Source organism: Macrosteles quadrilineatus, unplaced genomic scaffold, assembly GCF_028750875.1.
Source record: "Macrosteles quadrilineatus isolate MER2022 unplaced genomic scaffold, UCM_ALF_1.0 Scaffold_8__2_contigs__length_117827958, whole genome shotgun sequence".
Taxonomy (NCBI): domain Eukaryota; kingdom Metazoa; phylum Arthropoda; class Insecta; order Hemiptera; family Cicadellidae; genus Macrosteles; species Macrosteles quadrilineatus.
Window position 1 is genome coordinate 34,002,903 of NW_026542601.1, and position 144,179 is coordinate 34,147,081.

General features: G+C 33.6%; 3 protein-coding genes across 8 annotated transcripts; 2 read left to right on the forward strand and 1 right to left on the reverse strand.

Annotated features, from left to right (window-relative positions):
* Positions 1-587: 587 nt before the first annotated feature.
* LOC128999399 (uncharacterized) lies at positions 588-72,584 on the forward strand. Of its 4 annotated transcripts, none has more exons than XM_054425888.1 (19): positions 588-678; positions 14,361-14,513; positions 42,716-42,927; positions 43,267-43,410; positions 44,570-44,719; positions 47,387-47,499; positions 48,826-48,922; positions 53,967-54,273; positions 54,561-54,756; positions 55,685-55,960; positions 56,609-56,698; positions 56,987-57,092; positions 57,672-57,760; positions 58,254-58,407; positions 61,769-61,887; positions 63,630-63,797; positions 64,825-64,917; positions 67,481-67,595; positions 69,735-72,584. In XM_054425888.1, coding segments are annotated over exons 2-19 (2,574 nt in total). In that variant the 5' UTR covers positions 588-678; positions 14,361-14,370; the 3' UTR covers positions 69,737-72,584. The 4 variants fall into 4 exon arrangements, with proteins under 4 accessions (XP_054281863.1, XP_054281864.1, XP_054281867.1 ...); XM_054425889.1 differs by lacking the exons at positions 588-678; positions 14,361-14,513 and adding exons at positions 36,942-36,959; positions 37,385-37,454; XM_054425892.1 differs by lacking the exons at positions 588-678; positions 14,361-14,513 and adding an exon at positions 38,732-38,810.
* Positions 72,585-73,722: 1,138 nt separating this feature from the next.
* Positions 73,723-87,645, forward strand: LOC129001637 (cell death abnormality protein 1-like). Of its 2 annotated transcripts, none has more exons than XM_054429004.1 (8): positions 73,723-73,849; positions 76,118-76,207; positions 78,742-78,874; positions 79,492-79,653; positions 81,798-84,748; positions 85,342-85,415; positions 86,591-86,728; positions 87,466-87,645. In XM_054429004.1, exons 1-8 carry the CDS (start codon positions 73,821-73,823, stop codon positions 87,585-87,587), a joined length of 3,699 nt encoding a protein of 1,232 aa, XP_054284979.1. In that variant the 5' UTR covers positions 73,723-73,820; the 3' UTR covers positions 87,588-87,645. The 2 variants fall into 2 exon arrangements, with proteins under 2 accessions (XP_054284979.1, XP_054284980.1); XM_054429005.1 differs by having other exon boundaries at positions 86,594-86,728.
* Positions 87,646-90,097: 2,452 nt separating this feature from the next.
* LOC128999234 (uncharacterized) lies at positions 90,098-92,809 on the reverse strand. 2 transcript variants are annotated; one of them, XM_054425632.1, is made up of 4 exons: positions 92,771-92,809; positions 91,957-92,310; positions 91,183-91,289; positions 90,098-90,236 (listed from the first exon to the last, which is right to left on the reverse strand). In XM_054425632.1, exons 1-3 carry the CDS (start codon positions 92,801-92,803, stop codon positions 91,266-91,268), a joined length of 411 nt encoding a protein of 136 aa, XP_054281607.1. In that variant the 5' UTR covers positions 92,804-92,809; the 3' UTR covers positions 90,098-90,236; positions 91,183-91,265. The 2 variants fall into 2 exon arrangements, with proteins under 2 accessions (XP_054281607.1, XP_054281606.1); XM_054425631.1 differs by lacking the exon at positions 91,183-91,289.
* Between the last annotated feature and the right edge of the window lie 51,370 nt (positions 92,810-144,179).

The following is a 144,179-nucleotide window of genomic DNA, read 5'->3' on the forward strand; positions in this document are numbered from 1 at the left end:
TCACCTGATCAATGAGGATGATAAGAAATCTATAATGCACATACGCCCTAACACAAATTACTATCCTTGGATCCATTCGTAATCATTTGAAGTTTTTAAAGCTATGTTTCTCACTGATACAGTGATACGATACAACATTTGGACAAGTTGCGTGGGTTTTGATGTTGCCTACTTATTGATACTTTTTACTTTTATACTTTTCAGTGAAATGGCGACCATAAAAAGTAGGTATTTTAAGGGACCTACAGTTTATAGTGGAATCCGAGCCACATTTTTAATGATTATTAATGTAACACCTTTTAAAACTATTTAGACAAAATCTCCAGTAAATAGTTTTTTTAATATTTCCATAAAACAAATATGAATCGCACTGGTCTTAATCAATGATACCAGCTTGGTTTAAATAATTATCTTATATCTGACGGCCTTTGTTGAACAAAATGTCTATCTTCATACCATATGTTTACGCCATGGTGGTGGGGGGAATGGTGATCGTTGATGTTGATGTTTACAATTTTTTCGTAGTCGTCATCGCATCGCCATCATTTTGTCATTTTCGCGCTCTCGCTCTCGCTCTAGTTAGTGGTTGATGATTGGTATTTTGTAAAATTTTGGTTTTTATCCGGTGAAAGTGTGATTCTAGATTGTGCATGGACATTTCCTCAATCAGTTGAATCGGTTAGTATTATGTAATTTACATATAACTTATACATATGATGAATTTAGCAGGATGGTCTGCATCTTTAAAAGTAGGTTAGGTCAGCTTAGGTCTGTGAGCCTGAATCTATATCACAGACTAGCCCTAAGGATATATTTTTTAACGGGTACATAATGATGTAAATAAGGTTTAAATTATCTATATAATAATGACTATTTTTGGAGGGTAGGACTATTAAAATTATTGTGTTTATTAAGTTAAGTTACAGTAACATTAATTTCTACAATCATCTAGACCTAGGCCTTCAAATTTTCTGTCATCTAGGTCGGCCTATCCCATCTAGGCTTAGCATAGCCTAGTGATGTGACGAGTCGAGTACTTGACTCGTTAAGTACCGGTATCGAGTCCAATGAAGTATCGAGTCGACTCGATACCAAATCGGCAATACTCGAGTACTATTACTCGTGAACTAAAGCTTACTAGATCCGCCGCTACGAGTCCATAGCGCTTGGGTTGGGTGCATGTCTACTCGAGTCGAGACTCGGATGTTGTTCCAGATTTTGCCACTACGAGTCGTCAGCGCTTGTGTGCTTAGCTTGACACTGACAGTTCGTATCAATACACTGCTGAATGTTCAAGATATAGTTTCAAAACCATCCGCTACGAGTACATAGCGCTCGAGTAATTTGCTTACTCGAGTCAAGACACTGTTTGTTATTAATCTAAGTTTTATAATAACGAATAAAATCCATAATTAATTATCAACTCAATGTGAGATAAATAACCTATCTCGCTCTCATCTTAAATCTACACAGAGTATAAAACGAGTCCGAGCCAAGTCTGTCCGACTCGAGTAAAGGGACTCGAGTCCGAGTCAAACAAGTTCCATTTCCAGTATTCGCACGGCAGCCACGAGTCAACAGAGCTTCGGTGCTATACAGGTAAGAATCGAGTCCAGTACTCGAGTACCGACTCGAGTAGTTGTGGTATCGAGTCGAATTGACTCGAGTAGGGAGAGTACTCGACTCGTCACATCATTAGCATAGCCTATAATTTTCTTGACATTTTTACCATTCCTGCACTAGCAAATTGGTAGTTTCCTAGGCTGCACTTAAGTTTACGTCCTACATTTACTCACATAGGCCCTAAGCCTACTGCAGTTTGGTTGGTTAGGTTTAGAACAGTTTCATTTTATAATCGACTGGTAGCCTAGTTATTAAAAGTAAATGTAGGACGTAAACAAAAGTGCATCCGTTTCCTAGAATGGTTGTTTTGTTGAAGTAAAATTTGAACAATCCCCAAATCCAACTTTGTAGCTTCATGCGGATTTATCTTATGGCCTAGTAAGAGAAGGTTTGAAATAGGCCTTATTTTAAGTTAGGTTACTCTCCTTGATCTCATTTACCAAAGTAGGTAGGCTACCTACATCATAAAATTTTCAAATGTCAGTCAAAAAATTATAGTAGGCCTACCGCAGCCCAAGTAGGGTTTCATAACAAGAGTAGCCTAGTTGACCTGTGTCATTGACTTAGCCTACATATTGTTAACAATGTTGTGGATTGTATCAACTCTAAGTGCTTGCTGTTGGCCGATGATATCAAGATTTTCAAACAGTGTACCTACATTAAGTCTCAGGCATACTTTTCAAACTCCCTTCAACAATAGTAAATAAAAGTATGGAAAGTAAAAGTATAAATAAAATTATGGACTGAGAATCATGGACTGAGACTAAATCACGAAAAGACGAAACCGATTGTCATTAGCCATTCTCGACTTCGACCTTCAATTGACTTAGACTCCATAAACCCAATCACAGTTAATGGCAAAGCACTTCCATACTACGACAATGTCAAGAATCTTGGTATATCTTTCAACTCTTCACTTACTTGGGACATAGCAGTTACGGACACACGAAAAAAGGTTTTTGCCTCCATACATTCATTGAAAAGATTACAGAATTTTTTACCACAACACACTAAACTACATTTGATCAAATCACTTGTACTACCCCACTTCAGTTACTGCAACTCATTGATCAATGACTTGACTGCGACTCAGGCGGGTATGCTCCAGCGGTCACAGAATTATTGTTTGAGATTTGTCTATGGTCTGCGACGTATGGAGCATATCACGCCATACTACCTTGAGGCACACATCCTGAAATTAAATGATCAAAGATTCATTAAAATTTTGTCATTGGTTTTTTCAATTTTGAAAACAGGCTCCCCAAAATATTTCAAATCCGATTTTAAATTTGTGTCTCAGGGTAGATCACGAATGTCTCGTTATTCTTCGATTACATTGCGTATACCTCATCATGTGACCACAGCTTATGGCAGGGCTTTTGTTGTTGCCGCTTGTCGTCTGTGGAACGGCCTACCCCTACACATTAAGACCCTTGAAAAACGTTCCCAGTTTGTGGCGGCACTGAAAAAGCTCTATTTTGAGAAGATGGTCTCGGCTGGCGTGTCCTAGGGCTACTGTTACCTTGCGCGTTTGCTGATGCGTGTATGCGAGAGTGTGTGAATGTGTTTTTCTATTTGTTAAATTTTTATGTTTTTTTTTTAGATATGTAGGTACTTGAATTGTTAAATATTTTATGTTTAATTAGATTAAGTTATCCCTATGTTACATTATTTATTATAGATTAAGTTTTTAATGTCAGGTTAAGTGTAAGAAAGGGCCATGTGGCCCTAACTTTGCCTGAAAAAATAAAGGATTTTTCATTTCATTTCATTTCAACAATGTTTGCACTCAATCGACAACTGGTGCCTGGCTTACAGCATGGATATAAATGTTTCGAAATCTGCAGCTTGGTATATTATCATCATACCGAGCAACATATTGACTTCTTCTACACGATTGAATAATGCATCCTGTCACGGAAGAGTGCCATACGAGATCTAGGAGTTTTAATGTCTTATGATTTAAACCCTGATAAATGAAATGAAAACGTTTATTTATCCCAAAAATTATAAACTAAAACATAGAGTAGCTATCATATACAATACCTAGGCCTAATCATATAAATACAATCTGCAATAAAGCCTCTAAAGCTCTAGGATGTTTTCATTAGAAGTGGTAGATTGCGGACATGATGTTAATGCTCTGAGAACTCTGTAGCCTACATAACTCAAGTTAGGCCTGTGCTGGAATATGGCCTAATTAATTTCCAAGTTCCTCCACACTTCAGGCACATTCAACTCTTCAACAAACCTTCTTTTTCTAAAAAAAAAACGCCTTCCACAGTACAATTCCACGGCTCCACAGACTCGGAAATCAAGCATGCCAACATGTTGATATGATCACCTGCAAACTGAAAGCCATAAAAAATGTCCTAGTTTAAGTTGTTTTGTTATGTGATTGTATGAGAATGTCTCCCAAGGTCACTGTCCGGAATTTGCTGTCTTGTATTGTTCGTGCTGTCACATTAATATTTATTGCAGTGTTAAACATTTTCACTCATAGTTTACGTCCACCGTTATATTTATTCTCATTGTTTTTTTTTAAGTCTTGTTTATCAAATATATTTATATTTTTGTTTGTTATTGTATTGTAATATTTATCAATTGTTATCTAGTTTTGGTAATCGTTATTTTTCTCCCAAATTCTTTAAAATGCATGTTGACTAGGTATACAGTAGGTACTTGAAATACGTACCTACCGTACATGATCTAATCTTTGTCAATGCATCTTTGGTAGACATTCCTGTTGATGTCATTTTTCATGTTAGCAATCTTTTTTTATTGTCTAGCAAGATGAATCTGAATCTGATTAGTTATGTAAGTAGGCCTGCTCTATTAGCTGAATAGTGTTTTAAGATGACGTACCTTTTCCCACACAACTGGACTGAACAGTAGGGATTACTGTTGTTTGTTTCTCTGCCCAAGCCTGCAGAGGCTATTTAAGCTGTATTTAAGGGCTTGTGAGAGTTGATAAGAGGTATTTGTATGTATTAGACATCTGATCAGCTGAAGGATTAGCTAAAACAGCTTAAGAATCAGTTAAAACAGCTGAAGAATCAGTTAAAACAGCTTAAATTCAGTAAAATCAGCTGAAGAATCAGTTAAAACAGCTGGAGAACTAGTTAAAACAGCCTAAATTTACTAAAAGCAGTTGGATAATCAGTTAAAACAGCTTAAATTTAGTTAAAACAGCAGAAGAATAAGTAAAAACAGTTGAATAATTAGTTAAACAGCAGATGGTAAGTATAAGTCTGATTGATACAGCATATGTTGCAAATGAGACTGTGTTGAGAGTTTCACTACACATCAACTTTTTAACGCTTAAATATTCTCTTAATGACTAACTCTATGGGATTTAAAGTGTGTACACCAGTCTGATGTAGTGTATAGAGTGTGTAATTGTAAACAGATGTGATCTACTGCCATAGGTTACAGAATTTGAGACACTCAAGCGTATAACAGATTTGAGAGCTAAAACTCACTGAAATACTTGTATAAACCCCTATTATCAGATTTGAGATACTTCTAAAGGCTTGCATGTGATATGTATAGCTCAGAAATCCACTATAGAACATAAATGTGGAGGTAAAACCTCACTGTGCAAGTATTTGCCACTTTGAGAGTAGATTTCTCATGGTACAGTGTGAATTTTATCGATTTTCAGGCCTGTAATGCACCTTTAAAGTTATTTGATGAGAGTTTGCATAGTCTAACCTCATATAACTGTTGTAAGCAACATATTTTAGGAGTATATGGTGAAAAACCTTAGGTTTGAATGTTAAACCTATGAACAGGGCCAAAACAGAGCTACATTCTGGGTTACTCGTAGATTCTTTCCGAGGTATACTGTTTTGGCCCTATCTCAGTTATTTATCGACCGAATGTAACCGTTTTGGCTTTAAAAGTTGGGTATTTATATGGGGTTTTGAGTATAATACATCCCATCAGTTAAAATAACTTCATTTATGGTCTACACTCTAAGTTAGGCCTGTTAAAATGACAATTTCTTACCGAGTATACTAAAGTTGCAAATGTTCATAGACTACTGTATATAACTCTGCTGTACTCTACTGTCTCTGATTTTGTCTGTAATAACTGTTAATTTATCATGATAATTAGTTGATTTTATGTGTTATTCTTTTCAAATCCTGTTAGAACCTCTGGGTATTCTATTTGTTTGGTATGTATCAACAACAGTTTGAACGCTGGAACTAAGCCTTACCGTTGACTACAAAATTGGAAAATTCTACATTATATATGATTATTACAGATGGTGACAGCTGTTACAGCTTAGTAAAACTATTTATTTAATGTATTTAGTCAATACAAAAGCCTAGCAAACCAACATAACCTAACAAAAACTGTTTTAGTTTGCCCCCAATTTTATAATTTTTAGGCTACTTGAGTAACTTTAAACGTTGAAATACTCATATTAGGAGGTTAATTACCAAACTTTTGAGGCTAATTACAGTTAAAATCAGTTATTCAAGGCCTAAACAGATCAAATAATTGAACCCTATCATTGGAGTTTTCGGTAATTCACTTCTATGTCTGAAGATCAAGCCATAATTCAATATTATACTACATTATACTAATAATAACATATACAAGTATTGAACTTTGAAAAATAACTCCTATTTAAAGAAATGGAAAGGATTACAATGGTTTAAACACTTTATTATGTGAAAAAATATTGTCACGAAAGGTAGCAGACGGTTAACAGTAGCAGACTACTTCCAGATTTCAGTTCTCAAACCAGTTGTTAAAGTATTGAATGCAAAACAGCTGTAGAGTCAGGTTGACCAAAATAGAATAAAATATTCCACTCGGTTGGAGTTGGTTGTATAGTTTGAATGTATATAATAAACTTTTTAGCTTTCTACACTTGGAAAACTACCAACAGTGTATGCGCTTGTATTAAGCGCATACGGTAAAATTATTACCGTAACAGGATTTAATACCAAAACTCTCACACTTTTATATGTATATATCTAGCTTTAAAACCTATTCAACAGTAAAAATCATATTTAACTGTAATTCTAAGACGATTGGAAACTGCTGTAGACTACGATTAAACAGTTGTATACGTCAGAGAAGATTCTACACGGTGGTATTTCTGCTGAATTGACAAACAGCTGACGTACTAAAGGTGCTGACATATGTTGGATTCACCTATAGCCCGTTACACTTGACTTGGAGGATGTAAAATCCTTTCTACACCTAAAACAGCTCTAAACAGCTCTAAAACAGCTCTAAAACAGCTTAATAGCCTCTGCAAGCTTGGGCAGAGAAACAAACAACAGTAATCCCTACTGTTCAGTCCAGTTGTGTGGGAAAAGGTACGTCATCTTAAGTGAACCTGTCTTATGCACAACTGGACTGAACATACAGAGGTTTGCTTTATTCAAATATTTATCTTGTAACTTGCCACTAATGTATTTATTGATTGTAAAAATTGTGTTTACCGCATGAATAAATAGGCCTAAATAAATAAATAAATATTCAAGACTAGCCTTAGGGTTGAAGTGCGAGATTTGTGTTATCGAGCATTTTAAGGCTGCTCTTTAGTATCTGTCCTACACTCATTCAAATGAATATATCGATCGATATAGGCTATCGATTATTTCATTCGATAGGCTATATCAAATAATATATATATTGATATTTTTCATTAGAATGTAAGACAGTTATATTAAAGGGCAGCCCATTTTAAATATAGTCGAGAATGTAAGCCTACCTAAATGACCCTCTTTCACTTGCGTTTTGGACAAAACTCTTTGCTAGGCCTACTAACTTAAAAAAAAAATTACTCTGGGCCAGGCTACTGATTATTTTTTATAAAAAATGACATTGGAACACAGTAAATTTCTAGATTACGGTCACATGAGATTTTGTAGTAATTTCTACTAAAATAGGCCTACTTAAAATAAGATCTAAAATGCATAGGTAGGAAATAGGGGGAAATCATATTTTAGCCTAACCCATCCTAACCATTTACCATCTAGGGGACCGGTGGGAATCGAGGTTTTTTTTGGTGGGGTGAAACACAATCGGAGGGAAATTAATTATCGAAGGGTAGAAAATCTCTCTTTTGTTGGGATATTTGCGCTTGAATTGGTATTCTGCCAAATAACCAACAAAATGGACATTCCTAACACCCTACCGTGGGAATGATATATCGGACATCTTACCAGTTTGCGTTCCACAGTGCTAGTGTGGACGCCGATGTTAGGATCGTTGAAGTGCAAGGAGTGGTTGACCGTTCCGATGCTGATATCCTTCATGTTCCAAACAATTGCAGGCTTTCCAGCAATCACTATAAATAGTGGTTCCTGGTAAAACTCCACGGCACCTAATGATTTCAAGAAGGGTATCAGCATCGCGCATATCCACAGACACCAAATACCACTTCCTGGATTCACGTTCTACGCCGTCGAAGACCCACTGGCCCTCTACCCTACGGCTACGGTAGTATTTTCTTCTGTCAAACTTGCCTTCGTCGATCTCTACAATGGTACTTGGCCCCCCGAGTTTCTCCGAGCACTGGTTGGCATGGTGAACCAGGACTTCTCGGTAGAACAAGTACCAAACCGTTTGAGCAGCAACCCCACAGTTCTTGGTGATATAGCTGTGCCACGGAGGTTTCAGCCACAGATAGGAGGAAGCTAGTTCCACGATAGTCCTCGGCAAAATACGTGCGTTAGAAAGGAACAATTTTTTCAATGTCGTCCACTTCCACTCTGTCACAACTCTTCTGCACAGATCCTTTTTTTGATCTGCATGCTTACGTGGTTGCACCGGAAAAAACATCGTTTTCTGGTTGAGTATGCATTCGTGCCTACATTTCTAGCTTTTCACCTCATTGCTGAGAACACCATGCTGTACAATGAGATCCACCACCTCATCCACGCTCATTTGCACGATGTTGAAATGACGTTAAATGCACAAATGACACACACCAGTCACTTCCATGTCGTCGTTTGTTAATGAATGCTGAAGAGGACAATGGAAGAAATTTACGTACTCATAGCTGTTCCGCTATCATCCCATTTCCCTCTAAAACGTCTTATAACACCAGCCTTTTATTAATATGTAAGTGTAATAATTATTGTAAAATATAATTATTTATACTGCCAAAAGAATAATAGACCTGGGGTATTAAGTTAATTAATAAACTTGAAGTTGTTGTGAGAACAGTTTATTTCATAACACCTGTTAATCTCTATTAATTATTATCATATGTTTATTTGTTATTCTATGTTTGTAGAAAGGTAAATAAAGTTAGTTGAGTTTGAGTTATGACATAAAACAGTCCATTCACTTAATTCCTAGTAAAATAGTACATGGTGGCAGCGGTTTAGAGCTATGCCTCAGAAGAGAAATCCAAGAAGGAAACAATCTGACTATGAAGATAATGAAAATGAAAGAAGCAGAGAAAATGAATACAACAATTCAACTAAGAAGTCAATCATTGTATCAAACACTCATTCAGTTATTCAACCTCCAGCTAGTTTCTCCTTTGTACCAGCAGATTGGCCAAGATGGAAAACACGATTTCAAAGATATCGGTCAGCATCTGGGCTATCTGAAGAGTCTGAGAACAAACAAATCAACACTCTTATATACACATTAGGTGAGAAAGCTGATGAGATTTTTGCATCTTTTAATTTAGCAACCGAATCAACGCTAACATTTGAAGAAGTCTTAGATTTATTTGACAAACATTTTATTCCACGGAGAAACTTAATTTTTGAAAGAGCAAAGTTTTTGAAGAGACAACAAAAAATTAATGAAACAGTTGAAGAGTTTATAGTTAGTCTCCATTCCTTGGCTAGAACCTGTGACTGGGGTTCACTTAATGATGAAATGGTGTTGATGGTACTAATACTGGGTTTAAATGATGAGAAACTTAGTGATCGCTTGTTGCTAGATCCCGAGATGAATTTAGACAAGGCCATTACAGTTATAAGACATGCAGATAACGTAAAGAAAGAGAAGGCAGATTTATGTGATGAGAAAAGAGTTCAAATTGAAGCAACTACGTCATCGAGTTCAAACCAAAATCAAGGATATAGGTTTCGTCAAAAGAAACAAGAATACCCAGCGCAATGTATCTGGTGTGGTTATAAACCGTCCCATCCAAGAAGCACGTGTCCAGCAAAAAGCGCAACATGTAACTTATGCAAAAAGATTGGTCACTTTTCGAAGGTCTGCAGATCTAAAGAAGCACAGAAAGTAACTGATGAAAATGAAGTAAGTGAACTTGGACCTTCAAATAATAAAGTATTCATAGGTACACTTGGGGATGGGTCAAAATGTAAGCCCTGGAAACTAGAATTAGTATTTGAGGGAAAACCACAAACATTTAAAATTGATTCAGGGGCAGATGTAACAGTAATTCCCCCTGGCATAGTTGATCCAAGTAGGATCCAGCCGACTCTAGTTGAGTTGTTTGGGGCTGGTAGAACAAAATTAGAAACTGTAGGTTGTGTTAGAGCTAATATCCAATACAGAGATGTTAAAATAAATCACATTGTATACGTAGTGAAGGGACTCGTAACACCCTTGCTTGGTCGTCCAGCAATACAGGACTTGAAAATTTTAACTTTTGTTAATTCAGTTGCAAAGGTAGACAGTGACTTTTTTACCGAATACCATGAAATGTTTAGTGGTCTGGGCGTCATTCCTGATCCCTACACAATAGCACTTAAGGATGGCGCAAAGCCATACGCAATAACCACTCCTAGGACAGTACCTTTACCCCTAATGTGTCAAGTGAAAAAAGAACTAGAAAGTATGGTACAAAATAATGTAATCACACCAGTTGAGCATGCTACTGAATGGTGCTCAGCAATGGTAGTAGTGCCTAAATCTAATGGAGATGTCCGCATATGTGTTGACTTAACAAAGTTGAATGAATCCATCCAGCGGTCTTATCATCCGATTCCCAAAATTGAAACGTCTCTCAGCTCAATCTCAGGAGCAAAATGGTTTTCAAAACTTGATGCAAACAGTGGTTTTTGGCAAGTCCCCTTAAATGTAAATTCCCAGGATCTAACTACTTTCCTTACCCCCTTTGGACGTTTTAAATTTCTTAAACTTCCATTTGGAATCACATCAGCACCTGAACATTTTCAGAAATGCATGAACAAAATCTTAGACAACCAGTCAAATGTCGCAGTCCATATGGACGATATTCTGATTTGGAGCAAAACGAAAGAAGAACATGATACAGTTGTTCGGCAAGTACTTGAAAAGCTTAAAAATGTAGGAATGACACTTAACAAAGACAGAACTGAGTTTGGAAAGTCAAGTATTAAATTCCTCGGGCATTTCCTCTCATCCGATGGAATTTCTGTTGATAAGGGAAAGGTTTCCGCCATTCTCAAAATGGACTGCCCAAAAAACGTAAAAGAACTTCAAAGGTTCAATGGGATGGTAAACTTTCTTGGTAAGTTTATTCCTGACAAAGCTAAGATTTTGGCCCCAATGAATTCATTACTTCAAGCTAACGTTCCATGGATATGGGGTCCTGAGCAGGCGAAGGCATTTGATGAAATAAAACTCATTTTGACTAACTCTCCTTGCCTAGCCATTTACGATGTAAATCGTGAAACAATTATCTCCTGCGATGCCTCGCTTCAAGGACTAGGATCAACTCTTTCTCAAGTTCAAGATGATGGTTCTATACGACCAGTATCATTTGCATCCCGAAGCCTTCTTCCTTCTGAAAAAAACTATGCAAACATCGAGAGGGAGGCTACAGCTGTTGCTTGGGCATGTGAAAGGTTTCAAGAATTTATTATTGGCAAGAGAATAACAATACAAACAGAGCACAAACCACTACTTCAAATTTTGAAATCCAAACATCTTGATGAATTGTCTCCAAGAATTCAAAGAATTCGATTGCGTCTCATGAGATATGATTTTTCAATTACTTATATTCCTGGAAAGCAGCTTCTAGTTCCTGATGCTCTTTCAAGAGCACCTCTCCCATTTTCAGGTACTGATGACCGTGAGTTAGAAGAAGAAACTCAAGCGTTTGTTCAAATGGTTTTGTCGTCCATCGATATAAACGACTGCATAGTTGCTAAAGTATTGGAGGAACAAAATAAAGATCCGACTTTACGTGAACTGAAAAAAATAATCATCCAAGGTTGGCCTTCTAAGACATCATTACGAGATGACCTAAAACCGTATAATTCAGTTAAGGATGAGCTAAGTGTTGATAATGAGATGATACTACGAGGTTCAAGACTTGTAATTCCGCCAGCTCTGCAGTCTTGGGCACTTCAAAGAGTACATGAAGGTCATTTTGGAATCACCAAGTGTCGTTTACGTGCAAAAGAGTCAGTCTGGTGGCCAGGAATTTCTTCAGCCATTGAAAGTATGGTGAAATCATGCCCTACTTGTATTAAACATTCAAGGAACAGTCATGAACCATTGCTTCCCACACAATTCCCTGACAGGCCATGGAAAACACTTGCGATGGATTTGTTCAAACTTGAAGGGGTTTGGTTTTTGACTGTGACAGATTATTACTCCAGATATTTTGAGATAGCTGAATTAGAGTCATTAACATCACGAGAAGTAATAATGAGATGCAAAGCCTTTTTCTGTCGACACGGCATTCCAGAAGAAATTAGGTCTGACTGTGGGTCTCAATTTCAAGTCCTTGAACATTCAGATTTCAAGACATTTTCCAAAGTTTATGGCTTCAAGCATATAACAAGTAGCCCAAAATTTTCCCAAAGCAATGGAGAGGCTGAAGCGGCAGTGAAAATCGCCAAAATGATTCTAAAGAAAAATGTGGAAGACCCTTATTTGGCGCTTCTAGCCTATCGAACGACACCCCTCTGGAATGGGTTCAGTCCCTCTCAGCTTCTTATGAACAGGCGATTACGGAGCACATTGCCTCAGACAGGACATTTGCTTTGTGGAAAACCAGATCTAAAGGATCTTAAAGGGAGAGAAGAAACATATCGTGAGAAGTACAAACACAACTATGATAGAAGGCACAAAGTGCAAACTCTCAATCCTCTTCATATAGGAGACCCAGTTTGGATTGTGGACCTTAGAAGACATGGCAAAATTGTGAAAATCCTGGACAGCCCTCGTTCATACATTGTTGAAACTGATAAGAGGAATGTGAGAAGAAATCGATTCCACCTCAAACTTGCCCCTTATTTAAGAGAGGAAAACAGTGAACAAAATTTGTCAGCAAATACACATCAAACAGAACCATACAACCGTCCAAAGAGAAATATACACAAACCAAGCTGGTTGAAGAACTTTCAAACTTAAAAGGGAGGATGTTGTGAGAACAGTTTATTTCATAACACCTGTTAATCTCTATTAATTATTATCATATGTTTATTTGTTATTCTATGTTTGTAGAAAGGTAAATAAAGTTAGTTGAGTTTGAGTTATGACATAAAACAGTCCATTCACTTAATTCCTAGTAAAATAGTACAGAAGTATTGTTTAGTTAAAAACTAAAAAAATGGGGAGGACATTTAACAATGGGAATAGCGTTGGCTATCCAGTTGGTTATGTTTTATAAAAACACAACGTTGGTTAACTTAGTCTTTAGTTATATCTATATCCAATAGATTAACTTCGTTTAGGCTAGTTCTCTCTGTCAAACCTGGCAAAGGTAAACATGAAATCTAGTAAAAATAAACGATATCAGCAAACTGATACATACTTTCTCCGACAAGCTTGTAAACAACCTTTATTAAATGGGTAAGCAGTGGGAGTAACTATTATAATATCATAGAATAGTATAGAATATTATTCTATAGGGATGAATCACAAAAGTTACAATAACTTTTGAACCGTAATTGTTACAGCAATGGGGGGTTGCACTATTTCTGTTTAGGATTATAATGACCATAACAAATTAATTTTAATCAAAACTGGCATTTTTTCATAAAATCTGATATTTTGTTTTTTTATGGGAAGTATAGGCCTAAGTTACAATAACTTTCGACACTTGCTCCATTATTCCTGTCCTCGGCTTCGCCTCGTACGTTAAAATAAATAAAGTGAAATTTGGTTTTCCTGTGTGAGGCTGAGCGCACGCTGGAAAATGCCACTTTCCATCCTAGTAATGAAATATACTTTCTTGAAGAGCAACAAAAAAACTATACAATTGTGATCTAGGCGTAATTCTACATAACCTAACAACATTCATAAGGTAGGCCTAAATACTTCTGTGGCCGTAATCTAGGATTTTACCCTTCTGTCTAAAACTCAAATTTACATTGACTGTTGTTAAAATGTTTTTTATTTTTTATCTCTCCTATTCTTATTATGAGCGGGCAAAGAAAACTCAAGTAGGCCCTAAGTTATGTTATTTAGAAAGGGTAATGTTTAAAAATCATGTTTACAGTACCCTTTTGCTCATGAATTCTGACTGGAAATTTGGCCTAATTCAATTAAGGTATCCTTAGTACCTGACTTACATGGGGTTTTCCAAGGAAGTTCTTCCGTCTATATGTAGCCTACAATATTTATTCCTCTTAGATGTACTGTTCATCAATTGAAGTATCTTATTTTCCATCTTAATGGACCTGGTTTATTAGTACCATAGATTTATTTTAGCGACAATAGTTATGTAGGCGTGTCAACATTATAACAATTTCCACAATCAAAACCAAAGCATTATATTAGTCCTTAATCAACTTAGGCTACCTTAAATTCAGTAAAAGTAGTAAATATGTTCTTGATTTCAGATCTTTCAAAATGGATTATAAGACTTGGTCTCGGTTTGAGGCTGTCCCATTATCTAATGGAATAGTCACCCGAAGAACGGGTCTTGACTATCTGAAACCCCCAGCTGAGATCCTGGCTTACTACCGAGAACACTTTGGCATTTACTGGTTCAAGTAAGTTTGAAACCTTTACACTGTTTTATGATTGATTGGTTTGCATTGTATTTTAATCTTAATTCTTAAAGATTTGTTTCACTGTGGTTGTTTTACGTGTTACTATGACAAATTTGTACTACTCAGACTAATACTTAAGTATATTAAAAACACACTACCAGTCAGCATTCCAGTGAAAGCCTAAGATTTCTGGTTGTCATCAACTAATATAGTACAACCCTGCTAAATCCGTCACCTACGGTACCAGGACCATGGTATTTCAATACAGTATTTTGACTCAATCGCGGGAAACAAATATGTTACCTTTCAGCAGGAGATATTCTGGAGTTTGGTGTGATCGCAGATAGACCCCAAGAATGATAGAGTTTCCATGATTGCTAGAGACAATGATGATGTATTCAGAAGTCCAGGAAATGTGTAGTATTTTGCCACGATTGCAGAAGGATGATGTCTACACGACTGCATTGGATGTTTATGATTTTTCTGCGATCGCCGGAGATGATGATTATTTTTCAGTAATTGCTGGTAAAGGATAAGATTTTTGCCGCAATTGCAGGAAATGGTCATGAACTCCACATGATCACGGCAAATAGTCACAATAGTACCGCAATAACATTGTCACTGATAGCCTACGTGATGGTACTGTCAGACTGGGACGGGTGGCGTCGTCCTTTAATCCAGCTACTAGGAGGTCACGAATTGTGGATACTTATAGGCATACACTGTGGATGCGATACTCCCTGGTGTGGATTAACTTCCGCACGAGTGAGTACTACGACTCTCCGCAGTACTATCCTGATAATTAGACCAATTCGTATATACCAAGGCAAAGATGTGGTTCGGATTCCATTATAAACTGTAGGTCCCTTAGGTACCATTAGCTGTTTGTGCTATTAATTAACAGCTGTGTCTAAGGAATATGTCGGCCTTAGTCACTAACAAGACTACAAGATCGCGCCACTCATCCTACACTCATCTCCATTCATACTTGGCTTAAAATATGCCTCCTTTGTATGGTCGCCATTTCATCTAAAGGTATTAAAGTAAAGTATTAAAGTATTAAGCGAGGAGTGAGACTATCAGAGGTAGGATGAGTGGAGTTCTACTGTACTATTAAGGAGTCAAGCTTTAAGGAGTGCTTTTTTAAGGAGTCAAGCAGCTGGTAGCTCCAACAGTACACAAATGTGCAAAAGTAACGGCTTGTGTTTTATCAGCTGATACAAACACAGCTGTAATTGTGATGCAATACCTCTGAAATATGCCATCTGTTTTGTCTGTGAGAAAAGGATTTTCAGTTGTAATTGTAATGTAAAATAATCCGCCCAAAAGCCTAAATCTGATTAAGTTACACAGGCTATGGGATTTGTTTTTTGGGGTTTATAAAGTAAACAAACTCACCTTTAACGCAGTATTACTAATAAGTATTGGAAAACAGCTTGGAAAGTCTAAAGGATGAATTTGAAGGTGTGGAGGGATTAGAAACGAGTTAATTTAAAGATTAGTCCAGCCGAATTTGATCCTGAATTGGGTCAAATAACTTGTAAAAATACAACAGTTGTGTGTCATAGCTGAATTTGAAAACATTTTAATGTCTTTAAAATATTAATCTATACTTATTTAATACGCAAGCAGATTTTTTGTGACAATTACTCCTCCGAAACTACTGAACCGATTGTCATGTTTTTGGTGTCATTGGAAAGAGCGTAGCGTGAAGTTGTGCAGGAAACTTTCTTTTTAGGGAAATAATGAGAGAGTGAGGCCCTGAAGTCCTTTATAATTTCGTATTTCCCCATAAGGATAACATAGGAGATAATTTTTATTTACAGAAACATATGTTTGTTACTTGAACATAGTCAAAGTATACTACATAATAATTTCTGTGTATTATGACTGTTGATGTATACTACATTTCAATTTAAGTATTGTATACCTTAATGCTTATTCATAATGGATCTTACTACTTTATTTTAATTCTGGGAATAGTAAAAATTAGTTGAGATTAAGTAACCATGATTTAGAAAACTTTGCTATAATAATCTATGTATTTAAAATCACAAATCTTTGACATTATTTATTCATTTGAAACAAAACAGCTGATCGACAAATCAAACAAATCATCTACTTCATGTGAATAATGTTGTTACACAAAAATAGGTTATACAACCAATAACTTGATTCTTTTATACTTGTGGGTGTATTTTGAGTTTGCAGTTATGAAAGCACCAAGCCAAGTAACTTAAGCACTTTAATTAAAGATCAGCACTGTTCTTACCCAGACCAATTGTGTTTTCTTCAAGCAACATCTTTATGACCCTCAAAATATGCCACATAGCAGGTTCTACATAGGCCTATTGGTTTGAAATGATAAAAAGTTTTGTTACGTGTATTTTTAAAAATCTTTAAAAATAGGTAACTACCCTATAACATACTTGAACACTTATTAATTTACTAAATAAAATACACATACAGCTAGAAAATGGTTGGACTGCTTCTCTTCTAAGGATTTATTATTACTGTTTTTAATTTTTGACGTTGAGCCAATGTATAAGTAACACGATGAATTTGTTTTCTAAATTCATATGTAATTTTGCGGGGCATTGAGCCGCACAGGTTCACTAGTCATACTTTAATTGTCTGTCAGAGACCTACACAAAAGTGGAATTAAAATATCCCAAATGTTCTTCTAATTAACCAAAAAAAGCCAAACTCTCATTAAATCAAGTATGTAGAGAAAAGTAAGAAAGTCACACAACGAATTTGAAAACCCCTTTAAAATCAGGGTTAAGTAAAAAAAGGTACTTCTTAGTAGTAAATAGTTAAATGCAGTAAATGTTTTAAATCTGTGGTCACCACTCAGATTTTAGAACGGCGTTGAGATGTTAAATCTTTACTGTATCAAATAATTTTCACAATTTTTGTACCATCTACTCTCTCACTACTTTTTCCAGGTAAAAAAGTGTGGAATAAAAATATATTTAACACAGTATTTGGGGAATTAACGTAGGCTGTTAGTTAATTAACCTAGAGTTTTTTAGAGATTTTTTTAGAGTAGAGATGTTTTGGTAAACTGCATGGTAAAATAGTGATTTGAAGCAGAATCCTTGACATGGATCAGCTGTTCTGTGCAACCAACACCTACAAACCAGCTGATTACATAACCTAAATCTGGTTTGTTTACATTTGAATCCAGCTTATCTTCACATTAATTTGTCCAGCTTGTAGAATTCTGTTACGTAAATCTTGATATAAGCATTTGGAATGTGTTACAAAAATATAACCTTTTCAATATCATCCATCCCTTTAAAAAATTTGCAAACATCAAATTCGATAACAGATTTGTAATTTGTAATTTTTTTTAGATACCGGCTGTATTTTCTCAAACTAAGTATTAAGGTTATAAACAAAGCTTGCGAGAGATCATCATAGCACTGTTCGTGTAAAATATAAAATCTGTACTAAATTTGTGCTTTAAGTAGACTGTTGAAAAAATGCACAAAACCCCGATAGTAGCTATTATTAATAGTAGTTTTCATTACTAGTCTCGAAAGTAACTTATTGCGGGGAGAGATTGCATTAGTAGAAAAATGCTATCGAGCCCCGCAATGGCACTTTTGAGATGAGGATTGAACATTACTTTTCATTACAATATCGAAAAACTTAAGTATACAACATGAGCATTTTTGTTTCTTAAACTTAGTATCAAGAAAAAAACTGAACTCATAACGCTGAGTTTCCGTGCTTATCGGTTCCGTCGAGGTACAAAACAATGCAACAGCAAATAATGCAATAGCTGATCGGTCTGCTCAGCAAAATCCCATAACAGTTACTTTCCGTGCACTACAAATGCTCAGAAAGTTAACTTTATGTAATTTTGCGGTACAGTAGTGGAAATTACCTATTTTCATAGCTCACTTTGCGTTTAGAAAGTAAGTGTACTTTCGTGTGTTGAGTAATAAAAAAATGACATAGTTATGAAAACCAACATAGTATTTCCAATAAATATGATCAAAGTAAAGATGAAAAATACACATTAATCTTTGGGTTTTGGTGAGTCCAAACAAATTTTGAAAAAAATATAAAAAGTTCAATTACTGGAGCCACCTTTTCTTGATCGTTGTGTTTGTAGTCAATTTCATTTTAAAGAAGCTCCTGGAAATTGAGTTAATGATTGGATTTAAAATCTTTTCTTGACGAACACTATTAACTACAAACATTAGCAAGCTGTGTGTGTATTTTCAATTCACAGCTGGTGATTTTGCACGAGCCTAAAGTAATTTTAGCGTCAGTCTGCGTGGGTCTGCTTCACAATATGTACAGAAATTCAAAGACGTTTGTAGTGTTCGCCTCTTGTGGAGAACTTGGCAGAAGTGCTAAACTATTTATACCCTGGCAGAGTTGAATGACATCTTTACTACTACTATTAGACTGTGAAATGTTTACGCAGAAATATACACACCTTTGATGGTCGGTTTTGAGGTTAGCAATTGTTTGTAGTGGTGAAAAGCATCATAAAAGTTTAGCATTTTGGTTCTAGTGTCTCATGTGCTTTACTCAAGATTTTATAGAGTTTGTTCAGTACTGGGTTAAATTTGTCCCTTGTGTATTCCATGATTAAAGCGTAAAATCAAATATGTTTATTTGTTAACTTGTGTATTTATTTATATTATTAAAGTACAAAAATTAAATTTTACAAATGATAATGATCAGTTAGCATTCCAATTCACTCTTTAATTTTACTGGCCAAATTGTATTCATACAATAGGTATGAATATTAAGAAGCCTTATAATACAAAATAAAAAAATGAAATAACAACAATAATCCTTTACATTTTTCTTAATATGTACCTATATAGTTTCAACAAAACTATAATATTTTTCCAACTATAAATAACTGGGCTGTGAAAAGTTCTATAAAATTTGCCTTTAAATTATTACAGTAGTGAGACTATGTTTACTTTAAATTAATGGAACATAATAGCTTTTAGAACATGTACGTTAAATTATTTTTTTTACTGAAAAATAATCATAAACAACGATATACAACTGAGGCCTGTAAGAAGGTTCATCCTAATTGATAATAACAAGCACTGGTTTATAAGGGTAATTTGGAGGCTGATTGTATATAATCTTCTCCATGCATTATTTCCCGTTATTTTAATCTGAGAGAAGACATGGCTTACAATTCCAAATGGAAAAGTAATCACAAAGAAAGTATTGAGAATTCTGTAAAACTTCCCTTTCGAAACCTATAAATCAAAAATGTTTTTCATTATCACTTAAGTTTCATTAATTAAATAAAATTGTTTTTAAGATGTTATGTTAACTAATAATGCATTGCTTCAAATATGCAAAAGAAGACTTATTGTCTTTACAATATCATACAGTGGAACCTTGATAACAAAACCCTCGATAACAAGTCACCCTTGATAACCAGTGTCATTTTCAAACTCCCTAGAATTTATTTTACCCTTTAATTAGGCTACATGTTATTGCAAACCTCAATAAGAAGTCAACCTTGATAACCAGTCTTATTTGATAATCCCCTTGAGAGTCTTGTTATCAAGGTTCTACTGTATAATGCTAAAGACTACTAAAGGGCCAACAATTAACGTTTGAATAAAACGTTCATTAAATTAGTCCAACATATTTGGTTGAAAATTTAATTACAGTAATGGAAATATTTTAGATTTTTATTATTAATGAAACATATGATATGAAAAATGTAATTAATAATGAGTAACAAACCATGTTTTAATCAGTGGCAAAGTCTAGTGAGAAATATTTAAATCCTTCGTTGATTGAGGACTTTTATTAAGTAATCCTGAAATGACACAGGATGATTTTACGTGTATATCAAAATGTATCAAAATGTATAAGAGGCAATGAAAACTTGTCAAAGTCAAACATTTTTATTCATCATAACTCACGTACTCGCTGATGTTGGGTGGTCTAGTGAATAGTGCCTAAATACATAAAATAAAATAATGCTATTTATATTTCTGGGAGGTGGAAAAACTTAAAAGAATATAATGCAAAATTTATGCTCTTTGAATTTTCTTGAAATTTGTTAGGCCCATTTCTTTTTTTATGAATTCAGGGACAATTTTAGAAAAATGTTACCAGCGTATGAGGGTTTTTTCAAAGAACTCTAATTTGTGAGGCCGGACTAACCCCCCCTTCTCCTCCTGAAATTAAATAAGAATGCAATAAATTTATTACTTCCACTGATTCATTTTTTTGCCGATAAGAATTGTATTATGTGCCTAAATATACTGCCCATATTCTGTAAAAAATTTTAATTTCTCAAAATTTCAAACGTTACACTAACTTGATTCACGCCTTTAAAAATGTCACAATAGTTTATCAAATAATTTTACCAGCAATATTAACATTGCTTTATTTGTTAGAACCTAAAAGTTCATGTTGGTGAGTTCAAGAAATAAATTTTCCTTGGGAGCATCTTTCCGGGCATTACTTTTGGGAATTGTTAATTATTTGAAAGATATGTCGATGAACATTTATTAACACGATTAGTTAAACTTGACATTTTCCCTTTTTTGACGTTTTTTGTTTTCTTGACGTTTCTGGATCTAGAATATGACCCCGTTCTCTGGTGAGAAAATATATACAAAATGACTAAGATTGCTGTATACAAATCCAACCAAAGCTGAAAAATTCACTCAGAGACCTAGTAGTCAACCCGAGGAACAAAACACACTTAAAGAAAACTTAACAATAGTAAAACAAATGGAGGGTAACTATTAATTATTGTAGTGACCTTGCTCAAGCTAAGTGTCCGAGCGAATCTCCCAAATAACATTTCCTTCAACAATCTTATCGTCTTTTGGCCTGTTCGTATTTGTTTTACTGTTCAAGAAAAATAAGAATGAATAAACAAAGTTGTATTGCAGTAGAAAATTGAAACAATAATAAAACCAAGCTTTTAGCGAATTTCCCATATAGGGAATAAGCTATTACCGTAGTACTCATGGTAAGACCTGGACGCGGGACCAATTTTTTTTTTCGTTTTGAGGTCCCTAGAGGCCAAAAACACCATCCGTTCAAATTCATATATATATATATATTTATATATATATATATATATGTGTCCGTCAGCACGATAACTCAAGCAAAAATGATCCGATTTTGATGAAATTTGGTACAAACGTGTAAACCTACGTTTATTCGAACGAGTTCGCGATCCAGCATGATCGGACCATGGGAACGGGTGTTTACGGGGGGTTTTATGGGGTAAAAATAGGTTTTTCCCATTTTTGACCCAAAAAACTTAAAATTTTGCAATTTATTTCCAAACCATTTTGTAGAGCTTAAAAAAAAAATAATTTAGTATATTGAAGCGATATTGTGCGCCTAACGGTTACAGAGAAAATTCCAAAAAATTGTAAATTTAAAATTCCCATGTTATTCTTATGGAGAATAAGTAAACTGTTGTAGTTTGCTTGTTTATGAACATATTTTGATCAAATTTGGAAAATGTTTTTATTTCTTACTAACTATTAACATTTTACAAAAAAAAAAAAATTTACCCTCCCTGATGCAGCAAACCTAAGTACTTGTTAAACTAATTCTATTTAAATCGGGAATAAATGTTATATTTTTAAGTAGACATTTCAGTGTAAATCCAATCAGTCAAATGGAAATTCGCTTAGTCTGCAGGTTTGCTGCGGCGGGGGTATTTGGTCTTTGTTAGATTGTTGTATGATTTCCTTCATCCTCGTTATAGTTTCGGTTGGGATTAGTTTCTTATCGCAACAAATCTGTTGCAAGGCTTTCTCATACAGTACGATCATTAGTACTGTACTACTGTACCGGGCTGTTAGTTTACGCGGGAACCAACTACAGTATTACGTCACTATCTGTCCCGTAAGGACCGTAACGATCCCGCGCAATCGTGACGGAGTAAATTGGAGGGAAGGAATGATAACGCCACAAATGGATACATCTAGTTTGTGTATATTTTGTGCGAATTTAATCCGGTTACTTTGTTAACTGTGTAGATCAAACTTTATCGTCATATGGTCGTACAGTCAAATCAAATCAAATTAAATAATTTGTTATCATGGACAATTACATGCAATGATATTGTCAGTGGAGCAGAACATAATCAGTACTTCAACAAACATATCAATATTTAGAATTAAAATATAAATGTATTGTTGTTCTGTTTTTTTTTGCATTTCAAACTCTAGTTTGGTGCTCTTATTTCTGAAGATTTTTACAGTTCCATAATCGTGCCTTCCCAAACCTCCTTTTTTATAAAATTTAAATTAATTATTCATCTTTTAAACCTCCCGCTTACAAACACCTTGAAGAAATACGTAAACTGCAACAAGTACAGTAGAACAAGAGTTGTGTAACAACTTTGTCAGCTGGTTCCGTAAATATGCAAAACAGCTGTTATTCAACCCTGCTAGTCTACTTCCGCGGGACGTGATTAGCTGTTTTATATTGTAATCAGCTGTTTGGTAAACGATGCAAACACATTACTACAGTATTGGGGAAATGTATAACACCTCGTCAGCGTTCCCATTCTTCACTACAAGAAAAATGTAGGTTTCTATATTTTTCACTATGTACTAAAAGACACTAAGGAACACGAACGTTTAAGAAAACTTTAAGGCCAAACAACTATCAACCGTATACTTGGGTGAAAGGCCTTGATGAAAAATGCCCCATTCAAATATTCGTTTTATGATCAACCCTGCTCTAAGGGTATAAATACAGGATTGTATAAAAATAAGTCATTTTCAAAAAAAGTCAATGTAGGCCCTACCGTACGCAAAAATAAATTTTTTTTCAATCGCCTCCGGGTGAGCTGAAAAACTCAACAGCCGAGATTTGGGATTGGTCTAGTAACAATACTACAATATTAGCATCTCCCAGCTAAGAGGGAATGTTACAAAAACTCTCGCCGTAGGGCAAGTCGTCAGAAGACGCCATTTGCATCACCCGCGTTGCGTGAACAAAAGTGGCGCGAAAACAACACCCTGAGGAAGTCCACTTCTCGTTTTTCATCTTCGAAATAGCATCACGAACATCTGGCATTGTTAAAAATTGCAATTAGTATTTCTGTCGAACATGCCAGCTTTTTTATAATTTACTGGAAGTGATATACTGTAATATTTTATGTCACATCCAAAATAGTTTGTTGCATCCGATTTCATCCCGTGGATGCAAAAAGAGATTTAACTTCAAATGACTAAAATATGTTCACATGGATGAACTAGTTCATTTATTGTAATAAAATACTCAAGTTAATACTATTATTGACACACGCTATATAAATTCGAATAACGATTAACCAATATTGTAATTTAAACTATTTATTCGTCAAACTCATTTGACTAAGCTAACGAAGTGGGAAATTTAAAGCTGTTCTCGTCTCCAATTGACTATTTTTACCCTAGGAATATCATCAATTCTTTAACCTTGCAACGCATGTATTGAACACAGCCGTTTCGAATTTGATTTGCTATTCAATTTACATATCAGCTCGACCTAATAAACTATTCTTCTAGACCGTTATCGATAGATAACCAATCACTGTCCAGTTTTAATGGACCACTAGAAACGCAGAACCCCTGTAGTGTGTTGCGTCACTCTCCCAAAATAACAATGACGTCATGGACACACCTTCGTGACGTCATCTTTGTGTACCGATTACGTCATCGCTCCTGTTCTATTGTTGACTGTTAATACTGGATGCATTCAGTGAATATTGTTGTTCATTTGTTCAATTCACAGCATCTTCTAAATACAGGGTTATTACAAATGATGTTCCTGATTTTGATTATAAATATTACTGGGCTAATTTGTTTCAAGACTATTTTAATTGGTACCATTGGAAAGAAAAACTCATAAAGTTTAATTTACATTGGTTTGGGTGCATATCAGCTGTTTGTCAAGTCAATTGTTGTAAGTGTTGTGTAATGGCTGAATTTGAAGGCAGGAAAGCTTTTTGCCAGTTGGAATATTACATTAACCAATCTGTTATTAGTGTGCAACGACAATTTAGAACCAGGTTTAACGTTTATCCTCCTAGTAACCACTATATTGGCAAGTGACACTTGAAATTTAAGAGAAATGGCTGCATTTGAATGTTACTTGTAGTAGGGCTGAACTTAACAATGTGCTGCCTGAGATATGGAACGAGCTCGGTGGTCCGAATAATGACACACCCCTGAACTGGCCTACAAGATCTCCGGACATCACCCCCTGATTTTTTTCTTGTGGGGATACATCAAAGATAAGGCGTACACACCACCATTATCAAGCATACTTTAGATCCAGCAACGGATTACCAATGCTATCGAAACAATAGACCTAGACACACTTTTCAAAGTCTAGCAAGAGCTTGACTACATTATTGACATCTGTCGTACCACAAGGGGTTCCCGTATCGAGCATTTACAGTTCTGTGTATCTGTGTAAAAACTTTTTGAGTTTTTCAAAAGTTGTAACCATTTTATTTCTTTGTATAACAAATAAAACTATATTTCATGTATGTATGAAATCATGAACATCATTTGTAATAACCCTGTATATAAAAGGCAAAGCCCTCACTGACACACTCACTCACTCACTCATCACTAATTCTCCCACTTCCCATTTACCTAGGAGGCTGAAATTTGGTACACCGATTCTTTAGGCATTAAATAGGAAAACTAAGTTGTTTTTATTCTGATCGGACTCTCGGGCTCCGCCCCAGTGGCTCTGGAGTTTCCCATGTTAACCTTATGATTTTTCATATTTAAAAGGAATTAATGAATCTTATCAGCTGTTTCAATTAAACAAGTTGGTTCTGTTCTATGATGTTCAATAGCTTTAAAGTTACAAGGATTGCCAACAGGGTGCAGCACTATTATTATTTTTTTAATTTATGACAACAGCTAATTTGCAACCAAAAGGTGAGTGAGCGTAGCGAACGAACTTCAACCTGGAGGCGAGTTAGCGTAGCGAACGAGCTCCAACCTAAAGGTGAGTGAGCGTAGCGAACGCACTTCAACCAGGACGTGATTGAGCCTTGCGAACGAGCTCATCTTGAAAATAAAGAAGTTAAACGGGAACGGGGCAAAGCCCGCGGGTACAGCTAGTTTATCTACAAAGTGAAAAATAGGCGTAGGCTAGAAGTACTTTTTCTAGAGGAATTTTATAGTAGTTTATTGTTATAGTATTACTTTCAATGTCTGTAAAAAAATTCTCACCTTCTCTGAAAAAGAATACACAGTTTTACATTCGGATTTAGGCCTACTCTGTACATTTTGTTCAGTAACCCATGAGTTTGAAATCGTACAAATCTACATCTCCTGCTGTTGTCGATTTTCATTCAAACGTAACATATAAAATTAAGAGGGTGCTTGCAGAGTGTGTTGACTGTTGATGTTAAAATTGTATTTTCTCTTAGTGATATTTCACGTGATGTAATTGATGCTAGGGTTAAAAAAGTTTACCTGCCGGTTTTGCTTTATTAAAAAATAGTTTGTGTGGCATACACCAGAAATGCACTATTGGTACTTTAACTATTGATACAACTAGCTATTTCATCCCCATCAATTAAGATGTGATAGATGATAGATGATGCGAGCCACCGATAGATTGCGCTGGTCTAAATTATTACTAATTTCTGTTGAATACAAGAACTTTTGTACAAAGTTATGGTGGAACGACTTATTGTGAGCTGTAGCAACTTTAAGGGCCCATCAACTATGTCAGCAACAAAATATAAGGTAGACAATTAGAAGAATTATAGACATAAGCGTATTCTGTGACTGCCTCACACAACTTCAGTACTATGTTCTTAAAAAACGGCTGTTCCATATAGATGGGGTCTACTTCAGTATCCCAATAGTCAGTGCTTAGAGTAGTGGACTTGACTGATAGCTACAACATAAAAATTTAGGGGAAAAGTTCAGTTATAATTTATTATAGTTAAAGGTACAGGCCCTTCAACATTTACGCTATGCATATTTTAGTAGACTCTGTGAAATCTTGATGCCCGTCGCGTACAAATAACGTTTACAAACTGTAGAAGCTCAAAGAAAATCAATCGTAACGATCAGCGACGATGAAAATAAGTTTGATGTACTTTTAATTTATGCGAATGCTGGCTAATCTTCAGCTGCAGCATATCTATGAACTCAGTACACTTGTAATGAACTAAAAACGAATTTCAAGTGTGGCTCAATTCAACCATATTCTCTTCCAATAAAAACAATTTGCTACAGAGTTGGTCTATAAAGATGGGATGTCCACTTCAGTATCCGACAGTATGCTGTTACTATACTTTGCACAGGGTAATCTGTTATTTACCTGTGGGCCCTATGATGTTGGGATCGGGCGTTTTAGGTGTTGCTTCGTAGCGGATGTCGAGGCTAGTTCCGGTGGCTCGTTGAAATTTAATCTACCTGTAGAATGTACTCCCTGGACTACCCTAGTCCCTAGCTGGAACCTTGTTAGACCAATTACATTGTAAATCTTCCCTAGAGTACGGTGGAAATTGATGTACATGTAAAGAACTGTTTTTATTTGACTTAAGGTTGGTAAAGGAATGATTATAGGCCTACACGGTTTTATATAACAATTTAATGTTGAGATTGTTTTTGACGGCAGTTTAAAATTTGTTTCTTGTAATTCAACAACTTTTTAGCGAAGTAAAATGATTTATTTATCAAATTATAAAGTCCACCCAAAAATTAAAATAAAATTACTTGAGTACACTTGGATTCTGCAACTTTAATCGACAGAATCTATCAGAATAGATTGCGTCTCATAAAAGCGGTGTGTCGTCGAGTATACAAACTAATAGCTCGGTTTATCTATTTGTCTACTTCCAATACAAAATACACACACAAGAACAAGGTGTAATTTAATATGACCCATTTTAGTGCATTATCCACTCATACCAATGTTATAAAATGCCTCTTACACACAGCGCTCACACCGAAGTTGATAAGTTTATATTTAAAAACCAATGTTATCAATGAAAATAACGCAAATTTTTGTTGACAACACTTCAACTTCTTCAACAGGTTTTCACTGCTTGCAACAGGAATGTTGTTTTCCACAAGTCGACAACATGTGAAAGAGTATTGGAAACATTTGAAATTAACATGTTTTTGAAGTCAACAAATTTTGTTGACAATCGAAGGTCGAAAACCACGTTTCCACCGAGGTTTACGATAACATGTTTAAACATTTTACTGACAACATTCGATATTGTCACTGATTCTTCGTTAACCCCGGAGTGAACGCGGCTTTAGGTAATTATTCTTTTGAATTTGTTTGCATCATACTGTAGCCGCGCAGGGCCGTAGTACTAGCTACTCTACCCGGCCCTGGTAGCCGCCCGTATAGTAGGCAGACACACTGGTAATGTGAGTAAAGCGTCGCGGTATCAAATGTCGCAGCCAAAAAAATAACTGAGCATACAATGTCACCGATATCTGAAGTTAGATGACTTCGGACATCGTTAAGACAGTTTAGTCTGTACGCAACATTAACAGGTTTTGTGCTATAATTTCGTTCATAGTACAAGAAAGCTGAAACAAATCTTACCTCTCTGCATTTTGGAAGACAAACCATCTTGAACCGTATGACCACACTTTTTCACAATATATTTTCATATAGATTGTTATTTTGTTAAAAAAGTTTAAATTGAGTTTACAAACATATAAAAGTAGTAGGTAGGGCCTACACATTCTTTTTCTCCCTAAAACGAACTGTACTAAAATTAAAATAAGTTAATGACTATATTGGGTAGATTCCAGAATAAAGGTAATCTTCAATTCCCTAAAACCTTTTAGGTGTTTAAGAAATACAAAATAGTACTAGGTTAGCGATAAAGAAGTCTTTAAACAAATACAAATTTGTATTGTAGACTGTTGTTGCTAGTGGGCGCGTTCGTTTACGTGCCGTTTGAAGAATGTCTTGAGCCGTATAGCCGTATATTGAGAAGTTTGAGGGATATAGCCTTGTTGACTCATACTCTAGAAATCTTCATAAGGGAGGTGGTGTAGCTATCTACATTAAGGATCATCTCAGTAAATTTGTATCAAGGTTCAGGCCTACTTGGGTTAAAAATTTGTGCAGCGATTTAGACTTTGAAGTTGTAATGGCTAAGATATGTATTGGTGTTTTCATTCTATTTGTGATTGCTATATATAGGTCACCTAATGGAAACCTGTCCACTTTCTTGGAAAATCTTGAAGTTGCCTTAAATAATATTCCAAAAAGTGACAGGGTGAGAGTTTGTATACTGGGTGATCTGAATATAGACACTTTGAATGACAGTAATGAAAAGAGAAATTTGTTGGATCTGACTGAATCTTTTAGGTTAGTGGATATTTTAGGCCATTTGCCCACTAGAGAAACTTTATTATCTTCATCTTCTATTGACCATATAATCACAGATGCTAAGTTTACAGAAGCCAAAGTGATAAATGGTTTTATATCTGATCATTATGCACAATATGTAGATGTTAAAGCTGTTGTAGCTTACAATTGTACTGATACTTTTTTGTACAAGCGCAAATTTAATGAAGTAAATGTAGCTAGCCTTAGACATAGTCTGTCCAGGGAAACTTGGGATCCAGTTTTTGTTCATATGGATGTTAACGATAAATGGAAGGCGTTTTTTGACATCCTATTGTGGCATTTAGATGTAACTTGTCCTGTAACTAAAATTAAAAAGAAAGGTAATGTTCATAATAAAGCTGTAAGTAAAGTGGTTCTGAGTGAACATACATTAGGTTTGCAGGAAAGTATGATTAACATGCATACTATTTTCAAACAAACTGGAGGTGAGATCTACAAGGCAAGGTACACACGACTTAAGTATCTTTTTCGCAAAGAAGTAAAATTAGCAAAATCTGAACATATCAGATCTAAAATAACTTCATCAGATAATGTTTCTAAGAGTGCATGGTCATTTGTAAATAGCATTAGAAGTAAGCCTAGTTTGGAATCTGGGCCTAAGAGAAACATATCCCTTGTAGAAGGTAATGAGGTAATTGTGGATCCTGTTGATGTAAGCCAACATTTTAATGACTATTTTGTAGATATTGTTAAGAATGATGCAGTAGAAAATGAGCTTAACTTGTTTCAAAACCAGGGTACTGATGTTATCAATACTCACTGGGGAGTTCCACTAACTATTAGTAATGAATCTGTTGTTTTGATCATAAATAGCTTAAACAACAAAAGCTCTTCTGGCTGGGACAGCATATCTCCAAATTTGTTAAAGAAATGCAAATCTGAACTGGCTCCTATTTTGGTGCATTTGATTCAGACTGTGTTATCAACATCCATCTTTCCAGATCCACTTAAACTCACAATTGTTAAACCATTGTATAAGAAGGGGGTAAAGACAGATGTTCAGAATTATAGGCCTATTTCTCTCACGTCTACTTTTAGTAAAGTAATCGAGAAGTTCGTTCTTGGGTGCCTAATACAATTTTTTGATGATCACAAAATTTTGTCAGATTTTCAGCATGGCTTTCGGAAGGGTCGGAGCACTATCACTGCTGCTGTTGATTTTGTTCACACTGCTCTTGAAAAACTTGATGAAGGTTGTAAAGTGGCAGCGCTTCTGCTAGACCTTTCGAAGGCCTTTGATCGGGTTGACCATTCTATCTTATTGGCAAAACTGATTGGCTATAAAGTTCCAGGATGGTTGGTGAGTCTGGTGGAATCTTATTTAAAAAATCGCCAACAATGCACCACAGTTTCTTTTGATGATGGTACGACGGAGAGAGAACATAGGTCGGAAACACGAGTGGTAACCTCAGGGGTTCCGCAGGGCTCAATTTTAGGACCTTTTCTGTATATAGTTTATGTAAATAGTTTTATTGTCATGGATAATGTTTTTGCATGTATGTATGCAGATGATACTTCTGGGCTGTGCTGGGCAAACAATATGGTAAATCTTAAAGCTTTATTAACCAATTTTTCTGAAGCTGCCAATGCTTATTTTTTGGAAGTAGGTTTAAAGGTAAACTTAAGTAAGACTGATCTTGTACATTTCTCAATTGGTCGCAATGTTCCGGCTTTTAGCATCTCAGGTGATAATATGACTCTGGATGGTAATGATTTTTGTAAATTTCTTGGAATATTTTTTGACAAACATTTTACATGGGATAAACACATCGACCATGTTGGTGCTAAAGTCTTGAGTGGTATTTCTTTGCTAAGAAGACTTTCAAACTATTTGGACTGTGAAACATTAAGGTCAGTCTATTTTGGAGTGGTGTATCCATATCTGGCTTATGGGCTTGTCCTGTGGGGAGGTTCTTTTCACACTTATACCAAAAGAATTTTTCTGTTACAAAAAAGAGCTGTACGTTTGGTAGCAAAAGTTAGCCCAAGGACTCATAGCAAAGACATTTTTGTGTCAAACAACATTATGACTTTGTACGCAATGTATGTATACCAGGTTATATGTTTGGTAAAATTTAACTTTAGTTCTGGTATTTTAATTTCTAATGTAGGACAAATGCATGACCATAACACTAGACAGTGTAATGATTTTTTCAGAGTGAGATGACATTTCAAAAGGACAGAGAATAGCCCTTATGTCAAGGGAACAATTTTTTTCAATAAGTTACCAAACTGCATAAAGAAACTAGAAGGTAAAAACTTCAAAATGGAATTAAAAAAATGGCTTATTAATAAATGCCCAGACAGTCTTGAAATGATTTTTTAAGTTGAAGGTATGCCTATTGTGTAAGTAGATTGGTTTGTTTGCCTCAACAGGATTGTTTTATTGTAGAGTAGAAAGCATGGTTTTTGTTCTTTCTAACTTAAGTTTGAGTTTTATTGCATGGTTTGCACTGTATGATATGCTACTTATTTTATAATCTAAGTATTTTGACGATTGCAATGCATGTTATATGATGTTAAAAGCAATAAAGACATTTCATTTCATTTCATTTCATTTCATTTCATTTCATTTCATTTGTTTGCATCATACTGTAGCCGCGCAGGGCCGTAGTACTAGCTACTCTACCCGGCCCTGGTAGCCGCCCGTATAGTAGGCAGACACACTGGTAATGTGAGTAAAGCGTCGCGGTATCAAATGTCGCAGCCAAAAAAATAACTGAGCATACAATGTCACCGATATCTGAAGTTAGATGACTTCGGACATCGTTAAGACAGTTTAGTCTGTACGCAACATTAACAGGTTTTGTGCTATAATTTCGTTCATAGTACAAGAAAGCTGAAACAAATCTTACCTCTCTGCATTTTGGAAGACAAACCATCTTGAACCGTATGACCACACTTTTTCACAATATATTTTCATATAGATTGTTATTTTGTTAAAAAAGTTTAAATTGAGTTTACAAACATATAAAAGTAGTAGGTAGGGCCTACACATTCTTTTTCTCCCTAAAACGAACTGTACTAAAATTAAAATAAGTTAATGACTATATTGGGTAGATTCCAGAATAAAGGTAATCTTCAATTCCCTAAAACCTTTTAGGTGTTTAAGAAATACAAAATAGTACTAGGTTAGCGATAAAGAAGTCTTTAAACAAATACAAATTTGTATTGTAGACTGTTGTTGCTAGTGGGCGCGTTCGTTTACGTGCCGTTTGAAGAATGTCTTGAGCCGTATCTCGGTGGGGAATTGTGTTTATGCAGCTAAGAGGGGAGTTTTATGGCCATGTGATGGATGTCGTGGACGTACACACGCATACAACAGTGCTACCACCTTCAGAAAATGAAATATCCCTTACTACAAATATCCTTGTTCATATTGTTATAAAGCAATTCAGCTATTTGTCCAGTTCTTTATAGTGCAGTTGCAGTTCTACTGAATAGACATCAGCATTTTCTTTAGCCTTGTTATTTTTAACCCCTTAAGACCAAGTTCGATTTAAAGTCACAACTACAACATAAAGTCACAACATAAAAATAGCAAGTTAAACGCACAATACACACTTAAAATTTGTTGAAACGCGCTGAATTCATCAACAGTTAGTTTTGTTTTACTGTATATACAATTAAAAATAACAACGTCGAAAAGGTTTTCATGAGGGAATTTTCCTCATACTGTCAAATAGTTAATATCTTTGAATGTATGAATGAGTTTTTATCATGATAAAAAATACGCTGGCTGTATTTATCATGTTGTGCAGAGGAAACACGATAGCTGCTGCCTTGTTTCCTTTTGTTAATCTGCATGTTTAATAATACGAATATGCTATTAGTTTGGACATCGGTTTACAATAACAAGAAAAGTAAATTGTTAAAGTAAAATTGTCTTGAGTTATAATTTTACATGCGGAAATACAGATTGCTAAATTATTTCATTGAAAGAAAAGTCGCTCGAGCGATCATAGTGGGCCTAACTACTGTATCTGAAAGTTTGATCCATACATCTAGCGTTATGGCTCCGCCCTTTATACAATTATTAAATGGGTCCCTAATTGATTTTCACCCCTTGTTGTTTTGCTTTATTACGTACTTTAAGGCGTGTCCAACCCGTACTGTTTGATAGTGGGAAACCTATACGTTTAAAATGTTTTGTTTTATTAGTTTGAACCCATGATCAGTAAACGTATTTAAGTTTTAAAATATAAATATAAATATGTAAAATTTGAATACACATTTTTGACAAATAAAGCAAATTATCGCTTGCATTTCCGTGGTAGGTTTACAATATAGAGACAATTTTCTTCGCTTAAGACTACAACATTTTGAATTTCTCGGCCGAGGCTTTATAACATGGCTAGTTGTCATTGGTGATTGGCAGGATTTGAACTCGGTTCTCATGAACAAAACCTCGCGCTCCAACCATCAAATCAACCGCACCTCTGTTTTAGAGGGAGACCAGTAATATGTGGTAATATGCCGTGGATTAATTCTCTGAATTTACTTATCAACAACAAACAAGTTTGTAACTAAAGGAACGCCTTCATACTATCTGACGCTTTCTCAATTCACCTGTGTGTTGCGAAGACATGATTGTGATTCGCAGGCGTTATTAATAAACTGTTAGGTCTACTGTCTGTAATATAGCCAAACCATTGAATATTGGATACTGGATATAGAGTATAAACCCAAGGATCCGGTCAAAAGTGTTATTTAAGTTTTGGTAATTCTATCGAGTATGTTTTATATTTTTGTAAACAATTATATGTTTGAGGATGTTTTTGTCTTTCGATTTTCAATTAATATCAACCTGCTGCTCCTATCGGTATTTCAAGGACAATTACTTTTTTCATATTAAAAAAAAATCGATTTTATTTCAAACTTTCACACAGGTAAATAAAACAGTTGAAATACAATTTATTCGTAATAACAAGCGGGCCAGTGTCGAAAATAAAAATCGTATTGCCATCGGTACTAAGTTATTTAGTGTAGTTTGAAAGAACAGATCTTTTGTTTTATATTAGACTTATAACCCTAAACACACGGATTAAGCCACTACTGTATGGTATTTAACATTATATAGAACTATTTTTGACTCAAATCACTTTTGACGGAATCGGAAAGTATTCGATGCTAGTAAAATGAATGAATATGCTCGAATTAATTGTGTGCTGTATTTTGATGGACAACAGGCTATTCATGATAGAAAAGTAACTAATTTAATGTAATAGTATATGCATTACATTTGTGCATTATAGGATTTTACTTGTTTCTAGTCATATTGTTTTACACATTAGGCTACTTCAGGCTAGGCAGAGGGGGTCGTGGTATAATATAATAACTTGGATACAATTTATTGGCGATCGGCGGGATTTGGACACACGCACTACCACTAGACCAGCTAGGTCTCCCACATGTAAGTGATGTAGGCAAATGAAATTACAATTTTGCAAGTCGGTGGTTCAGTCGTTATAGCTTGACCATGGCAATGATATCGCGGGTTTGATGCCCCACAAACGCCAATAAACTTGTACTGTTTCTCGACTCTCATCTTGTTTCCAATGTAATTGATGTATCAATGTTTCGTTTAAATGTTTTACTCAAAATGTTATTTATAGGCCAATGTGTCACAGTTAATCGTCCGTGTATCCCCATCCCATTTTCTATAGTCTATTGTCTACAGTAGGATACTCCCAGGTGTCAGGTTGATCTACGACTGAGGATAACTAAGAGACAAAATCGCAGTATATCTGTATTGGACAATGGTACTCTGTCGGGGTCACACCAGTTGCGCATCGGAATCAATCCTAATCCCTTAGACTAGGTTATAGGCTTAGAATAAATACACATATATATTTATCAACAGGCAAGCATGTTTCTGTAAAACCTTTTTTCTCAACTCGTGTACATCGCAGGGAAAATCTATGCATTAGAAAGATATTTAGCTGTAGGTGTGCAGAATCCCTTTATAGGCCTAAAAGGCTAAAAAAAGTGAATTTAAAATTTGAAAAAATTAACACGGGCCTTATGGGTTGCCATTATAAGTAAGTAGAAGTAGAGCCTCCCACTTATGATTCGTGAAAAAAATGATCGACGTAGACTAACTTATCAAATTGTGTAAGTAACTGCAAACTGATTTGAAGACAATTAAAGTGCAGTATCTTTCGGTGATAGATAACTCTGTAACTTTGCCAGACAAGACAGTGAGTGATATATGGCTAGACAGACTTGGTTAATCGTTGGCCCATTCGTGAGTCATGGACTGATAGAGTAATCTTCATTATCAAGGTCTATTATACTATTAGCCTTGGCCCCACTGTTTGAATGTAACGGTCAGGCGGTTATTTGTTTTGTTTGGATGTGTTTGTTTACATTCCGGATATTTAATTTGCGAGGGAGGGTCAAATTTTTGAAAAAGAGTGTGAAAGTTATTATTTGTATTGTTCATTTGTATCTGAAATGTGGTTGCTTAAATTTTCATTTTGAAACATAATACCCCCGCCGCAGCAAACCTGCAGACTAAGCGAATTTCTATTGACCTGATTGGATTTACACTAAAATGCCTCCATAAAAATAGCACATTTATTTCCTATTTAAATAGAATTAGTTTATCAAGTACCTTAGGTTTGCTGCAACAGGGAGGGTAAAAAAGATTTTTTTATAAAATGATAATAGTTTAGTAAGAAATAAAATTATTTTCCAAAATCGATCAAAATATGTTCATAAACAAGCAAACTACAACAGTTGACTTATTCTCCATAAGAATAACATGGGAATTTTAAAATTACAATTTTTTTGAATGTTCTCCGTAACAATTCGGCGCATAATAACGCTTCAATATACTAAATTATTTGTTTTTTTAAGCTCTACAAATTGGTTTGAAAAGAAATTGTGAAATTTTGTGTTTTTAGGGGCAAAAATGGGAAAAACCTATTTTTACCCCATAAAACCCCCTATAAACCCCCGTTCCCATAGTCCAATCATGCTGGTTCGCGAACTCATTCAAGTTTATCCCGCCTTACACCTTCAAACCAAATTTTATCAAAATCGGACAAAAATTACTCAAGTTATCGTGCGGATGGACACATATATATATATATATATCTCTATATATAGATATATACAAATTTGAACGAATGGTGTTCTGGCCTCTGGGGACATCAAAATGAAAAAGTAAATCGGTCCCGGGCTTAGGTCTTACCATGAGACCTACGGTAATAGCTACTTCCCTATAAGGAAATTCGCTAATAATGGTGTTTCTATCTTGCTGGATGCCTGAGTGCTCGCCTTGTAACAAAAGGTTGTCGGTTCGATCCTGACATAAATCAAAATCCTTTTGAAGGCTCGAAATTGGACCTATCAGTTTTTGATCATTGGGATGGTAATAAATGATCCTGCCTAAGAAACAGCTGATCTTAGCCAGTGAAAAAGCTACACCTATTCATCACACCCATTCAATCATATTCGGCTTAAAACACTGACCAATATGTGCGTCATTGCCTTTGAAAAATTTATTGGATTTCGCTAACTGTGGTAAATATATGTAGTATATTCGTGATACTTATTCTTGATGTTAAGTCATTTATCTATGAAACTAAAATAATGAAGCCTCTAAAAGCTATTTTGTAAGAAAAGTTCCATTTTGGTCAATTAATATGCACGATACTTTATAATGTTACTGGTGTCTTAATTGACAACGGTATGAATTCAACCTAAGTCAAACACAGGGGGGAAACTTCGTCAAGAGATAGGTCTCCATGTGCTTCTGTTAATACACAAACTATGAGCATACATAATCGCCTTGTGAGCCCAAAGTAAAAAGAAACACACTATAATGACACTCGCGTGTTGGAAATGACAAAGTCAAAGTCAAATCAGGAGTTCAGAGTCAGACCAACTCGAAGTGACAAAAATAACTCCCCCTCAAAACTCTCAGTCCTCCTGCGACTTCGCTCGTGTCCATAAGAACTGAGTTTTTACACCTCTTTAAACCCTGTGCTGAGTGATTTGGATTCATGGACATTTTATTACTGTAGAAGCATTGTTGGTAGTTTTGTAAGTAGCAATTTTTCTTCTTTTTTTCACTGTTTGTATTTCTTTTAGATTTGGTAAAATGAATTGCTTGTAAGGTTGTGGTGTTTAAGTGCCTATGTGTGCTTTTTCATTGACTCTGAACTCTGAAAGTACGCTTTTATCTTTTTGTAAAATCCGGAGTTTTTATATGCTTGTTTGATGCCGGCAACGCTTGAGATTTTTGATATACCTAACTGTTTTGTTCCTATTTTAGAAATAATTCTATGGTGTGAGCTTTAGTCCTTGGTTGTAGTAGGACAAGAGGACAGAGGACAAGTTAGTAGCAGTTAACTTGTGTTTAATCGTAATGATTTAAAATGAGCTAAACAAATAAAATAAAATATGTCTGCGCTTTCGAGCGTTGCCGGATTTAAATTTATTGGAGTCTTTATTGGAGTTTTCTTCAGCAGGTGATCCATGACTCGTATTGATGATAAAGGGAGTATGTTTTGTCGTTGGGTTCAAACAAATTCTGAGGTAAGTAATCGTCTTGTGGTCCTACATTCGTCTCAAATAAAGAAGTTTTTTAATTTGCTCAAATTATATTTTGTAATATACGAGTATTATTCAATGCGTTAAAGTACAGGTTGGAAATCAATTAAAACTTCATAGCAACAGGTACTTTACCATTTCCCTACTATGGAGATTAAACAGATTTGCCATTAAATGCACTTCCAAAACCACTAAAAGTAGTCATTTTACGTTCTTTGTCCATATAAACAACCAAGTTTTTTCTTTGGATCGAATATGTGACATTTGACTTTTATCGTTCAGTTATCAGCAAGAGCTAGACATAAGCTGGTCTGTTGACTGTTGAGATTTAGTTTGTCAACAACTGTCTATTGTAATTATAAACCCACGTGAATACTCGCTTATGAGTTATGCATGGTTCTATAGTGGTATTCTTATTACGTAGAATTTGTTAATGTTCAATTTCTGAAGAAAGTAATCTAGGTAGTGTTTTTTGTCGATACTGAAAATACGAACGGTGATGTTTATTAATAGGTTTTGTGATTTGATATAAGTAAGTTGCTTTTTAATTATGGGTTTATATATATTTTACTTTCTTCAAAAACTTATTAATTACATTAGTTGGCACTACTTTATTGGCTTATCATTGTGCGAAGTACACCGGTTCGGCCAGATAATAAAATACAGGCATTTAACTTGCACTGGTTTATGAAATATCTCGAAGAATTCTGTGATATATCGAATATTGATCATATTCAATATACCGATACCATACCATATTACACCCGATTATGATAATTCACAGGATTGTATAATAACTAGGTTTGGCAAGAAAATGGCACATGATGTACCACAACGGGTGTATAATTAATATGATAACGTAGATTGCCTGTACCTGTAGAGGATATTTATGTTGGGTTTTTGCTGATTACCTAGACTTGTCAATTCGTGTAATCTGTAGATAACGATTAATATAATTTTATTATTTTCAACAGTTATTGGTTATCCGGAGGCTACAACCCCCAGATAACAGGTATACCTTATGACTTTGCTAATTTATGGCTGGTTTACATAAAACTAGTGCAGTTTTTGCAGGCTATTGGTTGATTGGCTTATAATTTACAAATTGAGGCAAATTATCGTACAAACCAATACATTGCGTGTTATCTGCTGGGTTGGTTTTGAGATAAATTTTTTCCAGGAATACAAACACAACACTCTTTATCCCCCCCCCCTTATTTTCTCCCCCCTTCTCAAATGAGTCAGAATGTCAGTTAGATTCGGGACGACGACGGTGCGGTCGGTTGTATCAGCTGATTGTTTAACAGTTTACGAATCTTCAACAGATTAATTTGTTCTGTTGTATGTTGTGTAGTTTCGTGTTATGTGCCCTTGAATAACCCAACCTAACTTGTTTAGTCCTGATTGCGTTGACTTGTGAATTTTCATTCAAACAAATACTTTTAGTCATGTTTTATTTTAGTTTTATTTGTGACTTGACATGACAGCATGTCGTAATTTAGTGGTAGTGTGTTTTTAAAGTGTGATTTTAGTTTTACAATCATCCATTTGTGTGTTTTTAAGACTATTGAAATGTTTAGTTCAATAACAACAAGATTTAGTCGGCAACGGTAAGTTTTTAAAGTTTTTTTTCACGCAAATAATATGAATATTAAAAGTACAATAATTTCATACAATATGATTAAAATCACCCTAAATTCACTGACATAGGCTCTATAATTTGTATACGTTGTAATTTTTTAAAGTAATTTATTAAATTTTTTAGTTTTGCATTTAGGTTTACATAATGTATAAAATGCGGACATATTACTACGTATATAACATTAATCTCTCACCATGCATAACACGTCAACATAAAAACTACTGTACATCTAAAACTCGTGTTATCTTTTTTAAGGTAAAATGTACTTAGTCGAAATTACTTTAGAGACAAACTCAATGCAGTATGTAGGTACTTTAGGTGAAGTTTTCAAATTTAAGTAAAAATTGCATGGGTATCTCCCTATGGATAAAAAACGTAGTCCCCCTAATTTATATACCTAATTGCTAATACGTTTGGTTCATAATAGACATGTTTTGAAATCTTTGATGATTTCAAATGTAAGTGCGATGAAAAAATAAGCAGTTTTAACCACGACTGGAAACACCTGCATTCTTTGACTAGATCTACCAGTAGCTTAGAGATATTTTGGCGTTTGACCATTTAAAATCCCCTGAAAAAAAGCCTTTTGGAGTTTTAACCTGATTTAAGTTTGTAATTACGACTTGTATACACTTTAAGCGAAACATTGTCGACTGCATTCAATGAGCAGGATTGCTAGTGTAGGATTCACAAGTCAGCGTGGGCTGGCTATGACATCATTGTGTCCACAAAAGGCCAGAAGTGAGGCCGAAGATTTATAACTATGTGACTGTTGTAGACTGAGGCTATTCGATTTACTTTAAGTGTATATACCTGTTTATCTAGATGTAGACACAGTATCTATTAGATTGTACAATCTGACGTCTGTTTTTATGTCCGTTTGAATTTGAGTACGCGCTGAGTTCGACCAAACGTTTTTATACCGTTAAGTACTACATGTGCCCTTTGATCTTACGTTGTTGTTTTTGTGTGAGAGCAAACATTGGTGCATAAATAGATCAAAACGCAACAGTATCTACATTTAGCCTAATACATCTTACAAAAATACCGTCTTTAGTTGATCCTAATGGCTGGCATGTGTCATCCTTATTTAGTGTTAAAACCTACTGTGTATGCTTTAATATTTAGTTACAATAGGACGAGTAATAGTTTTTAAATTAATATTTTAGTTTAATGCTGGGGAACAAAGTTTATACACTTTATAAATTTAATTACTCATAAAAAACATGGAATACCTACGTTGCTATTTTCTTCTTTTTAATAAGTAGCCTATTCTTATGTTGTTTCTTTGACGAAATCTATCCAGTCACTACTGGTCATCGATGGATACATGGTATAAAGGTATAAAGGTATAAAAATAAGTATTTTTAGCCTTTTTAACAGCTTTTATGATAGTAGGAAATACATTTTAGTATTATCTGGAGGTGTCAAATCAAATCAAATTATCCTTTATTCATTTAGTAGGCTACACAATATAGATGAAAAGTGTCAATACAATAATCGTGATATAACAAATATCTTAAAAATAATGTACAAGAGTCAGAGGAAAAAATCATTTACCTTATAACAGCATTTATTACATCCAAACGTAAATAACTGCTTTTTAAACGACTTGAGGGAAGCTGCAGATTTAATCGAAACAGGCAGGTTATTATAAAACTTAACACCAGAGTAGTGGGGAGAAGATTCTAAAGTTGAGGATTTGTGTTTAGGGTATAAAAGGCAGCTTTTGTGTCGGGTTTTATAATTATGACTGTTCGAACTAACAGAAAATTTAATTCGTTGCCCCTAACGGTAAATGAGAATTGACGCTTAAATGCTATTTTCGAATCAGCACGACGGACTAAAGTGATGACAGTTACGAAAGGTGATTCAGGTATCAAGTAATCAAATAAGGACCAAGACCTTGAAACAGTATGTAACCTGGCCGCTGGCCCATTGGCCTAGGCCTACTTATCCGTCCACGGGTCCCCTCATTCCTTCCCCCACAATAAAGTATAACCTCTGTAATGTCAGCTGCCGAACAGCTGTTTTTGGATCAAAACAGCTGTTTTGTTTTAACAATGGCTAATTGAACGAGGGGAAATCGTATAGTTTCTTTTAACGATTCATTTAGGGGGTTCGAAAGCGAATGGTTTTGTTTGTAAATTGTATGTTTTGTTATGAGTCTATGTATAGCAAAGAGGAGTGGGTTTTTACCATTTGACCCTTTGTAGCAAGTTTCTTTTATGTTTTTTTTTACCATGGGTTGAGTATAGCCTAATTCAGTGCTTCCCTCCGAGAGATATATATCCGAAAGTTTCTGTAAACAGAGATTTTTTTCAAATTTAAAATTATAACTTGGGTAGAGACATTTTACACTTTTGTTAGTAAGTATAGTAGTAACTGATATAGCTACTGAAGAAGGGGGGAATCGGGGACATCTTGAAAACATTAAAACGTTATTGATACTTAGTATTGCTCATCAGCTTACATGTTTTGTTGCAAAGACAACATTTTCAAAGCTTGCAACTTGTAAAAAAACAATTAAAACAAGGACGACACGAACGTAATAAAAATAAAATGGTACGAATACACACACAATTAGATAGTGTTATCATAATAATACTGATTTAGTCCGGCGTGACACAGGGTTGGTAGCAGACATGTAAACTGATGAGCAATATTAATCATTGGACCGGTACTGTGTTAACAAAATAGTCCAGGGACCAGAAACATGAATTTTGATTTCAATAAAAATTTTGTCGAAATACTTATTTGGCCAGAGAGGGGCAGTGAAACTTGAAACGTTAGGCAATGAAATTAAATGAAATGTCTTTATTGCTTTTAACATAGAAATAACATGCATTGCAATCGTCAAAATAACTTAAAATATAAAATAAGTAGCATATATCATTCAGTGCAAACCATGCAAAAACACTGACTTAAGTTAGAAAGAACAAAACCATGCTTTCTACTCTACAATGAAAGAATCCTGTTGAGGCAAAAAAACAAATTTACTTACACAATAGGCATACCTTCAACTTAATTAAACTTTTCAAGACTGTCTGGGCATTTATTAATAGGCCTAAGCCATTTTTAAAATTCCATTTTGAAGTGTTTACCTTCTAGTTTCTTTATGTTGTTTGGTAATCTATTGAAACAAATTGTTCCCTTGACATAAGGGCTATTCTCTGTCCTTTTGAACTGTCTTCTCACTCTGAAAAAATCATTACACTGCCTAGTGTTATGGTCATGTATTTGTTCCACTTTTGATCGTTATGTTACTTTCGCTTTTTTAACCCTTAAACCTACTCATTTTCTAAGCAAACTTTGACTAACATCACATGATCAAATGCTATTCAGATCCATTTCGTCACTTGGCTGTGTACTAATGAAGTCTTTTTAACCACCACTTGTTTAGCAGCCAAGCTTCATATTATACAATATGATTTGTAATGCATGTTTCATTTCCCTATTATATTTCACTGTGCTGAGTAATTACCAAGTTTTTAATCCAACATTTTTTCCGTAGCAAGCTGTGTCACACAGTATAATTTCAACTGCAAGTTCCTGTTTTCTACCTTTTTTTATAGTTTTTTTACTTTACAACCTTTGTCCACAGCAAGCTGCCGAAGACTGACAACGTATACTCGCCCTGCTCCCAGTTGTACGGCTGCACGCTGGCGCCTGGAATACCGCTGATACCAAACCTGTGTCGGCGGCCGCTGCGGTCAGCTGACGAGGGGTATGACTACACGACCTCGCGGACGTCCAGGTACACAAGGTACTCTCAGGACGACTCTCCGGACTTGACGGAACACAACAACTACATCAGTGAGTAACTGTGCCTCTAACTATACACATGCACATACATACATTGCATGTCGAAGGCAAGCATATCAAGTGCTTGTCAAAACCGTAACACCGTAAACACAAAAAAAATAGATAGGTAGGCTACTTTTAAGAGATATGAGATTCATTTTCTCCCAAGCTAGTATAGCTAACAGTTAAAGGTGTGTAATTCAAACACTTCAAGCGTCAAGTCTACCTAGCAGAGAAAACCTAAACTCTAAACATGTCTTGGAAGGTTACAGGTTACTATATAAAACAGGAAATTCTAGGGGGCGAATGGCAATAAGAGAATTATCTGTTTAACAAAAGTTTGTGTTACAGATACGATGTTGAACAACGGACACTCTGATCACAACAACACACAGTTGCTTGGACTGAACCTACCTCTGCCCAGACGCAGGATAGAGTTCAACGACTCCGGGCTTGACAGTGACAGCGAGATAGAGACCTATGACAACCACATCGGTGAGTTTTGGGATCTATTGACTTTTTTTTCTATCATTGGATTGAAATTATCACATTGCCACACCTGTAAACAGTACGCAAAATAGCTCAAATTTCCGCTATAGTCAATTCTGCTCGCTAAATCACCTTATTTCACTGGTTGGAGTTTCTATGATATACTAACATCCGGAATAACATAACCTAAATAACACTTGATATACAACTAAAAAGTTAATCTGTATGCTGTATGTTATAATAAGTTAATTAAGGTCATAGAAAAAATGTGTGTACGAGAGGCAATGAAGTAATTTGCGCTCTTAGTACACAATTAGCTTTTATATTATCTTTAAATGTTTATGGTAAATATACATCTAATAAACAACAATTGCATTTTTTAAATTTGATAACTTATGGTCTGGCAGTTTCAATATTGGTATTGTGTATTATTGAAACAAAATCAAACTTAGAACTGTTGTAACTTCATAGTCTTTGTCCAACATAGCTCCTTAACGTGTTTTCAAACAATTTGTGTGTGTGTTTACCCCATAGGTACAGTATTTCAATTTTTACCTTTTTTATTAAAACAACCCTGTTTTTTCTACTATCTTTGATCGAACTTCGAGGAATAACATCATTAATAGAATGCCAAACTAAATCTGGATCCAGAATCATCGCTTGGTTTTAAATCAAATCTACCCTAGATTTGATCAAACCACAACCATACTAATCCATAAGCAAGGTTATGGCACTTAGAATAATCTTAATATTCTATAATATAATACGATAATAATATAATTCTATAATATAATAAACCAGAAAATATTTTCTGGTTGGATCCTGTCCTGAGTATTTGATCTTTAATGCAGTATCGTTCAAACCATTCTTCCTCAATACTTAAAATTTTGGCAATGTAATAAAATTATATTAATGAATAAGTAGAACTGAACCGCAAATAGATTATTCCTTACACAAGGCCTACTCACTCTTGTAGGCTATTGAAATCCACACGTGCGAATAATGTTTTTGGCCTTCTTTGGTCTCTATTATGGCCATAATTTCACTTGATTTCCTAGGGCTCAATTCAATGATAATTACAATGATTGTTCATCAATTTCTATATGTAAATATAACATTTAAAATATTTTATACATTTCATCAAGCAAAATATTTTCTGTTGTAGGTTACACCAAGACACAGGTACATAGTCAGAATCACGTGACCTGGTTTAGCTGGATACTCACAATTGTGACTACTATTGTGACCACAGTCGTGACCACGGTCACAGAAACCATACAACTGAGACAGACCAAGCAGTATGACACAGTGGATAGTAAGTTTGAACATATTTATGGTTTTGTATTGGGTGTTATTTAACCCTCCGAGTGTTATGTGTCGTAAAAGCGACTCATAACACATCCCCTGTAGTGTTATGTTGTCGCTTTTGCGACTCACAAACACTGTTTACGGCGACGGCTCCGGGACTGACTGAATCGGATTGAACTGGATTGAGTTAGGTATAGTTTTTTTCAGCAGATTCAGAGCTTTCTCCTGATGTCTGCGTCTATACACTTTTCATTTTAGTTCCGAAAATATTGTAGCAGACAGCTGACGTGCATATTTGTAAACAGCTTGTTTAACCTCGCACCGATGACTGATGTGTTTTATTACGTTTATCATTGTTTTAGTGTTAAAAATCAAAAGTAGTGATATACGTGGTGCATTATAAGAAGATTTAAGTGATTTTGAAGGGCTGGTTGATGATCCTGAAGAAGTAGGTAGTGATATTCACAGAAGAAAACTAAACATTCAGTTTCAAGCAAGAAAATTTTTTAAAATTTAGAATTATACGAATTATTTTTTGTTTTCCTATACATTTTTCTACCTCCCATCTAAATTAACCTTTTTCGCAACTCGAGTCTACGCACAGGCCCTGCCTATGTAGACTTTTTCCTTTGTTATAGAAGGTATTTTTTTTTGCACATTTTTCGTTTTATTTCTACAGAATATAATTTTTCTTTTGTTATCTAGTTAGTAATGTTTGCTGTATTATATTTAAGTAAAACAAAAAATACAATGTAATTATATGTATATAATTTATGGGAAATAAAATATTATTTCATTTCATTTCATTTCATTTCATATTGATGTAAATTATCAGCCAGATTCCTAGCTATGGTTGGGCTATGCATTCTTAGCTAAACGCTATGTACCGAAATCTGTTTTTTGCCCATAACTTATTTATTTGCAAACCTACTTCCTTATGTTATTATATTTTTGGAATCCTCATAAAATTCTGAACCAAGTGGCTATTTTAAAATTTTTGTAGACCTATAAATTATAATAATAATTTATTGAGTGCAAACATAAATTTTTTTCATTTATTTTATAATCTTTGAGAAATGTTAACCCCACAAAAATTGTTGAACATTTTTTTGTAATGTTTTATATGTTACATTGAAGCCCATAATTTTCCAAACAAAATGATATATAAAACAGTATACTTTACATTGTTTTTAAGTTTCTAAGATACATTTTAATAAAACCCTGCGATTGCGCAATGAATGGGTGAACATTAAGAGTAAGACCAAAACTAGGGACACTTGGAGGGTTAAAAAAATAAAAAATATACCCTGGCTTAGCAATATTTTATGAATCTTGAATGGGAAGAGTTATATTGAAGCTACAATACTTTAAAAACAGTTTTAGTATCAACACTGGACAGATTAGAAAATCATAGAGTGCTTAGTTTTTCAAAATTTACTTTTAGGTCTTGATTGATTAAGCTTAGCTTTTCTTAGCTTTTCCTTACCGGAAGGAGTACTTTTCTTACTTTATCTTTGGACCAACGAGTACTGCAAAATTAAGTGATAGGGCTGGTATGGTATCATACCAATACAACATACAATATACAATCATTGTAAATTGTTGGGGATAGTTGTTACACAGCTTTTCCGTCCTTGTCTGTACACAATGCCAGTACATAGTTTATTTAGTAAATTTTAAAGCCTATGTTAATTATTACTTTATAGGATTGATTGTTTATTTTGAATTTGCCGCCCCTAGCGGTAGCTGAGGTCAGTACTGCTTATCAGTCCAGTTACCTTCAATTTTTGAATTTAAATCATTGTATTAGTGGGGAGTGCTGGGTCCGTTTGCATGGCTCCTGTGATAATACGGGAGTTAAATTGTCCAGATCATAAATTCTAGACTAAGTTTTGCACAGCTTATTCCTCCTGAATTACCGTAACATACCAATTTATGTATTATGGGTACTAATATGTATATTCTGGTTTGCATGTAAATGGTTATTTTTTCTGAACATCCATTTTGGAGTTATATTAGAGCTCCTCTTGTTTCACGGGTCAACCTGGTGACCCTCTTGGTGCTGATTTTTAAATCTGGAAGTATTCCTAAATTCACCAATAACTATATTCAATTGGCCACCCTAGAATAACACAAAAGATACGCTCCAGACTTTAAGTACCTGCACTTTACTATACTTTCTGATTGTTTTACCACAACAATGCATACCATACAATTTGTCAACTCCTCGCTCCTGCTTTTCTCTCTGCAACCACGTTCGTCCTACTAGCTGTATGAAAAAAAATTCACATTCATAAACATTTAATCAGCAAGTCAAACATGTGTATTATAGGGTAGCCAGCCTCAAACCAAATGATTATGTTGGTAAGTCCTGACTCCAAACTGAGTGCAAGGAAGCCTACTACCTGACTATATATTTGAAATGTTCTGGAAAATTCCATTAAGTTTATCTGTACTCTGAATTCTATGCAGTTTCAACTTGCACTTTTTTTGGTTCTATACTTTCTAACTCAACGAAATGCACTACACACTAAAGTTTTTATCTTTGTTTAGGTTAAATCACCTTAAGCTGTTACCAAATATATTTATCTAGCTAAGATATGGAAACAGAAAATATGTTTAACACCCAGAATCCTGTGTTACGTACATGTACATAACGGTGGTTCTGTTACAGCAAGAGTTCCGCTGAAGCAGACAACAGATGTGTCGTGGTATCAGTATCCTGTATTGTGGCTTTACAAGATGGCGTTGGCAGTACAGAAAGCTGACGTATGGCTGCTGTGGAAGGTTAGTACTGGTAGCATTGCCTTTTTGGATAGGGCAGATATCCCGACCTGAAGAGGTTACGTTTCCCTTCAAACAGAACATAGTCGAGTGAGCGGCTCAAGAGTGTGCTACAATTGAGCTTCTATTTACCATAACCATTGACTTTTGGATATTGGATTAGACAGACATATTATCTATATGGACCGCCAGTTGCCACTTTTTTATTAAAAAAGAACATACTTGAATGAGACAGTCACAAATTGCGCCAGTATCTAAAGTTCTATTTTCTACCTTTGGTTTGGACCTAGCATTTACTTTTAGATACATAAAAAGACATTTATATGAACCTCCTAAAGCCCAATTTTTAATAATCGAGCATGCATCTAGGTAAATGGGCGCTGCTGTCAAAAATCAATTTTCTCCTTAAGTTTCTGTTAGCCTACCATGTTATTTGATTTCACACAGAAGATGCAGTAGTTTACAATAATTAGTTCTTTTAGTCTGGCTTGGTTAAAAAGTTGGCATATTGATATTCGACAGTAATCAAAAATTTACATAAACCATACTCCAAATCGCTCGCATCCGTGGCTCAGTTCACCTGTAGCAACCTCGCAAGGGAAGGGCAGAAAACTCAATAACGAATGCAGCTAGTAGAAAATTCAACACTTAATTTATTATGTTAAATGAACAAAGTGATTTTTTATAAGTTACTATCAATTAAAAATGTAACCTATGTAAAAGTGATTTAAGTGGACATGCCAACTCCCACGGACACCTGCGGGGGAGGGAAAGATAGCACGTAACCGCGGCTCACTGACTCTTCAAATCCTATTGACTGGCTACCCCCAGTTTCGGCGGTCCTACACGTCACACGGAATGATGACACATCATGTCAGCAGAACAATCAGGCCATACATTCCATGCCACGATCCAAACAACCGAACGTGATGTCGCAATCGATGTACTCAATACTTTGTGACACTCAATAAAACCCCAAATAAATTGCAAGACAATGCTGGCTAGCGGAGTTGCGACACGCTTCCACTGACCGATTGCCAATATTAAGGGCAATAGCCAAAACTGGGCTTTGGGATCAAACTAAAAAATACAGTCAATAACTGCCTGACCATCACACACCTACGTTAATCAATTGATATCCTAACATCAATCACAGCTTTGTATGCCACACTATTGGTGCTTCAATTTAAGTATGTTCATTTATATTCTAGAACTTGCTAATCCTTATCATGAAAACAATTTAAATTCAATGGAATGTCTAGTTTTATCCATAACCAAAGTCCTGACCATGACTAGTTATTGGTTTAATTTACACTAAATTATTTTCAGGTCAACTCCCTACTTCAAGTGGACAAATGGGGAACTTCACAACAGAGAAGAAAATGGGCCTTGATACTTCTATTGATTCCTATCATACTTTGGGCAGGTTAGTATTGAGTCTTTAATTAATTATTTGTAAATATTTTTTTTAGTTAACTTTTCGTCAACATTTTTCGTTTGTGTTGTCTTGGCTGAAGTTTATTACTAAAAATAAGTGTTGAATGCTTTACCAGTAAAATTAATTAGGGGTCTGCGGGCCAGACTTTTACTTTGGGTGGGGTGGGGTAAAAGATTTTGGACCTCGGGTATCAAACCAAAATCGGGTTACTATGAAAAGTAACTTATTGATTTTAAAACATTTTAATTGCTATACAAACAATTGGTTGGTATAATATTGTACATTATCTCCCCCTATATCACAATGAATCATGAACATCTTTTGCGGACACATCGAAATTGAAAACTTCTTCAGCGGATATTGCGAAATCAACGACGTTGGTTAGATCCAACTCAAAGACATCAAGGACCCGCAGATCCTTAAAAACAAATTTTTTATTCTATACAACAACATAATTTTTTAGATTTAAAAATTGCTAACTCAATAACAGTAATTAAATCTAAAAATCTCTTGAAATATCAAGTTTGTATAAGCTACTTGATCAGTTAGCATAATTCACATCACTACCTCATGAGATTTTGTTAAATAATTTTACACCAATGTGCTTTTTCATGAATTAAAAAAAGTCCCCCAAATAACTATTTTGTTATCCCGTTTGATAAGTTTCTTTTACCCAAATTACCAAACAATCAGTTCAAAAATATCACATGTACTGGACGACAAACTGTTGTTTTTCCACAGTTATTGATAAGCAAGTGAACATGATAATGCAAACAACAATAAATCAGATACATAAATAAGCGTCTAACTTATTAATATCAGGTAAGTAATTAGTATTGATTTTTTGCAGGTTTACTCTCTGCTAAATTTTCCTTTCCTTCAAAAGACACAGTTGAACGTGTGTTCAACATTTCCAATTGGGAATACACAATGTTTTCACCCGTAGACTCGATATTTTAGTGTTGACTATTTACTGCAGTACACGGTTTTTTTACGAGCTTTAAGTATATTATTTAACATTGTAAGGTATAAAATCAAATTTAGTTACAATACAATTTGGTTAAAATGGAATTTTGTGTAGTGCAGTAAACTTGGTCATGTTTGTGTTTTCTTAAATCTTTTGTTAAGAATTGGTTGTTAGTTTGTGAGAAAAATATTTTTTAAGATTTTAAGAAATGTTTGGTACTGTTAGACCATTCAAAAGTCGAAAATTATAAGAAAAGCACAATTGTTAGTGAGATTTTTCTTTGATCGGTAAAAACAATTGTTTAAATATAAAAAAGGGATTGGTTTTTTTTAATGTAGGGAACAATTAGGTTCTTTTGTTGAAATTAATTGTCAATAAATGTAAATTTATGATTATTGCATACTAATATATGAAAATTCACAATAGGCTATATCATAAGCTTTGGGGTAAGAGGCATTCTCTAAAAAGATTTTGTCATGAGATGAATAAATGACAGGAAAAATATATTATAGCATTGACTATAGTCTATACATTCTAACCAAGAATTGGTGTTTATTTATTTATTTTATATTTTCTTAAGCTATGTGTGCTAACATTAGAATAGTATTATTTTAATCTACAACTTTGATAATCTTTACTAATTGATATATTTTTTCTTTGCACATAAATAAATGTGTTTGTTTAAAATAACCGTGTAACTTTGGCAGTAATAAGTTTGAATTTATTTTTTGTTAAAATCAAACATAGAGAATGGATAAGTTTTTTTACAACATTAGAAGGTTTAATTTTTACTCTTTGTAAATGCCTTACCAAAAACATTGTAAGACTTGAAACTTTGAAGACTGCTTTACAATTCCATTTACAATTAAGCATGTTTGTACTGTTTTCTGTAGATTGTATCTGTTAAACTTATTTTTCTTTTCTCAGAGTGCCATGTTTATTAGAATTATATGTACACCAAAGGTATAGTTTTGTCACATTCCAACATTATGTAGCTGTAGCAGGTAGTTATTACAGTTTTACATCAAATCAAATCAAACACACATCACACAACACTATTCATATTATGTAAAAACTATGTTTGTTTTAATTTTAAAGTTTTATAAATTATAATATTTTGCTGTTCAAGCTTTATTTAGTAAACAAATAGGTTTTAGATTCCCAGTGCAATTTTCATTCTATTGAAAATAAAAATAATTTGGTTATAAACTCTAAACACTTTTAAAAAGTTCTACACAATTTTTTCCTTTAAAAGGATAAGTCAAGCCTAATTTATGAATTGGAAAAATAATAAAATTCATTCTGTAGTAGTCATTTTTAATAAACAGTGATTTGAAAAAATAATTATTTTTAATTCGCCTATAAATTAGAAAAGTAGGTAATAATGTGATGAGCAAATTTTATAATCATATTACCATAGTATTAGTTTACCATTTATAGGTGACATATTCAACATTTATATTTATATAAAGTTAAGCTTATTAACATCACAAAGCTTTAACACAGCTTAGCTTACACTTATTATTGTTAATCTTGGTGCTTTTTCCCTTATGGTGCCTACTAGTATATAAGTTTATACTATTTTATATCCAAAGATAATTGTTATTTTTGTGGAATTAAAAGAACTAACAATATCTTGGTACTTATTTCCCCCAGAAAGTATATTAATAGGCTATCAGACATAGGTTATAACTATAAGTCATACCAACAAATCTCAATAATCAAACCATAAAACAAGCATTGATGTGTTTAATACCACTTTTTCAAAGTCAATACTCAATACCTAATAATTTTTTCCTAACTAAAAAGTCCTTAATCTTTGACAAAAGGTTGCTAAGGCTGTATAAAATGTATTTTGTAATTCTGTGACTTAAAGGTGTATTTATTTTGTGATTGTGGTTCAAGAATTGGGAGCAGGCAGTTTCAAAAGTATGGGTGGCAGACTTGGGTTGTTTCTTTTTTACAAGCAAACCCAAAACACATGAAACACTTATTGACTTAAAATAACATACTATATAGTTTGCACATTGCAAATAACATTGTAATAAACTTATTAATAACCAGGGTGTCTAGTGGTTCGGGAAACGGGAAAGACTCAAAATCTTTTACAGCATTTTAGGACAAAAATGTCCTGTAGATTGTGTATAAATTCCTCAGAGGATCATTCTGCAATATTGAAATAATTGCTGCCAATAGTCTATGACCCGCCTTGTCCCCCAAGTCAGTCCATAACGGCATTCTGTTGGTTCCCTTTTTTCGCGATAAATGACAACCATGTTTTTGTGATTGCGGAGTAAGGTCATGTTCCCATGATCGTGTTATTATAGTGAAACCGCTGCGATTACAAGCTACAACTGATCCTCACAAATGTTGACGTGATCGCTTTTCCAATGTTACGATGGTTTCGAGTTTTAGTTTGGACACTGAAGTAAATAAACAATATAATTTACTTTGCATGGATTTATGCATCTGTCATCCACTTCATCGCCACTGCTGCAGCGTGTAGCCGCATTGAACCATGTCCTTGAAATTCATACGTTAAATTGTGTCATAATGCAAAAAAAAAAAAAAAAAAAAAAAAAAACCCTGGACCATATCAGCTGAAATGTTGTACAAAGATAATCGAAGTATCCACTAGTAAAATTACAACTATTCCCGTTTAAGTATTCTGACTCAGAAAGCTGCTGTTTTTTTGTGTTGTTCACATTTATTCGATTTATATTTTGATAAAATTATTAAATTTGATTCAGTCAAACTTGATCAAATGAGTGGCTTCAGTGATAGAATCTAGTTTCTGTTATAATCAACAGTAGTGTATCAATTTTATGTGCTAGATTTTAAGAACGTTAGCTCTTTTCTGCTTTATTACCTCCTTGAAAGGTATGGCTACTATCATGACAAATTTTTGATTGTTAACAATTATGCTTCTACATCTTTTCTTAAGTATTAACCAATATGATCCTGTTTTTATTTTTAAGAAAAAAAAACCTATCAAATTAAATAACAGTTTAACTAGTGTCTTTGAAGGAAGGGAATACAACTGGGGTCGATGATACGATTGTAGGAGGCGGAAAATCAAATCAATCGATTATGGTGTTGCTATGGTGAGTTGTATTCCTTTCCTATTTAATTGTAATAATCTTATAAAGCATTAGGTGGAAATCAATCAAGGTTTATTTTAAGGTTTACTGACTAGGCAAAGTATATTGTGTTAACGACCGTTTCTTGAGCTATTTTTATTTGCAAAGATAAACATTGTTATGATTTATACAAAAAAAAAAAACTTGCTAAGCTTAACTCATAGAAAGTGGTTCAAATTACTTACTGAGTTGCTAGGTAGATTGCTAGGACACTCTTAATTGGCTGTATTTTATTTTGCATTACCTGTACCTTTGCATTTGTTCACTTTCTACCGGAAATTACTTTATGATTAACCAGTCTCCCAAAAGTCCTAATGATAACCAATGCAGTGAAACAATATCAAAGTTTAAAATTTTTTGAATAGTCTTGCAAATTAATACAAGTGTATAATTGTAAATATGGAGTAGCATTGAATGACGTCTTCTTGTATTGTCCAAAAAGTATTCCCTTTAGTTTTTTTCTGTTGTTAAACTAGCTCTAGTTAATTTTTTACTGTAAATATTCTTTTGTTTGAATCACAAAACCTACTAAGTTTTACACTCACAATTAGACTACAAGGGATTTGTTATATTTATATCAAATAGAGATAATTTATTCACCATGTGATACTGTTTTTTAGTTTGAAAATTGACTATCTCTTATATTGTCCTAACAATGTAGGTTTGGGGGAAGAAGCTGGTGTAGTGGTTGAGCACGAGACTTCTGTCTCTGAGGTCCTAGGTTCAAATCTCTCCTAATCACCAATGTATTTTTTCTAAGCGATAATGCCGTAACCCTAGGTCTAGCATAAAGTAATGAGTAAAACGATCCCATGCTAGATCCTAGCGCTCTGGGGAAGAAAAAAAAAAAAAACAATGTAGGGTTGTTTAGTGATAATATTCTCAACTCAAAATCTAAGTTTTTCAAAATAATTTTGTATTCCAGCGTACTACCTCTATGGCTGGCTCTCTGAAGAAGATACTTCACCCGTCCTAGAAACAGTGGCTGCTTGGACATCTGCCCCATTCTTGTACTTTTGGGACACCCTGTCATTCCTGGCAGGCTGGAGCATATCCTGTATGTCCTCGGGGATCCAGTGGTTCGACGGTTCGTGGATATCTTACCCGTGGGTTGCCTTGGTCGGATGGTGGGAAAGCTCTGCCGATAACACTTCCACGGACGATGTGATTGAGGAGGCGTGGGATTTGGACTTTAGTGGGGTCACTGCTTGGATTACGTGGCCGTTTTACAGGTTCGTGATTCAGTTGTTAATTAATGTCTTAGAATACACCATAATTTTAGGGTTTATAATTTAAAACTGTTGTTCCAAAGTAAAATCTTGTTTCCAACACGTGCAAACCACTGTATACCACTAATGTACCGATACTTTTTACAGAAAAAAAAATCAAATATTCTATTATGGAATCTGAATTTCAAAATAACGTTAGTTATGCATCATAACTCTTTTATAATCTTCTAATATCTGATAAATCTATTATCTGTTTTCCAATTCACTCCTAATAGTTATTCTGGTTACAGTTTCGCCGCACTGCTGTCCAGTTTAGGATCCTACTCGGCTAGTGCTGTGGCCACTCTAGGTGAAGGAGCTGCAACAACCTTCTCCACCGTGGTTTACGCTCTGTCAACAGCTTTGCTTTGGATTTACGAGTTAATAATCGGAATCCCTGCTGTTGTAGTGTCTGGGTTCGCTGCCTTAGTCGCGCCTTTGCAATCCGTAAGTTGTCAAATAGTAATCTGCAAAAGTATTGACTTTAGGATTGGTTATAAAATAGTTTGTGGATTTTTTTTTGTGTTGAAGTAAGTGTGAATTATTGATATATGAGTAACTGTAGTGACATGGACTTTCAATACTGTCGGTAGACTATATGCAGTTATTTGGGGATTTTTTAAATGTATTATTTTATTATTATAGTTAATCTTAGTATCAAAGCTGTTTGAGACATCCAACTCAATCAAAACTCATTTTCAATTCATATTAGGCTTATAATATGAATAGTTGGGTTCTCAACTGTTAGAAGTGAAATTGAATAAATTAGTTTTATTCTGTAATCAAAATGTGTTTGCGTATAGCAATAAAATATTTGCCTAAACTTTTTTCTAATATTTTTATATAGCAACAGTTAAAATTGCTATGTCACATTTGTCATTTGTAATGTGTTTAGTTGTTTTAAATAAATTTTATCTGTTATTTTAGCGATTATTGCGGATATTTTCTATCATGACTAGTAAAAAGATCAAAGATTTTATAAAGTTTGGGATATGGAATCTGGTTCTACCTTCAGGTGATAATAGAGTACGTTAAACATTAAATATTACTAATCCAGCTGAAGCTGGAAAATCACTACTAACAAAAACCACACAGAAAACTATCTAATTGTCAAAACAAGAAATAAGAAAACAACAAGTATTATAAGGATAGGTAAAGATACCCTCCATCTTGTGTTTGGTGTTTGTCTTGTGTAAAAATTGTTTTGGTTTTGTGATTTTACAGTTTTTGATTGGTTGTGAATCTTGTATTAAACGTTGTGAACACATTTTTTTACAAATTTTGATAGAAAATATCCTCAATCATCCCTTACTCCTTTAAACAACAAACAATACCATCACAAATATTAATTCAAAGAAATTTTGTATATGACTAGATATCGTGGCCAGCGTCTCCACCAACCCCTGATTATACTCCCTCCGCGCCACATTACGAGTCACAGTTTAACCAACTCCCACCTAGTACCAGCAGTGCTGCCAACTGGGACCATCTGCTGGGAGATCAACAGCTGTTGGCTGCACTGGTCCGTCGTCTGCTCAGCAGTACAGAGTTTGATCAGGTGTTGAAGGAGAAACAGCTGTCTAACCAGGCGCAGGTGGAAACTACGTTGAAGGCTGCTGTGGACAGAATAGACTTGGAAGTGGACAAAGTGGTGAGTCTTTGTTGTATCATAGATTTTTTATGTTTAAAATTTTGATTAGACTTAAAACCTTCTGTCATTCTATATTATGCTTACTTTTACTCAAATATACAATATGGAAATGCATTTTATGAATGCGGTGCCTCTAAAATTGAAAAGGTTTCAAAATTTAAAAAAAGTTTATAAGAACTATGACTTTTTTACCATCCATAGAAATCTTCATGCAAAACAAAACAGGTATTTTTTTAGATCTGACCAGAGCTTTTGATAGTGTAGAACATTTTAAACTATTAGATACTCTGCTCACTCGGAGTAAAAAAATACTGAATTAGCATGGTTTTAATCAGTTAATGAATACCATAATGAAACTAAACTTGATCATAAGAAAAGAAAGCTTTTTCATTGTTTGAAACTGGCCACTATTTCTTGCCTAGTTACTCTTTTATTACCCATAGATACCCATCAATATTTACCTTTGAAGCCTAACCAAACATTTTAATTTTAAACCATCACTATACTTGAAACAACAACTGTCTTTAAGCGTAATTGGTCCAAGAGAATTAGCACGATGCAAAGAACTTCATTCTTACAGAATTATAGTTTGATTATCTCAGAAAGTCTGAAACTAGTTGTTATGTTCATCATGTATTTTATTTGCAGAGAGCAGAACTGAGCGATAAGATCGTTTCTGAAGAAAGTTCTGTGGAGTCAAAAATGGAACTTTTGAAACAACAGATTCAAGATCTTCAGGTAAGTCTTAACAAGAATTCTAACATTTTCCTTTTTGAGAAACATAGAAATTATTTTTTAATGTGTTGTTTTCAGAAATGTTTGTTTTCTGTAATTATTTTAAGTTAGTAGTCACCGATTTCTTATTGATATACCAAAAAAAAAATTGTAAAAAAATCGATCCCTTCTTTTTTATAGACATAATAATTTTTCTACTTATAAAACAACTTGTGTATTGCATTTCAACAGTTTAATCGAACCTTTAATCATTTATACATAATACAAAACCAATGTATTTTGTGGTTGCAGATGGCTCTAAATGCTCACAAGACACTAGTGTCAGAACAAGCAGCTTTTGGTTCAAAACTGGAGGAAAAACTGTCAACTGATCAGTCTCGGATCAGTGAAGACCAAGGTATCGTAATAATACAGGGGTTCATATTGTAAGAGGAGTGTTAGCAATGTTGGGCGTCTAGTATAGAAGTGTCTCCTACAATTAATTTGGATACATACTCCAGGAGTTAAACTGAACAGCTTTATCACAAAGCAAACTTTTGTCAACACTAAACTATAGACACAAATCCATGAAAATCTGAAGTAAAGTATCCAAGAAAGAGATAAGTGTGAAAGAGATAAGGGAAACAACCTTAGTAAATAATAAATTAATATCTAAATTTAGTGAAGATCTGTTTATTTAAGCAGCAAAATGTTTGAAAGGAATCCACTTAAAAAATTTGGGCTCGAAAATTTCTCGATATTAAATTTTTTAAAGACATTGACGGACCTTGCAATTTGTCCGTCCACATAGACTACGGATTTTGGCATGGAAAATATCCGGCTAAGCAAGGGGTGATTCTTAACAGTATAAGGGTAAAGTGAAAGTGTACTGATAGAAAATTCTTGTGTAGTTTTGTGTTAATGCAAAACTATAAATAAAATTATTCAATCATAGATTTAGACGATTTTTTTCAATGATGTTTATGTTTGTTTTCAGTAATCATATTAAAGGAGCAGATTCTGCTTGAGGTTGCTAAAGTAAGAGAAGAAATCGTGGAGCAAGTAATCAATCTTCAGATAAATCAGGTGAGATATCAAGGAACTTAAAATCTCATTCCTAGAGAACTTTTTGTTCTATTTTAGGTTTTATAAATTCTGGATTCAACTATTTACACCCTGCTTGACTTTTTAGTTTTCACCCCCAAACCTTACGATTTTTAATTTTTTGTCAATACATGAAAAAGCTTTTTTTTGCAAACAAAATAAAAAAAAAACTAACTAAAACCAACAACCAAAAAGTGTACAATGCAACAAGTATCACCTTTGACTATCGATTAAAGTATCCCATCCCCAATAAAAAGCTGTAGTCAGTTTTCATGTTAATTACTGCAAATACAGCAACATCAAGTTAAATCAAACTAAACCCAACACAAGTTAAACGGACAACTTAAACCAACCCATAGTCACATGAATTGGCATAGTACAAATAGTAAAGGAGAAACTCAATATTTTTCCTGTTGCACACTCTTGTGATAATTTCTTTCATAGAGAGAATAAGTTGTGCATTATTAAATTCCAGAAAGTGGTCTCAGAAGCAAGTCCGGACAGTTTGCCGAATCCTGTCACTTCATCTACAGAACTTGAAGCCTTTGTGAACGCGACTGTGGAGAGACTACTGGCGATATACGATGCTGATAAAGTTGCCAAAGTAGACTACGCACTTGCTTCATCTGGTGAGGGATAATTGAAACATCTGTTTTAAGTGTAGTGACCGTAAAGATAGAAGTGTTACCATACCATAGACGAAGATACCAAAGTTGGATTGTTCTAGAATTGGTTGTCTTTTTGGTCTTTTGATCTGCTAAACACAATCAAGTGCCTTGTTATTGTTCAGTTCGAAGTAGTGTTATACAAAAAATTATTTTTGGGTTTGAAAGAAATGGAACAAAGTAGGCTATTTCTATTTCATAACATTTTTAAATATGCAACACTTTTTAGCAAATTTTATGTTATTATATCTATTGAAATGTTCCAATCCCGGGCTTGGAATCATACTAAGGTTACCTATCCTGTATTAATAGCATATTTTATTTCCCTCAAATACCATTGTACCAAATACTGTAGAACCAAGTAGAAAGTCAATACAGTAGCACTCTGTGAGCACAGTTCATTTAACGAAATTCTATTTTAATGAAAAGAAGACCTTTTGACCAAAAAGATAAAAAAAGGCTTTTGAATTTATAAGATTTATTTTCAAGCTGACCAAGTAATGGAAATAACCCACCTTCTGACAGCCTCACCATGTGTCTGCCAGTATTACAATTTGATCAAATTGTTGTTAAATGTTTTTGTTTTAAGTGTTTATAACGACTCTCCATAACTTCAGGGATGAAGAAGTTTTTCCAACTACTCGGTCAGCTTCAAAATGAACCTATAGATCCAAAATCTTTGTCACTAGCCAAAAAACGGATCATTGAAAGTACAAGAGGTATTAATTTAATCTTTTTTCTTAGCAAAACAGGATCGAGAGGCTAAAAAATGTTCTTTTATTAGAAAATTGGCCACAGCTGTTCCATTACATAGTTGGGATCTCTAATTCAGTATACAAACTCAATAGTGGGAATTCCTCATTTCCATTTACCCTTCATATCTGAATTTCTAAATGTATTAGGGGTGTGCGATGCATCGAAAATGCATCGAAATTTCGATTCGATTCGATGCATCGAATTGCGATTCGATTCAGTGGTGGTCAAAAAACGATTCGATTCATGAGGGAGTCAGTATCCATATACGAAAAACGCCTGCAGAAAGCCAACGCAATACCCGCAATACAGGAGCGCGTTGCGGTTGCGTTTCCTTTACGAAGGCATTCTTATTTAATACATTCTTTGCATTAAATATAGCTTTAATTGTTTTATAATTTTTTTTTTTTGACATTGCAAATGATGAGAGGTTTTGTTTTTTGTCTTGATGTAAGCAGTGTGAGACATGTTTTACTACTGTTTAAACCTTACCAAAACAAGATAGGCTACTCCAAAATCATTCTAAAAATAAGTCTGAAAAATTGTTACTTAATAATTAACTAGCAAGATTGATGTTTTAGTCTGATAAATTTGGTATTTTTGTTAGGGGTCTGTGGGTCCCCGAATTTTTCAGGTCAGGTCAAAGATTTGTTTGAAAAAAAAAAATAATTTATTTCCAAAGAAACACTCTTATATTAGGCCTATTATATCTATTATTACAGAGGAATTAAAATGTTCAAATGAGAATTAAAGTTTAAGTTTGGCTCACGACCTTTAAGAATAAAGACACAACAGAGCAATTGCCGCACTGCCACTAGCCAGAGCCAGTCTAGTCGTCTACTGACAAGAGTGACAAGACAAAAGCCGTGACGCAACACTAACAGTGCAAAGAAAACAAAGTAAAAAAAGACTATTTATACAGACATACTAGTTTAATCATTTATTCCATACCTAATTAAAAATATATTTTAGTATTTTACATAATATAAACAAAAGAAATATCTTATATAGTAAACAGATCTGTATCTTGGTTAGATGGGGTTTAAAAAATATATTTTTCTAAAATCCAATACAATATTTACAACTCACAAATTACAATGTATTAATTTCTTTGAAAATGATCTGTTATAGTTTTGTGTTTTTGAATAAAGAAATATATTTTTTTGTCCCTACTTCCTTGTTTCATCACTTGCATTTGTCAGCAATTGAAGCAACCGGGTAGCAACCGGGTGGTGTAAGAGGGGAGGGGGAGGGTCTATGACCTTGAATGCACACATAGTTGCCCGGGCCTGGCTGGTGAGAGGGATTCATTGTTTTTGTTGACATACTACTACCCTTCCTTCAGAGAAAAAGACCCTGCTGTTCCAAAAACATTGAGGGTAGTTTAAAAACATTGACCTGTGTTGCTAAGGGCACTAGAAGTTAGCATTTAACTTTCTTATCTCTTGATTTAATATTATTTTAATCTTCTATATATATTATTTAAGAGTTACTTTTCGGGTACCTAATTAATTGAGATATTGTTTGGCTTTATTTTATGGATTTTTAATTCTTTTCATTCATTAGCTATCAAAATCAGTTGTTTTAGGATTTTAATCTCTTGCAGTAGGCCTATACTACTGTATGACATGATATGCATTTTTTAGTCCTTACTAATTATACCATAAACAATGTTTGTATGTTATTTACTGTTTTTTTAGTTTTATAGGAAATTAGTTTAAACAATATCTTTTCTTCAATGAGTTCTCCACTTGTCATGTCGCTTCTAGCCTATTACTATTTTAGGCCCTATAAAAAATAATGCCTATGTAAAGCTGTAGGCCTACTGATGCCAATAATAGATAATTCTTTATTTATGATGATGTAACAAATAATGTAAGTGTGAGGTTATTATACTAAGGAGGTTAGGAGGCAGGGAATGAATGATACATGTTGCATGGTGGAAACATGTTATTTTTATTTTCTTCTTGCTTGCAGTCCTGAAGCCAGTCCACAGGCCCTAAACTTGTGATATGTTAATTGATTTGTTAATGGTCTTTTTTATATTAAGTTCCATTCAAATTTGTTGTAATTTAGCTACCTATTTAGTTATTTAAACAGTTATTAAAATGAGAATGAATGTCTTGATAAAAAAAATGATTTTCTTCTTTCTTGCAGTTGAGCCAATTCCAAGTAAAAATTATGAAATAGGCAAGTAAAGCAGCTCACTGGTTTTTCCAGCAATACAGGTTATTCTAATATGTGATTTAAAATAAATATTTGTTCACCTAAAAATTCATATGTTAAGTATGAATAGGCCTAATACCACATCAACAAAAATTTGTCTTACACATATGTGGTAAATTTTAATTTATTGTTAATCCACTCAATTGACAATTATGAATAGAAAAATACCGTATTGCTTCGAATCGAATTGCATCGAATCAAATCGAAAATCTTTTGAATCGAATCGTTGCTTCGAATCGAAAATTGTTTGCTGCTTCGCACACCCCTAAAATGTATGATTCCACTTTGCACCCTCTTTTATCATGTTCAGGGTGAACAATGTTATTGCAACATTTGTTTTGTTCAGGTGCGACCGTAGTGAGCACACGTTGTACTGAGACGTTCTCTACCAAGTCTGCCAACTACCATGTGTGGGGATACCCTCTGTGGAGCAAGGCTGGCAACGACCCTAAAGTCGCTTTGGAGGTAAGATTGAGATTTTGCAACATTATTTATGTAATTTCACATGCTAGGACGTGAGGCTCCACTCCTGAACTGATTTATTTATTATTAGGCTAAGCTTAGAGGGTCATGGCATCATCACATAGCTAATTTGTGATTTGAATTCAAATTTAAATTCAAAACATCTTTATTTTCCTTAGGCTTACACGTACATAGGTACAAAAATAGTGTCAAATATAAAATAAGTAACTTCTTGATCAGCATTGTACGTGTTATTAAATTTAAGGAAATTAAATAAAAGAAACGTCTTATAACACTTAAAACATATATTTACGCTTATACTGTTACTCACAAGACGGTAAATATACAATAAAGATGGTGAGTGGTGATCGATTTCGATTGGACACTCCAATCATCATCAGACCCAATAGGCGAATGACAAGAATCTTGTATGGCGTCCCTACTTATACCCTATTGGCTAACGGAAGCACCGGCCAACACCTTTTTATAAGTACAACTGGAATCGAAATTGACTTGTTCATTAACAAACTTATTTCTATTTTTACATTTTTCCTTATAAATATACAGTTCTTCCCAAGCATTCATTACATATCCTTTCTTACAATTCTTTAAAATACCTAGACTATCCTCCATTTTTCCTATTGAGTGGCCATTTTGTAACAGGTGTTGTGCGACATTTGATCTTTCCGGTTTGTTGTTCCTCCACGCAGATATGTGGTTTTTGAAGCGGTTAACGAAGTTCACAGTCTGTCCAATGTAGAAGCTATCACAATTGATTTTATAGATGCCCAAAGCGTCGAACTTGTTACAATCTTCTATTTTTGGATGCAGTATTTTACTCATGGTGTTCTGAGTCCTGTAGGCTATTGAAACTCCGTATTTCTTGAATCTGTTAGCAGTCCTTTGAATAAAAATTCAGCCTCAAATAGTTGTTCTATTGATTTTGAATCAATGTTTTGAACCTGAAACCTGTGGGACTGAAGCCTGCACTTCAGAGAGACCTTCTAGCTTCCAGTTTTTGGAATTCTCAAAGTGTCATGTCTTCTCACTTCAGGATCAGATTCCAAATCCTTTAACATGAAAACTTGTACAGTACAGCCCAGCTAATTCGTCAACTACGGGACCATGGTTGGAACATTGAAAAGGTTGGATAATTCGAGGAGCATATTAAATAACCAAATGAATTCATTAACTGACATTTATTGATAGAGCGCGATCAGACGATCAAAATGTTGTCGTTATCGTAGGAGACTGTATTTTGTTACGATCACAGGAGACGACAATGATGTTTCCATTACCACAGGAGATATTCAGGAGTTTACCGTGATCGCAGGTAGACCCCTAACAGCATTTAAGTTTCTTTGACTGCTGGAGACGATGATAATTTCTCCACAAGTTCAGAAGATGTTTAATAAGATTTTGCCGCAACCACAGAAGACGGTGATGATGTCCATACGACCACGGGAGACGGTCAGAATTTGGACGAAATCGTCAAAGACGAGGATGATTTTTCTGTGACTGTTTTGATATATCTAGGGGTTTTCCACCATTGTTGAAGACTGGGTTTAGGTGGATGATCTCTTCATGACAAATAGTCATGATTTTTTCGTGATAACATTGTCAGCGATTGACAATAACACGGTTGGATTTAGCTAGGAACCGGATTAGCAGAGGTCGGACTAGTGGGCTTCTACTGTACTTTGCTAACAACATGAAGCATATACTATTTTCTCTATCTGTTACAGCCAGGTATAGTTGCTGGGCAGTGCTGGGCATTCGTCGGCAATCAAGGCTTCATGATCATTGAGCTCAGCCAGAACATCACCATCACAGGGTTCACTATGGAACATCTGCCCAAGTCTCTCAGTCCCAGCGGCAATATAGACACGGCTCCTCAAGACTTTCATGTTCTGGTGAGATGTGTACTGTTTAACTGAATATCCTTTATTTGAGAAGCTGTTAAAAGTTTTTGTCGGATGGGAACCGTAGTTGTAACGAATAGCAGTCCCTGTGTAAGGTAATTCCAAAATATTTACAGTAAAGACATGACCAACTGAAATATAAGTGGGCATGGTCGTTTCAGTAGTAATCTTTTTTCTTTGGTTAATCAGTGGTTGACATTTAAAGGGCATTTGACTTAAAACAGATTTCCTACAACAGTCATTTTTACATTATTTTAATTCATGTTACCTTCAAATCTACAACTGTTTATACCCGTGCAAATGTATTTCTTAAAATAATCTCCAATTGTTTCCTGAACTTAATCTGTATCACAATATGAGATCTGTCATTGTCTGTTCCTTTATGTTTAATTGGCATAATCGGACCAATAACCTATGCCATACTGACAACTCCTGTCACCTTGCTAATTTTCCAACTAATTCAATTTTTATTATGGTTTTTGTTAACCCAGGTTGTGGTAGGGTGTGGTTAAACAGTGTTTTATTGTTCAAGTTCTTTTAGAAGCTGTTAAAAATATGGTTCATGGGGGCAGGAGTGGCAACAGGAGTGGACAAGTAGTAGCCTCAGAGCTAATGTAATTAAAATATGTTTATTCATAATAAACAGCATAGCCTTACCAAATCTACAAAACTTATTGACAAAGTCACTATCGCCCCTGTGTGTTTGTGGCTTTGAAATGTGCCTTTCTGCTGTCAATAAAAGTTCAATTTCTGACAATAAAATCTTTATAAAAAACAATTTTTGTTGAGTTACTGGCCCATCAATGGTTTAATTTTACACTTGAATTCTTGGGGAAATGTAGGGGGCATGTTTTATGATTAAATGAAACTTGTTGGATGTGTTTTTATCACTATTATAATTGTTTAAATTGTTTTTATTTTATGAACTATTAAACTAACTATTATATGAATAAGGATGTGCAAAAAAAAATAATTAGTTTGAAATTTCATTTGGTTTGTTATTTTGTTTATTTTATAGGGATTGGAGTCAGAAAAAGATGACATGCCCATTTTGCTAGGGAAATTTACATATCTGGACAATGGAAAGAGTCTGCAGTATTTTGATGCTTTGGTAAGTCAGCGTTTCCTTTTTTTATTTAAGTTATAGAACTGATTTGTCACTGATAATCAGACAAGTCATATGTTTTGCTTTAATTTTCAACTGTTATGCTATAATTAAGCCTGTGAAAGTCAAAGTGGTATATGTCAACTTAAAAAAAAAATTGAATTATTGGTACCATTGAGCAGGATTTTATCAAAAGTATCCATGGGCAAAGTGATACAAGTCAGATGACGTCAGAAACAGCTGTTACAGAGGTTTTTTTTTGCTATCAACGAATAAGTGTTTTCGTTGAGAGCAATAGTGGTGCAAGTTACGGAGTTAATACTGTTAATACTGTTCTATGAAATGGTTGTACTACTTTAGCAGTTACTATAACCAGAAGATCAAAGATAAGCAGAAGATCAAACCGATGGAAAGGCTTCAGAATAAAAGTACAAATTTAAGTTTTTGAACATTCCTATAACATGATACATATTGTAGCATTTTTCTATATTATTCTTAAATAAATCATAATAATTGTGTGACTTAGACCACAGAAAACGTACTACGATAACCCAGAATGCCAACCGCATGGTAAAAAGCATTAAGCGTTTTGAGAGAGCTTTGCCTGTCAATCCGTAGGCAGCGCCACCAGCGTTGCCATGCAATAGCATAGCAACGCTGGTGGCGCTGCCTACGGATTGACAGGCAAAGCTCTCTCAAAACACTTAATGCTTTTTACCATGCGGTTGGCATTCTGGGTTATAGTAGTACGTTTTCTGTGCTTAGACTTATAATTACTGTTTTCCTCATGTACCTGTTAAAAATCGTTAAAAGCCAAAGTGGTATAGGTCATTTACGTCACGTGTAACTACAGCTTCATTATTATTTATGATTCTTTGGGTATTTGATTCTTTATGATATTTGGGAAATTTTCTCAAAATACATTTCTTATCATCGAAACAAGATTACATTTGATTCGGGATTTTCTTGAGACTGGAATTTATTGATCCTCAGCAATTTTGCCACGTCGCAAGTGACAATCATGACGTCTCCACTCCACGATCGCAGGAGATGTCGCCGATATGGCGGGTAACAATGATTATTTCTCTGTGATTGCAAGATATGTGCAAAATGTTTCTGCGAACCCAGGAGACAATGATGATGTCTCTGTAATCGTGGAAGATGTTCACAATTGCACCACAATTAATTGTGGAAGCTATTCAAAAAGGTGCCATGTCCGCAAAACATGTTGACGATGGCTCTATGACCGTGAGGCATGTTGACGATAGCGCTGCAATGTGAACTATGGTCATGATGATCTTGTGATCGGTAATCATTACAAATTTAATGATTACGAAAGCTGATACTACTTTTCTACTGGTTACCACACTAGGCTTTAAAACTATAAAATGTCTTCAAAAATGCAGTGATGGTCAGTTTAAAAACCTATTTTTGGTTGGCTTGTGTAGTTTTTTAATAAAAAAATTGGTGTAAATACCTGCTTCTTGTAATCCAAATTGTTGCTGTTATGACGCAACTAGTTTCGACTTATCACGAAGTCATCTTCGGGCGTCCAGGGGATGTCAAATCACTTCATCAGAAGGTCGTCAATACACACATACGTTCATACACAAACATGGTCACGGTTACGAACACGAACACAGACACGAAACATTGAAACGAAAAAAGTACGATTTAACGAGTAACAGCTAAAAATGGTAACACCGGTGAGGATGATGTGTCACGACCGGATAGATGTAGCGTCTAGACTGCCGGTCAACGTGGTCGGTTGGCGCTGTGACGTCATTCCTTTGTCCCCATTCATCCCCGACTCTCTCTCAAGTACCTTAATATACCGAGCTGTGAAATTTGACAAACATAATATTTTAAATGACAAACTATCCTTCCAATCTAATTATATTTACGACACGGCCATAAGGTACTTGAGAGAGAGTCGGGGATGAATGGGGACAGCTGACTGATAACAAGAACAAAGGAATGACGTCACAGCGCCGACCGACCACGTTGACCGGCAGTCTAGACGCTACATCTATCTGGTCGTGACGCATCATCCTCACCGGTGTTACCATTTTTTTAGCTGTTACTCGTTAAATCATACTTTTTTCGTTTCAATGTTCGTGTCTGTGTTCGTGTAACTCGTAACCGTGACCATGTTCGTGTATGAACGTATGTGTGTATTGACGACCTTCTGATGAAGTGATTTGACATCCCCTGGACGCCCGAAGATGACTTCGTGATAAGTCGAAACTAGTTGCGTCATAACAGCAACAATTTGGATTACAAGAAGCAGGTATTCACACCAATTTTTATATTCAACGTAATCCGGAGGCTAACATCAACAATGAAATTTTTTAATTAGATTATACTGATGTTTCACTGATAAATTGCACCAAACATGAATATGGTTAGGCCTATCTGTGTAATTTTACTTACACGGATTGTTAGTTTTTATAGAACAGTATGACAAATAAAAAATAAAAATAGATTTTGTTTGTCATGATTGCTCTCTGCAAGGTTTTTAAAACAAACTGTAACCCAACACTTATTGTATTTTATTCTTCCTTTACAGGAGGTCGATCACTCGTTCAAGATGGTGGAGCTGGTGATCGAATCAAACCACGGCAGTTTGGAGTACACCTGCCTCTACAGGTTCAGAGTTCACGGCAGACCAATCAGCACACCCTGTATGTACCGTAGCTACTATAACAGTTGACACCAACTATTGTAACTGAACCAACCTCAACACCTAGATAGTGAGGTGTAGTTGAGCTTGTTTGATGATCAAGTACTCAGTTTTTACCACTAAAAGCTGTACATCAAAGAAATTTATAGGTATTATAGATTCAGTGTGACATAGGGTTGACACTGGGAGGTGTATTGCTTGTTAGTGATAAATAGTATTTATTCATTATTGAATATTCAAGTCAACCAAAATAATTGAAGAAGTGATGAGTTTTGCGATTTAAAGTTAGCTTTTGAGATGGGCACTTTTGGAGGTTTCATCTTCGTACAGTTAGTTTTTTTGGGTTAAACAGACATTAATTAGAACCCCTCATATCCGACCTAGTGACCGACCGACTACGGTACATTTTTCCTGTCTGGGGCGATAACACCAAGAAGGTTCGGTTAACTGAATGGCCTATCTCAGGTGTTGCCGTAATTGCGGCAGACGATCACCGCTTATTGACAAGACCGCAACATGTGCTCACGGGTGACAAATACGGTTATTACCAAGACCGCAAGATATGCTCGTACTGGTAGTTGTGTGCGGATAGTGAAATTTCAGTTCTGATCGGATTTGGTTCGGATAGTTAAGGCTCAGTTAGGTTGATTAGACGTTCGGATTAGAATATTTCCAGATTCGTATAGTTTGATGTTCAAGTACTTAATAAAATAATCAATATTAATGCTAAGAAGTTATAATTAGTATTTGCACATACGCAAATTACAATATGAATACTGCACACTTGGTTGGATATGAGGGATTCTACTGTAATGAAAAATATTTATTTTTTAATATTTATACATAAATAAATGTGTTTTGCAACTTGTCTAGGTATGTCTTGTTAGCAAATTTTCGCGTCACACTCTTGTTATTAAGTACAGTGGAACCCATTTTATTGAGCTACCCAAATCTTCTCACCTCTTCCACTGGCACAGACTTAAATCAGTACGAGTTAAATTTCTACGTTTAAGTATTGAGTTGTATAGCTCACTTCCCTATGTTTTGTGAAAGTTTTGTACTAGTTCGGGATTTGCTTTGTTGATTTAATTTAAGCCTAAGTGAGCCAGATAACTAATTTATTTGACTTAAAACTAAAATGTTATCCACAATATATTTATGAACATTATAAAGTAAAATAATCTTCAGTAAGTCTCACAGTAACAACTACTTTAGTGCCCACTCCAAGCAAAAAAAAACACCCGCTCAAAGATTAAGATTGTGTTTTAAAGAGTTTGAATTATTGAAACTGTACTTAAATCTGTTCTATGGTGCTATTTTGGTGCAATATTAATTCTATGAAAATCTTTGTTTACAACAATTCTTAACTTTTCTGTCACTTTTCCTCTTCCTTTAATAAAATATCTTGTACTAAAGCCGAGTTTACACTATGTAGCAGAGCTATATCACATATAGCTCTGCAATACGTGCATTTTGGTTGTAGCAGAGCTATATGTAGCTGACGGAGCTATATATAGCTAATTTTTATATAGCTCTTCAGCTATATAGTGTAAACCCGGCTTTATTGTTAAAACATATTCTACTATTCATGAAATTCTGTTTTACCATTTTATTTCTTATTTTATACTATTTAATTGGAAGCCTTAGGTATTCCAGTGCTATCTGCCGTTTCAAAATATGATTTAAACTTTCTTGTATTATAGTAAACACATATTATTATCTATTTTTTATTTTTTAAGAACATTTTAAGGCCAATTATAATCTTGTAATAGAATTCAGTCATGAAATCTTTATCTCAAAAATAATTGTAAACTATCAGTAAAATATCTGTTCCATATCACTTGACTTGAGAGACGCAGATAGTAATTGGAACACTTAACACTGTGCCATTTTTAGGACATCAAAATTTTGCTCAATATCGTAAATATGTCTTAAAAACTCAAGTGCTCTTCCTCAAGAAGTATTTCCAAGCTGTAGTCTTAATTTACTCTCTGTAATCAACCAAAACCTTTTTTCAACTCTGTCATCACTAACAATCCTAACAATTGTAATAACCCGATCGTCTCAATAACCTTTCTTATTCAACTAACCCGTTCATGTTTTGTTCCTCTTTTAAGTTTTTTAACCGGGAATGTTACAGAAATATTTGCTGATCGCTACAGACCAGGAAGACTGATTGAGCCTTTGATTGGTCGATTCTTTCGTTTTAGTCCAAGGATATCGACCGATCAGTTCCTTACAGACCTCATATGTTAAGTGTAGTGTAGGCATTTAAATTGGTTAAGTGTTGAGTAAAATTCAAACTGGTAGTGTAACTTAAAGTAGATTTTCCCACAAATTGTAAATATAAAATAAAATGTAACATCGTAACTTCCATCGGTTGTGCAATAAATAATGCATTGACGGTTTGCAACTTTTCCTAGTCGAAAGGTGAATAAAGGTGATTTCGGTTTTCTGTTTCCCCTTTGCCTTTGACCATCTTTAAGGTTTTTAACATATGCCCTGGCTCAATGAGATTGAATAATTGATTTTGAATACCAATAGTAGCTATTTTAATGAGCATTTGAAAGTGAGTTTTGAAACAAACAAGAAATTTCAAAATATTGGGAGAAAAATATTTTTTTTTTAGATACATAAATAAATTAATATTTAAACAATAGAATTTTGGTACCTATAGTAAATATTGAGCCACAGATGTTTTTCCCGGCTGAACAATGAAGAAAGAAGGTGAAAGTAATTAATTAGCTTTAGAGTGTCCTTTTGAAGTTTTGATTTTGAATTTGGATTTTTGGCTTGTTTGGATTTTTAATATTTATGTCTAGATTTTTATTTTGTATTTTATGGATTTTCAAAACCTTGCTTGTTTTGTCTGTGACTCGTATGATAGAATTTAACTCGGTTTTGTTTACGTGCATTAATAGCGTTAGGCATGGTACAATGTTACAAAATAGATTAAATAATTTATTGTAAATTATTTTTAGTTACCTTGTATTTAGTTTTAATATAAGCAATACTTAAATATTTTAAAATGTTTTTACAACTTTGTAAACTTTATACTTTTGTGTTATATTTCCATTTTTGAAAACATTCTCACTTTGGATTATATTTTTATTGCTTATATTTTAATCACTATATAAAAAAGGAAATTGTACCAAAGATGTATTCTTGTGTCATAATAGAATATTTAATGGTAAATAAATAGATTAATGTACATAATATTATCGGCAAGATTTTTGAATACTTTTATTGGGTCTTAAATATTTTAAGATTGTATTTACATTTTGTTATATTTTTTATTCTTCAATCTGATTGCGATTATATCTTGATCTATCAGAATTATATTCTGCTCTTAAACTTTGTTAGTTTGTAAGTATTAACTGTTATTCATATTATTTTAGTGTACACAGTGTTAAAGTACAAATATTGTTAAGCGTTGTTATTTGTGTTGTGTGCATCCATTTCTCAATTTTGATCCTTGTGGAAAACTTATTCAATAATTTGTTACCAGATAATAAAAATTGTATGAAAGTTAAGTACTTATTTGCATGAATTCCGGTTTCTAGAGTTATGTTTGATAGTTTTTTTTTCAAATTTATCAATAAGCTCAAATATTTGTTATATTCTGATTAATAATTTAATACTATGAAATGAAAACCTAAGCAAACCAGGATAATTATTGAATTTGTGTCTAAACGTTTTTTTTTTATCAACTTATTTAATACATCACATTGCATCCTTAGATGAGGAAGAATTTTGTCTGAGACAGGATCTGTAAATTGTTTAATCAGTAACAAGATCACAGTAGAGAAAAAAAACATAAAGTAACTATGAATTGTACTTCACATAAAATATCACATGATCTGCAGGGTAATAACTTGAAACTTATGAATAGTTAACCAAAAACATTTTATAATTCAAGATACAAAATTAATTAACCTCACCTTTCTCTGAAAATTTCCGTTGAAAGAGCACAAATATTCCACAACACATCATTATGTGTTCACCGTTTGCTTTTATTTATTGTTTTAGATCAAGATTTTCTGTGTTTGTAGGTTAAGTTTTTGAATTTTTTTGTTTTTTTCGTGTTTTCCCTGCATTTTTTGTTTCTTATGTTTGAATTAAGTTATTATGTGTTAGACTTTATAAAAAAAAAAAAAAATGTTTGTCAGGCAGACTGGTCCAAGAGAATGGAACAATTTACATAATAAATCTAAATCCTCTTTTAAAACCTTGATAATCGGTATTCGGTAAAATTTGTCCCTTGGTTTTCTGATATTGTTTAGTAATCCACCAGTTTGAAAATCATGTTGAATTCTAATAACTCTTGGCAAAATAATCTTTTGGCAAATTGAATCATAGTTCAGGACTTCCTTCGTATGTTCATATTTTTACAGAATTTTCAAATGTTTTACGAATTGGCTCACAAAAAGTTTTGCTTTTTTCACTCTCTGGTTTCATGTGACTAAACTAAACCAAATGTTTGTAATTTTTAGGACGTTTGTATATATTTACTTCAAACAACATACAGTGAAACCTCGATAACAAGTCCCTTTTGATAACAATATTGTCATTTTAAAATCCCATAGAATTCTAGAATTTATTTGCCCCTAATTACCTCGATAAGAAGTCAACCATGATAACAAGTCTTATTTTATTGTCCCCATGAGAGTCTTTTTGAGGTTCTCAGTAGTTTTTAAACATGTTTTGTCTTTTGTTGAATGCCTGAACAGATCATTAGTCATTAGTCATCATAATTAATCGTAAACATAGTTATCAAAAATCTTGAATAAAATAGTAAGTAACGCACTTGTGCCTTTAGGATACAAAATGATAAAATTTATCATTTTACATTTAATGTAAATAATGTACAAAATGTAGAGTGTAAAGTGCAATTTGGTTTGTCTTTTTATAAATTTTATTGTGAATCTTTATTCGTAGGATTTTGATTTTACCACCTGCTAAATGAGTTTTGTCATTAAAAAACATTGTGATCTGAAAATTGATTATTTTGTCCTTACTCCCTAAATATTTTTCATTCATTTTTATAGTTTGTGTACCAAGGTTTATGTTTTCTAAATGAACCATGACCTGAATGATTAAGAACTTTAGTTTAAAATGCTACTAATGGTGTTTAGAAGTCATCAACTGGGTTGTCAAAATACAGGGTGATTTAAAAAGAAATACAACTTTGTTGATAAAACTTAGCAATGTTTTTATTACAAAAATAATACAAGAATAATACAATAATTTGTACCTCGAAACTCGTAACTTAAGTAAATTCTAATTTTGAGTTTTGTCTTCTGACCAAACTCTCTGATCAATATACTCTCCATTGAAGGGAAATACCTTTTTTTTTTGCTGCAAGAGTTTAAAAGGGGCTTTTTTCATTAGTTATTTTATTTTGATTGATGGGAAAGGTAGTACAAATACTGTGTCTTTTACATGACTACACAATAGTTCAACCACACAGAGTTTAATCTGGGCTACATCGAAGCCATCAACACATAAGGTGATTTATGTCATTTGTACAGCGTTGGGAAATTCTAAACAAGATATTCCCGTACAACATGGTACCAATGGAAACATAAACAGTTTCCAGCTTTTTCCTCATACCTTCCTTGTTAACTTATTCAAATTAAGAGCATCAGTTGTACGAACAATCTTGAATTTAGCATTAGTTACCAAAGACCTCCCAGTGTTCTCTTTTTCTTCAGACAACCTATGGAACTGAACGACCTGTGCCACTCGCAGATATACTTCCTACTGCTTCTTTTTTGTTTCATATTTTCTTGGCTAGCATTGTATTATTACAGTATAAAACAAGGTGTTCCTAAACATTAATCGGGAACCTATATTGTTGCTATTTGTTTAAATTTATGATTGATGCATATAAAAATATATTGGCTTACTGTCCATCAATCTTATGTTTTTTAAGAATAAAAATACTTATATGTAAAACTTGTTGTATATTTTCTTGATAGAACAGTTCAGTTTGTGTGTTGATAGTTGCTTTATTGTCTTCTGTAGGGAGATAATACAAAATGCAGATGTTTTACGAACATATGCCGCTAATTAATGTTAATCACTGTGTAATGAAGCCGCATGTCCCATATTCGTACAATGTTCTAAACTAGTGATATAAGCAATTTGGGTGGTTCTTTTTGTATTGTTTTGATAGAAAAGTTAACATCATTGAGAATGAGGTAACTTAGTTAAGTGCTCAACTATGAATGGATTACTTATATTTTGGATCTGGTGAGTTTTTTTTTTCTTGTGACTTACTTTGATGTGTAGTTTTTTAATAACAGTTAAGTAATTAAGATGAATTTATTCCCTAATGAAATGATACTATGAAGCCTAGAGCCCTAAAATAGTGCAATCAACACTTTGAAGTTTTCAATGTTGCCATTTTAAGTCAGAAAATGGAGAACCCCTTTTGAAAGTTTTCATTGTGAATTAACCTTTCTGTAGGGTTTGGTTCCAGTTCAGTAAAAGTTGACCATCAGTTCATCATCAATATTATCCATAACAAAAATACAAAGGAATCAACAATATCATCTGAAATAGTATATTTCATCACTAGGGCGTAAAGTGACTTTCGACGTGAGCTCAAGTTTTATTATATTAAAGGCAAAACCTAGGTTGGAAAATTAGTGAGGGTTGAAAAGATACTTTTTTTGCAATCAACACTTTGAAGTTTTCAATGTTGCCATTTTAAGTCAGAAAATGGAGAACCCCTTTTGAAAGTTTTCATTGTGAATTAACCTTTCTGTAGTGTTTGGTTCCAGTTCAGTAAAAGTTGACCATCGCCAGTTCATCATCAATATTATCCATAACAAAAATACAAAGGAATCAACAATATCATCTGAAATAGTATATTTCATCACTAGGGCGTAAAGTGACTTTCAACGCGAGCTCAAGTTTTATTATATTAAAGGCAAAACCTAGGTTGGAAAATGAGTGAGGGTTGAAAAGATACGTTTTCCAGTGTGATGACCTATATTTTTTGTCATATTGCACTCGTGTTAGTGTACATTCTACTATCGATATGTCTAACTATTTACAATAAGGAAACAATATGCTACAATTGATACATCCTTTCGATACGTGTGATTATTTACAATCAAAATTTACAACTGAGTTGACAACAGCTGATTTTTACTTCCTAAAACGCTTTTTACTCCCTTGATATGGTACTTAAGACCTGCAACCATAGATTAAAAACGGATGCATTAAAAACAGCTGTTTTAACTTCATTATGACAAAAAAAATATTTTAACTAACATTCCAAAAGTTCTTAGTGACTAGAAAATTAATATAAGTGTAAAGCAAAATAGCGATTGGAAATTTGATCTATTTAAAATGAGGAAAAGAATTGTTTTTAAAGAAAATAGTCTAGTTCGTGTTTAATGCTAATCCATCCCAGACATATAGGTCATGCTTGCTTTGTCTGTGGAAACAGTCCCTAATGTCTAAGCCTTATACATATTGAAACTATGCTCCACTGTAACTGTCCAAGAATATTTGTCAGTCGTACTTTCGGCGCAAAATGCTTTCTATCTGGTAAGTACAGTTTAAAACACATATACTTCGCTCATATTCATTCACTTTTGTCTTTTAGTGTGTGCCTTAGTTAAACTACAATGGTAAATTTGGGTAAGGGATTAAATAAAAAAAAAAAAAACAAACTTAAAACAAAACTATTAGTGTAGTTATGGAACTAGACAACAATGCATCAACCATAAACAAATGTTAAAATGTAAAATTTTAGCAGTTTACAGATGAAGTTAAATGAAAAATTGCTCTATTTAAGAGGCAAACCTAGGACTTGCCAGTCAGCTACCACTTAACCTCTAAAACATAAATAAAACTTTTCACTTATATAAATAAAATGAAACGCCGCCAACACTCCATCACACCAACCACTGCCAGACACTCACATGCCTGCTGCATAAAATTATATATTTAATCCCTGCCCCAAACCTCACACGGTTTTCTATGCCTTTTATAAGGTCAGGAATAGAAATCCACATTCAAATTTTAAGGTTAAGAATGATTTATTGAAATAAAAACTGTTACAACTGTTAAACCGGGTGTTAAAACTGGTGAACTGGTGTAGATCAGGCCCGCAGTTTGTATATGTTGTGCTATGGGCCTGAGGGATGATTGCGCCCCTCTTCACCTACCTTTTGCAGGAATGTTTCTCTTCATAGCTCCCCAAACAAACCTAAAACCTCTTGTACCTCCATTTATGTATAAAAGCAGCCTTAGTGAAGCTAAAAAGAAAGAACCTCTACGAGTGCTTATGTCAGAAATAAACGGAAATCATCTGATAAATATTTTGGAATTTTACTATTGATAATGGAGTGTAGTTTACGGAAACAAAAGATATTAAATAAAAATGGAGCAGGTATTATATAGCCAATCTCACAATATTTGTAAGAAGTTCTAAATTTCTTATTTTTACTTGTCACTAACAGCTGACAAAAATTAATTGCTTTGAAAATATGCATTCATTTTTAGGACCCTTATATATTTGAGTTGGGGGTCGTCATTGGTTTTGTCCTTGGAGGGTCTTTTTGGCACAGAAGGAGTTTGTAAGAAAGATACCAAGTGAGTATTTATACTTAAGTATAGTTACATTTGATTAGAAAGTAATTTTAATATATTTTAGCGGCAGTTGCAAACACTAATATTTTCAAGTAGGCCTAACTAATTAACTAAGAAAACTCCAAGTTGAAGTTTTACTACCTTCTTGAATCTGAAATTTGTTTGAACATGAGTTTGATTTCTGGTGAATGTTAAGAGTGTCAATGTAAACTAATCGTTACTTTTTTATTTTAAGGTTCATTCAACAGGGTGGGCTTGAATCCTCAATTGTTGTAATACTAGTAGATAAGTAGTAGCTTAAAAATTTATTATTCTATTTGGTTGTACAGTAATAATTTTAAAGCTAGTCCTTAAATCAAGAAGTAGAAGGCATTAATGCACTAGTGTTATCGGACGTGCTTAAAAACCATCTTCTGGTGATGTACCTGTAATTGAGTATGTTTACATCTCACAAGTTTACATTTTCATGTTTACATCTCTAGTTATGTTATTCATCTCACAAAAATCATTGATAAAAAAAATTCTTAAAAAACCTTTCCGTTACTCAACAGACCAGCTTTTCCTTGACTTTCCAGTTCTAAACGTCAGACAGCTTTTCATAAGAACATTATTATTATTCATTAAATCCAATAAAGAACAAATATTTTCTGAGATTCACCATAGGTACCCTACAAGAAATCGTTTAAACTTTGGCTTCAGTTGCCCAAAATCTATCCTTACGACCACTAACAAAAATTCATTTTATATTGCTCACGTCCTGTACCGTAATCTTCCAACAAACATTATTGAGGCTGAGAGTTGCAGTGTTGCTGTTTATAAGCGGATGATCGGCGAGTGGCTCGCGCACATCGGGCGGGCTGCTGCAGAGGCTTTGATCCAGTCGGTCTATATTCCAAACGTCTGATATTGTCATGATTCAGTCATCGATCACATTTTTTATATTTATATATATTTTTTTTTTTATATATTTTACTTGTAAAACATTGTAATCTATATTGTTTCTGTGTGGGATTCAGCCCATTGTGTTGGAATAAATACAATGGGCTGAATCTTGTACAGGGTAGTGCGACGTTGTGTTTAATGTTAAAAAGTAATTCACCTCATTTTAGAATTAAAATTTTGTTAGCATTTAAAATACAGTTATTTAGTTTAGAGCTTAGATTTATTTAGTTTATGTGTTTAAAATAAAAAAGTGCAGTGACTCGAACAATTTTACAATACCCATAGACTGATGATACTGTTAACTCTTCCCCCGATCACGGATCAATAGTCTATTCGGGGGAATAATTCCTTTTACTTACTACAATGTATTGTAATATTGTTTTTATTTTATGGAATAAATAATTTTGACTTGACTTGACTTGACTTAATATTGTTGATGGTATAAATTAGTGCAGCAGATATAGAGTGTATGAGAGAAAATTTGTTTAATTAACTATTATCATAGATGAAACATACTCCCTTAGTATATTTCCCATCCTTATGGAACAGCTGAAGCCAATTTTATCGTTAGTTGTAGTTCTGTCCGATGCACTGTAAATGTTGTGTTACACAATTCTTGTTATTTCAGCCATTTAAATCTCCGTTTAACCAAATGAAACGATATAAAATAAAAAAACAAAATTTCGTCGACACTAGCCACCAGTGTCACCGGACATGAATTAGACACAAAAACCAAGCTTCAAATTTAACAATGGGATGGGAATTATACTTGTGTTGGTTTGTCTATGGTATTATTTTACTGGTGGTAAAAGTATTTGAAATCAACAAGTTTCTTTTACATTTAATTACAACTTGAAGTGATACAATTAATTGAGCCTGTCTTAGTAAAAAAATAAAAAATAAAATACATACACGGGAGCGAGCTGGTCTAGTGATAGAGCGTGAGGCATCGGTGCCTGAGGTCCAGGGTTCAAATCCCAACAATCACAATGGAATTTATCCATGTGATAATTCTGCAACTCTCTAGGACTAGCCTGAAGTAATGTTTAAAACAGTTCCGGACTAAAACTAGCATCTCAACCTACCCAACCCACCACAGGTTTCGTGAAACATTCTTTTACTTTTGATGTTAAGGAAGAAACTGTAATCTATAAAGAAATGTAATGACAAATTACAGAACAAACAATGCAGTTTTCAAGCACTTCACTAAGTAATAAAAAATAACTTCCAAATATGTCAAAAAGACAATAAAGTTCTCCTACCTTTCATTTTGACTGAATTATTTGAATTTTGTTGTCGGTAATTTCTTAGTATACAGTACTTGTTTGTTATGGTAATTCTGCTCTTACTATTGTAAAAAATAACAGCCCCTTGTGCTTTTCTTATCAAGCAAACCAAAAGATACAACTTACTTAAGCCTAAACGTATAACCTAGTCTTCGATATGAGTTTGTGTTGCTAACCCAGATGTTTTTTGTGTAAGCCAAATTTATTTGTAATATGTTTTGAAGATCGCCTGCATCAAACATATTATAATTTGTACACTAGTGTCTTTGTTACAAATTTAATAACTAATAACAAATAAATAATTTTTAGAGTTACAAAAAGCAAGCCTTCAAAAATCTACGTGACTCACACGGAGTTGAAGCAAGTAAAGTGTGGCTTCTTAGGTAGACATAACTGTCCAGAAGTTGTGACAAGTGGAAAATGGCTCCCCCAACCAGATGTGGTACGTAAAATCTTAAATAAATTTTGGTAGATAAAAGCATCAAATGTTCTGTATACTACTGTAACAAGCTGACGTAGGGACATACACCAACCCACCAGATATGAATTATACTTATTCACCCTTCCAATGACAAGTGAACGCTGAAAGGTATCTGGCCGTGCGATTTAATTTCTAGAACAACTCAGTCCAGAACACCTCCTCTCAGAACAACTAATTCCAATACACCTCATTCCAGAAAAACTCATTCAAAAACACCTCCTTCCACAAAATCTAAAGCAAGAAATAAACCCAACTTCAAGAACAAATTTACAGATTGGCTGCGAGAGAGACCTTCAGGAAATATAGAATACCTAAACATGACGTTTAAGTTCAATTTTCCTATTAATCATAAAAAGTAACAAACGAGTAACTTGTAAATGTTAATGGTAGTCTTCCACAATCAAAGTAAATTCTGTACCAAAATTCTTACCACTGTATTTGCCAAATCTACGACAATTCAATGGTAATCTACTGAAAATCAAAATTCAATAGCCAACCTGTATATAATTTATTGTAACACTTCTACTATTCCATGGAAGAAAAGTATATTGTCTACTTTTATTAAAATTTTCCTCCAGACATGGGAGGAGACGATAACGTCCGAGTACTGTTGTGATGGGTACTCTGAGAAGGAAGGGCGTTGTGAACCGGAATGTACTTCTGGATGTATCAACGGCATATGTAGACAACCCGACCACTGTATCTGTGTTGGTGGGTTCTTGAAGAAAGAGGGAACTCAGGTATGATTGGTATTCAGTATTGTCATTGACTATTGGATTGTGAAGTATACCTACTTACCTCATACTTGACCGAGACCGGCAGAGCCGGATAGGTTGCAAATATTTAACTATAAGACTTTTTAACGCCAAAAATTTTCCCAAAAACTTAGAAAAAATTATGTTTTAGGGTGGTGTATGAATTTGCCGTATCTTTATGTTTTTTGGAAATATTCTTGTAGGCTCTATTATGGCTTGAATTCTTTAAGGGCAGTGCAAAAGGCTCTTTCTTACTGATTTTTCATTGAAATGGGCAGGTGGTTGTAAATATTCAAGGCAAGAGTTGGGAACAAGTTTATGGTCTTTGGCAGCCAGCTGAAGGGTATGTCTAAGTCGGAGCAATATCTTGTACCATGGCTGTGAACAGTGTTCCTTGTTGTATTGGGAATTTATGTAGATTTAATTTCACATGAACAGCTGACATGAAAATCCCACCATTATTTACCTATATTGATCTATATGAAGCCAAGCTTTTACATGCCTGAGCTAGAAATATTAGGAAATAACAAACTTTTGCAATCCAACTATGTACTTTTTTAAATTCTACTAACATGTTATAGACAAATTTCTCTCATGAGGTCCAATAAGTAATCAGTACCGGGGGACCGAGCCTTGCTCGGTTAATTGGGTGTAATGGTTAATTGGGTATAATGGTTAATTGGGTGAGTTAATCATAAAACAATATCGCAAACAGACACATTTTATAATATTTGCAAAAAACATTTTCATTACAAACAAACCATAGACATTATTTGATCCCTGAAATAATAAACAACTTTGTAATGTTGTAGGTACTCTGTTATGCAATTGTAAACAAAAATAAGATACACTTTTATGATCTTGACTAAGTTTAAGTATTACTCCCATAGTATGTCCCCTCTAGTCATTGAAACCCGTCGACTTTTAAGCTCACCGATGACAGGCAGATAAAAATATGATACAAAATAAATTATATTAGTTTCAAATGCTTGTGACAACGATTTTCCACTTTTGCGCTACTACATCTAAAGAAATTGAGATTCTGTCTCTTTTTTCATAGGGATTTAGCATACGGTAATAGTTTTATGCCAATTAAAACCCCCAGATGTAATTAAATTACCTGGAATATTGTTATAATGATATAATAAAATCTATTTCTGCTCCTGTAATTTTCCGATCTAAAATCTCTTCTAAAGTCCAGTGCAAGACTTTTAATTACCAAATTAGTATTTTACCAACACTCACAGTTCCCTGGGGTAGCCTCTGATCCACCAATAAATTTGTTACGTCCAAAATTATCTATTCTTAAAATTACAACCATATTTTCCCCTTAGTGTTTGAATACATTTAGTTAGAACATGTACAAACAATCAAATCTTGAGTGTAATCTTTGCTTAATAAAAATAACCAATGTTTTTCCCTTTGTACTGTATTTTTTAATTTGCTAGTATACTGTGGATAGCTTGCTAAGCGAATGCTACAGGTGATTTGTTTACTTTTTCCTTGTAATTTATTTCAACCAACATAGTTACTTGCCAACCCATAAGACCAATGTAAAATTTTTACATTTCCAAATGAGTTGTGTAGCGAAATACCAATTTTCCTCAGGTAGTGGTTGTTGTCATTCATGTTTTTAGGGGGTCAAATCTTTCCGCTGGATTTTGAGATATATATTACAGACAGACAGACAGACGGACAGACAGACAAACAGACAAACAGACATTGGTCATATTATAGAATAGGATTTTCTTTTTGGGACCTAATTGTTGATTTAATATATCAATAACTTATTTATTAAATCATGTGATTTGAAGAAAATTTTTGGAAAAGTCAGGAATTAATCTACTGAACAAAAAATAAGAATAGCATATCTATAATTTTTATATTTTGAACCATTTATAATATAGTAAACCGCATTACTAGATTTGGCGCATTATTGGAATTTTTGCATTATGCGAAAATTGGTTATAAATTACTCCATAGAATAAACATATGGTTGTAAATAAACCCATAGGTTTCTATAATGGTTTTGCCTTAGTGGTAGGGGCTAGGGGTGCTAATAATGTATTACTACTGTATTAAGGTTTATTTTTAACTTTACCTGAAGGTAATAATTCAATATTTTCCAGGAATGTGAACCTTATTGTTCCACACCGTGTGGGCAGAATCAGTTTTGCTCCAGGCCAAATGAATGTTCTTGCAACAGCGGTTTTGAGCCTGACAAAGATGATCCGTCAAAATGCGATCCCTCCACAGCACTATGCAGTGTTCCCTGCAATAATGGTTACTGTCCTGAACCTACAGTCTGTCTTTGCCAAGAAGGTTATTTCTTCCATAGCTACGAGGAACAGAAACAATCTCGATGCGACCCGATCTGCTCCAAAGACTGTGTCAATGCAGAATGCACCGCTCCTGGCCAGTGTACTTGCCTCAAGGGATATTCAAGAGTGGACGAGACCGTTTGTGCTGAAAATGTTTGTGAGAAACCTTGTGTCAACGGTTATTGTAGTGACGAGAAGAAGTGCGAGTGCAAAGAAGGTTACAAACATGGCGAGAAAGATCCCTTCATGTGCGAGCCGATTTGCTCCAAGCCTTGTGAAAATGGCATATGCATTAATCCTGAGGAGTGCACTTGCCTGACCAATTATGCCATTAGCGAGGAAGATCATTATGTATGTAAACCTGTTTGCAAAAACGGTTGTGCCAACGGAGTTTGTACCTTGCCTGACGAGTGCACTTGCAATAACGGTTACAAAAAAGATAAAGAAAATAATTGTGAACCAGTGTGTGAGGAGGTTTGTGTGAACGGGTTTTGTTCCGCTCCAAATACTTGCTCTTGTCTGGAGGGCTACGAAAAAGATGTTTCAAAACCGTTGAGTTGTCGACCAATTTGTTCTAAGCCGTGTTTAAATGCAACCTGCTCTGCTCCTGAAACTTGCACTTGTTATAGTGGCTATGAAAAAGTTCCCAATGACGATTTCCGTTGCCTCCCAATCTGCCATGAGAAATGTGTGAATGCTGAATGCTCAGACCCGGAAGTCTGTTCTTGCTTGGTAGGATTTGTAAAAGACATAGATCAACCTAATGTTTGTGTCCCATTTTGTTCAAAAGGATGCAAAAATGGACACTGTGCAGCTTCTGAGACTTGTTTGTGTAACTCTGGATTTAAAATCAATGAAAAAGATCCAAGTGTCTGCGACCCAGAATGCTCGGCAGAATGTGTCAATGGGTTTTGCTCTGCTCCTGGAGTGTGCACTTGCAATGAAGGCTACCAAACAAATGACAATGCAAAGAACAAGTGTCAACCAGTCTGCAAACAGGAGTGCCAACACGGAACCTGCTCAGCCCCTGATAAGTGCTCCTGCAATGTCGGCTACAAAGAGACTAACAACCCGTTTGTCTGCAGTCCTCACTGTACAAAAGCTTGCATCAATGGAGCCTGCACTTCACCAAATCTGTGTGAGTGCTTTCCTAACTACCGTAAAGACAAAGACGAGCCTCACATATGCCAAGCTGTTTGCGAAGATGAATGTGTCAACGGGTATTGCAAGTCAAAGGACGTTTGTGAATGCAGAGAAGGATTTGTCGCCACAGACAATCCAAATTTTTGCGAACCTATGTGCTCTTCTTGCACTAATGGAGTTTGTGAATCTCCAGAAAACTGTAAATGTAAAGACGGCTATGAAAACCCACCTGATAGACGGGACATTTGTGTGCCTGTGTGTGAGGAGAAATGTGACGATGGTGAATGTGTGGAGCCAAATGTTTGTGGTTGCTCGAGAGGTTATGAAAAGAAAGATGGCTTTTGCCAGCCTCATTGTTCAGGATGTGAACACGGTGATTGCATGGCCCCTGGCAAGTGTCATTGTCATCCGGGATACAAGGGGAATAAGGAAACTGGGGGGTGTGAAGCGGTTTGTGACATTGAGTGTGTAAACGGGGCCTGCTCAGCACCGAACGAATGCTCTTGCCTTTGGGGCTTTGATCTATCAGATGAAGACAATAAATGTGATAAAAGTTTAGATGACGATATATACTCCTGTTTCTTCCAAGGTAACTTTCTGTCGAGGAAGAAGTCAGAAATATGCTTTACTCAGGAGCTTGAACTGAAACTGACAGATTTGGACGAGTGTCTATTTTTAACATCCATCGTCTTGAAATATCTTCAGGACTCTTCTAACTATGAAGTGACTTTTAATTGCATACTAAATTACTTTAGCAAAGATGAAAAGGACCGAACACTCCTTCTGGATTGTTCAACAGAAAAAGTTGTAGATGTCCTAGACGAAAATGACAAGTCTGGTAATGATTTGACTGGGACAAAGTGGATTGACGATGATGGATTCGACGATGAAGATGATGCAGTAGGCAAGTATTTTGAAGATAACTCAAATCACACAGAAAACTTAAACAATGAATCAACTGAAAGAGAAACAGCGTTTAAAGGAGATGTGAAACCTGTTGGGAAAATAGCTCCCAAAATCTATTTGCCTCCTTTGTTGCCCACTTTTATCATTCAGCCGGCCAAATCAGCAGCAGAATCCCAAAAACCACAATCAGCAAAAGAGAAAGAGGGCAGAAGCATACAGGACTTGCTACAGACACCGAGCCCCATCGTTGAGGAACTAGATAAAATCAAACCAGACGTACTACAAAACACAAGGTTAGGAATAATACCAGCCATTAAAACTGCCATATTTGAGATAAAGAAAGACATGAAAAATTTACGGAAAGAGATCAAAGAAATTGAAATGAGAGAGAAGGAAGATAAGGAAGCAGACAGGATTGCTAAATTAAAAGGGAAGAATAAAAAGGAAAGGGAAGAGGATGAAAGTGAAAGCGAAAGTGAAAGTGGAAGTGATGATTCAAAGAAAAATCTATCTGCCAAGTTGGATGATTCTGAAAAGGAGTTTACACTTCATATACATAATGTACCAAGAAATACTACTCAGTTTCCTGTGGTAACCAAACTAAGCCACCTGCCATTCATAATGAAACAGAAGATTACAGATGCGTTTTTCGAAGACCTAACAGATGCTGAACTACTTTCAGAGTGGTGTCTCTGTGTAAAAAATGACAAGTGAGTATGCAAATTTTTTAAATTAGTTTTTAAAAACTTAAAATTAGTGTGTAATAGGATTATTTGTTGTTTCTTCAAATTCTTTGTCTTTATTAGTGGCGGCTCCAAGGAGGGAGGCTATAGCCTCCCGGGTTGGATCCTGGAAAAATGAATTTAAATATATTTTGTCCTAAATGGAAGTTTTTGAGAAAGTTCTAGACATTAAAAATGGCATTAGAAAGCCACCAAAATGGCTTTAAAAATGTCAAATTTTGCTCAAATATGCCCTTCTTTTTGGTAGCCTTTCCATTGACTAGGTCCTAATACTGCCACTATGGCTTTTACTTTGTAGTTCAAACCATTATTTAAGAATAGAATAAGTTTGATTAGTTTTATTACTCACAATAATTAAATATTTCAGTTTTTAAATAGTAGGATTCAATCAAATAATTACAGAAGTTGCAATGAAAGAAAATTTTAAAATACACCTTGAACATGAAACTGAAGTAGTAATAGGAGCCAAGATAGTTTAAAACAAGACAATTGTATAAGCATATGGAATATTATGCAGTAAAATTTAACTGTGAAAATTAATAAAATGTGATTTTTTTTAGCTCAATGTGTTTGGATGGAAAACGTTTCAAAATGAATCTTTGTCCTTGCAAGACCAAACCAACACTCCCATCTGGTAAGTACAAGCATATGAGTAAACTATAATCATACTAGCAGATTACCCGTCCTTCGTACGGGGTTGATTGCAGTTATATTTAAGCTTTGCGTTACCTATATGTTAATCGGTAATGTGAGCTATCATCATGTCAAATTTCAGCCCAATCCGTCTAGCGGTTTATGTGTGATTTAACTTCAAACAAACAAACAATCAAACAAACAAACAATAACAAACAAACAACACACAAACTTTCACAATTATAATATTAGTAAGATTGCAACAAAGTTTTAAAGAACAGCAAAAAAAATATTGATTAGAAAAACTGATCATGGTTTGAAAACTGTTTTTTGGAAGCTATAAACATTTGGCTGTGTTAAAATAACCCTGGTTGGCTTATAGTTTGAATTTGAAGTTTATGTGTACAAATTACGATGCAGTAAATCCGGCCCGAATACTTTAATACTTTTCATTGAAATGGCGACCATATAACCATAGACAACGTGCTCTGGCTTACAGAGACCCACTCTACCTTTCCTTTCAAGTGCCTCGGCTGCCCAGTTCATGCTGTCATCATCACAACAGTTCCTGTAGGACTTTGACATTGTAGAACCTTTTGTTATCACTTCTTATTTAATAGATAAGAAACTACTTACTTTAGCCAGAAGGTGTGTCAAATGTAGTTATTGTTCATGCTGTACATGTTTTGAGATTCTTACAGCTCTTCTTCGCTAGCATTCTTGCATTTGAGATATATCACATCGAGCGATGTTTTCAAGTATTTACAGACACTTATATACACACAAACAGAAATAAACATTGAACGTTTTGCAATTTCCAGTAATTATGAAGTAATTTGCAAATGCACGAGCGGGTGACATTTGTAGGCCTACCGAGGAACAGGGGAGAGTGACGTCACAGTATCACCTGACTGGCGTTTCTTATTTCCTGTTTTGTTTCAATTTGGTCTAAAAAATGTATCATAATCGGCCGACACAGCTTTTAAATTAATCCAACAAGGTAATTACTCTCTTGGCATACATAAACAATGTGGAAACCATGAAACAAACTAAAAGATGACTTCACATGAAAAACATTGCTGTTAATTTTAATAATTTGATTTTAAAATTACTTAGCTTTCTTTACTTCTCTGCTTTACAAATATTGTTCTATATTGTTTGTTTGAATATTTTCAGTAGTAGGGGTGGCAGCAATGCAATTAGTCTATTGGACTATTGCCATTGTGTTGGCAGTACTGCAAATTTTCATCATTGTATTCTTGGTGCGGCATTGTCGCAAATGGAGCAGAAGAAGAAAAGTTGCTGGTATTAGAGGTTCGTAAGAAACAAACACTAAAACAAGATTTTTTACCAGTGGTTCTTTTGATTAAAAAAATAAGTCAGGTTTTGACTGTAAGAATCCAATTTTAAATAGTATAATTTGATAATTTATGATCTTAAAAACCATTTTGAAAACCATGCTGATAAATGTAATCATACCTAGTTTTGGTGTGTTGTATTCTTTTTGATATATTGCATATCATAATAAAGCTTAGCGCCTAGGAATAATTGTGAAATTTGGATCTTAGTAGAGATATCTGAATTTGCAAGAAAACTATAGGGTGTTCAAAATAAGAAAACATTTTCCACATATCTTAAAACAAAACGAAAAATTGATCCGACCGAAGTGTTTGTATTAAAAAGAACTTTGTTGTATGGTGTATTATACGACAAGTGTGCATTTGGCAATTGTGAGATACGAATAAGTGAACCTCTGGATTTTGTACATCCTGTATTCAAAAAACAGTTAAAATATTTTTACTTTTCTCCTTTGGGAGGGGGGGGTTTAATTTATTTAATCATTGTAGGACCCTCAGTTTGTTCACCCTGTGTATTTGATAGACAGTGTAATGATATAATAAGAGAATACAGGGCTATGGTTGGTTATATATCCTCTTGATTTGCTTTTTCTCTTAAATCAAAATAGAAGAGGACATAGTAGATTAACATAAACATTTCATTATTTTAAACTTTAACTGGTTCAACTAAACAATTTTACATATTTTTTTCAGATCTTCAAGGGAAGAACATGACTACAAACTCAAGCACCAGTAGTTTGCAAGTTCGTGTTAGTCTAGACAATGAAAACGCCTCAAACCCTACAGAGAATGTCGAGTCCAGTTCCAAACTTTAAAGTTTGTTTTACAAAATATTGCTACTAACTAATTATTTAAGTATATTAATATTTATAATTTTTGTCTGTTGAAAGTATTTTCTACAGTTCCTTTCGTCCTTGAAACTTTTCAGTGTAAAGCTGTATGTGTGATGTTATGATCAGTTCAATCAGAAATCACCATAAGAGTTCCTGAAAATGCGGACTTTGTAAGGACACAAAATATCAGGTAAATTGTATTTCATTATAAACAACAGAGGAATTTATCCACTTGATTTCTATGAGTATAATGAGTTATGTCCGTAGTATCTAGCTCCTTCCTGTGATGATTAAATTACGAGTTTGATTTGGGAAGCAAGATGATTGATAAAACAATCATCAAAATATGTATAATAAATGAAATTGGGTTTAGGTAACTCTAAAGACTTGAAGTAAATTCTGGATTCAATTGTCATTTTACAATGGCAAGAAATCATTTTCCTCTAGGTACCTACTACAGGGACAGTGTCACAGCTATACATTTTAGGGAAAAATATTGGGGTGCCAAAATTTAAACAAAAAAATTGAAATATACCAGAAGAGTTAACTACCATAGTGTAAACAGGTTGGAAACCTTAAACCCTGGTCATAGTTTATTATATATAATGAATTTTCATTTTAACGACAGTTTTTGAATAGTAGTAGAAGTAGTCAGGATTTTTATCGTCCTAACAAAAGCATTTAAAAATTAGAAGAGCCTTAATACACCATAAAATGTCAAAAATAAGACCAAATATCCCTTCCGATAGTACTATCCCTTAACTCGCTGGAGCCTCTGCCTCCAGGCCCCTCTTTTTTGAGCCGCCATGGGAAATTGCCTCGGGGGACAGGTAGCCTATAGTGATTGATGTCCCTTATAATTTTGTTAAAACATTACCTTGTAATTTTATGTATGCTGAGCAGAACAGTTTTCGTGCATTTCCTCAATTTAAGTTTAGTTTTGATTACAGTATAATATTTCAAAATTCCATGAGTAATTAGCTTTTTCTATCTTGTAACAAAAATAAAATTACACAACGAGTAAACAAATAAAAAGTTGTTCTTAGGATAAACCTATAAACCACAAAGAAACATGATAAAGGCTCAAAACATCAAATCCAAAATAATGTATCTAAATATTTCAATATCTATGTTCATTACAGTTAGGTTCTACCTGGATCTACATAATAATAATGTTACTAATAGTCAATGCTATAACGTTGTTTTTCAATTCAGTAGAATTGATTACCAGCCAAAACAATTAACCACAATTTAATCTTGTTTGGGTTCAAATTGGTTATTTTGTAATGGAGACCAACCCTTTTCTAATCTCCTAAAAGCCACTGATTTAAATGATTAGTAAGCAACACAACAGATCAATTAAGATATCTAATTATGTGGTCAAACCTCAAAATAGGGTGTGACAGGAAATATGCTATTAAAGGAAAAGGGGGAGAAATTGATGAGTTGGATGCCTGTAATTATTCATATTTTGAATGATTGAGAATTTAAATTATTTTAGGTTTGTGCTTGTAAAAGTGTTTTCAAAATATCATAGGTTATTTTTTGTACTACATTTTGTCACTCTTCTTGGCACACACTGACACATTTTAAACGCTGAGAATCTATCCTGTTTACTCGTTTGTTATTCATACTAATTGACTTTTTACACTTAGTTTCTTAAAATCAAATTGATGTTACCGATGGGATAATTTTTTTAAATGTTACAATGCTAGTGTTGGGATAGAAATTTAAATATGTACTACAATATTCCATATTATTGTGAATATTTGTTTAATTACCCTTTTAAAACCATAAGCTAATACTCACTGATTTGTCAAAGTTAAAATTTGATTTAACCTTATATGCTAATCGAGGTTCGTTTTTGAAGTAGCATTATGCACTTAAACAATAAGGTAATAATTATAACTATATATATAGGTATATATTAAATCTTGGTCTTCGGGGTTCAGCCGTGTCATTTGGTTACGCACACTATGTACAGAAACTAACAAAATTTCAGGCATATAACTGTTAGCCATCTTCAGGGCGAGCGAGCACTAGCATCTTAGTCACAGAACTCAACTGGCACGAGTGGGCCGGCAGGCTTGTACTAATAGCTATAGTACGAGTAATAGCTATCTTATTTATCGTTTTTTTTTCAAGCTTTTACCAACTAACATTGAATTCCATCTAAATGTTGATGTGATTCCAACAATTACAAAATATACCACCGGTCTTGTAAAATCAAATATTTTCCACAAAAAAGTAATTGATAACTCTTTTACATTTTCTTTGAAATCATAGACTAACAGTTAAATAATAAACTATTCACTATTTTGAGAGTAAAACTTGACAAAAAAAAAAAAAACAATAAGCTGTAGCAAACGTTATTTATTTACCTTAAAACAGGTTGTTACAAACATAAAAAATCATATAACAAACTATTAAAACAACAAGAAATAAATAAATAAGGTTAAAAATAAAAACAATCATTATGTTTCATACACTTATGTAAATAATCTAGGTTGTTTAAAATAAATTATGGATAAAATTTGTGAACCAAGATTCTTTCTGGTTTGAACCATCCTGTATGGTTTCCTGTTTGTTTGTAGACCCTTGCATATCGGTTGACTGCAATGTTTCTTTCGCCTGGGGAAGAAATACCTGTGGTATTTATTTGGTTAACACACATTTTAAATGTATAAGTACAGTCTTTAAATGCACACACCCTACCAAGTATAATGTTAAATTTGTTTGTTTGGTTTTAACCATGGATTGAACTAGACATTCCATATTTATGTTAACGCTAAAACTAGATTTAGAAAAAAAAAACAAACCCGATTGAATTGTGACACCAAGAGTACATAGATGTGGATGACTGATTTATGTTGAATGTACTATCTTTTGATACAAGCCGAATCAAAAGAATAACTTATTGGACACTATATTTTTTTGTGCCACAAAAACTAGTTGGGTTAAAAAAGATTTGTCTCAATAAACTGTTTTTAAAATACAAAACTTGCTACAGCTGGTCCATATGGGATGTCTACTTCAGTATGAGATTCTAGAAGCTTTGACAATTGATACAAATTCCATCACATGGTTGTCACCAATTTTTTTTATCAAAATCATATAGTAGTTGATGTGTGCCACTCACAGATTTTGCTGACCCAAACTACCAATTAATTACCTAATTATAGTTCGGCCGCTTAGAAAGCGACCTCCTCCAGCATTGGTTTAGCATTAGCGCGCAGGTCGTTTTCTAAGCGGCCGAACTATAGTTAATTAATTTCTAACAAAAATACACAAAATTTTTACCAAGTTAAACTGATGGAAAAACTTATTGTGTGCCAAAGCAACCATTATGGCCCACCAACTATGTTAGCATCAAAAAATAAGTCAGACAGTGTAATTTAGACACTAGCACGTTCTGTGACTGGCTCACACAAATATGTTCATTTTTAATAAAAAAATACTGACAACTGGTCCATAAAGATGGGAATTTTACTTCAGTATCCATTAATCAATGCTGGAAGTAAATATTTTAACATAACTAACTAGCCTATGTAATAAAAAAGTAAAATATATGCTTAACAGTTCCATATGATTTGGAAAATTTGTGTTCAATTCCAAGATGCATGTTCATGCTCATTACAATGTTTTGGATGTTTTTCTACATCATTTCCTGATTTCTATCGCTTTCTGCAATGAAAAACAAAAAATTTATGATTATTTTATGGTATAATCTATAATTCAACATGCGTAACAAAAAAATTATTGAAATTGAGAATAATAATTTAAGGTTATAAAAAATTAAATGAAATAATGGTTTATGGTTATTGAAAATGTCTTAAAAACTTTACATTTGGAATATAAGTTAGTATTTTTTTTAAATGGAGGCGGAAGACAACATAATTAAAAATGACAAAATTTGCGTGGAAGCCGGATTTACTGTAAAACTTGGAACTACTTACGATGTTATTTAGCAATCGTTACAGATTATATTATATCAATGAATACAAATTTTTGATCGACGCGGATTAATAGATTATTAGTAAAAAAATGTTAATATTTGTGACTTTTCAATAATAGTAATTTTAAATTTAGACTTTTCACAGTTATATGATAAGTACATTTCCATTTCCTTATTGCATTCTTATTTAAAATTATTAATATATGGTAATTATTATTACCAATTGAGATGAGGACTCATTTGGGTTTATTTAAAAACCCCAAATATGAGTGAAGGATGAGTGTAGAATAGGTTGAGTGACCTATCTAGCTTGTTACTGACTAAGATCAGGTGTTTTTTTAGCCAGTACTATTTATTCTAAGTACAATGATAAAAAACAGCTGATTTTTTTATTACCTGGTCAACAACTTTCCCCCAAGCAGGATCACTTCCAAATTCATCCTCGCTTCCTACATCTCCCAGCCGATCTTTCAGCCCAAAGTTAGGTTTGTAGTCTGGATAGCTGAAGTCTGGCAGGTCGTTAGATCCTGTTTCATCATGATACCAGTCAAAGTCCTGTTCCTCATTGAACACCTCATCAACGTCATCGTCCCATTGACTTTTCAGGTACGGAGGGTGCTTAACCATAGCGTTTTTCATCCCAGCCCGAAATCCCTTGTGTGGATGTTTCGGAAGCTTTCCTCTCTTTTTTAGCTTATTAATGCCAATTTTGAACATCCTCCTTGGGTATGTCATGCCAAAATCGTCCCCCTGGAAAATATTTATTGTTTAATTTGTTTTTGTTTCGTCTCTTGGAATAAATTTTCAGTCTGGTTTTATTCTTTGGTACAATACCAGAAGAGCAGCGATAGTTTTTGATTATGTTGTTGTACTAACTTAGTGTTAATAATTTTAAACTTCGTAAAATTACTGAGTTGAATAAAGAGAATACATCAAACACTATGGCAAAGAAGGATGAGTGTTGAATTTAGTGAGCTTTGTTACTGACTAAAAACCAGATGTTTTATTAGCCAGGACCATTTATCAAATAGCTCAAAGATGAAGAACACGAACAAAACTTTAAGTGGTCTTCAGTTGACCTTTGAGGTTGATAAATCTAAATGCTTGCCTATGATACATGATTTTTTTTGCAGTGTTCTGCATTAATATTATTAAAAATTAATTACTTATGAGTAAACCTGAAGAGCACATGATGATGATGATTACTTACATAACCTATAAGTCGGTCAATGTCCAAACCCATTGTATCTCACTTCTCACAAGTTGATAACTATTTTTAAAAAAATCGCTGAAGCGATATTTATACATTTTCAAAACGATCAAGTCGTGACGTATAACTTTTATCAGTAAACACATAATTTCATGACTTATCAGTTCCAGAAGCTACGCTGTATTTGTAAAATGCATTTGTTACGAAATAAAATGCGTTGATCTGATAAAATGTTCTGGTGTTTTCTGCGTTATCAGAGTTATTTTTACTACAATTTGTAAATAGTAATTTATCTGTTTACATTCATAAGTTGGAATGTTAATTGTTTGCTTTGTTTATTTAGTAAAGATACCGTACAAATGTTGTGTTTTTATATACATCTCAATTGGACTCTTCAGCGAGCTGTCAAAGAAATTCCAATCTGTAAAAAAACAATGTTACTGTTAATGTACTAAATTTTTGCATGAATTTGTCTTAAAATAAAACAAAAATATTCCTCCAACAGCTTAACTAATGGAGCTAAGCAAGTGAATGTTAACTTTACCGTTACAATAAAGCCTTGGTAATTCATAAGGTGGAATGATCAAAGGGTAGGCCCTAATCATTTGTTATGTAATTTATCGTACAAAACCGTACACCACAGCTACATGACAACTAGTCTGTCTGCCAATATTGACTTCGACATTCATACATTTCAGTGCGTTAAGGGATCGAGCCATGTCTACTTAGAAAACGTTTATGTCTTGTTAGTTTGTTTTAACTCGGAAAAGACAACTTGGAAGACGTCTTTGCATTGAATGATATAAAACATTGAAACCCTGGAAATCACAAAATACATCTTATTAACGATTTAAAAATTACCTTACACAAAACACCAAAACTTGTGATATTAATTTTTTGTTGGAAGACATATGAAAATGTGATTTTTGCTACAGGATGCTAAAATCTAAAACTCATTTTAATGTTTAACTAGGTGTTGGTCTTGTAAATTTAATAAAAATTTCACATCAGACCGTTTTAATAATGAAGCAGTGTTGCCAATCTTACAATCAGTGAGATATCCAACACACTCAGGGAAATTTCCCTAAAGTGCAATTGCAGGAATTCCAGCTGCATAGTTAAATTGCGTACTGAGTACAGTAAGCTTAACAATCTTGGATCCTCTTTTTTCTTAGATTTTTGTAATACAACTTGTGTAGGTAAATATTAAAAATTTTCAGTCAAATAGAAAATCAACAACAAAACAAACATTATAATCCATGGGAATGTGTGGTTTTTAACTGAGAAGTATCAGAAGTGACATTTGTTTTAGTTAAAAACTTTTAAATTTTAGTGTCTCTTAAAAAAGTGTTCACTAAAATTAAGATTAGGAAGCCTCAATTTCCGTAGTTAAGATATTCAATACCGACTATAATGAAAAATCTGTATTTTTCCAAAAAGTCCCCTTAACAAAAATATCACTGAAATATATGACTGTGCAGCTAGCATTACTTTTACCCATTTCATGAAAAAATATTTGCAGGACTTTAGACTTGTACACTCAACTTTAGGATTACTTATCGTGAAGGACGGTCATCTCTTGACAGATTTACAAAATCTGACTTTATCCTTGACAAGCTTATCATTCTGTCAAGATTAAGTTTCTTGGTAAAGCCCTGTTGTGGATTGATCTGTCACTTCCTCAGAGATGTTTTACCGCAGCATTTCCACCTTACGTGTTAAGAAAAATTTTAAAACTAGCCATAGTTATAGTAGGTGAATATTTATTGTGGTTTCATACTGGCATACTTGATACATTTTACAATGGTAAAATTGTGAGTAAAATATTTTCCCAGTTGAGTGATTTTTTTACTAAGGAAGTAGAAATTTCTCTACAAGAGCCATTTGTAGTTTTCTTTCTTTAAGTGTGATTTCTCTGTTACATCAAGTTGGTTTGAAAGTAGGCTGAAAATATTGCGTCCGCTGTAGCTGGGTGTTTCTTTTGACGGATAGATTGGTTTTCATATCCCACCTTCACAACTAGGACGCTAGGTTGTAGTCCAGAACTGTTTTACACATTACTTCATGCTAGTCCTAGAGGGTCGTGGTATTATCACATTAATAAAATCCAATGGTTATTGACGGTATATGAACCCGATACCTCGGGCTCCGAAGCCCCGCGCTCCACCACTAGACCAGCTTGCTTCCCTATGGTGGATTGGTAGTGCAGCTAAGGGTACTTTGGTATTTTACCGACCACACCGATAAATCGACTTCCAAATGAGATTTAATAGTTGAAATAGCAAAATCTTCCATAACCTGACCCAACCCGAAAAATTGCCCACCCATACGTTTAGGTTAGTTTAGGTAAGGTTTGGTTAGGTTAGGTTATAGTTATTAGGTGTGGTCGTATAATACCAAAGTACCCAGCTAAGTTGTAGGCCTAAGCATTCCTTGCCTTAATGTTTTTATTCTAGTCCTGCAGAAATGTGAGAATTTACAAAGCAGACAAAAACCTATTTCTAAGATAATCGTAAAAATTTCTTTCAGTTGGTTAACCCTAAGCCAATTAAAAAACTTTAAGGATACCCAGATTGGACTCAGTTAATGTACGAGGGAACTTTAATGAGGTTTTAACGTTTGTTTAAAACTTCCAACTCTTTCTATAAACTTAAAAGTGTTTCATAAGAAACTGTTAATTACCTCAAGTTAAATTACATAATGAACTGTGAGTAGACGGTAATTTATCTTACTTAATAAAATTGTTTACCACTGTAAAGGTACTTTTGGAGATTCTTAATTGTTTATACGTTAATTAGTGGGGGCTAAAAGCAAAAGCCGCAATCTCCACTCCTTAAAATTTTACAGGAGAGCCAAAATACAATTTGAGGTGGTGAAACCAAAGATAGAAAGCTGAAAATTTTTCTCTACCTTCCAATATATTAAAAATGAATATTTAAAATTAATTAGTTCTTAGAACTCATTATTTTAGTAGTTACACAAGCTTTTAGTTTGGACATTGCTAGTTTTGCTTTTAAGATGTGGATTTTGCTGCTTTTGCTTCCAAGTCTTTACTTAATTGGTTTTGTTATGAATATGTTTTTAACATTTATATCTGAAAATACCTATTTTAACACTAAATTGTAATTCAATAGTGTTAACTATAATGTTAGCGTTGCCTTAAATATAATATTAATTAGGTTTGAAGGAAATAATAAATAAAACATAAGGATTTAAAAGTAACTTTATTACATAAAAACACAGAGTTTCTTAGCGTAAAAAAGCGAATGAAGTCCTTCATTTCTTTTAAACTTGACTTTTCCTAAACAATAGTCTCCGGTGATTCTTCGGTCCCTTCACACTCAGGTTCTTCTTCATACTGAATGTCTTCCTGGTCACCATACTTCTCGAACAGGTTTTTGTAATAGTTCAAACTTGGGTGTTCAATCCAATTGGGGCCGTAGTGAATTTCTAGTAGTCTTTTAACATCCGTGAGTTTCACCTTTTTCACCAAACCAACCCTTCCAGTAGAAATCAACTTAGGGTTAATGTCGTCTATTGTAAAATTAGATTTCGTCAGAAATCTGTACTTGCATGTCTCATGATAGTAAAAGTGTTCCCCCTTCACCACGACCTGCTTTTTATTTTTAACAGATCTCTTGAGGAAAAACTTTTTTGTTGGTGCAAACTTGAAATGCCAAGTATTTACTGGCTTAAAAACTTTGTATGCTTCTTCTCGCCAATCTTGGACGTCACAATCGATACCTACATGAACTACAGTGGAAAAATTTGATATGATTTCCACATATTTCTCCGGGTTTTCTACTTGCTGCAGTGACTTAAATTTGCTTTCACAGTGGCCAAAAACCCTATCTGGTGGCATGAATGAATGGCCACGGATTGGAAAAATGATTTCTACACGTTGAATAGTTGATGGGGTTTCCAAAAGCCATTTTGAGCACATAGCAAGGAGGATTTGATTTTTGTTCTGTCCCCCACATCCATCCGCAAAGAGTCGCAGTTTTGTTTTACCGCTGAAATCGGTATTGTTTAGTAAGTGAAAGATACATGACGAGATTTCACTTGATCCTTTCTTGTGCTGATCTTCTGTCCATAAATAGCTGGTACAGTTTTCTTTTGTTAGTTTATCTTTGGAAGTACCTTTTACAGCAGTGAGATTATAAAGATAAACCTGCCGCCTATAGTAAACTTCCTGATCAGGGATTTTGGGTAAGGGTAAATTCTTCTGACAGTCAAACGATATGTTCAATACTTCGGGGTCTTCTTCTTTCAAATGATCATAGAACGCTTTTGCTCTCTTTTTGTGTATTGTTCTTTGAACGAGGAGGTCGTTCTTTTTCTCAGGGTTTTGCTCTAGTTTCATCCTTTCCTTCAGTTCAATGCAAGTTGAACACATGTCCAAACGTGGGCTGCCAAATCCAATGTTGAATTTCCGGTTGAAAATATACCTAAAGTAAGATTCTTTCACTTTCAAATTTTCCTCAACTTTTCCATTGTAAATTTTATGCAGTTTTGCTATGTTAAGCTCAGCAGGTAAATATTTGCGCCCACTTTGTGAACGGCAATAGTGCACGTCACTACAAGTCAAAGAAGAAACAAACTCGATAATTGACTGCCTCTTCTCATTGAACTTTGCTGACACATGATCTCCTCCTCTTGTTTCTTGGGGAATAAACCCATTTTTTTGAAAGTTTGCTGACACAAACTCAACTTGTGATCTTTTTATACAAAGGATTTGTAAAAATGCCTTTTGGCATACAGGAATCCTGTCATCAGCATCATTTTTCCTCACAAAAAACTTTGTATGAAAAGCTTTTGGATTTTTCTCATCGGTTTTAGGCCTTCTCCTTTGTACTGGCTTTGATTGGGTATAACGCAAAATAAAATTGTTTTGTGACTCTCTATCTTTGTTTTTATAAAAAAGGGTAAAAAAATCTAAGCATTGCTTCATTGTTAGTACACTACATCGATAGCTCTTGGTATGGTGACCACACAAAGGACGCTGTGGCAGTTCGTGTGCTTGATATCTGTAATAAAGAAATTAAATAATATTACCGTACGAAAACCATGTTGAAAGTACGGCAACGCTAACATTTCAGTCCTTCGACTAGGATTACAATGCAAGAAATTACAAAAAATAACTAGGCCTACTCTTGGGAGTTATAGGTGCACTAACCTTAATTTCTTAGCGACATTCCTTTTCCACTTTTCAGGACGACACGGCCTTTTACGAGCTTTACTAGGCGACACAGGGGAAATACCGTTTTCTATGTCAGGTTCCATTACAAACTGTTTAAACTTATAATAGTTTAATAAACTTAGTAATTAATTAACTTCTTTTACTTATTCAACACACACATCAACAACACAGACACAAACATCAACAAGAAGCAGCCATTACTCAAGGTGGTCACGTGACTGACCCAAGGACTCTGATTGGTGGAATTGGATTTTGCTGATTTTGCTTCTCAAATGTCAACTATTGAACTTGGATTTTGCAGACTTTGCTTTTAAGGCCACTTTTCAAAGATATAAAATAAATATTTCTGAGCTGATTTTGCTTCCAAGGTTTTCATTTTATAAAAGAAGATGCAGTGGAGCACACAGTGGTACCAATAACTCAATTTCCAAAAAAATTGGACTTTGCAGCTTTTGCTTTCAGCCCCCACAGAGCTGCTCGTGTATTGTTCTATGCCAAAATAATTATCTTTATTCACCTGGTTTGAATATATGTTTGTATAATTTAGTAATATATAATCAGGATATTAGTTTACATACTTTTATAACTAACTCTAAAATTAATATTTTCTGCAGCTAGTTATGAATTGAACAACATGGTAAATTTATGTTGAAAGTGGCATGTATAATAATTATATAATGTTCAATTTGCTGAAACTCTTTATTTGCTGAGACAGCACTGGATTATAATGATTAGGATAAATTATTTAGCTATTCTTTAATTTTTAAACTTGCGTCAGTTAGTTCTCTCCATGCCATAAAATGAACTAAGAAGTATTATTTATAACCCGAATACGAGTAAAGGGCAAGTGTAGAATGGGGTTAATTCATAAAACATTACAGAACAAAAATATCAAAACAATGACTTAGGACATCTAGGTACAATTTCAAACCATCAAAAAGCTAAATGCGAGGATGTTTTTGTAAATGACATTCACTGAAACATGTAACATACTGCGTGTAATTTTTAAACGAGAGATTTTTAATCCATACAATTTTTAGGTTCCGTTTTAATTATAATCATCAACACCACCACGAGTAGGCCCTACTTAATTTATTGGTCATAGAAGTAAAATAAAATACTAAACTAAGTGTCAATTGATACGATTTATCCATGGATTGATTAAACTTGGACGTACATTGGTTTCTTGTACCAAACTTTGTCCATCAGAACAGTGATCTAGAGTAAAGTGATGTAGCAAGTTGGCGACACGCCATTTTACCGCAGATTAGATTGTAATGGCGTCTCCAAGAAACCGTTTCTACCTAACAGCTAAGTAACAGTTGTGTCTAGAAACACAGTTGACCGTTGCAAAAATTTTTAATAGCTATTGAGGATAGGGAGGAGTGGTTAGAGCGTGGGACTTCAGCCTCTGGGGTCCCGGGTTCAAATCCCGCCAAGTCACCAATGGATTTTATTTAAGTGATAATGCAACCCCTAGGTCTGTGAAATACAATCTCGGGCTCGTGCCTAGCATCATAGAAAAAGAAATTGAGACAGAAAAACTGGATCTTAAGCTTTAAAATAACCCCTAATTGTAAAACTTGGTTAAGTAATACAGTAACCCCTAGTGGTATGAATTGGTTAAGTAATAAGTTAATCCCTAATGGTATAAATTGGTTAAGTAATAACCTCTAAAGGTATGAATCGGTTAAGTAATAACCCCTAATTGTATAAATCGGTATAGTAATATCCCCTAATGGTATAAATTGGTTAAGTAATAACCCCCAATTGTACAAATCGGTATAGTAATATCCCCTAATGGTATAAATTGGTTAAGTAATAATCCCTAATCGTATAAATTGCTTAAGTAATAACCGCCAATAGTATAATTTGGTTAACAATTTTTTTTCTATAATTTTTATCCTATCTTTACTTGTTGGTTATTTAAGCAGGGGATGTGCTATTGTATTTTGATAGTTTTTTTTTGGTTACACGAGGTTTTAAAGGACTGAAATAACAAGAAACAAAACGTCAACAAATGTGCCTATAGCAGTGCATTACCAGACGTAACTAAAATTATACTGTCTTTAGCAGATTAAAAAGGATAACACTACTAAGGGAGTGTGTTTAATCATGGCTAGTTATCAACAGTGGTAAATATAATCATAGATTTAATCTGAAAACCCCAACTGACCTGGGAGTCAACAATCTAATATCCACAGAATCTAATTTTCATCGCCAAGGGACCTCATTAGCTTATTAGATTGAACCAAGAAGCTCCTTCTACTAACTGAAGGCCAATTTAATATTAACCCTGGTTAAAATTTATCTTTCACCTGTACTAATTTCAATATTCCAATTCTTATTTAAGGTTACGTATTTTTTTCAGAACCTGAGGAATAAATCCGAATCAAATAAATGAAATCGGATCTAATTCCACAAAAGTATTGTAAACAAAATCAATAGTTAAAAGAAATACAATATAAGCAGTGATGAATTACATGATCGTATAAAATAAAAGTTTAAAACTGATTAACAAAACCTGGAAAAGGTAAGAAAAAAATGGTATTGCTTTTGATAGTGATAAAGTTAGATGGAAATAAGTCTACATGGACCTCAATGGTTTGTGCAGAGAATAGAGTTGTTAAAAATGAATGCATTTTTAAACTTTTGTACCTTATTATTTAGAGAGAATAAATACTACTATAAGATTTTGGAAACGTTTTCTCTAAAAAAAAAAAAAAATAAAAAAATGGGAAAAATATTTATTTAATTAAGTTACAACCCTCAATACTGTAGAGCGATTTTCCCATAAAATATTATACAGTATAGTTATTCCTAACGCTTGTCCATGATTGTTTAGAAGCTAATGGGAGAAAGTATGTGTCAGATTAATACCGTACGCATTACTTTAAAAAAAAATTGTTATTATTTTACAGCCTAGTTTGAAAACAAAACTCTTGAATAGTTTAACTTTGAATGAAAACTAATTTTCTAGATTCATTCTGACGAATAAACTCTACGATGATTTATATTTTTACTGACAACGACATGAAGTCTTCCATTCATCAGTTCAATTTAGAAGAGGAAAAGTTCAAAGTTTGTCGTCCGCGTAAACGATCTTGTCGGAAAACTCGGATGCTTTCATCTGGAAGTGATAAACGTGGAATTACTGAAGCATGACGCGTGATTTTACGTGTGCTTTGCCTGGTTGGATTGTATATTTATTTTGTATTTAATTTTACCATGTAAATCTTTCACCATTGGATATTCTGCATTGAATTCCTTGTTACATCAACATATTTTTAAATTAAAAGGGCCATGAATCTTTTTGTTAATGATTAATCTTTGATGGCTCTCACTGGTGTACCCCAACTCTAATAATATTGACAATGTTACCTTTAAAATAAGCTGTCGGAGAAAACTTTTTTAATTCTTTATTTTTTATTTTAAAAGAAATTACGCAAGTTACATTGACTATTTTTACCTTGTTCGTTTCGCCGATTTATGTGTAAAAGTTGAGTTTTATACTGGGCTAAAACTAAAATTTTAGATTGTTTTGACTTATTTATGTTTAGAATGAGAAATATTGGATATGTACTGGTGGATTTTGATATTTAGGGTTTAGGAATGTTCTATATACTTGTCTTTCAACAAAAAGGTTAGGAGGTTAGTTACTCAAACTATTATATACAGTACCATAAAGTAAAACGTTCTAAAATCCTGTTATTGTTCGAAGAACTATTCCATATCATTTTTAGCATTAAAAAAAGTAAATAAAGCTATATGATGGTAATTTTTGTAATACAAAGGAGAATTCGGAGAAAACGACCCTAGATAAACAAATGATGAGATCATACATGTACTTGTCTTTACCCAATCATATCAACTGATGTCACATTACATTCCGTTATTTACTTGCTAAACCAACAATCTATTTGGCAGTGTTTGACAGTGTAAACACTCAAAGACATCTCAGTTGCCTTTATTGACTCAACGTCTCACAAACTAGATTAGTGTTTGACAGAGATAACTTAGCACACTTTGTAACCATTAATTTTATAGCATCAGGACTAATTTGAGATCTAACATGTTTTCCTATCACCAAATTCGATCATAGAATGTGTCAAACTGTAAAATTTTGTTTTATTAAAACCCGCAAATTATGAAGGGCCAAGAATCGAACTTGCTATCGTAACTAACATCATGCTTCACATGCTAATAACCCTTGAAACATATATTTAAACTTATATTGATAACTTACAAGACGGTAAATATATATAAAAGATAGTAACTGGTAATCGATTTCGACTTATTTTTATCGTCTTGTGATTTAACAGTACAAGTGTAATTATATGTTTTAAGTGTTACTGAACGTATTTTTATTAAGTTTCCGTAAATGTAATACACGTACAATGCTGATCAAGAAATTCTTTAAAACACCCAGCCAGGTTTTAAAAATGTTGGGCTACAGTACTTTGAAAAAAAACTATACATCAAACATAGAAATCCTATTATTTTATCCCTTTGGTTTCCATCACTTTGTTATGGAGAATGTAGTAGCAATTTGCTGCAAAGCAAGGTTAAATAATTATAATTTATCAGTGAAAATATGGACATAGACCTTCAGGGTACAGTTATAACTAAGAGCCTATTAACGAAGAAAGCCTACTTTTTAGTTTTGTTACAGCTTAGAGGCTTAAAACACGGATTTTTAAGCCTCGGGGTATCCGTAGGCCTACTATATTAATTATACTTTGAGTAAAAGTTAGCAGTTTTATTAATCGTATTAAGCCTTCAAGTAGTCTCCTTAGATGGAAACCCACGTTTGAATGACAACTAGCCTAAACTAATCAGTGTTTCGGGAAAATCCAATTTTTTGCAGTACTTTACTTTTGATTGGCTTAGTGTTGTCAGCCCAAAACTCAATCTTAGAATACTCAGCCAACAATAGGTACGTCTATCAGACAGAATCTGTCAATAACCATCATCTTAACGTCTCTCACAGATGTTATTAGAATTTTCACAATTCATCTATTGAAACCTCTTGGTTTTCTCAATTCCTTTAATGTCAAAGTAAACAACCAATAAATAAAATTAATTTTCAGTAGAAAAACACTTTATTGACCAAAGAAAAATGTTCAAATATAATTAATTGGATTCAACATTTAAATTTATATGAAAAATGTTTCAACGGAAGTAAAACCTACATCACCAGTCGCAAAGCTTTCTTTTTCATCCATCAAATTATGCGGTGCTAAACTATGTAAAAACGGAAAGTCGTAAGAGATAAACTTTTTTGTAAAAGAAGTCATACTAAATTAGAGAATGTATCGTAAAGGTAGAATCTCTACTTCAGTATCTATATATTAATAGGCAGGCATGTTTCTTTAAAACTTTTTTCTTAGCTCGTGTGCATCGCAAGGAAAATCTACGTATACCGTTAGAAAGATAGTTTCCTGAAGATGTGCAGAATCCCTTTAAAAATTAAAATCGGCTCAAGTGTAAGCACAAAAATTGAATTTGAAATTAAAAAAAATAACATGGGCTTTATAGGTTGCCATGCTGGTGACAAAATAACAACAAAATTAAAAAAAAAAAAAAAATTGAAGAAATTACAATCACATGTTTTATTTACAGCGAGGAGTGAAAATATAGAGAAGCCTGAACCTTTGAATTAGAAATATACATTCCAACTCAATGTTAAAGTTGTTGCCGGTTTTAATTCAATTTGTCGTAGTTAATGTGAGCCACCAATAGATTGCACTGATTTCTGTGAATACACGAGGTTTTTTACCAAGTCAAACTTATGGAATGACTTATTATTATGAGCTATAGCAAAGCAACTGTTATGACCCATCAACTTTGTCCACAACAAAAAAATAGGTAGAAAATATAATTTTAGACACGCATTCTGTGACTGATGGCTCACACAACTGCATGTTTTAGAGCTGGTCCATATCTAGATGGGATGTCTACTACAGTATCCAATAGTGAATGCGTGTACATTACATATTTTTGGTCGAGTTTTCGACCACTGGACGACCCCTAGTCAATGATAAATAATTCGTTAATAAATAAATCGTTGCAACTTATATTTGTGAGTGCTTGTACTTGCGTTGTGCTTATACTTAATCGTGCTTGTATTATGTACTTTATCATGTACCATTATTCAATGTAAAATGGTCATTGGTCAACTAAACAATGACGATCCAACTACTAACTACGCAGCAGTAATTGTACGCTGTGTACCTCAATTAACTGGGATTTCAGGAGAACATAGTACGAATGCCTTGCACGGGTCGGAAAGTTTACTGTGTATTACGTTGAATGAAGGACAATTTAAAACTACCATCAGATATAAGATGCTGTCAACTGATTTCTAAAGTAATGAAAATTACAAATTACTTTACATTTACTTACTTCGATCTTATTTTATAAGTAGCTGTAGATTTTAAAGTGTTAGAGGATTCGTGTTTTAGTAAATCGTTAATAACTGGAACCACAAAAAGTGTTATGGCAGATACAGCTGCACTCTAGTCACCAAGAGATGATAAATTACTAAATAATAGAGTTATTCAACCATTTGTCTGTTGTTTCCTTTAGTCTAGTTTGTACATTTTGGAGTTCACAAGCCATTTTTTTTCTCTATACTCTAGCATCACCCACTAAGCTAAAGAATTAATGACTATACAGATTTATCCTTATCAAATAAAATATGATTCAATACATAATAGCAACACGAAACGTAAAGACTCGTTCATCTCAGCCCTCCTGACGATGTTAAGGTGCTCAAAGCAACCTCTTAAATTAAATATTCCACCTACTTTTATTAGAAAGAAGCAATTTTTCTTTTCTCTTAAGTCGAGAGCAGGATGGTAACTGTGAAAGAGTTTGTTTAGCTGAGAGGTTAAAGAGATTAGGGAGTTTTCAGTTACTGAAGAGTAAAACTACAGTTGAAGAGTAAAAACAAAAAACAAAAATTTTCATACATCTTGAACTAAATAACACATGAAACTTATACTGTCCATAAAGCACTGCATTTTATTTGGTTATCGAGATAAACAGTGGCAGACAATGGCCTGAGATAATTAAGTCTTAGTCTAAATCCGGTTAGTGTGTCCTTTGTTATCCTCCGGGTAGTGTCCTTTGTTCAGTTCCAGTTGATGTGTCCTTTGTCAACCTCCGGGTAGTGTCCTTTGTTCAGTTCCAGTTGATGTGTCCTTTATTAACCTCCGGTTAGTGTCCTTTCGTCACTTCAAGTTAGTGTGTCCTTTGTTCACTTCAGGTCGATGTTTCCTTTGTTAACCTCCGGGTTGTGTCCTATCTTCACTTCAGGTTAGTGTGTCTTTTGTCCAATTCCGTGTCATGCGCCCTTTGTCCGGCTCCGGAAATTATTGTATCTTTGTCCATTTCCGGGAATGATGTCTTTGTCCACCTCCATGTCGTTTTGGCTCTCCGGGTACTCTGTCCACCTCATCTTCCCGGGGCCTCGTCACTTCTTGTTCTTCGTCTACTGCCCTGGCCTAGGGACCCACTGCCTCAATTCCCTCTTGACGGAGCTTGGTGGTGGGGGAGGATTCTGTCTTTGAGATATCCACCACCAACCCGCCGCACATGCGACACTACAGGCCAAAAACTTCTTAAACATTTTCAATAAAAAAGACAATGTTTTAACTTTAAGTTTTTGAGAGGGAATGATTCTGTTGCCAAGATACAGAATAAATTATTCGTTTATTTATATCCATGATGATACATAATTGTGTATATAAGGTGGATTGAATAAAATATTTAGTAAGATTTCAAAACAGAGTTTTTGTAGTTTTGTGGTCCCTAGGGATGTCTCCCTTTTCCTTGATATGTGCTTTTCATTTTTCAACGCATAGGGCCTCTGTATATTTTATTGCACTTTATTCTAAGCAACTTCTAAAATACAACAAGAAATACTCCTACTAAATTAGAGAATTTACCGTAAAGGTAGAATCTCTACTTCGGTATCAAAGATAATAATTCAAGTATCGTTGTAACTTATATTTATGAGTAAGTTTTATCGATATAAGTAAATAATATATATTTTAATTAATTCTTATATCTCCAAACAATTTGAAATCTCATAGATCAAACGTCACTTTACCGACCGAATTCATGTGTTATTATATTAACCATAAATACACTACATCATAAACTAACAACACGTAAAACATGTTATTTGAGAAGCAGACTAACGAAAGTTCTAGAGATAAAACTAGAAAAGAAAATTCCTCATTTGTGTGTTGAGGATGTTTGCACTTTTCTCCTCTTTAATCCTTTTGCAAACAGAGTAGGAAGGAATCTGAAGCCTAGTGCTTACCTTGAGTATACATGGCTTGGTATTTAGTACGACCCAAGTTAATTTAACATTCTCATAAAACATTTTGAAGCTATCATTTATAAAAGGGGGCTATACACAAATTGCGCATGTCGAAATTTGTCTCCTAAGCATAACGATACTTTTTTATCATTATATCGAAGCTAAACATTTGACATTCAAGAAAAATATAATATAATGATATTGTTTATCACCAGAATACAAATAATATGGAAGTATAGTAAGTACAAAAAGTTCTATGCTAGTAACACTGCTATTTTACAATACTTGAAAAATGTAAATGGTAGATGAATTTACCTTTAAAGAGATTATTTACCTAGCTTCAGGTTACAAAACTTCGATAAAAGTAGCCTGTTAAAAATCCATTTTCATAAACAGTTTGAGATCTGACTATGGATACAAGTTAAACTTAAATAATCAGCAGTTAAATTATTTTTCAAAGGTAAAACAAAATAATTTAAAGCCATTTAGCCAGCGACACTGTGCATTTGAAAGATCACTCTAAAAATAAATATAAAGGGGTAAAGCCCCATAGGAAATTACTTTTTGACTTACCATTTTTCCCTCTACAAGATCATTAGTTTTAGAATGACAACCTGTTTGTGTTAAATTTAGTTCATTGAGATGGGTAGGAAAGAGACGTTACAGAGACTGTTAACCATATAAATATTACAAAATATTTAAAACTTTACCGAACTATGTCATATTTCTTTGTTACAAAAGAAATCATTCGATTTTACTTGGGAAAGAAAACGTATATGAATTGTAAAAAAAATATTTCACCGTACATTATGAACGTGGTTGAGTACGTCCTACTCGAGTACCTACTTGAGAATGTTCTATTTGAGTAAGTTCTTCTTAAATACGTTCTACTTGAGTACGTTCTACTTGAGTACCTACGTTCTAATTGAGTACGTTCTACTTGAGTAAGTTCTTCTAGAATACATTCTATCTGAGTACGCTCTACTTGAATAAGTTCTTCTTGAATACGTTCTACTTGAGTAAGTTCTACTTGAGTACATTCTACTTGAGTACGTTCTACTTTAGTAAGTTCTTCTTGAATACGTCCTTCTTTAGTACGTTCTATTAAGTAATAGATGAGAATAATATATTTAAACAGTGTATCATGTATGTTTCACTCATGTTTAGTGTATTGGTTTTCTAAAAAGAAACAAATTCTGTTAGAGGTGGGCCTACTTATCATAATGAGATTGAGGATTTGGTTGATCCTTGGACATCAAAGAGCAATTTAGATTCAACCTGATTGTGTGGTATTTATTTAGAAGATAAACTCTTGCAGCTACTTAGGGATTGTAGTAAAAGATTATTTAAGTCCGCATTGTTCTTACATTTTCTAATGATTTTACATATACGAATCATAATTTATAAAGACTTTAAACATTTTGTCACTAACATACTTAGCATTTACAATATATTAAGCATGACTTTAAACAAAATTTAAAAGCGACATAAACAGTTCTATGAGTCCAAAAAATCTAGGGCTCAGTAAATATCCTAATAATATACACAACATGTTTGATAAACAACATATTACATCGCTGAACTTCCAGTGTTTTTGTTTACATCATCAATATACAAACCAAATAATGTAACAATTTAATATAGAGTGGTTTACTGGGAATTCACGTTCAATACATTCGAGTTGATAGTTTGTACGCCAAATGTTTGTATTGCATACATCTCTACCATGAGCATTCATTTCCCCAATGGGAATATAACAATCTAAACTAACAAGCCAGCAGCACAATCATAACACAAACTTAATGAAGCCATTTTAACTTGCAGTGTATTTAGGATATTAGTGTATTTCCCTATAGGGTAAATATTACCGTAGGGCTCATGATAAGACCTCGTCCTGGGCCGAATTCATATTTTATTTTGATTTCACCTGAGGCCGGAAAACACAATTAGTTGAAATTGGTGTATTTTAAATCTATACGAACTTCAATTTGTCTAATTAGATTTTAAATATATTTTTTATTAACAAGTCATCCTTATTCCCTGTTTCGAAAAACATCGATTCAAAAAGTGCTTAGGTTTGCTGCTACGGGAAAGGAAAAATATTTTTTGCTGGCTTGTGTTTTTAATCAACGGCCAGTTTATGCTCATGTGGATAACAGCTGGTCAGTAAGTCCCACTCGCAAGAGCGTTAGTTTATGACTCATTGTTGTCTTGTTCGTGTCGTTGAACGGTTCGATGTACTTTCCTGTTATTACACGCAGTGTTCGTTTGGTGTCATTGTCTCCGTGTGGTGTTCGTACGGGATTTATTATCTCTTTACGTAGAGTTCGTTTAGGTTTCAGTGTTGTGTGTGTAATAAGTGTATGTGTGTTTGTGGCGTTAGAGAAGATTGGATGGTGCAATACTTGTAAAAAGGTAAACATTTTTCAATTCTATTTTAGTGTTGTAAATCCTTATAGTCCTACATAATTCATGCTTTTGAGATTAATACATTTATAGCCATTGCATTTTTATTAAATTGCTTAACACTTATAAACCCAACGGGGGTACAGTTTCTTAACTGGGCTATGCTAATATCGATTGAAACTATCGAATTAAAAATATTGATTTATAATAGACATTTTAAAATATATCTATTATAAAATTAAACTATCATAACCTAACCTAACCTAACCAACCAAACTTGCTGATGGTGAAAAAATCGCATGAAGGTTTACTAATCGAATCGATAGTTTAAATCGATATTAGCATAGCCCATTTAAGAAACTGTACCCGTAACGGGTATAGTATTTTTTACATTAGTCACATCTGGATTTGTCATACAAAAATTGTTGAGGAAGTTTAAAATTCCAATGATTATTAATTAGATCATTTGTTCGTAAAAGATGTTTTCAACTCATAGAATTACAAAAGGTTGTATAATTCATAAGCGTATATTTTGTAAACCTGGTAAAGTAAAACCAACCAGTCAGCTTAACTATTTCTATTTATGTAATTGTAAAACAAAAACATTAATAACTGCACGATAATTGTTAATATTGTGCTAACTAAAGTAGTAAATCCTTAGACAGAAACAGATTATTAATTGTTATGTTTGAACACGCAAGGTCTTTCATGCAGTGAATTTCGAAATAATAGTTATTAAAAATCTAAAGCAACTCAGATCAGGCAGTCAGCTGATTGTTGTATTGTTGTTTTCTGTCTCACTCTACAGCCGTAGGTTAGTCTGCGACGAACCATTGTTGTGACGATTCACATTTAAGATAGACTGTTTCATAGGTTGTTTGCAATAATTACCTCCTGACAATTTCTCGTGTGTCCATTTTATATTTCAAATATTTCTGAACCTGTTAGACCTATACGCTTTTAGTGCGCAGGGTCCAACAAGAATAATAATGACCGCATTAAAACAGGTACACGTTTATAAACTTTTTTCAACTCTGTATTGTTTTAGTGAATTTCCCTAATTAGAACACATTGTAAGCTACTAAATGTGGCACGGCAAGACTTAGACCAGAGTCTAGTATTTATTACATATTGATGTCCCCAGATCCCAAAAACACGATTCGTTCAAATTATATAAGTAATGTTTGTGTATAAATGTACGTATACATATGTCCGAAAAAGGATAAATTTAATGATTTTGACCCGTTTTAGATTTCATTTGGCCTGAATGTATAGAACTGGATAAATTCGATTGAGTTTGCAAACCAGGGTTTAGGCCTATAGCCAAATAATATTTCTTCTATCAAACGCATATTTAGATAAAAAATGTTATATATACCATCGTATTTTATTAGTTGGTCTGCTTTAAGCAAATGTTCTTACTATATACTGTATTGTTTATCAACAGCTATTAAAGTCTGCAATTAAATAAAAATATTCTCAAAAAGATTCTATGTACAAAATGCTATCTTTAAGGGCTGCTTTCAAAATATACACACACCGCCAAATGTGTAGATATGCAAGAAATTTAAAACACAATAAAAAAAAAATATTTTAACAAAATTGCCTATTTCAACCAAAACAAATCCATTTACATATTTTGTCAACTTTGATTAATAATAATCAGTGAAAGCGCATATGAAAATTAAAACTTTCAGTATTAAGTTTCATTACCGATGTATTAATTCTCACAAACATAATCTCCAAAATTTCACTTTGTACTTCAGCAGTATTAGGTTCAAAAAACTACATTCAAAATCATATGATTAATACTAAAACATTTTTTGTAGGAATAATTATGTAAATTAATAAATTACGAATTTATAATTTTAGACAACACAGTTAGTAGTTTCATTTACATTCTATCCTAAGATATACCTGACTGTAAACTATATAATTTTTAAAACCTCACAAAAAATAAGATCACTGCATAGGTTACTTTTACAGAAGATATAGCTAAAAAAGAGTTTTTTGCAGCGTTTGAAAATACTTCATAAAAGTGTACTGTCTATTGCTATAATCAACGCATGTTGAAGCAGCTTAGGATCATCCAAGCTTTAGGAGCCAAGGGGTAGCTTAGGTCCTCTACTATTATTAATGATGTGTTGTGTTGAGACAAGCAACGTGTAGCCATTACTTATCTTCCCCTAATCTAATTGGGGTTGAATATACACTATTACTGGGCTTAAAAACAATATCCAACATACAACGCAAATCAATTAAATTCCAATAAAATTCCAACAATTAACAATTAATTTTAATTGTTGTTAAAATTAATTAATTCAATTTAATTTTAACATTGATACAATAAAGCTATTGTACTTCGACAAACAGTGTGTAGACAGGACACATTTTAACTAGCAGAGCAGCGAATGGGAACACCAGAAGGGTAGAAATAATATTCATACAGTAGTAAACCTAATACAGTGAAAATGTAGCTTTGTTGTTTGTAATTCAAAATCTGTAGAACTAGAAGGCAAATATTTCTTCTTCTTTGTCTAAGGAAATAATTTACATAAACGCAATTTTCGTTTATTTCATCGATATTAAGGTGAATTTGCTATTACGGGTTTAATATCCATCGTGACGTAGCCTCTGAATCACTATGAATATTACAATTTTAAGTTATGTTACCTATTGTAGAGTCATTTGCCAAGTGATCCTGTGCTCGTATTATACTACCAAGAATTCAAAGACTTTATGCTTTCATTGTCAAGTCCTTTCAAAAATACTAGAGGTCGTCCAGTGGTCGAAAACTCGACCAAAAATATGAATGTAACCGATAGATAAACATGTGATTGGAATTTCTTCAATTAGTTTTTTCTGTTTATATTTTGTTATTATTTCGTCACCAGTATGGCAACCCATAAGACCCATGTTAATTTTAAACATTTAAATTATTTTTTTGTAAATATCTTTGAGCCTGTTTTAATTTATAAAGGGATTCTGCACATTTACAGGAAAATATCTTTCTATCCGTATGCGTAGATATTACATGCGATGTACACGAGCTGAGAAAAAAGTTTTTCAAGATACATGCTTGCCGATTTATGTATAGATTCAATAATATATCAACGATCTAATACCTCATATTCAGTAATATTGTAGGGACAGACGTCATAAATTCTGATTCGATTTTAAATTTGTTTAGATTCAGATGAATACAGCCATTCCAGCAACCATTGTCAACCTTGTTGAAATCTAAATTTTTATTAGACAACAAACGTAGATAATGTACATAAAAAAAATAAAGTGTTACTTACTTCCAAATACACCTACTCGTATATCATTGGTAACAAAAAAGGTTGAAATTTAAAATTTCGTATGGTTGTCAAAAGTGTGTTCGTTTTGTAAAAACAACCCTAGACCTAATATTTGAGTTTTATAATATCAAAACAAATAATTTATTTAGCCAAAATTAACAAAACTAGTTGTTAAGTTTTAACATTATTATAAAACATGCCTTACATGATACAATACCCACAAATATATACAAAGATTTACAAAATGGCTAACATAATACTTATAAATAATAGCAGTCTTATAAATTAATATTGACAATAGCGTTCCTATAGCTGACGTGAGTTGAAATTGTGGACGCTGTAAGAAGTAAAATTTATCAAAAGAGATTTTAATAGTTTTTTATTTGTATTTCAATCGTTAGTTTAGATGACTTCACAATATTTAGGAATTCTATATTTCTGTTTTAATTTTGCACTGTTAATAAGCTAAAATTAATGCTGAACATACATTTCACTGGCAATTAATTATTGTAAAAGTAATCTGTAATTTTATTCAGATTTTTTAAAGTTTACAAGTTAGTAAACATGTTTGAAATGATAAATTTTCATTTGTTTAACTTATAAATAATATGATCACGAAATATAAATGAGGTTAAAAGTGCCATAGGTCTACTATCAATTAAATAAACCTTGATTCAAACTTGTAGTGACTTTCCTAACACAATTTAAGGCTTTGTAGGTGGCAAGGCCTTAAATCTCATCGGTCAACATCCGTTTCAACAAACCGTAACAAATGTCACTCTGGATTTGAGGACTTTAGGTTTAAGGATTTAGGTTTCAGGCCAAAAGACAACAAATCCTCCCCAGAACTGTTTGTTCAACCTAGACAGTCCTACTTGTTTGCATCAGTCGATTTTATTAGATTTTATTTGCTAAATATGTGCCATACCTATCAATATAAGTTAGAATTTAATTTTAAAAACCCTGCTGAATTGTGTCGTTTGAAAAAAGGGTAAACGCCCAATAGCTATTGTAAAGATCGTCTACAATCCGATATTAGCAAAGTTTCCCTTTCCTTTTGGGAAACGGAAATCCCTAGACCGGAAGTGTTCGGGCTATTGTTGGACCTCTCCCACAAAGATAGCTAAAGACCGCATAAAGGGGAAATATTTGCGAACTTTTGTATCAACATTTTTGCTATGATGCTTTTGACTTTATACTGTTTGTTTAGAATCTACATCTGTGTAAGCATTTGTTAATAAATATTGTTAAGCCTAAACCACTTGTTTACTTCATATTAGTAGAGATAGAGAGGTTTCTTTGGGTATATATTCAACACAAATCTAAAAAAATTGCTTTAAAATCATGTTACAATTGATTTATACATATATACACATATATATTGATAATGTTATTATCAGTAAAAAGTACAACATTTGGAGAATTTAATCCACTAAACAGACGAGAAACATCAAAATGTTATCGATCAAAAACAATATGTGGACGAATATAATACATTTCCCTTACTGGTTTGTCAGGAATTTAAACTATATAAAAAAAATGATAAAATAAAAAAAAACCTCAACCAAAAATTCTTTTTTTTCGGTGATAATTTAAAATTCACCATCTACAAAGCCAAAACCCTCGACCCATGTAACATTTGAAATGATCAGACCTCTTTAGAGTAAAATATTATATTTGATACGTATATTGACAAAGTTACAAATCAAAAAAATATAAAATAAGAAAAACAAAAAAGAAAACTGAAATACAGGTGGCATTAGAGAGAAGAAGAAATATAATGATTCAGTCAGTTTTATTTAGATAGTGGCAGTGATACGACAGTGCTGGCCAGACTGTACAGTTTTAATCAGTTTATAATTTTATTCCATTTTAAATATTTTTTCAACATTAAAAGTTTTGATTATTGTGACTGTGACATTCAATTGTAGAGTCCTCTGACATAGCACAATGTATTAATACATTGATGATGTGGTTGCATACTAATGACCTGACAAAGTTCTAAGGAACGAAACTAGTCGTCATACGAACAACTGTAGTTGGATAAGGTATTATTTTATTGTACCAATATATAGAAGTGTGCAAACTCGTGTACAAACTCGCAAGCTCATATTTTATCAGGACATATTGGTTCTACAGAAACATCCTGGGCAAGATTTATGGTGGAACGTTGGAATAAACTGCATTATGTACATACATTCCTCTGTTTCCATACTTGAGCTACAAAAAGTGTTTATTTTATGTTTTCACTTAATAAATACATGATCTGTGAAAGGTTATTAAATTTATTTTGCTCATCTGTTTATTCCGTTAAAATTTTGTATCATCTCAACTAAATGCTTTTCACAAAATAGGTAGGGATCGATGAAATAAATTACTGTTTTATTTTGTAAATAGGGACCTACTATGTCAAACATCTGAGCCTTCCTAAATTCATGCTTTGTTGTTTGAATTTAGCTGCCAATATTGAACCAGGACTGTTTAATTGGTTCTGAGATTTTGGAAAATATGAAAAATGCAACAAGAAAATTTATGATTCAAATACAAATAATACGTGAACAAAATTAACTTAAAACCTTTTTTGGTTAATTAGTTACTCAGAATCCCTGATCTCGGTAAACTTAAGACCTGTAATTTTAATTCTGAAGAAAGTATATTGATATATCTCTTATATTTATTGTCATAGAAAAAACTTTTAAAACCAGGGCTCCTAATAGTTTGTATGGTAACATTACTACAGTAGGCCTACTGTGTTTTTATATACTGTGCATTACATACATTGTACATGCTTTGGTTCATTTAAGTAATAGTGTGTTGGTGTTGATAATATATTACGGGTATTTTCTATCACACTTGGTAAAAAACCACTTGATTTGTTCCTTACCATTTAGTTTTTACTAGACGTGATGGAAGTGTCTCAACAACCCTTTAAATAACACATTACAGCTGATGTGAAATTAAATAGCACATTTTATGTATGGAATTGGAATTCATCCAAACACTACACAAACGATCTGGCACCTAATAGCATCACTGTGTTCCCAACATCGTTTCAAATGTGTTAGGAAGGCTGTGGAATACTACCCAGCCATATTGGTATTCATATTGTTGCCCTAGGACAAGTGTTTTGGAAAGTTAAAAGTATCTAGGTAATTTGAAGCAAATGTAACACAATTATTGGTCAATATCTTGAGGCTATTATTAATAGTTTTATAGTTAAGCTAATCCAGGAGTACTAGGGACCAAATTTATTTTTAGTAATGGTGGGCTAAATAAAATAGTAGGCAGTACTTAACAATAAATTAAGTAAAATAGTATTTAGAGTGTAATCTTTAATTTATTACTGTATTACATTTGTACAAATAACCACCATTTTATTAATGAAAAAAAGCTATAAATCTATTTAAAACAGTTTAATCTATACAGTAACCACGTTTTACATTAAGATTAAAAGTCTTTCACAGTCAATAGCAAGCCGTAGTGTAAACCAACAAACACTATTTGACAGTGTAAGCGCTCAAAGACGTCTCAGTTGACTTAATTTACATCGACGTCTCACAAACATAATTACCTTACTCTGTGTGTCAAACAGCTGATTCAAACACAGCTGTTTGGTGGTGACGTGTTACCCTGTAACTTTTAATGAGTAACTATTGACGGTGTAACTAAACACACACTTTGTAGTGACTTGTAGTACACTACACACATGTCATTCGACTTGGCCAATGAAATAAGGTTTAATAAAATGATATGAAAACGACAATTTAATTTTACTTGTAATAGAAAAAAAGTAAAATAGTAACGTGGACATAATAGCTAAAAATGTACAAATATATTACTAAACATAGTAGTTATTAACTTATAATTAATTCATTGGTTCATTTTTCTATGTCATTCCAAATAAATGTGTTTGTGCCAACTTTGAACTGACCTTTTTTTTTGAAATTATTAGTGGTAGATTTGTGCTTGAATTTTAGGAGCCATACGATTTTGTTTGGAAATAATTCACTTAAAAGCTCAGTTTTTTATGAAATATATCAGTTTGTACATATAAGCCTACAAAATATTACCTCAAACGATTGGGCAAATTATAAGGGCCAATTAGAAAAAAAGCTTCCTTGAGGAAACTTCGGTAACGTTTCTATAATGATTTCGAAGATGGGGAAAGGTTGGAACCATTAACAAGTGTGTATTTTTTGTTGAATCTATTGAAATATTCAATGTAAAAGGTAAACTGTAATATGTTTAAGTACATAACTCGTCTCGAAAGATAAACATATTCGTAAACCAAATACACAAATAAAAACGCAGAAAAAAATGGTCAAACAAATACAAATACTTTTATGTGGCCAAACATATTTTTTTAGATCTTTTATCGTTAGAGTTTGTGATTTAAACGTCAATTCATCTAGACCAAAAGGAATTATATATAGACCGTCATTTTGTCTACGATTTAGATGTGTTATTAACTAATGATTCTTATGTTTTGATACATGAAACTTTAACTACGAATAACTTATATCAAATGGGAAGAAACACTCATGCCAAACTGAAAGATGAACATATAACTCTCGCTCATTTACTTATCTTCTCTTAAAAAAAAAAACAAGTTTGAAAAAACCAGATGTTAACACTCCGCTACTACTTTACCGAACTCAAACTTTGGCTAGATATAAACAAAACAACAAACATATTGAAAGGTTAAGTTCCGGGGGCTAACTAAGCACAATCTCCTGTAGAAACGACGGAAAAAATCAGTTGTTTTTTAATACAGGCTGCTATTACATTATATTTTCATTACTCTACACACGAAAGTACACTTTCTAAACGTAAAATGAGATAAGAAAATAGGTAATTCCCGCTACTGCACGGAAAAGTTACATAACGTTAACTTTCCGTGCGTATGTACTGCACGGAAAGTAACCGCTATGGGATTTTGCGGTGCAGTCAGATCAGCTGATTGTATTGTTGTTGAAAACACATTCCTCGCTTATATATTGACATTGTCAGTTAGGTTATGTTTGTTGAGATAGATTCTTTGAACTATGTGTACTAATATGGATAATATTCCTGAAACTTTGATGAACAGAGCGGTAAGTGTAACAAACGAATTATTGCCTGATGTGTCGCGTTTAAGATACGAAAATGAATACGATAAGCTTTGTACTTGGTGTCAAAAAGAAAACATTAAACCTAGCCAGGTTAATGATGACATACTTCTAGTCTATATGTCAGAACTGTCGAAAACTATGAAACCTAGCACCTTGTGGAGCAAGTATTCAATGGTTAAAAATGTCTTAAAAGTAAAAGAAAATCTTGGAAATTTAAAATTTCCAAAAACAGTTGCATTTTTAAAGAAAAAGTCTGTTGGTTTCAAACCTAAAAAAGCGAATGTTTTTACATCTGATCAAATTTCTCAGTTCATGATCAACGCTCCCGACAAAGAATGGTTGTTAAGTAAAGTAATTTTGACGTTTGGCATTTTTGGAGCCCTTAGGCGAGATGATCTATTACGCCTTAGCATAAATGACGTAAAAGATTATGGCAGTTTCATTAAGGTTACATTGAGAGATGGTAAAACACATGCTAGCAGAAGTTTCATCATTACAGACGATGAATGTACGTATCAACCCTGCCAGCTAGTACGTAAATATTTGTCTTTACGCCCATCAAAAATGACGAGCCCTAGACTTTTTGTTGGCTTCAGGCAAGGCAAGTGCGTAGCACAACATGTCGGGAGTCATACGATTTCGGATGTTCCCAAAAAGGTCGCCCAGTACCTTAAGCTAGAACAGCCTGAATCCTACACAGGTCATGCTATTCGACGCACATCCGCGTCAATGCTGGTGGAAGGGGGAGCGGATTTACTCACACTCAAGAGGCACGGAGGCTGGAAAAGTGCAACCGTTGCTGAAGGTTACATTGAGGAGTCCATAAATAGAAAAATTGATGTGTCTAAAAAACTTTTTTCAAAACCAAGTACTTCAATCTCAAATCAAAACAATTCCTCTTTGAATTTACTTCCAATCAGAGACATTACTAATTCAATTTCAAATTACAACAATTCCTCTTTGGATTCACTGCCACTCAATAACATTTCTAACAATGATGAAGAGGTGAATCTGGTTTCAAAACAATATTTTACAATCGACGATGTAATTTCATCAGAAGAAGATACTGTGCAAAATCGCAATTTCATTCAAGAAAATAATAAAGTTGATGGAACACACTCGGAAGTCAATGTTGCAGAAATGAGAAAAAACCTAAAGCTACCACAAAAAATGTTAAACATAAGTGAAAATCAAAACTGCGACTTTAACATACATTTTCATTTTCATTAATAAAGATTTATCAGCGTGTTGATCCTATGTAATCATCAAAGGTCTCTTTCTTTATTTGTTTATTCATCAGCTTGTTCTGTAGTTAATTTAATAAAGATACTTTTTTTTACCCAAAATAGTCTGTTTTTCCTCAAACTATTGGCCATGCAATTATTAATATGTGCACGGAAAAAACTCATAACGTTAAGTTTCCGTGCTTATGTCGAGGTACATACACACGGAAAGTTAGCGTTATGAGTTTTTTCCGTGCACTTATTAATAATTCAGAGTTGAGTTTTTTTTCATTAGTTCGGTTTTTTCTCTTAATACTAAGTTAAATAAACGAAAATTTTCATGTTTTTATAAGTTTTCGGTATCGTAATGAAAAATAATGTTCAATACTCGCCTCGAAAGTGTCATTGCGGGGCACGATGGCGTTTCCAGCGCTCGGCTTCGCCTCGCGCGAAAATGCCATCTCTCCCCGCAATGAGTCACTTTCCAGTCTAGTAATGAAAACTACTATTTCGACGCCTCAGTTGCTGCAAAGGTTGATATATATTTTTTTCAACATTACATAATCTCATTATGACCTAATCTTATTGTGATGTGTTTAGTTGACAACACATTTTCTCGGTCTTATTCAATTTTCCATCTTGAGAGTTCCATCTATAAATACAATTATAGTTTTTCTCTGTGACATTCCCTTTACAGCCGTCCTACTTAACTGATTTTCACGATTGAGGTGTCATTTTAAAGCTTACGATCTAGTGCAACTGGGAATGGTAACTAACAAGGTAATTTCCTTAAGTACTTTTCCCCCCTTGCGGTTCAATTATATCTAGGGTTCACTTTCAAAGATCCAGTAATAACGGTTTCTTTATAACGGTTTAAATATGAACTGTAATCTAACAGCTGATCCTTCAGTTGAATTTTTACCACAATCAGATTTTAAACAAGAGACAGACGAAACATTTGATGGAAATGGATTTTAAATAGGTAATCTTTTTATACATGCAGCCTGACTGAGGTAGGTAAACCACTCTTCAGTGTTTATGGTGTAAATGTAGATCTTTGAAAAGTAAAAGGGTAGGGTATTGCATTATTATTTCTACCTTGAATCAAGTTTTAAACCTTATTAAAAGTGCGCACTTTTTGCATGGGGTAAAATATAAATCCTAAAGTGATTGAAGCTATCGTAATTGTGTTTACTAATAAACTGATAGTCTAAGAATATATAAACATTTATGGTATATACATGAGTTTTTTTAAATGGCATACTTTTTACGAATAAATTATTGTTATCTTTGTAATCATTTGGGTTTTATATACACGTCTTCCATAATTACCAATACTTTATATAGAGTCAATATAAATGCACATGCCACAAATCAAAGCTATAACACAGAAATTAATAAAATAACTTGAGAAAATTTTAAACGCAAAACCACTTCATTACCGCTTCATTAAACTTACCAGAACCACCAAGTTTTAATTTGGAAGCCTTTGAAAGTCCGGCGGGCCCAAGAAAAGAAGCTGATTACCTACTTCATCAGCAGATTTAATTAATCTTCATTATTTTGAGATTTTTGCAGAATACAACCCGATTTGCCATATAACGTAGATCCATGAAATATTTCTTAATGTAGGCCTACACATTTCTTACATTAAATGACTAACTACAGTTTTTTTCGAATATTAATTTTTTGTATATTCAGGACTAAAATATTAGAAAAGCAATACAACTTAATACTTGCGTACTTATATACCATAGTGATAATATGTCTGTTCCGCACTATTTTGTCCATCTTCTGCTAAACAAATTTCATTGTTTGGAGTGAAGGGATGTTTTTCATCAGTCACATGTGTTGGGCATTTCTTTGTTGAAGATATGCTTTGTTGATTTATTTGAACTATTCCTGGGCCAAGTTGAGGGTTAAAAGTGGTCAATTTGTATACACGTAAGTGCGTCCACGCCATCGTGTCTTCCTTCTGGCAAGTATACAGTTTTTAATAAGATTTTGTATTTACAGAATAATCTATATATAAAGCCAAAAGTACCCATGAACTTTTGAGAAAACTACAAGTCACACCCCCAAAAACCATATACTTAAAATGTTCGCCATGACGAGAAACCTTGCACAAAATTATCCATTATTTCATAAAATGCCCTATAAGGTCGTAATTGCTTTCCAAAGGGAACTTTCCATTTACCTAATGTTAAAAATACCTCAGCTGTTATTATTTGTTTGTATTTATTACTGTATTCTGTTTTGTTTATTTCATCTTAACTTAACCAATCAATAGTTTTAGCGAATTTCCCATATAGGGAATAAGCTATTACCGTAGTACTCATGGTAAGACCTGGACGCGGGACCGATTTTTTTTTTCGTTTTGAGGTCCCTAGAGGCCAAAAACACCATCCGTTCAAATTCATTTATATATATATATATATATATATATATATATTAATAAATAATATGTAAAATAACATGAGTACCCTTTTTTTTTATATTCTTTTTTATTTAATAAATCACAACATGTTTCGTCTCTAAGGACATTTTCAAGTGTGTTAACCTAATTTCAAACAAAAATATTATGTTATGAATAAATACAGCTGTTAATTTTGTTAGTACCTATGTGAATGAATGTTTAGTTGTTGGTTTTTCTAACACTTATAATTTTGTTAAATATAGGATTAGTGGTTTGTGTGTGTACTATATTTAAAATGTTGTTTCTGTCTTCTTTGTAGTGTTTATATATGTGAAAATTTTCTTTTATGTTCATTTTGGTTCCTTTGTTAATAATGTCTAGTATGGTAATGTTTTCGTTATAATTTTTGTATGTATGGTCTGTAGAAAGTATGTGTTCTGCAAATGTAGATTTTTGTGTAGTTCTGTTGTTTGATTTAATTGCTTGAATATGTTCTTTGTATCTACTTTGAAAATTTCGTCCTGTTTGGCCAATATAGAATTTTGAGCAGGAACTGCAGTTTAATTTGTATATGCCAGATTTGTCTTTTATGTCTGATACGTTGTTGTTTGACTGTGAAAATTTGTTAATTAAATCAAATGAATTGTTTCTTGTTCTGTATGATAACTTATAATTTTGGTTGTTAAATGTTTTCCTATATGTTTTGTTAAATGTAGTTGAGTAAGGTAGGCATAAAAATTCATGTTTTCTTTCTACTTTCTCGACATGTTGGTTTTTCATGCCTGCTTTTTTCTTTATAATTTTTTCTACGGTTTTGCTGCTGTATCCATGACTCTTTGCTAATTTTGTGATATGTTCCTTTTCTTCAATAAAGTCTTCGTTACTCATGGGAATGTTGATAAGTCTATCAATATACGAATGGAATGTTGCCATTTTGTGTTGCCAGGGATGATTTGAATTTGCTTGGATGATGAGATTGTTCTCAGTAGGCTTTCTAAAAATTTTAAATTTATGTAAATTGTTTTCTTTGGTTATAGTCAAATCTAAGAAATTGATAGATGAATTTTGAACTTCTAATGTGAATTTAATTGATTTTGAAATTGTATTCAAGTATTCCAATAGTTGATTTGGTGTATGGTTGTCAATGTTAAATAAGCATATGATGTCATCAACATACCTGTACCAATATATGATATCCTTCAGCATTGGGTTGACATTGTTAATGATTTTTTCGTTTTCTATATGCTGCATGTAAATGTTGGCTAATAAACCAGATAGTGGTGAACCCATTGCTAACCCTTCATTTTGTTTATAATACATCGAATTAAATTCAAAATAATTTTGTTCTACCGTTGTTTTGGTGAGTGCAATTAAATCTTTGATATTACCATCTGTTAGTTCGTTGTTTTTTGATAGGTTTTGTGATATAATTTGAAGGGTTTCTTTAATTGGTACATTCGAATACATGTTTGTAATGTCAAATGAGATGAATACAGAGTTATTAGGAATTTGTACATCTTTGATTTTGTTTATCAACTCATAGTTGTTCAATAAACTATAGTTATTTCCAAATGTCATGTAGCTCTTTAGTTTGTAATTTAGAAATTTTGCAAGTTTATAGCATGGTGCATTACGGTAATTAACCACAGGTCGTATTGGTATGTTTAATTTATGCGTTTTCATTCTACCTTTTAGTTGTGGTGCTTTGGGTTTTATCATTTTCATTTTTAATTTTTCTTCTGGAGTAATTATTTTACTTTTTGTTATGATTTTGTTGGTTTGTTTATTATATTCTTGAGTAGGATCATTTTTGAGTTTTGAAAAAGAATTATTGTTTAAAAAGTCTTGTACTTTGTCATTGTAGTCTTCAATTTTTAAGACTATTGTAGTATTGCTTTTGTCTGCTTTAGCTATCATAGCTTGATTTTGTTCTAATTTATTGGCTATATTTTTTATTGTGTTAAAATCTTTCTTTGATTTGTTGATTGCTTTTGTTTGTTTAGCATGGGATTGGGTTTTTTCATATTCATGAATAAAATTATGTCTTATAGCTTCCTGATGGTCAGCGGTTTTCTTCTGTATTTCAGCTTCAAAATCAAATAGTTGATCTTCTATTACTTTTGGTTTATAGTCTAAATTTACATTGTATTTGATTGATTTGCATAACATTTCAGTTTCTTCTTTTGTAAATGTTATATTTGTAAGGTTTTCCATGGTTGGTTTAAATGTGCTATCATCTTCATTGGTGGTATTCGCTGTTACAGAATTTTGTTTTGACATCAAATTTTGAATCTTCTTAATTTGTTTTTCCTTTTTTAATTTGTAATAAAATTTTTAATTGTTGTAAAAAAAAATAAAAATTTATATATTTATATATATATATGTGTCCGTCAGCACGATAACTCAAGCAAAAATGATCCGATTTTGATGAAATTTGGTACAAACGTGTAAACCTACGTTTATTTGAACGAGTTCGCGATCCAGCATGATCGGACCATGGGAACGGGTGTTTACGGGGGGTTTTATGGGGTAAAAATAGGTTTTTCCCATTTTTGACCCAAAAAACTTAAAATTTTGCAATTTATTTCCAAACCATTTTGTAGAGCTTAAAAAAACAAATAATTTAGTATATTGAAGCGTTATTATGCGCTTAACGGTTACGGAGAAAATTCCAAAAAATTGTAAATTTAAAATTCCCATGTTATTCTTATGGAGAATAAGTAAACTGTTGTAGTTTGCTTGTTTATGAACGTATTTTGATCAAATTTGGAAAATTATTTTATTTCTTACTAACTATTAACATTTTACAAAAAAAAAAAACACAATTTTACCCTCCCTGATGCAGCAAACCTAAGTACTTGTTAAACTAATTCTATTTAAATTGGGAATAAATGTTATATTTTTAAGTAGACATTTCAGTGTAAATCCAATCAGTCAAATGGGAATTCGCTTAGTCTGCAGGTTTGCTGCGGCGGGGGTATTATTAATACTAATGTAGTAAAACGGGGTGGAGCCCGTGGGTAACAGCTAGTTATTAAATAAATTAATTTGTTTGTTGTGAGTTTGGCAACCTAAGATTTTGAAAATAGATTTCGAACTATTAATATAAAAGATGTTTAACGTAATTCTAAAAAAAAACATTATTTTCCTCTGGCATTAGCAAAATCAATTTTTATTTTGGTACATTTTTATGAAAAAAAAACAACTAAATATGCCCTTAGAGTTTTCTTTTATTTGATACATAAACAACTAGAATAAACCTACAAGCAAACACATAATTAATGTTGACAAACTACGTAATAAGGATTTTTAGTTCATTACAATAATTTCTTAAAACAAGGGGTTGATTCAAAAACATAAAATTGTGTTAACATAGGACACGTGTAACCTTAATAACTCGACAACCAAAAGCTGACAGGGCGTACGCAAAAAACATTTTTTCGAGAACATATAGTTTTAATTTAAATTCAAAATTGAATATACGACATTTCTTTGAAGATTGTTTACTCTATATGTGGAAATACTCATGTAAGTTATAAATTCAGATGAAATAATTAATCTAATATGAATTTATTTATTAAAACCCATTACAAATTTCAGTGTTCTGGATAATTTTACAACCCCTAAACTCAACAATCTCCGAGTCCACGAATAGTCGAGTTAGTAAGTTTTTACTAAACATGTTTAATATTTGACGTGGCTTTTTGATCTAGGATGTTTAAAAAATATAATTGGGGCTATTTATGGCTCTAAAAGACACTTCCCCTCCCCTTGATTGAGAAAACTCCGAAATTCCAAAAATATCCTCCAAACATCATTTGTATCAGTGTAACTTTACGGGACCGAGTTTCACATAGTATTTTCCATAACTTTCATGATTTTACCTTTTAAAAGTTATTTGCCATTTTAGGAAAAAGATATCCATGATTCTAAATAATAACCCATATACGAATTGGTAAATCCTCAAATAATGAAAACGATATCGATAAAAGGCGAAGGAGGAATTATGTTAATCCCCAGAAAATACTTTCCAATCGTCCTTTTCCTTTGTTTATATCTGTTGGAAACCTTTTATAATTTAATTAAATTGGCAGAAACCCATTTATTTGTTTTAAAATTAAACTCCATTCCTATGACACAAAAATAATTGGAAATGGTCCACAACTCAACAAATCTCACACACGTAGAGTCACTAAAGGCAACCACAGATAGTGATACAGTAATGGAACGGATATTATAGAGGTATTGCCCTGCTTGAGGGGTCTGTATCTGATAGTAGGCTATGCTACTATGTTTGTGATGACTAGAACACTGTGATATACTAGACACAGTAATTGAACTGGTCAAAATCTGTGATACTCGGAAATTACCTCTCTTGTCGATTGTCGAATGATTGATTACTTGCAATTTTGATTGCATTATGATGTTGCAGCTCGATCAAGCTTCTACAGTAGAACCTTGATAACAAGATTCTCATAGGGATTATAAAATAATACTTGATACCAAGGTCCACTTCTTATCGAGGTTTGCAATAACATGTGATTACAGGTAAAATAATTTCAAGGGTGATTCGAAAATGACCCTTGTAATCAAGGGTGACTATTGACTGTGGTTAGTATTTTACCTAACCCAACATGTTAAACTTCCCTATCCCAAGCGTGATGTATACAACTTCCTTACTTCTCGAGTGATGTAAAGTTGAAAAAAACTCACTCGGTGATGTAATGAAACCCATTTAATTAACATTGAGTGCTTAAATTAAATAAATATACCTCTATGGAGCCAACGACGTTCAGTGCTAGAAATCAGCTGTGCTCTTGAATTTTATTGTTATGTTTTGAAGAATTTTCCTAACCTAGCTTTTGTTTGTACATGAACGTTACTGTTAGAAGATGAGTGAAATGGATAGTGAAAAATATTGTTCGTAACCTCCTGTATATTGTCGGGTCAGGTAAAATCTTGTACGTTACACGTTACGCAAGAGCGTGTTTACATCACATAGGTAAATTATGCAACTCGCTTCCGCTCGTTGCACAACATTCACCTGCGTGATGTAAAAACACTCTTACTACACTTGTAAGGTAAATAGCTATTACCTCAGCCGACTGTGGTAGTCAGTATCTTTTATTTTCTATAAAACACGTTAAAAATATTGATTTCATTTTTTTTTTATCGCCACCATTTTCAAAAGCTGCAGCTAACGTTAATACTGAAATTGTCGGTATTTTATAAGAATGTAGATGTGATTTTAAGAGTTATTTATTTTTTGCATTTTCTCTCTAAACTTACTAGTTAGGGTTAGCATAGGCGATGAGTTTATTTTATGATTTATTTAGGTAATTAAACGTTTACCTGAGTGAAGAGCGGGCAAACAGCCAGTGAATTCGAGTCGAGTTTTAGATGTTACCAATAATTAAACTATACGCTTAACTACTTACTCTAAATCAATCCGAGCTATTTTTTTGTAAATTTAATTAATCTAGAAACCACGTAAAGAGTGGCTTAATTAGTTATTTGCAATTACGAACTAAAGCGTAAACGAATAAATCCAATCTGTGGAACCCTCGTAGGGATTAAAAATTGCGATGAAAGCGGTTTGAAATTGGATTATAGCCGATATTTATTTAAAATATGATATTTAAACTTGTAAATATCAATGTTATATGGGAGTAGGACGTGCGTTTGTGTGTTAAAATATGAATATTTTTACGGGTAAAATTAAACTTTACGAAATCTTTTAAGTTAATAGGTTAATAAGTACATTCTAGTCTTATAGTTACTTATAGTTGTATCTTTTTGTTTGGGTTGTATGAATCTTTAACTATAATAGCAACATCAAAAGGTTTATCTGTGGATCCCAACTGTACAAGTGTATTGACTACAAGTGTATATACACCCTACTATAACATTAAATGTAACGATCCCACCACAATCATCTCTTGGTTATAGACAGTCCTTGAGATGATCTTTGAATGTTGGATATTGCAAATGTGAACATTAGTTGCGTCTTAGAATAGATGTTTGATTTTCCATTGAAAACCCTTGCCTTTGGTGTTGGAATTGTGAAACAGGAAATATCCATTTCATCTGACAAATCCTTTACTTCAATAAGTTGAATAGGTTTGAGAAATCTTAAGGTGAGTTAGTGATTTGGACCTGTTTCTTCTTAAAAAGTCTCTAGATCTATTTACTTGACTTACAACGTACTACCTTTCTGAGTTTTCACCAGACATCTTGTTGGAATGGATTAAGTGACTATTAACTCATTTCTACTAGTTTTACACTCACTCCTCCATAACAAGTATAGGACATATTTTTGAAGGAAATTATGTATAATGCCATATTGAGCACGACTAAATCTTGATACAAGTCCCAAACATTACTTTTCGTAAACACCACTGTTTAAAACATTTCAATGTTTTCACAATTTGATTTCGAATTCTACTTACATGCAAACATTGCTCTACATCGTCAAGCAACAAACACATTAAAACTTTGACCATCTACAATACGCTAATCTCCGAGACTCCTTGAGGTAGTTAGGACTCAAACTTTTGACAAGTTCCCAAGTAAAGTTCCCACAAGTTGTTGCTGACATGGGAGTGCTGATTCGTATCCGACCCACTTTAAGTTTATCAAGGTTTATTTTATGATACGCTGTAAACTAAAGATGTGTAACCTATTTTATATTTAGTTACAACCTTGAGAAGTGCTATTAGTATTGCGACATTTAATTATTGAAGGTAGTGTTGGAAATGTTTAACTTTTTAACTTAGTCCCCTTTGGATTATTTTGTAACAACACTTTGAGAAACACATGTTATTAATTTGCATATGTCTTAATAATGTTATAATTGTTTTTAGAAATATAATTTAAAAAAATGTAACTTTTTAAAACTGGTTTATTTTAATTTTTGTAGAAAATCAGTTTAATTTAAGAGTTTTGTTACATTTAATGGCGACCCTGAGCCAAGATAGTTTTGAGTTATTATTTTGAAGTAAATATTCATCATTGTACAGGTAATATACTTTTGATTTATTATAAAAATGACTGAACTTCAAAGAAGAGCTTACAGGTCAGTCTTTACTAAAGAGGTAATTGCTATTGAAAACCTATTGAGCCAAAATGAAGATTTAAGAACTATTGTTGCCAGGTTTAATGTATTAAATACAACTTATGAAAAGCTTTGCTCTTTAAATGATGTAGTTTTGCAAAGTCTAATTAGTGAAGAGGAGGTAACAGAGGATGAAATTGAGTCAGAAATTATAGGGACTAATGAGTATGCAACTAAATACCATCAATTAAGCTTGAAAATTCAAGAACTGCAGTTAGTTGCTAACCCTGGTAGTGAATCAAATAAAACCTATTCCAATAAAAGGCGCCTTCCAAAAATAGAACTTAAAAGATTTGATGGTGAACTTAAAAATTGGATAGGATTCTGGTCTCAGTTCAGTAAAATCCATGATGATAATAGTTTAGGAGATGAGGATAAGTTTGATTACTTACTACAATCTGTGAAGCCAGGCTCCTCAGCTCAAAAACTAATTGAAGGTTTTCCTCCGTCAAAAGAAAACTATTTGAAAGCAGTTGAGCTCCTTAAATCTAGATATGGAAAAGAAGAATTCCTTATTGAATACTATATCAGGGATCTTTTAGCTCTAGTTTTAAATAAGACTGATAACTTGTCAATCACATGCCTTTATGACAGGCTTGAAGTACAGCTAAGAGCTCTCGAATCATTGGGAGTAACCAAAGAGAAATATGCTGCCATGCTATTCCCTCTCGTTGAAACAGCCATACCTGAACCTATTTTTAAAATATGGGAAAGGTATCGTGTTAATAAGAATGCATCCACAACAGAGCCAGATAACTGTTTGAAAGAACTCCTTCAGTTTCTAAGAACCGAAGTTGAAGCTGAGGAGAGGCTTAAGTTGCGTGAAAACTGTTTTGGCGTGAAGTCTCACGAGGTGGATCTTAAAAAAGACTCAACCAAAACTCAGCGGTTTGATAAACCTAAGGCAAGCACACCTTCAGCAGCAATACTTGTTTCTCAATCTGAAAATAGTGCAAAGGTAGGTACAGATTTAAATACCAACTTAAGAAGAAATCTTTGCATATTTTGTGGAAAAACAAACCATAACTCGCCTGATTGTTTTTCTATCTTCGATAAAACAGTATCAGAAAGAAATGAACTTGTAAAGAAAAAGGGTGCATGTATAAAGTGTTTGAAAAAGGGGCACTGGGCTCAGAAGTGTAAATTACAAGTGAAATGTCACATCTGCTTGGGTGGACACTTTGCAATCTTGTGTCCAAAAGTCCATGCGACTAATGAAGCTGAGCCGAGTGCTAAGGACAAGCCTATAATCCCTGTTAAAAATACAACAAATTCGTTTTCTACTGTAAACAATAAAAGCAAAACTACTTACTTACAGACTTTGAATGCTTTTATTGATTGTAACGGGAAATCAAAAAAGGTTAGAATCTTGTGCGACTCAGGTTCACAAAAGAGTTTTGTTTCTAGCCAATGTGTATCATAATTAGGCCTCAAAAGCAATGATAGAGTTTTAATTCAACAAGAAGTTTTTGGAGGTAAGCAAACTGGACCTAAATACCATAAAACTTATGGCATCACTTTGAGTTCACTAAACTTGGATTTTAAAACAGATTTACAAGTTATAGAACAACAAGTTATTTGTAACCGGATTCCCAAGTTTTGTGACTACAGTTTGATAAAACGTTTGGAGCAAGATAACATCATTTTGAGCGATATATCGACCTCTGACGAAGAAGACTCTGCTAGTATTGATGTGTTATTGGGTGCTGATGTTTGGTCAAAAATTATCACTTCGGAGTTTCACAAAGTAAATGACCAACTTGTGGCCATAAAAACACGATTGGGCTGGACGATTGTTGGTTCATCTGAATCATCTGGTAGAGATTCATCTTTTGTCTCATCTATGTTTATTGCTTTACAGTCCTCACAGAATGTTAAGCAGTTTTGGGAGCTTGAGACGATGGGAATCACAGACCCAAGTGTGAAACTGGAGAAGGGAGAAAAGGACGAGCAAGTGGTAGAGTTCTTTGAGGATACTGTGACAAGAGACTCGACTGGCCGCTACATCGTACAACTTCCTTGGGTTGAAGGACGACCTTCACTGGAGTCCAATATGTATGTAGCTGAGAAACGTCTACTCACAACTACAAGTAAGCTGAAAAATATGAATTTATATGCAGACTATGATGCTACTTTTAAAGAATGGGTTAACAAGGGAATAATTGAAAGGGTTGAAAAAGAAGAAACTTCTTTGGACCAAACTGTTAATTCTGTTCATTACCTTCCTCATCGAGCAGTCATTAAAGAAGGGAGCACTACTCGAATACGACCAGTGTTCGATGCCTCGTGTAAGGACAAAAATGGTTGTAGTTTAAATGATTGTCTTGAAGTAGGTCCAAATTTGATTGAGTTGGTTCCAAACGTACTAACTAATCTGAGGAAACATAAATTTGGCTTGACTTCTGACATTGAAAAGGCATTTCTCCAAATTCTTGTGTCCCCTAAAGACAGAGACATGCTTAGGTTTTTATGGTGGGAGGAAGGAAAAGTTGTGATTTATCGACATACTAGAGTCGTATTTGGACTAACATGCAGTCCTTTTTTGTTAGGAGCTGTAATCAATAATTTATTACGTAATGCACCAGATTGTTTGAAGTCCGTAGCTGACAAATTACAGAAATCATTTTATGTAGACAACGGTTTGACGGGTGTAGACAATGAGAATGATCGAGATTCTTTGGTAAGACAAGCACAAGACATTTTGAGGCTTGGAGAATTCAACCTAAGGGGATGGGCTGGAAACTTTGAGCCAACAACACAAAACGTTTTAGGGTTAAAGTGGGACTGTTCTTCAGACACTTTGTTTTGTAATGTTTCATTTTCAAACTTGGAACCTGAGGAATTAACTCGAAGATCATTACTATCCCACACACAAAAAATCTATGACCCCATAGGTTTTACTGCCCCTATGACACTCATCCCAAAAGTTATTTTGCAAAAGACTTGGAGTTAAAAAATTGGATGGGATGATAAATTACCAGAACATCTCCAGTCTGAGTATCAAAAATGGTTTGAACAAACACCAATTATTGAGGAGTGTAAAATTCAACGTCGAATCATTATGAATAACTCAAGCACACTTCATGTGTTCTGTGACGCTAGCAAATCAGCTTTTGGAGCCTGTATATTTCTGAGGACTGAAGCTGATGATGCTGTACATGTTAGTTTAGTGCTAGCCAAATCCAGAGTTTCACCAGTGAAACCAATTACGTTACCAAGGTTGGAACTGATGGCAGCACTCCTTGGTGTAAGAATTTGTACCTTGGCTTTTCAATGTCTAGGTAAAGCTGACTTACCTTGTTTCTGTTGGTCAGATTTTTCTGTTACACTAGCTTGGATTACCAATCAAGGGAAATGGTCTGTATTTGTAAACAATAGAGTCAAAGAAATAAATAAGTTTAGTAATCCATCGCAATGGAGATATGTTTCCAGTCATGCAAATCCCGCAGACCTAATTTCAAGAGGCTGCTTACCACAACAGCTACTTAATTCACAATGGTGGAATGGACCAACATGGTTGTATAACAATGCTTGGCCAACTGATAATCCTTTGTCTGACAGTTTCAATGGAGAGAAGAAAAGTAAACATTTAAATGGAATTTATTTACGACCTATTCAACGGCTTTATCCACTTGAAGTTCAATCTAAGGATGACCACATTCATAAAGCTCAAAATTATCAACCTGAACCTGAAACTCATTATAATACGACAAAAGGAAAAGAAGAGACAAGTGAAGACTAATGAAACACAAGTTCAGACCCAAAGTGGGAGAAATAAAAAAGCCAACCAAATTGGACTTGTGAAAAAGTTTGAAGATTTTTTTTAAAAGGGGGGAGAATGTTGGAAATGTTTAACTTTTTAACTTAGTCCCCTTTGGATTATTTTGTAACAACACTTTGAGAAACACATGTTATTAATTTGCATATGTCTTAATAATGTTATAATTGTTTTTAGAAATATAATAAACAAAAAATTTAACTTTTTAAAACTGGTTTATTTTAATTTTTGTAGAAAATCAGTTTAATTTAAGAGTTTTGTTACAGGTAGTGTAACCATTCTCATGTTAAAGCTGCCGCCTATAAAATTAAAACGAAAGTGGATTGTTTTTAGATTGTTGATACCCTGAGAGAGTGTGCTGATTTCTACTATTGATTTCTACAAGCTCAAAAATCTAAGCCAGTATGTGACAGGAACTATGGGAGAGGGTGAGAAGGAAGAGGGGTAAGAGGTAAGGGAGTAAAGAAGGTTATATGAAGGGACTGGCCAAGACCCTAAAGGTGAATGTGGAGTAAGGAAAACATAACATAAGTGATGGAATTGAGAATGCTTTAGAATGTCTACGTTTAGAAAACAGAAGTTTGAGCATTGAAGATTATGGTCCAAAATATTTTAATGTAAAGAAAACTGAGGGAAGGACATGGTGGAAGACTTTACTTGCTTCCGCCATGATCTAGGGAGATCTGGGGCCGAGAGTCTGGAATATTTCAAATTTGAGTTAAAGTTCTATTCTGCTTTGACAAAATAAAACCTTCTCTCATATTTGAAATATTCATAATAAATTAGTGTTTCCAGGTAACGAAAAGCAAAATTTTATGAATTTATAATCACCTGTTAAAGTCTTCTGATATAGGAAAACAGTACAGTAGCAAAAATAAGCAACCTTTTTGGCAATGAACCTGTTTGCCAATGCGTTTAATCTATTAGTACGAAATAGAAAAGAAAAAAACTAGTCATTTGGTACTTCAATTTAGAAGTAATTATAATTTCTTTAAACGTTTGGGGACTTTTTCAGAAGAGGGCCGCCACTATTCAAAGTTTCCTTAGACGAAAAAAATGTTTTCAAATGAATACCTGGTATTGAGAGAGTCACTGATGAATGCAACCTATCAGCATTGTGCATTATTGGAAGTTAGGTTCAGTCGTCGGGCGTTTTCTTAATAACATACCATTTCACATACTAATGGTAAAAGACTTAGCGGTTTTTGTGGTTTTTGAGTTTTTGTGATTATTTCTCTCTAGGAAATAAAAAAAATGTTTTAGTAAAGCTATAAACAAACCTAACCTAACCTAAACCAAACTCTGGAAAATCCACAGTTTAAATTGTGACGGCCCTCTTCTGAAAAAGACCCAAACTTTGATCAAAACGTGTTTATTTTATACAATGCAATTACACAAATCACATTTGAAACGATATTTAAATAATATAATAGTTATGATTTCACAAACTACGATGGTAAATGTTTCTAATCAAGACAATTAAGTTGTAATATTTTATACTAAAATGTAACGTAACAACGACTGTTCAAGCTGAGAGTGATTTGTGTTGGGAGTAATTGTAACCACGAGGGTGAGAAGGGGTTTAATACCTGTCTCTTTGACACAACCCTCTTTAAACCACCCCTGTACCACACTACTGTCTCACTACTGTATCACTCGGTTCTGGTGTAGAGAGCCGGACAGTTGTATTCATTTGGGTGGTGATTGTATGCAATGGACCTATTATGTTTCTAAGTCAATTGCATTTTCAATGTATTGAAAGAGAACGGTCCCAACCCTGGTCTTGTTGTTATCTAAGTGTTGTATGGAGGGAAAATGTACTTACTCTACTCCATTTAATAATGTGTATAATATTTTTATGTGTTGTTATTTTCGTTTCTTCATTTCCATTACTTAGAATGAAAACATCAACGACTGAAGTTGCTAATTAATGATTTAATTTATCTAATCTTCTTTCGTTGCGAGCTTAAATGTTCTACAGTCTTGTGTAAAAATGTATTAATTGTCTGTAGTTTTGTGTTATGATGACAGTTTCATTAGAAAAATAGTATTGAGAGCTACACAGCAATGGTAAACAAAATTTTCAGTTGCTTTATGTAACTTTTCGAAGTTAATTTTAGATTTTGAAAGTTTTTAAATTTGCTACACAGAAACACTTTGAGTATACAGGGTGTCCAACAACGTAAAAGGAGTATTAGCATTGTTTAAATGGAGAAAAGTGGTCATGCATTTAGAAAAGAAGGCATTTCTCTGTTATTATTTATTCATTCTTAACAAATAAGGTATTGTCGAAAACTTCAACATCATGATCATCATCTTTATTGATTTCCCTCAAGGGGTACATCAAAAAAATACATTTACAAAATACAATTACATGCAAAATAACCAGGTCTGGTAAATAAGTTTTACTAATAACTAGGCAAATAAATAATCATATAAATGTTAACATGCAATAAATAATTCAATAAATATCCCATAAATAAATACTGTATAAACATAGAATACCAGTAGAAGAACAATAAATTAATATTTCACTGATAGCTGAGCCAACATTCAAAATTAATTATATTAAAAAAAAACATTAAAAGAAAGAGATCCGCATTGAATTTTTAAACCATACATTTAATGGGGATTTGAGTCAAGAGGGGGGGAGGGCAGCTGTATGTTGCCTGCGGACCTTTTTTTCTATTCATTCTCTAATATATCAAAAAATATCTTCAAATGTTCCGCAAACTCACGCAATGTCGACATATTATTTTTCATAAACATACTGTCCAATCCAGATTTGCCCATTCCATTGTACCTACATTCAATAAATGCATGCCATCCATTCTCTATTTCCCCACACAGTACGCATTTTCTATTTCCTGTCTCATCTTTCCTGCACATCCACAGCCAGGTTCCTAATCTATATCTCGCTATCAGTGACCTCTGACTTGGTTTAAGTAAACAAACATACTCTGCTCCTGACCTTGGCACTCCAATCATCCTTATAACTTCTAAACTTTTCTTTGTCATCGCCTCAGTCCACAAATAAGAGTAACATGCATTCTTTAAAACATCTTTAGTTTGTTTAATATTTTTTAAGCTAAGAGTATCACTTTGCCAGATCTCATTTAAATTAATATTTTCTAACAACTGATTTATTTCGCCTGACCATGAACTGTTGTTTCTATGAATTTCATTAACTTTTAAACAAGCTCTTTGTAATTTCTTATCTAATGATGTCTTTATTCTTACAAAATATATTATCGCTCTTTCTTTAGCTTTAAATGACGTTAATAACCGGCCAGCTTCCAAAATCGCTCCACTGTTGGCTGTATTATTACTTACTCCCAATAATCTTTTACAATGTGCTATGCCTACTCTGTTTACAATTCTTTCATTACATCATGCTCCCCATATTTCTGCTCCATACAAAGAAATTGGTTCTACTAACGCATCAAACATTCTATTTATAAGTTTTATTGAAATTTCTTTATTTTCATAATAAGTCTTTCTGACAGCCGAGGCAGCTACTTCCGCTTTGTTTGCCATTGTTTTTTGATGCTTAATCCAAGTTCCGTTATGATTTAACTCTACTCCTAAGTATTTGTACTCTTTCACAATTTCTAATCGCCTTTTCATTATTTGCCAACTAAATTTCTTACTAACTTTATGCCCTTTTTTCAATACCATGAGTTTAGTTTTATTTACATTGACTCCAAGTTTCCACTCAACACTTTGAGAATTGTGTTGAGTCGAAAACTTAATAAAATTTATAAAATTTTTTGTCTCTAGCAATTCACTTGTTAAATTAACGGTTTTCGTGAATTTTGGCATCAAATATTTTAAAGTGCTGCTATTTTTAAACGGTAATGGTTTTTTAGTATAATTTTAAACATAGATAAGTCTTAATACGATAAACAGTTTTGCAAAATCTCAACGCTGTATTCCAAACCGGTTAGGAGTTATTAATGTTTTTGTAAAAAACACATAAATACCGACAGTCGGTAAACTAGTCACCGCACACCCATGTTCCTATGGTGAAATGTGTTTGCCTTGACCTAAGCAATAACGCTATATACATATGTCCAGAGAGTTACGGGACACCCTGTATATTCTTCATTAATATGAATGCACCATTACTTCTCATCTATTTTAATCAATCAACTACAATTTTGAAAGTTTGAATATAAACTTTTAATTTATACATAAGAAACTTCCGTGGGGAGGGTTTGTTTTCTTTCATGACGCACTGAACTTTATTACAATTTTGCTTGGAATATTTGGATATTCATAACAAAATAATCAAATGTGATTTAAAAGGGGAAATGATCTAACAAAAAAGTGTCTACTATATCTTTTTAACTTGGTTCTGAGTAATTTTGTCACCAGCACTGGTATAGCCTGAGAGTGTCAGGTGTTCGCGCGCAATCTGCTAATGGTAGTATCATTTCCCGCCAAGTTATGACAACATAACCTCAACAAATGTCGACATTAAACGTGACAGAGACCTTTAACGGATTACGTTGAATCCCAGAGGTACCTGAGTCAACATGATTTCAGATGCTTGAGTGGTTATTGTATATTAAAGCGTTGGTTTACCTAGGGAAAAAGGTCTTGAATGGAAATATTTGGAATATGGATTGTTAATTATACTAATAAACTTGATCTATAATGTTTATGTTTTAGTTAGGTCTAATATCAAAGTCAGTGCATTTGCATGTTATGTATTATTGTTCCGATATATTTAGGCATATGTTGTAATTATGTTAAACTTGCCATGGGAAATGGGGTCTACGGTAAGGGAATCCTATGTAGATCTCTTGTTAAAGGTTAGTTTCGATAAAAGATTTTTAATACAAAATGCCTTAAAAGATTTTTAAGTTGCCAACAAAATTAAGATATGCTTTCCTGATGAATGTTAGTATTCATATTATTTAGAGTTTAGTTTCATTTTATTCCTTATCAAGCCTTGTGACGATATTATACAGATTATTCTAAATAAAGATTAATTAATCGGTCTTTCATGGTCATATCCTATGGCTGAAGTCTGACGTTGATTGGCTGAATTTAAACGCAGGGCATTCTGGGTGATATTTTTCTATCAACAGACCAGCTGCACTTTGGCATTAAAGAAGAAAAATAAAGGAGCAACAGCCATTAAGCCACACAGTAGGATTCTGAAACCAATGCCTTCTCTCACCAATATCAAACCTTTATTGAACGTTTCAATTACCGTAAAAGTACTCTGCCTTTGACATCTTAATGGGGGACGACACTTGAAAAGATTTTGGAGCATTTCCAGTTTCATGTTTTAACTAAATGTGGCCGATTCCAACAAAATAAAACTGGTCTCCATTAATACTTTTATAATTTTATAGTGTTATATTAGTTTTTGCATTTTTGTCGTATGTTTGTATTGTGTGTGTTCTACAGTATCAACAATGGGTCTAGCCAAATGGGATAGATCACTTTATGTTTCTGTCACACCCGATGATGGACTGAAAAATAGTAGTGAGGCCTACAAAAATTGGATCACATAACGAAGCAAGGTAGCCTGAAGCATTTAGCTTAGTTTGACTAATTTCACCTCTAATTTGTCATTGGTCTATCATTAATGATGCCAACAATAGATAGTAACAACGTTAGATAGCAATAAGACCAGGGTTTGGACTGTTCCCTCACAAACACGACAATGAATATAACTGGCGTAGATAGGCACAATACAAAATAAACGTAATGCCAACCACAGCATGTAAAGAAATTGATATTAACACGAAATGTTAATCATATTAATAATTACTTGAGCTAATACAACAATAACGACAACCTCGGCTTTTTAGAGTTTGGGTCAATCATTGCATGGCAAGATGTGTCATTTAAAAAGCACAGGCAAAACAGATTTTGATCGACAGTAAAATTACAGGGTGTCTATTATATCATCCTATATCATCCTGTACTAGTTGGCCCAGTCGTAACACATTACGACCCTTCTAGCAGATAATATCTCTTTAATTTCCGTCTAATATCAGTCAGTTTGGAGGCGATACACACCACACGTACAGTCCCGGCCACGTAAAGAGAGATAATGTCCAGGTAGACCCGGTCAGGCCTAATCCGCCGTTGTCAAAACATAGCTATTGTTTTGGAACCGAGGGGGCTCGCTACCCCATCCCAGCGGTCATTGCTACCTCAGCGGTCATTGCCTGCTGCTTCTCAACATCGACTAGCCAATCAACGAAGCGACGTAGAATTGCGATTCAAATTTTGTGATATTCGTCTTCACTTTGTGAATAAAATGACCTGTCACTTAATTATAGGCGATCACCCGTTCGATTTATAGAATTTGTACTGGCCCGAGTTATTTCTAAGAATTAAAGGGAGGCAGTAGCAATGACCGCTGGGATGGGGTAGCGAGCCCCCTCGGTTTCAAAACAATAGCTATGTTTTGACAACGGCGGATTAGGCCTGACCGGGTCTACCTGGACATTTTCTCTCTTTACGTGGCCGGGACTGTACCAGATATTGTTTGTCATGTAATAAATAACTGATTATGAATATCTGTAGGCCAATCGTCGTAGTACGATACGTTTTTTTTCTCCCAACATTATATGGGATTGTAAAAACGAGATGCTATTGATGTATTTCTCGTAAGTTTACTATAACCTCCACCTTAATCTAACACTTTTGTATAAATTTACGTTCTTAGAATTCTACGGTAAAAATAACTAAGTAAATTAATCATGTGTAATCTATATATTTAATACACAGTTGTAACACTGTTTTCTCAGTTATTGCTGGACCGATCTACAAGATGTATGTCTCAAATTAAAGGATGTAATGCGTAGATTTGCCGAACTTCCTTAGAATTTGTGTTTTTTCTAAGGGCTAAGCACTATAGCCCTTCAAAGGTCGAGTCAATACAATTCTTATTGGAGATTAAAATACACAGTTTATAAATTATTTGTCAGCTGTTAAATGTTTGTCAGACATTTGTTATTATTTTTATAACCTCACTTTTGGTATGTAATTATTAATCTAGAAGTTCCTGTTAGAAACAGACACGATTTCGATCAAGGAAAAGTTAACTTATTATACCAAAATGTGTTATTTAAACAATATTTGTAGCCTATGTTTTGGTGTAAATTTTGTATTTTCGTATACTGTATTAGTTTTCCTGCGAACTGATTTGAAGGAAAATGCTAATTGATTTTAGGTTTGAGTATGGAACATGAAATAATACTTAAAGTTCTGGTGAAAAAAGTGTGTGATTTGATGTTTAAAGGCAAATTTGACTCGAGTCTTTACAGTGTTATACAACTTTCTCATAATCCCCAGGGTGTGAAAAGTACAAAAAGAAAAAGAAAAGGTGGAAACTGTGCGTAAAGATTTATACATAATTTGCCTCCAGGATTGATCTATTGACATAAAATGAGGTTACTAACCTGTCGTCAATCAGTCCTCTTTGTCTTTGATGACTATAGTTTCGGGGTTATAACCCCATTTTCAAATCTTCTCTTCAGTCGTCAAATGTCAAACATATTCTCTTGCGTAAGCCGTCGTCAAAATTACTTTACATATACACATAAACACACACGAAAACATTTATAAATACAAAGCATGTACATGCGCGTGAGGCCGGCCAAGGACAAAACCAGACTGCAGGGTTTGATAAGACTGTAGGGTTTGATAAGACTGTAGGTTAGCCGATGCCTACTTGATGGTGTTGACCTTGGGGGAGGGGAACCAGCTGTTTATCTCCTCTATTGTTCTGCAGTTTGGTCACTCTGTCAAATAAAATGTTTTATCCAAAATTTAACTTCTCGTTCAAAACATCATTTGGGGAATTTTTGATTGCCTTGTAAATTTCAAATGTTTCCAGAACGTTCATTTTATTACCTTTATTACATTTGTGTAATATCTCTAAATTATCTATGCAACTGTTGACATTGTGATTTTCGTTCATTAGGTGTTCTGCAAACTTAGATTTTTGTGTTTGCAATTTAGGCTTGGGAAGGTGTTCTACATACCTTTTCCTAAATGAACGACCTGATTGACCTATATATACCTTGGGACAATCGTTGCATGATAATCTGTACACGCCAGATGTTTCAAGACTGTTACTATTATCAGGAGGGGATGTGTTCAATTGTTGTTCTAATTTATTGGTAGTCTTACATGCCAGAATGATGTTTTGTTTTTTTAATTCATTTTTCAAAGTGAAATGTAGATTATTGCCAAACTCAATGGATACGAATTTAGAATTATGTTCATCTGGAGACTTTTTGTTCTTCTGTTTATTAATGATCTTATCTATAATGCTGCTTGAGTAACCATTATTTACTGCTATGTATTTTAGAATTGTGTATTCAATGTTGTAATCTTCTTGGGTCATAGGCACCTTTAAGAGTCTATTCACAAAACTATTATATGCGGCCATTTTATGAGATTGCGGATGATTTGAAGTGGCGTGAATAGTATGGTCGGTGGTTGTAGGTTTCCTGTAGATTCTGTATGTAAGTTTATTGTTGTTTTTTATTAATGATAGATCAAGGAAGTTGATGGAATGATTTTGTTCAGTCTCCAAGGTGAATTGCAAATTATTGTATATACTGTTCAAATAATTATTGAACAAGTTTAACTGTCTCACATTTCCATTGAATAAAACAATAGTGTCGTCAACATACCTTTTATAGAATTTAATTTTATTAGCAAATTTGTTATTTTCGGAGAAAATATATTCATTTTCAAAATTGTTGAGGTAAATTTCTGAAAGAATACTAGACAGTGGAGAGCCCATAGCTAACCCTTCTTCCTGTAGATAGAATTTTCCGTTGAAGGAAAAGTAGTTTTGTTCCAAAACTATTTCAAGTAAACTAATTAACTCATTTATAGCATCGGCTTCAAGTTCAGAGTAAGTTAGCAGGTTGTTTTTTGTAATTTCAAGAGTTTTCTGAACTGGGATATTTGTGTACAGGTTTACTATGTCTAGTGAGGCTAAGGTGTGTCTATTTTCTATCTTCATATTTTTAGTAAAATCAATTAACTCTAGGCTATTTTTAAGACTGTGGTTGTTGTTCAATTTTATGTTGCTCCGAAGTATCCTGTCTAGTGTTTTTGATATTTTGTATGATGGTGCAGTGGTAAAATTTACTAATGGTCTCATCGGTATATGTTCTTTATGTATTTTAGGTAACCCCTTCAGTGCTGGTGCTTTAGGCTTAATCATTTTTAGGTGATTACACTTTTTCCCATCTAAAATGAAATGTGATTTATTCATTGCGTTTTTTAAGGCAGTCTGGAATTTCTCTGTGGGATCATTAGGAATTTCTTTTATGTTATTGTCTCGTAAAAAACGTAACACCTTTTCATTATATTCCAAAGATTTCATTATCACAACAGTTTGTCCTTTATCTGCCTTAGTGATTATGCAATCATTAGTTACTAGCTTTTCTTTTATTGCCTTTATAAGTTTAATTTCAATTTTTGAGAATTATTTTTATGTTTCTTACCATCTAAAATAGATTTTATTTTCTTATCTATTACATATCTCACATAATTTCTGGAGTTTTCGTCATTGATGGAACAAATTGCAATCTCAGCATTTAGTATTTCAGATATCAAGTTTTTGTTCCAATTTCCACCTGATAAACTATGTTTGAGTCCTTTGTTTACAAATGTAACAAATGTAATGTCCTTTACAAATGTAATAAAGGTAATAAAATGAACGTTCTGGAAACATTTGAAATTTACAAGGCAATCAAAAATTCCCCAAATGATGTTTTGAACGAGAAGTTAAATTTTTGATCAAACATTTTATTTGACAGAGTGACCAAACTACAGAACAATAGAGGAGATAAACAGCTGGTTCCCCTCCCCCAAGGTCAACACCATCAAGTAGGCATCGGCTAACCTACAGTCTTATCAAACCCTACAGTCTTATCAAACCCTGCAGTCTGGTTTTGTCCTTGGCCGGCCTCACGCGCATGTACATGCTTTGTATTTATAAATGTTTTCGTGTGTGTTTATGTGTATATGTAAAGTAATTTTGACGACGGCTTACGCAAGAGAATATGTTTGACATTTGACGACTGAAGAGAAGATTTGAAAATGGGGTTATAACCCCGAAACTATAGTCATCAAAGACAATAGAGGACTGATTGACGACAGGTTAGTAACCTCATTTTATGTGCGTAAAGAGACAACCAGAACGAAAAAAACCTGGAGAACCATGGAACTAAAAAGTAAATAACAGTGATGGTGTTAAATGTGCTCTGGAAGTTCCTAAAAAAACACCAACTCTTTTGAATTGGGGTCGTTAGATTGGATTTGTTACTACTGCAAATCTATGAATTTAGAGTCAGAACAGACTAACAGGGACACGACACAAGTATTTTCTCCTTATGTTGTCACAAGGGGAAGGTAAAATTTCCTTATTGACATTCTGAGTTCATATAAAATCTTATCAACATGGACTACATAGGCTATAAATAAAGTAAAAGAAAAAAAAAACTATTTGAATAATATAAGATCTTACAACTCTGCATTTGCAATGGTGAGTTTATAAGTCTCACTTAGATGATTCATCATTCTGGTAGTCTATATAATTTCAAGATCCGGGGCTCCGTTTACCATCGGATTCGTTAATACCCTCTAACATTGAACCAAAGTATGCCCAACTTTATATTATAGCCTATATGACGTATACGCAGCTGTTACTCACAGAATGGGTCAAAGATCCGTGAAATGCGGCCAACTGCAGATGCGTGATTTAAATTACTATCTATATTCCGCACAACGAATGTAATGAACAAGAAAACAACGAATGTAGGAATATACATTAACAAATTATCTCCATAGCATAAGTAGCTTATTAGGTTATCAGCATTGTGAAGTTCATACACCATTTGTTTTTCAAATGTAACTCGAATTAATTTAAAACATTCTCATGATGGTGTGGCCTCTAGATCGTCTGAATTAACGTATAGTGGTTTAAATTATGAACTACATAGGATCGTTTTGGACAGAACAAGGTAATTTAAACCACTATACGTTAAAGCATCCATTTTGGTAAACTAATATATTGGTTTGATTAACATAAATAGTTTATACAGGCCCAACTATCCGTTCTACTTCATATAAAAAAGCAGTCCCTAAATAAAATACAAAGATAAACACTATTTGTTAATTATTATGTATTTTATTTTATCTATTTTTTTTCAATTTCTAATATTATTTCCTGATAGCGGAAATCTCTCACGCACGGGTATTAGCCTATGTGAGAGTCATTTCATATTTAATGACTACGTTAGTATATTATTTTATTTATTTATATCATTGCATAACTATAAAATTTTTACTGGAAAAGTATTGTTACAATGTATTTACTTACTGAAATAGACATGATTTTGATTTTATTTTATTTGACAATATTCCCGTGGCGGAGCACGGGCAGCTAACTAGTAAAATTTTATTTTCCTACAGTCACCTGACAAAGTGGCCTTCCATGCACAGATTATAGTACAGAAAGTTGCTAATTGCTGCATCTACTTACTTTTGCCGCGCACTTTTTGCTTTTGCCGCACACCAATATTCTAACCAAAAAACACAAAACAAGCTTAATAAGCTTTTATTATGCACGTAATTCGTGTACGCTTGAAAATAAGTTGGCAACACTTAAAGATATTACAACTACGATCATCTGGTGCAGCATTTCTCATTTCACCCAATGTTTGGATTTAACCTAACCCAGAAACATGTTGTACATTGTTTGAAAGACTAATTATTTTAAGCTTTAGGAAAAATATAACTGTAGGAAAATGTGATGTGTAAAGTGAGTGTAAATTGCCTTTGCTGCACACGAGAGAAATTTTTACTCACGAGCCGTAGGCTAGTGTGGAAAGTTTCTCGAGTGCACTACGGCCACTATAGGTCGGCCGCTTAGAAAACGACCTCCTCCAGCATTGGTTTAGCATTAGCGCGCAGGTCGTTTTCTAAGCGGCCGAACTATAGTTACATAAATAACTACTGTAGAGCATCCATATTGAATACTTTTACACTTAATGGAAAAGAAATGTTATGAGTTTTATATTTCTGCAAGAAACAAATTAGCAATACTGATATTTTTTAAATATTTTATCTCCTAAAATTTATTAGCAAATAAGCTCACTACATTCATTAATTACGTATGCATATAAATACGCCCTAATGATACCTCCAACAAAAACCTCTAAAGTTTGGCATATGTTAAATTTTAATTTACTAATTTTAATGAGCTGGCTACGTTAATTGTGCTATTGGTTAACATTAGTTATTACGATTAAAACTCTAATAATTGATAACCGTCTAAACAGATCTTTATACCCTGTATCTATGTCTCGTCCATATATCCGACAACAGCTAAATTATAGTTTGTACAATATTTACCATGAAAAAGTTGTAGCCAATTTATTTGGTGCACAATAAGCGGTTCCAGCTGCAATGCAATCCCATGGTCTACTTCTTATAAGCCTAGTCCTCTGTTATATGTAGCCAATTTTAAA

Coding starts and splice junctions, on each gene's coding strand:
- LOC128999399 (XM_054425888.1), top strand. CDS start 14,371: ATGGATTATAAGACTTGGTCTCGGTTTGAGGCTGTCCCATTATCTAAT. Junction 57,093..57,671: donor TCGGATCAGTGAAGACCAAG/GTATCGTAATAA, acceptor GTTTGTTTTCAG/TAATCATATTAAAGGAGCAG. Junction 57,761..58,253: donor TCAATCTTCAGATAAATCAG/GTGAGATATCAA, acceptor ATTAAATTCCAG/AAAGTGGTCTCAGAAGCAAG.
- LOC129001637 (XM_054429004.1), top strand. CDS start 73,821: ATGAATGGATTACTTATATTTTGGATCTG. Junction 78,875..79,491: donor GGCTCCCCCAACCAGATGTG/GTACGTAAAATC, acceptor ATTTTCCTCCAG/ACATGGGAGGAGACGATAAC. Junction 79,654..81,797: donor TGAAGAAAGAGGGAACTCAG/GTATGATTGGTA, acceptor AATATTTTCCAG/GAATGTGAACCTTATTGTTC.
- LOC128999234 (XM_054425631.1), bottom strand. CDS start 92,803: ATGGGTTTGGACATTGACCGACTTATAGGTTAT. Junction 92,311..92,770: donor TTGACCGACTTATAGGTTAT/GTAAGTAATCAT, acceptor AATATTTTCCAG/GGGGACGATTTTGGCATGAC. Junction 90,237..91,956: donor GGGGGAAAGTTGTTGACCAG/GTAATAAAAAAA, acceptor TTTCTTCCCCAG/GCGAAAGAAACATTGCAGTC.